Raw genomic sequence first — 113356 nt, 5'->3', positions numbered from 1 at the left:
CTGATTATCCTAGTGGACTCGGATGGACAGTCATCTCGAAAAACAATGCACATATAACCACTTTTATACAACTGCAGTAATCTATACAGTATGTGTGCATGCGTATGAAAAGAGAAGTCCCCGGCACACTGTTTTCGAGATAATTCCAGTTGCCTCTGCATCAGTGGCGGCTCGTGGGTATTGAATTAAGGGGGGGCTGCATACTAAAATAAACCAAGCAACTTACTTTAGTTAATTGATTAGTTCCATGCGCCTTGCCTTGTAGGTTGCAAACTTTTCAATCATCATCTTATTAAAATCTGATATGTCGTTTAACATAGCCTTTACAATGGAAAATATAGCTAATGCGGTCAGTCTGTCTTCTCTCATCGATTTCTAAGATAGGACCTTACTCTCTTCAAACATGAAAAGCAACGTTCTGGTTCGGAAGTTGTCATTGGTATGGTGATAGCCATGCGTAGTAGTTTCACAACTTCTGAAAATGAGGCCTGCAAGTTTTCAGATAGAAGAAACTGCAAGAGCTTGACTGCGCCACTGATATTTCTGAATTCTTGTCTCTGATACAACACAGTGAGTCCCGTTTTTAGTTTGTCTTTATCGAGCATTGGGAAAAGCTTCACATATACATTTATGTCGTTTTCAGGAAATGAGCTTATGTAGCATTCAAATTTCTCTTGACACAGAAGGGAAAATAATATCAGATGATCTATGAACTGGAATCGGGTGTTAGCTTGTGTGATAATGAGGTCACATACTTCCTTGGCTGCCGCAACCCTTGTCTGAATCCCTTCGACCTTACGACGCTTTTTAGGATTTTCATTTTCACAGATCTCGCTGCTCAACAACTGTGCACTGTTTCGTATTGTCTGTATGGCATTAACAAAGCTTGATATGCAGAGTCGGTCTCGGTAGCATAGTCGGTTGCGTGTTCGATCCCGGCCCAGGTCGATGGCATTTAAGTGTGTTTAAATGAGACGGGCATTTACTGGCATTTAAAAGAATCCTGCAGGACAAAATTCCACCACACCGGCGACGCTGATATAACCTCTGCAGTTGCGAGTGTCGTTAAATAAACCATAATTTAATTTTTTATATGCAGATTTGAACCTTAGAAATATCTAACTGGCGATGTTGTAGTTGGTTGTATAATATATCTACCTGATACATCAATAAATGAAAAAAAAAAAAAAAAAAACTGAGCCAGAAATTGAATTCAGGATCTTCAAGAGTACGCACCAGGGCGCTTGTTGTTAGTTGTTTCAGATTCCATTATGGTTTGAAAACATTCTAGCAATGGCTCCTTCTTCTCATGAACAACATTTACTATTCTTATTTAAAACTCCATCTTGTTGCCCCAGCTGATGGAGTTTTCTTTCAAACACTTTAATTTAATATATAGACTGTGTGGAGATCGAGAGAAGAAAACAGGGATACTGGATACATTAGCAAGAAACACGCGAGCTTAGTAGGCTATTTTGTTTAGCAGCTCTTTCCAGTATGAGATTCAACTGATGGGCACTTAATTTCACATTAATTCTCCTGAATTGTTAAGGTACTGAACTGAATAGACTGTACATATTGTACAGAATCAAACATTGTCACACTTGTTATAGTCACAACGTTAAAGAAAATGTATTTAAAACTGCGCGCTACTGACAAACTGCTGCAAATTTTGCAGCGCCTGGAAGCTCTGGATTCATGGCAAGTGGCTAGCAGGGGGAGGGGTAAAACCTGAGAGGATGGGTAAAACTAACGCGCAAAGCTTCCGAGACGAGACTGGCAGCTCCAGGGGAGGAAGTGGCTTCACCGTATAGTCCTTGTCTCTGGTTTCGCTCTGGCAGCATCAGGGGAGGAAGTGACTTTACTAACGATTGCGTGCATGTGAATCCTAGATCATATATACTAACATAGCTCTTTTATATAGGCTTTAGGGTTTGCAGTCGAGGCCGGCTTGATTTAGTTCCATAATCGTCAACAGATGGCACAATGACTAACACCATCACGAGACACGAACTCTAAATCGATTATTTCTTGCTTACGAGATAATCTCGGTATGTACTGTCGACAACTGATGACCATGGATAAATATTATTGGCCTATATGACCTAGGCAAGTTGGGAACGAGGCAGTTCTAATTATAGTTGTCACGTGGGCGAAGCGGAGAGATAAGATAAAGTACTCCTTTGTATTGAATAGAATACAATGCAGAGTCTCGCGCAAAGCCAATCTACCTAGAATTTTTAGACCATGTTATAAAGTTATCGGTGGGCTAAATTATGATTCGTTATCTCCTCTGTTTTTATATATTTGTCGTGAATATTATTTATATTATCAACTGAGTGTATAACATAATTTATCCGTTAATTGATATTTCACTAATGATAAATCCAAAGAACAATGGGAAATAAGGGACTAAACACTGAAAAAGAAATAAAATAAGAGAATTTGACGTTCATAATTATAATGTTGTCGGAGTTTTGTTATACTTTACTTTGAATTATTTTAATTTGCACCACAAAAACTTATGAAAATTAATGTTAACATTACCTATTTAGTTATGATAGTAGTATATTGGAAAATTTGTGCTTATAGCCTGATTACAATATATAAGTAATCCTATCCTAACCTAACCAATGGAAGTCTTGTTTATTTCAGATATGTTCGTATAATTATATATATAATTTATTTCAAGAAATAGTCTGCCCAGGCATCCTGGGTTGCCAAAAACACAGAATAACACACATATAAGAATAGTAATGATTACAGTAAGATAAATGAGCCAAATTTAAATGTGAACTAGGAGCTTAAGTTTAAGAAATAATAAATTTGTACATATATTTGTAACAATCACACACTAACGAATAGAAAGGGGGGGGGGGTATTATGATATTCCGTATAAATGATTTTTCAGAATTGCCACAGACCCTTTAATGGTTGAAGTAATTATTTTTGGAATGATGTCATGGATTCCAAATGTTTTGATAGTGTTTACAGTTGATCGTGGGATGGTGCCCCTCGCTCCGATCATTAAACCATGTACTTCCCAGGTGCCTTCCATCTGATATTTTTCTCGAAAATACGGAATAGTAGGCTCATAAATTTGTTGTTTTTCTTTGTTGACCTCGGATGGTTGGGTCTGGCTCATCTCAAATCTAACAGTTGGGTCCAGTATAAAGCCTTTACTATTAGTCTTGTCTAGAGCCACGATGTCCGCTCTTCTAATTCCGCCGCCTTCAGACGCAACGCAGTGCACCTCTTCATGGACCTCGAAGGATTTGTTTCTAAGGGCTTGTGCTATTAGTTTTCGGATGTTATGATGGCGTGAATTTCTCAGGAGATCTCCATGCTGACAGGATCCTAGGACGTGTGCTAAGGTTTCAATCTCGTTGCAGTATCTGCAACGGAAACCGTCCAAGGATCTCCCATGAAGACTTCTCACTGGTGCTACGTTAGCATTCATCTTAATTGCGTCCCGCCATTCAGAGGAAGATAGACCCTCCTTAGAAAAAATCCATTTATTTCCGTGAGTATATTCTTGATATAAAATAACACCTTTTCCTTTATGTGGAAGCGCACACCATTTGTCGTACTCTTGTTTCCTAAGATTTTGTCGTAGTTTATGGACATTGATGTTACTTATATCCAGATCTTCAGGTGGAATTTTTAACTTCCTGGAACATACTTTCTTTTCTGCTGCTATGTTCCTTGTAGAAACGACAAGAGGATTCGAGGTTCTCAATAATGTGTTGCAAATATTGAGATGCTGTAAATATGCTTCCCATTGAGCTTTGAAAAGGCTGAGACCCTTATATTTACGTTCGGTGTACAACATCGCGTCGGGCGTGTCTCCTGGCAAACATAAAATTTCCTTCACCGAACTTTTAATTAACTTATCCACATCTTCGAGAAACCGGTCAGAAAGCTGGTGAAGGGGAGCATTTTGAAGAGGATAAACAAGTATAGGCCAAATATACATATTTAAAACTTTGAGTTTTTGTTCTGGTTTCAGAAGATAAGTAGATGTTAAAGCTTGGATCTTATTATTTAAATTATTGATTACTTTGGCAATGTCAAACTTAATTTCATCAGAAAAATTAATCCCAAGGTATTTGATTCGTTCATCTCCATCAATACTATTAACAATTGATCCTCCAAGATTCAATGTCGTACTACTTAATTTTCCTTTCTCGATAACGATGGTTTGAGTTTTAGATTCATTTAGACTTAATCCGATCTGCTGTAATGACCGTTTTGTCATGGTAAATATTTCAGATGCAGCAATTGTACTTTCAGCAACAAGTGCAATATCATCCGCAAATCCTAATGTTACTACATTATTTAGATCCGATACAAGGTCATATCCAAATTCTTCAGCCACACTAGGCTCGGATAATTCATCAAAAATGTGGTCTATGCTGAGATTAAAAAGCATTGGGGAAAGAGGAGCGCCTTGCATAACCCCTTGTTTAAACGGTATGGGTTTTGTTTTATGGATTCCAACCTCTATCTGGGTTTCATTTCCACACTGTAAATTTATAATTAAATTCTGTAATTTTTGGGGAAGGGCAGAATTGTGAATGACAGATTCCAAATGCCGATGTCCAACAGTATCATAAGCTTTATGCACATCAAGAAACAAGATGGTGACATCTTCTTTTTCGATTTTGGCCTTACGAAGAACTGAATTTAATATAGAGGCATTAATCTGTGCACCAGCAGTAGATACAAATCCTCGTTGGTTTTCATTAAATTCTAAGTATTGTTGCATTCTTGAACAAAGACACCTCTCCAAAACTCTTCGAATTACTGAACAAATGGTTATAGGTCGATAATTATTTGGGTCCTTTTTTTCTCCACCTTTATATATAAGAACAGTTCTAGCTTTCCGAAAAAAATTAGGTACCCAATTGTGTGATAACATTTTAGTTCCTATTAATGCTAAAATTACTGCAACTTTTTCACATTTAATAGTTCGCATCAATATTTTATCTGGTCCTGCAGAAGTGTCAATCGAAATACCTTGCATAGCTTTAAGAATTTCTTCCTTACTAACAGTATCCAGAAATTTGTTGTTAATATCATCTTTGTCAACTTCAGTAATATGGTTCGGATAATTATCCAAGTGATGGTGGTTTACATTATTAAATTTATTATTAAACGTAGTTTCAATCTCATTTACCGAAATACTTAAAGGACATTTCTTTGGTTCAAATAATCTAGTTTGCAGCCTGTGATATTGTCTCGTTTACAGTATTATATAATATACATATTACGATATTTACTAGGTACTTTAACAATATATAATTAATAATATTATAAAATATACAGGCCTAATCCATTACCAAGAAATATCCCTTCCCTCACATGTTCAATACTGTTTACCTCAAAAGGCCTTCAAACCTTAAACACTATTAGAAACTGGATTAAAATAGTCATGTTGATGTAGGCCTACAACATTACATTTTTTGTCACTACTCCTGATCCCATTCTAACAGTTTCAGGTTTTGTAATTTGTAACAATACTAACAATACTGATGGGTCATTCCATAGTCACACACATAACATTTTCGAAGTAGCTACTATGATCTTCACATGATACTTAATCAAATACTTAGGAGTTCATGAAAGATACATCACTGTTTTTTAACGTAAGCATTCCAAAATATAAACAGAAAATCATAATGAAAAGGAATAATTAATAATGTAAAAAATATTAAATATTATATGGTGTGACACATGAACATTTTCTTGCCACTTAATTTATTACCAAAATGGAAAATGTTCATATTATTGTGCCAAATGTCATAAATGCATTTAGTTGTTTTTGAAACAATTAAGACATTTGTGAAGTACATGTAACTACTAAATCGCATACTTTAATAAAAATAACAGTGCCATTAACAAATAAAATATTACAAATTATATTGTGACACACGAACATTTCTGTCAAGTTGATTACTAATCTTTTCAAATGCATATAGAGATTTACCGTATACACTGTGCCTACAGTTCTTATTATACAAAGCAACACTTGATTACACTAAAGTGTCCACACCTGTGGAGTAACGGTCAGCGCGTCTGACTGCGAAACCAGGTGGCCCGGGTTCGAATCCCGGTCGGGGCAAGTTACCTGGTTGAGGTTTTTTCCGGGGTTTTCCCTCAACCCAATACGAGCAAATGCTGGGTAACTTTCGGTGCTGGACCCCGGACTCATTTCACCGGCATTATCACCTTCATATCAGCGTCGTAAAATAACCCAATAAAAAAAATTACACTAAAGTACACTTTCAGATTTAAAATATCCACGGTTGTTTACAACTATATGTGGTGATATCTCCTGTGTAATGTCACGTAACAAATACATCAATATAGGCTATCCACTTTTTCTGCCATTTGTAGTACTTCTCTTTTTTTAACAACACAGACGCTTTAAATTCTTCGCCACTACAAGCTTTTGTAACTTCCTCTGCTTATCTGACGTCTTTTTTTAAATTGATTATTTAACGATGTTGTATCAACTACTAGGTTATTTAGCCTCGATGGAATTGATGATAGTGAAATGATATTTGGCGAGATGAGGTTGAGGATTCTCCATAGATTACATGACATTCGCCTTACAATTGGGGAAAACCTCGGAAAAAACCTCAACCAGATAACTTGCCCCAATCAGGATTTGAACCCGGGCCCACTCATTTCACGGTCAGATGTGCCTACCATTACTCCACAGCAGTGGACCGAACATGGGTTATGTACATTAATTCTTTTGACTTTCGGTTAGCTTTCTTAAGAATACGCATAAAGAAATGTAGTGTTTTCCAGGCTATCCTTGTAATATTAGTGACTTATTTCAACCAGTTTGTTACTAAAATATATACAGTACGTAAGTGTTTACTTGTGACACTGGTGATCCATTTAATTGGCATATGAGACGAATTTAATTTTGTGTTTTACAGAAGGATACATATTGATTTACTTTTGCTCACATTGATTTTAATTTTATTTGTTGTAGTCCAGTTTTCAATAATGTCAAGCTAGTTTTGCAAGGCGGTGATATAAGATTTATCACTAATTTTTTCTGTATATTATACAGTCATCCACGAATAACCTTGCCTGAGAAGTGACATTTCTATTCAAATCCTACAATAATTTCCAGTAAATATTTTGCACCGAGAAGCTATTATACATTTAATTTTACTTCTGAGACCAGTGAAATATATGCCAATTTTATTAGAAAGGTGCATGTATAATTATCCAATAGCATGATATTATCTGCAACAAAAACTAAAGGGCATGAAAGAAAAGAAGAAAACATTAATGCTGTGGTTCTTAGAGTTCCATTAGAGTTACACGTTCATTGTCCACTGAAAGTTGTATTTCTCTATTGAAGTGTAAAAGAGAAACTCTCATAAATTATGTCAGAAACAAAGAAAGGCACCACCCAAATATGTGGGATAATTAATTTAATAATGTTATTACTGGGACTTGAAAAAAGCAATCATATGTAATGGGTGGGGAAAAAAATACTTTTTAATCGCGCTTCTATAGTTCGACAATGCTGACTATTCAGAGTTTTGCCTGACAGGTGAGCTACCATAAATTCCTTGAAGTCCTAGTTATTACTGAAGCCAAATGTGTGTCTCTTGTCAAGAGTCCATTTTATTTATACTTGTTAAGACATCATTCATAGACTAGTTACCGCTTTCAGTTTTGATACTACATACACTGAAATTAATCTATTATTATTCGTCCTATTTATACATTTATATTGAATGATTCGGTCTACCTTCATAACACATCTCATCAACAATACTCGATAAGAGTTGAATTAGCTTCCATGCTGCGTTGTATTTATTTTGTCATGTTCCTATAGCAGGAATATTAAATAGGAATTCCTTAAAACAGATTTATATTCACTCCTATGCCTTTATATAGAATACCAGTACATATACTGTATTTCTTAAGATTTGGTTACTTTATAAACAGTATGTTAGTGCAGGAACTCTTTTTTTCATATTTAATAATTCTGGCATGTGTCAATAAATATGCTTGAGACCTCTGTCTCTCTGAATTACTCTTTACTAACTGGAAACATATTCCAAATTTATATTTTAAAAAAGTATTAAAATATCCTCACAATTTAGAGCATAACAATTCCCGAAATAATCATCCTACATTAAATTATTAAGATAAAAATGATTCAATCTATCGCTTGTAACAATACCTTTATGGTCCTAATAAATTAAGAAATAATTTACATCCAACAGATTTATTTTAAAATGGCCTGCAGTTATTATTTTGAATTTTATTGTACCTTAATAAATTGAGTTAAGGTACAATAAAATTTCAAGTTTCAAACAAAGTAATTCCATCTTTCCAACAGGGGGACAATAAATACTTAACCCTAGAACACAAAGCCTATTTCAAGTCTGCATGAACACAAAGCCTCGTAAAATTTACGACCTTTCAGTTTAATTAAGAATCAAGGCTAAATTATCACTTAACACTAAGTACATAATCACAAAATCATAATACACTTTCCCTAAAGTACAATTAATTTTTATTACATTTTTCCTTGTCATATTTGCAACAATTTGTCTAGTTTTTCGGCTGCAACAATTGTTGCTGCACATTTGGTCGAGAGTATCCACACAGGAAGCTACTAAGAAGGGGAGGAATATGACTTCAAAAACCAAAGAAGGAGAGCAATGTTGCCAAACGCCCTTCGTAAAAATTACGAGGCTTTGTGTTCTAGGGTTAAAGTAATGCTAAACTCGAAAAACAATTTGTACACACATTAGCGCGATGTTCTTTGCAATACGCACGTTCACACTGATTGCAGTAGGATGTAGTCATTCTTCTTTTCTTTGATGGACAGATGGGACATATGATTCTTTTGTTGTTTGTAGTTGACTCTTGACGAAAATCCTCCCTAATTCAACTAAGCGAAGAGCTTACTAAACCACGGATGATGAAAAGATTGCAAATAATTGATGCCGGTAGAAGCAGTAGTTTGGAGGCTAATTCTCGGACGCAAGTTGGGCCTACTCGTAAGGCCAGAAGGCTTGTATATACACCAGAAGACAGTTCGGTCTCTGGAAGTGAAAGTGAAGTGAATGAACATATTCCTAACTCATTATCCAATCCAAACTTAGTTAGGCCACGAAAGAAAATATTAACTGGAAAAAAATAACCATCGTTGGTGTACAGAACCTGCGGGGACATCTCGTCGCACAGCATGCAGAAATATAATTCATTTCATTCAGGCTCCTTTAGGGCATGCTAAGGAAGCAAATAGTCCTATGCAAACCTTATCTTTGTTTATGACTAATGAAATGCTTCAAATGATAGCCAGTCACACAAATGAGGAAATACTGTAGAAAGAAAAAGGGTGTACTACTTAATTTTCCTTTCTCGATAGTTTCTTAGTGTTTGTCCATTCCACTTTTTTTATTGTCCTTCCCATTTCTATTTCTCTCATTTTTAGTAGGTACTTCACATGTAGTATATATTTTATTTTAATACATATAATGACCATGAAGATATTTGGATATGTCTTACAAAATTCTTGCTGAAGACCATTGTGGTAATATTCTGCCGCATCTGTAGTTTGTACATTTCGAAATTTTCGTGCTTCAGCCCAGAATTCAGGCGGGGGGAGGGGAGGTTGATGTGCCAATGTAGTTTTCCAGAATATAATAATATTCAAAACATTCTCTAATAGGAGGGGCCTCTGATATTAGCTCTGCAAAAAATCTGATATCGGTACTTCTGTTGCTGGTAAATAAGAAAGAACGAAATATAAACATTTTTAACCACTTTCGAATTTCAGGTGCTTTGTGTCTCAGCTGCTGATTTGATATACTGTTTGTTTCCTTTAATTTTCCAGAGCAAAAACTGTCCTAAGCGAAATTTACACTCTGTAATTTTAACACTGGGAACATTTATTTTGGCAGCATTGTGTGATGCTATTTCATAATATAACAAGAGCTTTGAAATGATTAACTGCTAACTACTTACCTGGGTGAAGCAGTTCCTGTGATTTCTGAAGTGAAAACGTTCAATTTATAAGGAATTTTTTTGTGGAGATGCATTTGATTGTATATGCAAGGTGTAAAAGTGCCTAAACTAACTGACCCCAGTGCTGTCATGGAGGCCACACGAGGCCATATATCATATGGAACCTAAAATTTTTTTTAATTAATCGTATGGGGAAATGAAAATTTTGTCTGTAAGGAGCCATACGGTATATGGGTGCCTAAGTTTTGTACGTGGAGATCTATACAGATCTTAGATCATCTCTTCCTGTTTCTACTGTACCTACCGCCTATTTTGTTTGATGTTCATAAACAAAAATTATCCACCTCTTCAGCACTGGAATCCAGAATCATATAAAATAATGGTTGAAAATCAAGAAGTGCTGCAAATATACACTCCAAGATTCATCGAGACAAGTGTGCATCTATGGTGGTGCTACATGGTGTATTCTTTAAATCAAACTTGTACAATTAAATTGTAAAGCAAAACAATTTCTTTACTTCTTCTTTAATATTAAAAAAAATAATTAAATGACAATTGGAGAAATAGAGAGAGGAGAGTAAAATATATTTCAAGGGAGAAAACAAGGGGTGGGGTGTATGGCCAAGAAAAAAATTACCATGACAGCACTGACCAAACCTAACCTGTTACAGACTCATGTATGTAAGGTGAATAAGCTGAGTATGAAGGAAACTACCTCAGCGCTAATTTAACTCTTATAGATGAACTATATAAAGAACTTCAAGCGTCAATATTGTCTCAAAGGTTTCTGTGTAACAAACTTCATTTAGAAATGCCCATCTGCGATTATGTTAACTGTAGAAGAAGGAAGAAATATTGTCGTCATATGAAGTTACTCAAATTTCCAATTAAGGACAAGGAAAGGCTACAAAAGTTATTTTTGATTTCACCCTTATAAATTGAACGATTTTCACTTCAGAAATCACCGTAACTACCTCAGCACTAGTTTCAGTAATTTAAGGACCAGTATAAAGTAAATTTGATTAAAGTGAGAAAGAAATTCGTAAGGGAGGCGGTCAGGAGGGATTGAGGTTGTCTACTAATTCGTTGCAAACAACTATTATAGGCTATTTCATTTGACTAACGATGATTTGTAGAGAGCAAAATACCTACAGTAGGGTAAAGAATCTAAATCAGTACGTTTGAGAACGGATATAAAAGTGTCAGGAAAACAACAGAATTACCGTATATTGCAATTAACTCTGCATTGGCAGAGAAACCGCACAGGGTATCGTAAATCTGCTGAAAATTAGAAAATAGTGTAAAAAAAATGCATTCAGAGCGAATTTTCCAGCCTGATAATATCTCGCCCACGTTATGGACATAATTCAATACCGTAAGACTGATATAAAACGAATACTAGAACAATTTGTTAACCAAAGACGATGTTCAGTAGTTATTTAACAACATACAGAGCAAATAAAAACGCAAACGCATATTCTAGCAATAGTTCAGATGAAAAGAAAATGATTAGTACGACCGCTTATTCGTAAAAAGAACACTGCCAGCTGTGTAGCCTACATGAAGCAATATATCAGGTCTACGTTATGAACACGTTGAATTTAATGTGGACGAGAAACGTACAGTTATTATTTATCTGCTTCCATATCGCATCATATAATACACCTGTAAAATGAAAACATATAGGCCTAGAAAAGAGGAAACATGTTTGGGGGTAGGGAGTTGTAATTCTTCCCCTTTCGGATAAATTTCAGAAGAGGGATACCTGCTTTTCCTTCATATTCAAAAATTGTAATCTTGTTCACACAAAATAAATTAGTGCCTTTTCGTGAGCATCATGATGTGCATTCAACAAACGCAGGCAAATCTGCTCTTTTTAATATTTTGTGATAATTGTTGCTAGGGAGGTATTGTATACTGAAAATTAAAAACAATTAGATTTCGTACATAAAATGATGAGAGATTATATATTGAACGCAAACAACATTATATCAGCCATGTACCAAAATGTCATCTATGTGTGTTGATGAATTTGGGTAAAACAAGCTTCTGTATACTACAATTTAGCGACAAATCAAAGTCTTATTGTAACATAACCTCACATTACAATGAGAAAGAAATTTGGAGGTGGCATGACGTAAAAAAGTCATCCCACAGTCGTATTACTCTATGTACCGTTCAGGTACTCTGCCATCTAGTGTTTGTTATTGCAAGCTCATTTCTCGACACTAGCGACGCATAGCGTCCGTTATTTTCCAGTTGCGTCTAAATTTAATATAAGCTTGAGCAATCTGTTTTATATATGATCTAGGATGTGAATGAAAGCGATTTTTTTTAATGCGAGCCGCTAAATAAGACTGTATAATAAATGCATTTCACAACATAAAACGAGACAAGAGACCCTGCTCTGCATAATCTTTTCCTCGTTACTATGAAGTATAAAGACAATCTACATATATATTTTATTGTATATATAAAAAACTCTTCTATAATCAACGGACTGACTAATCATCTTAAATCTTCTTAAATCCTGTGTGTAGGTTTCTGTTAATCCTTAGTCAAAAGATAAGACAGTTTTACGAAATACGAACATTAAGGGATGTAAAATAGGAGGTAATAATGATCAAAATATACTGATTTATTTTTTTAACCAGCAGCCATTCAGCCCTTAAATTTAAAACAAAGGCTCCTTTATAAAATTGAGTTAGACTGTTCATCTCATCTCTCAGAATTGTTTCTAAAATGTATAAGGAATTAAAAAAAAAATTCAACTTCATGTAATACATTCAGCTAACTTTTGAGGATTTTTTTATCCCTCAGAGAGCAGACAGGAGAGAGAAAGGAGATGACAGTTTAAAAATTTCACTCAAGTATTTTGAACTAGCCGACGCACAGTGGTCCAGAATGCAAATTTAGCGGGACAAACTAATAACTTTTCAGCTACTTAACAGATTTTTATGAAATTTTACACAGTAGTTACAGGTAGGATATATGTTTTGTATACCAACTCTCGTTACGTTGGAATAAGGGGAACTACCCCTTATATGGGGGCGCAATTAGACAAAATTAGTAACTTTTGTCCTATCTCAATGACTTTTATGAAATTTTACACAGTGGTTACAAGTAGCATATATGTTTTGTATACGAGCTCTGATTACGTTAGTGTAAGGGGAACTATCCCTAATAGGGAGCGCAATTAGACAAAATTAGTAACTTTTCTCATACGTGACAAATTTTTATGAAATTTTACACAGTAGCTACGGGTAGGATATATGTTTTGTATACAAGCTCTCATTACGTTGGCGTAAAGGGAACTACCCCTTATATGGGGGCGCAATTAGACAAAATCAGTAACTTTTCTCCTATCTCACAGTCTTTTATGAAATTTTACACAATAGTTACAGGCAGCATATATGTTTTATATACAAACTCTGATTACGTTGGTATAAGGGAAACTACCCCTTATTGGGGGCGCAATTAGACAAATTTAGTAACTTTTCTCCTATCTAACATATTTTTATGAAATTTTACACAGTAGTTACGGGTAGCATATATATTTTGTACACAAGCTCTCATTACGTTGCTCTAAGGGCAACTACGCCTTATAGGGTGGCGAATTTAGACAAAATTAGTAACTTTTCCCTTATCTAACATATATTTATGAAATTATACATAGTAGTTACAGGTAGCATATATGTTTTGTATACAAGCTCTCATTACGTTGCTCTAAGGGCAACTACGCCTTATAGGGTGGCGAATTTAGACAAAATTAGTAACTTTTCCCTTATCTAACATATATTTATGAAATTATACACAGTAGTTACAGGTAGCATATATGTTTTGTATACAAGCTCTCATTACGTTGGTATAAGGGAACTATCCCTTAGTCGACCTGGTTGGCGAGTTGGTATAGCGCTGGCCTTCTATGCCCAAGGTTGCGGGTTCGATCCCGGGCCAGGTCGATGGCATTTAAGTGTGCTTAAATGCGACAGGCTCATGTCAGTAGATTTACTGGCATGTAAAAGAACTCCTGTGGGACAAAATTCCGGCACATCCGGCGACGCTGATATAACCTCTGCAATTGCGAGCGTCGTTAAATAAAACATAACATTTTTTTTTAACACTATCCCTTATAGGGGGCGCGATTAGACAAAATTAGTAACTTTTCTCCTATCTTAACACATTTTTATGAAATTTTACACAGAAGTTACAGGTAGCATGTATGTTTTGTATACAAGATCTCATTACGTTGGTCTAAGTGGAACTACCCCTTATGGGGGGGGGGCGCAATTGGACAAAATTAGTAACTTTTCTCCTATATAACAGATATTTATGAAATTTTATACCGTAGTTACACGTAGTGCATTTGTTTTATGTACTAACTCTGATTACGTTGGTATAAGAGGAACTGCCCCTTATAGAGGGATGCATTTAGACAAAATTAGTACCTTTTCTTCTGTCTAACAGATTTTCATGAAAATTTATACAGTAGTTGCAGGTAGTAAACTTGTTTTGTATACAAGCTCTAATGCTCTGGATTGTTTTTGTTTTGACCTCATACTTCCTGTAATGGAAAAGCTTTCTTGGGCAGCCACGACTTTTTTCAAAGGTAAGTTTTCTTTAAATTTTCATTACTATCACGATGAGAACATAATTTAATAAGTAGTTCGCTAAGACAATGTTCATTTCATTAAAAAGAAAACTCATATTCTTTATCCTCTTGCTCTCCAACGATACATTATCTTGTGGGGAAAATGTATCATTTTAGGAACTGTTACACTTTTTGGGCAATCGGGAAACTTATTTGATACATAATTAACATGCTCTCACCCTGAATTCCCTAAATTTTACTTCGGAAGCAGATTCAGTTCACAGATATTTAAATAACTGTAACCCTAATCGAGAAAAATTGGACTCCTGCACCTGGAAAGAAGAGTGCGTATAATTTATTACTTCCGCAAATCTGTGCACCTTAAGACTGCATTTAAATAGAGTTATATACTCGAGGAAGTGAAAAAAAAAATCATTCTGGGACGGAACAAAGGGTGTTTTTTTTTCTCTACCTTCGCAAAGTCTGCACTCAATGGTTACCGGTACATTTATGTTTTGTCCCGTGTCCATTCATGCTAATTTGACATGCTATAATAACATTAAATGTAACAAAAACAAACAGTGTTACATACCTAAGGAACTACTTGACATGTTGATATCAAATATGAATGAAATCGACTACTTACAACAGAGTTACAACACAAAGAATATGGCAGACTCGCGGCGCTTTCTGAGTAAGAATCCTGGGTGGCAAAATGAGGCATGTTTCCGGCCTCTTATCTCGCTTTGCAGCCATCTCCGCTGATAAAGATTATCAATTCAGTGTTTCTCAGTTATATAGGAAAATTAATTTAAGGGTTTTATTTCATTTTTTTAGATGTCATTTTTCTACTTTTGTCCTCCTAAATATGGATTCTGGACCACTGTGGGACGTAACAATTTGTTAGAAAAGAGGGAAATTGTACTGCCTATCTCCTCTTCCTTAATTTGAGGAACTGTCGATGTTATGAGGTACACCATTTGCTTCTTTACATCGATAGTATTTGCTCGAGAAAGAAGACTTCCGTTGAAAAGGAATTCAAACATGTCCATTCGCGTCACTATCTGACTTACGCCTGTCAACGTAAAACATAAAAAATAGTTAACTTCCGCAGACCCACGCACATTAAGAGTGGTTATATTAGATAGGTATGGGTGTAATGAAGAATATTAAACAATTTTTAGCCCGAAAGAAAGTGGGTTATTTTTTTTCTCATCCTGTTGAATTTAGTTCTAAACTCGCTGAGACGCATTTTCTCTCTTAATCCAAGAATGAATTGTATTATAGTGATAGAATCAAAAGATGTTGATAAAAATAGTACATAATTTACCTGAAGGACAAGGAGCCATGATACCACTCAAATATTTACAATATACTACAGTAAGCACTTGCTATAAGAAAACGAGAAACCAACTGAAAGCGCTGACAATCAACGACTGACGGCTGTGTATATTTTGTTCGTGTAACGTTGTTGTTATTGCTCTTTTATCTTCGCTGATTTTATTAAAATATACTTAGAAGTGCTACAACTATCTGGCTATATTTCTACGTCAGTGTTTTACAATTTGAGCAGGTTGGGTTTTAGGGCAAATGTCCCCGTAAAAGTGAGAAAAAGACCACTGTGCGACGTAGAGACGTAACATTTAAAATGAAGGTTACTCTCAATAATTTTGATTAAACATTTTCCGATTTTTTAAATACCATCTAAGGAATAGTGAAAAAGCAGAAGGGAAGGAAAAATCTCAAGTCGTCCGATCTTGACGAAAGTTGATATCTGGAGATCTTTGGGATCACAGAATACGAGTTTATCCCTCAAATGGTAGAGTCGGACAAAAATGGGCGAGAAATTTAATTTGATATCAGAAGTGTTCTCAAGATGAAAATTACGGATAATAAAATTTGTCCGAATTCAACAGGCTATGGCATATTCAGTATTCTGAATTGTATTAAAAAAAAAAAGAAGAAGATAGCATCGAGTAACGCAGACAAAACACAATTAATATATGCATTTAAAGAGGTACGTAAATGTAACACATTTCCACAGTATGAATTTACCAAAATCCAAAAATATAATTTCTACATATCTTCAATGAATTTTGTGTTGGAATTTAGTATAGTCATCAGGCAATACTTTTAGATTAATAAACATTTTTTTTTAAATCCATTAAGTATGTATTGTGGATGGTAATTCTATTTTTCAATTGTTGCTATCTGTGCAGGGAAAATTTATTTTTCCGATATATATATATTTTTTTTTTCGATTTTGAATATTTTTAAATGCTTTCTTCTCTGTTTTCTTCAAAGTGTGTGTTAAGAAATTCTGCTCTTACCATATAAATATATAAATAAGAATTTTTTTTTTGCGACGAGTAATTGCAAACTTTATTGTTTTACGTAAAAATATTAATTAAAAATAACTTAAAATGGAAAAACAATGCCAAAGACAGGGCTTGTTCTCTAGTATGACATGCACTTGCATGCAAAATGTCATAAATGTATTACCTTGAGAAATGTTGAAGTTATGAGGAAAACTGATTTGGAAAATTTAAGTTATACGGAAATGAGCGACAAACGTATGAAGATGAGAAGGTCTGTCTATATTTAAATGGCCAAGTCAATTTACATAGTCTCACGTTTTAGGTCATAACTCGAAAAGTATTAGAGATATTTAAACAAATTGTTCACCATACTTTTGAGGAAAGTTCATTAAAAAAAAAAAATTTTTTGCTTGGTTTGTCGAATTACCACAGGCTATTAATTGAGAAAAATTCGCTCCGGGGCCGGTTATCGAACTCTTGACCCCCAGTTACACGCACTAGGATCTCTAACCACTGAGCTACGCCGAGATTCAATCCACAGTACCGGATCGAATCTCGTAGATTATCGAATTAAGTGTTTCCTTATTTCAGCATACCTATTCTTTCGGTTATTTATCCAACGTGTCGATTCCTGTCGCTTCCGCAACTTATTCTCGTACTTCATGAATGTTTGTTATTAATAAAGACAATTCGACACAACTCATATCTATTTTTCGCCTGTCGCTTCATGAAGTAATGAACATTTGCAATAATTTCTTGGTTCTGGTTATGCAATGCTTTTTTCTTCGTAATTTAGAAAATGCAGGAGGCGAACGAAAGTCATTTACGGCACTCTCATGAATCGGACTGGACTGTACTGTGGGGTGTTTATTAATTAGTCTAATAATGACGATACAAGAGGCGAGTGTGTACATATAAACAATGGCAGACAGCCTTATCGCAATTCATTCTGGTAGTTCTCACAAAACATTGGTTCGCCTTGTGGAAATGTCATTGAGGTCATCTGCCAAAATCGGTGCCTCCGACTATACAAATGTGCAATATGCGTTTACAGTGGAGGGTGGATGCTCTATCTTGAATCTTTTAATCAGCAATATTCGCAGAAATCTAATAATACTAAAAATAAATAATAACAATGAAGGATGGAAGATGAAACTACAACCATCATGAATCGCGGATCGCCGCGGAGATCATCTCTGATCATTTCACGGCCAACTAGAAGAAACTTTGTTAATGATTTAGTCAGCCGTGACCTGACCGTATAATATAATGGAGGTACCGGTACTGTTCTTTACTTGCAAGGACGCGTTTTGTGTACATTTTAAAATTTTTCCTCCCAATTCTCTTTAGATTTTTCGATTTTTTGGATTTACTCAGGAGAAGACGAGCTGAAAGAATGTGATCTTCTTGACTATCGCTGTTGATTATTATAAACATCGGATAATCGCTCAGATAAGCATCTCAGTAGCCAGGTTATTACTCGTACAGGAAACATGAGTAACAATGCGCATGGAAATTTGCACCATTTCCCCTCTTACTTCAAAATTACAACCTTGTGCACACAAAATAAATTATTGGCACTGAAAACTGCCTTTTCGTAAATATAATGATGCGCATTCGACAAACGCAGAAAAATCTGTTCTTTTTAGTATTTTAAGACATAATTTGGTAGGTGCAATCCATGTTCTAAAATTTTCAAACTCCAGAACATGGATTGCACCCTTTCCCCTCTTACTTCAAAATTCCAACCTTGTGCACACAAAATAAATTATTGGCACTGAAAAGTGCCTTTTTGTAAATATAATGATGCGCATTCGACAAACGCAGACAAATCTGCTCTTTTTAGTATTTTAAGACAGCCTAATTTGGTAGGTGCAATCCATGTTCTAAAATTTTCCCAATTAAAGCTAAGTTGAACAGAAGAAGACCTAATATTTCCGCTTACTGCAGTACAAATATTGCACGTGTTGTCTTACGTTACCTGTTCACATACCTTCCTCCTCAGTCCGCTCTCGTCTTCTCCTGAGTCACCGACAGTAGTGCAGGAAAGCAACGAGTTAGATTCTTCTCTTTCTAACTCGTTGCAGGAAACAATATAACGACCGTCAGACATAGACCTACGAAATGATGTCTGATTACTCCGAGGAATATGTGGGCCAGGGACATGCCTTCACATCTGAGGTGAAATTTGAGCAAGATCCCGTGCCAATATCGTCCGCTGTATTCAAACGTGAACCTGAGGTGAGTGAAGCACAAGGAATGCACTACATGTTCTTCAAGTATATATCTTGTATTTTGATTCTAAGGACATTACCTCTTTACAACAGTACTTGTAGTGCCTTGCACTCCATGATAGAGATAGAATAAGTATCATCAATATTTACTATTCCAAGTTATATCATGTTGCAGAGAATTGTATTGTTGAATTGTTACTTGGTTTCATATTTAATGTTTGAAAACGAAATTTCTTGTTACACTTACTCTTAATGTTGCCAAGGTACACGTTCTCACAGTGTATTTGATAATGTGTTGTTATACTTATGGACTCGTTTTTCTTTTGATTTCTCTGCATTTTGTCTAAAATTCTCAATCTGTGCGGACTTTTACGGTTTCACATGATTAATTTTGTTATAGGTCTACGTGCAGATGTTACCGCAATTGCTTCATAAAGATTTAGGGTATCAAACCGACTCTTACTGCATTTCTCAGTTCTGAATCATACTGATAGAAACTATCGGTGAAGATGTGTTCCGAGTTGTTGAAATGTTAAGTTTATTTATACACGCTTTAAAATCTATGTAATATCGCGTCTGTATGATATTTGGGTATATCAGTAGTCCGTGAACTATTGTGAGTCTATTTCTGTTTTCGTATAATTACATTCATTTGAACGTCATTTTAATTTTATTAGTGCCTAGCCATATCCGTGCACTTTGCTGCACTTATTACGAATAATTAAGTAGTACCCATGTATTTTAAAATAAAGCTTTGTTATTGCTTAGTGAATAATTAGCTAGACAAATTATTGTTGATACTTTAGTTAACGATTTCGCCGTGTATAGGCGACAGGATACTATAATTTCGTAACAGCATCAGGTATCAATAAGGGCAAAATGTTACAAATAAAGGAGTCACACAATTTTATCACAATGGTCAAATAAGTATATCGATAATAGTGCAATATTAATTTATCAGTATTTTTGTTCTTTTTGATATTATTAAATATTCACTAAAGATATCTTTATGGCTGTGTCTTTTCGAAAATTCATGGTAAATTTTATTACCTTCAAATAAGATTAAATTTGACAACATATCGTTGATTCAACATTAGTTTCGGCATTGTAACAGGAATAGGATTTAATCTCACTTTATGCGGCATTTCGCTGTCATCAGTTCACTCGTCCACACCTGTGGGGTAACGGTTAGCTCTTCTGGCCGCGAAATCAGGTGGGCCGTGTTCGATTCCCGGATGGGGCAAGTTACCAAGATGAGGGTGTTTCCTAGGTTTTCCTTCAAACCAAAATGAGTAAATGCTGGGTAACTTTCGGTGCTGGACCCCGGACTTATTACACTGGCATTATCACCTTCATCCCATTTAGACGCTAAATAAACTTAGATATTGATAAAACGTCGTAAAATAACCTACTATAAAAAATCAGTTCACTCAGGTGTTACCGCGATTACATATAGCCAGTGTCCATATAGAGCAGTGGTACTCACTAGCAAATACAAGAGAAACAGTATCTGTCAGAGCCGCAGCAAATTTCACTGTACTGAAACTTGGTCTCATGCAGCCTTATTACATTTATGGATAAACACTTTCATTACTGATTACTGTCATTGATTTTTATATTAATAGTTAACTGTTTTAGGCATATATTATTATTATTATTATTATTATTATTATTATTATTATTATTATTATTATTATTATTATTCCTGCTACTACATAATTTTGAGATAACTTAGTTATGTAGATTACTGTCGTGAAGTTGAAGGTTGAACTTCGTTACACTCCTGTACAATTTTGTCAAAACGAGCTGGTTGTTTTGTGACTGATATCCTCAGCAGGTTTTCCAAGTTCACATTGGTAAGACGAGATCTATGTTTACCATTGATGAACTTTATCTTACTGAAAGTTATTTCACAAATATACGTTGATCCAAAAAGACACAACATTTTATATACACACGATACCAAGTTTTCGAACTATTTTTCTGGAACTGTATTGGAAAACTCTAATACTGAATTTGTTTTTCGTTTCTCTCGAAAAACACCTTCTAGTTCTGAATCCCGCTGGAGATCAATAAGTTATTTTTGAGATTTCGAATCTCAGGGCCAAAAATTGACAATCCAGTTACATCTGCTGTCGTTACTGACCAGGGAATTTCAACTAATCGAAATGGGTTTCGAAACTTTCGAAAGTCTTAAATCTCGCGCTGAAATCATCGCGTAGTTCAGTGAGCAATTCTATGAAGGGTTGCCTTCGTTTAGTGTATATCAAGGTGTGAATCACTGATGTGAATGTTGATGCCCTTCTCGTAATGAAAGATGCCACCACAATCCGGACATTTCCCCTTCACCTTTGTTCATTACAATCTGATTTATCAACTATAGAAATAGTTGATATATTTAGCGATATTCGATGAGAAAATAAAGAAATGATTATCTTAAACTCGTAGACAACAATATTTAGGAAAATAAAAGAGCATACAGCATAGTTTACGAAGATAATCTGTATAGAAATCAATATTATTGTACGAAAATCTAAACTTTGTGCAAAATCACAAAAATTAAATATTCCAGATCGAAATTGATAGGAAAATCAAAGCAAGTTGTAAACTAGGGTGTCTCCATTTAGTGGGTGATTCAGTAACAGATTGCAACAATTAAACAACTAATAGAGGATGCCCTACTGAGCATTTTGGGGTCTGTGAATCCAGATTAAGGCGATCATGTCAGTTTCGCTGTAAATATTAAGGTCGGCATTGCAGATTGCAAGATCATCTCATTGGGCCATATCGCCTACCTGAGCGTCTGAATGGCCACATTCACAATTAACTATTGTGAACGCTCACATTTAAATACATTAATTTTAACATTATTTCCGTTCTCGTTCTCGTTGTCGTGTTCGTTCCCGGTTTATTGTGAACCAGCCTTAATGCTGTGGATATGTGCTAAAATTTCAGGGACAGAGAAGAGGAAACTGCTGCTAATAGGAAAATTGAGGAACCCGAAATGGTTAAAAAATGTGAAACACTTACCCGTGAACTATTCAGTTCAGTGATAAAGTTTGGATGACATCATCAATTTTCGGATCAGAACTTCGAAAGTGGGACCGAGAACTGACAGTGAAAGAAAGAAAGATTCTGCTTTTGGGAGACAACTGACCAGCTCATTCTCATGATGAAAACCTTAGCAACATCAAGCTGGTTTTCCTGCCTCCCAACACCACGTCAGTCCTCCAACCCATGGATCAAGGTGTGATTCGATGCTTGAAGTCATATTACACTGCATTTAATCCACGCCTTGGAATCAAAGCAGAACACGTTAATAAATCTTCTGAATGCTGTTCGTTTTGCCAACAAAGTGTGGAGGAGTATGTCAGCAGTCGCTATGCAAAATTGTTTCCGGTCCCCTGGTTTGGCTAATGGATGTGTGGCATTCGAAGAAGAGGATGATGTGGCCCTCCATGACCTGCTTCAGCATATTACTGCTAATACTGCAGCTGATGATTTCATCGATGTTGACTGTGAAGTTATAACAAATGAGATCCCATTGGATGAAGCTATTGTCAAGGATGTGAAAGGCGGTTTCACTATGGAAGAAAATGAGGCTGAAGAAGACGAGGATGTTAATGAAGAACGTGTTACAACAGTGAAAAAGGCATTTGATAATATCAGGACTGTATTGAGATTCCTAGAATGTACGGAAAATGTACACTCGAGTGTCGAAAAACCACAGGCTGTAGAGAAGGACATAGAAAAAATATTTACAAGGACTGTCGACCCCCAAGCAACAGCAGATCACAGACTATTTTACACGTTAGGAATTGAAGTTGTAAGTTGTTTCTTATTTTATAGTTTAATACATATAATGTACAGTGTAATCCATTCCACAAAAAATGAAATATTTTATTTTCTTGTTAACAGTAATTTCATTCATTTCTGTCATTTAAGGTTAGGGGAGAGATACTTCGGATATAGTGAACGATATATGTAAGCTCGCAGAGGTTCACGATATCCGGAACTGACTGAACTTACCAACATATGTGATGATATTTTATGTTTTTCAATTTCCTAAATAACAAATTAAAAAAATAAACTTGCATAATTATCAGAGAGTATTGCACTGGAATAAATCTCTATCACTAAATTTTGCATTTCTGAAATAATCTTTAAATAAAGATACATAAATTTGTCACCATCATTAGAACAGTTGGTATAGTGCTAGCCTTCTATGCTCGAGGTTGCGAGTTCGACCCCAGACGAGTCATATGGCATTTAAGTGTGTTTAAATATGATAGGCTCATGTCAGTAGATTTACTGGCATGTAAAAGAAGTCCTGCAGGACGAAAATTCCGGCACACAGGCGACGGTGATATAACATCTGCAGTTGTGAGCGTCATTAAATAAACCATAATTTTAAATTTACATAAATTGTGTTAGTTCAGTTTGTGAATGATATGTATTTTGTTTCTCTTCTCTACTTTTTTTGCATTATGTGCCTATTCACCTTTTATTGCCTGGTATGTTCACTAACAAAGAATTAATATATAATTAAAATTACTTTATTTAATATATTAATGCATATGTAAATTTACCTGATTTATCTGTATTTTGTAGCAATCATTCGCTCCTAAAATCCCCAAAATTCCCATCCTACTTGCAAACAAAAGCTTTATATTATATGCGACTGGATTTTAAATTACACCTTCATTGTGCCACATGTTCAGAAAGGGTGAAAAACGCTGTTCTATAAGGAAAACAATTATTCCATGAAAAATCTACCCCAAGATTTCTCTTCTTTTAGCTAAACTCTGGTAGGGCTAATATGGCTTAAACGGAATTCTGTGGCATCTAAAATTGATGTTCTTTTGTTAATGTAAATTGTTTCTATTTTATTTCCCCTGTGTTTTAGGAAGGGCAGAGTGACTTGCACAAATTGAATGAGGAGCGAAGGGTGGAAGTAACGGCAGAGGACGAGATTTCCATCGAAACGTGAGTGTCTTGTCCGAGCCTTCACGTAGGGATTTCATTGTGTTTTAAGTTTTCGTTTACTTGACTGTCCAGAAGCAGTTTCTGTCTGAGTCATCCAGCAATAATCAGTCATCACATTCGCATCCACTTCCCTTGGTATCTGATTGCGATAATGCACTGTTCAAACTTTTCTTTATGTTCGTCACTAAATGTGCCTAGATTTTCAGTAATAATAATGCAGATGTACATGCAAGGCATATGACTCGGTAAAGAGAGAAGTTTTATATGATATTCTTAGTGATTTTGGTATTCCCAAAAAACTTACTTACTTACAAATGGCTTTTAAGGAACCCGAAGGTTCATTGCCTCCCTCACATAAGCCCGCCATCGGTCCCTATCCTGTGCAAGATTAATCCAGTCTCTATCATCATATCCCACCTCCCTCAAATCCATTTTAATATTATCTTCCCATCCACGTCTCGGCCTCCCTAAAGGCCTTTTTCCCTCCGGTCTCCCAACTAACACTCTAAATGCATTTCTGGTTTCGCCCATACGTGCTACATGCCCTGCCCATCTCAAACGTCTGGATTTAATGTTCCTAATTATGTCAGGTGAAGAATACAATGCTTGCAGTTCTGCGTTGTGTAACTTTCTCCATTCTCCTGTAACTTCATCCCGCTTAGCCCCAAATATTTTCCTAAGCACCTTATTCTCAAACAACGTGCAGCAGAGTCCGCATAGGTCAGTTTCTGTCAGATGCATTTCCATTTCACTGTGGGGTAAAGCAGGGAGATGCATTATCATCTTTACTCTTTAACTTTGCTATAGAATATGGCATTAGGAAAGTCCAGGATAACAGAGAGGGTTTGGAATTGTCAGCTGCTTGTCTATGCAGATGACATGAATATGTTAGGAGAAAACCCACAAACGATTAGGCATAATGCAGGAATTTTACTTGAAGCAAGTAAATCGATAGGTTTGAAAGTAGTATATGACATAGTATATGATTATGTCTCGTAACGAGAATATTGTACGAAATGGAAATATAAACGTTGGAAATTTATCCTTTGAAGAGGTGGAAAAATTCAGATACCTGCAAGCTGCAATAAGAAATATAAAGGACACTCGGAAGGAAATTAAACACAGAATAAATTAGGGAAATGCCGGTCATTATTCGGTTGAGAAGCTTTTATCATCCAGTCTGCTGTGAAAAAATCTGAAAGTTAGAATTTATAGAACAGTTATATTACGGGTTGGTCTGTATGGTTGTGAAACTTGGACTGTTACTTTGAGAGAGGAATATATGTTCAGGGTGTTTGAGAATAAGGTGCTTAGGAAAATATTTGGGGCTAAGAGGGATGAAGTTACAGGAGAATGGAGAAAGTTACATGAAACAGACTGCACGCATTGTATTCTTCTCCTGACATATTTAGAAACATTAAATCGCGACGTTTGAGATGTGCAGGGCATATAGCACATACGGGTGAATTCAGAAATGCATATAGTGTGTTAGTTGGGAGGTCGGAAGAGAAAAGACCTTCGAGCAGGCCGACGCGTAGATTGGAGGATAATATTAAAATGTATTTGAGGGAGGTGGGATATGATGATAGAGACTGGATTAATCTTGCTCAAGATAGGGACTGATGGCGGGGTTATGTGAGGGCGGCAATGAACCTCTAGGTTCCTTAAAAGCCAGTAAGTACAGGCATGAAGTGGTCACATTGCAATGCCTATTTTATGTATTTTTTCATTTATTTATTTCTTTGTTTCTTCGTCCGTCCAGTCGTTCATGCATTCTGGCGTGGTTAAGGGCATCAGTCTTTCACTTTCACACTACTACAATTACAACTACAATAATACATACAATGGTTGTCGAGCAATGTTGTTTGACCAGGTTCTGATTTCTTTCTCCTTCCACTGAGTAGACCTAGCCCTTCTGTCCCTCTCATACAGGAAACATGGTGGGGTTGTTATTAACTAATGCAGACTCTTAGCAATAAAGCCATTAACTCTGTTACTCTCCAATATATCTCACAGACAGTGAGTTTAGAGCAGTTCTGTCACGAAACAGCATGGCAACTTATGCTTTTGAAGTTATGGTTATAGGATAGCTGCATGCTTCTCTGTAAAAGACTGCATTAAAGTTTATGACTACTAGCGTTCAGGCTGGGATGTACAAAGTGTTACAGTAAATAAGGAATTGTAGTGGTAGAGAATCTCACAATCATATAAATCAGGCAGTTTATGTTATTAATACCTACCTAAGATGCGTCTTGCACAATAATAATCAGCATTAAAACAGGTGTATCGAATTTAGAAAAATTGTATAAAATACAGACAACTAAGACAGAAACAAGATTTACATAATTATTGAAATATTTGTGATATATAATAATGATTTTATGAATTTTTTATAACTGAACAATACTGCTCTTTAAGTTATATTCTTCTAATTGAAAATGATTTGTACTGTACTGAAATTATATTGTGCCATGAAACACTGGGAGAAAGAACCATAAACTGGTGAGTACACGCACAAACTGAATAACAAAGAAGTAGTTACTTCCTAAACTTATATTTCTTTCCTCATATGTTGCAAATGCAATGCGTACATATAATGTCGAAAAACATTTCCTTATATTACAAGAGTTGATTTTTCTTAATCGGAGGAATCTTTATTCTGCTAAGCTGTAGTTATTCATATTCTGAATGGTTTCATTAGTTTGTCCAACCTCTTTATTTTCCATTATCAAAAATGAGCCCCACCAATATCTGCATATTTATCACACTCGGAATTCTATAAAATTTGGTATGCCACTTTCCTTAGACAATATCACTAATAGTGTAAGGAACAGATCAACCGTAATCAAGTGCTTGGGTTGAGTAACATGGGAAGCTCATAAGAGACGCTGAACCAAACATGTACTGTATTCATCCAACCAACACTCCGAATCGTTCATTCATTACTAGTGCTCTGCTCGAGGGCAGGTCTGTCTTTGCAAACCAGTATTCTCCAATCTTTCCTATTATCCGCCTTTCTCTTAGTCTCCGCATACAAGCCATATGTCCTAATGTTGTCTATCATGAAACTCAGGTCAGTTTCCTGCCCGGCAAAATTGTGCGCATGTGGCAGTATCCACTTTTTCTTCCATTTTCAGCTGATACAGTGGCTAATCCAGGGTTCATTCTATGGAATGTGTGTAACAAATGCCTCCATACAAACACGCTCTGGTTTTCACAATACTACAATCGTAGTCTCTGCGTGATGCAGGGACGTACCAGCTGTTCAGCTACTTCTAGAAGGAATAGGCGTCTATAATGTTTTGTTTCATTTTACATTCAGGGTTCTAGAGAGTGTTCACAGAACTGACGTCATTTACGTTCCACAACAGTTGCATAGACCCATTCACAAGTTGTGTACTGTGTAGCAATCCTGTCCATGGTATCTACCTCTGCCTACAGTCGAGTATTATTATTGAAATGACGTTGTTGTCTCCCTGTGTGTGTGTGATGACAGCAGCACAACAGAGTCTATTTTTGTTTCTTGCATTGTAGAATGTGAGTCAAATCTCCATGACCACAAAAAGAGACGAAAAAACTTCTCTTCCTTTGGCTTTTGTGAACGGTTGTGTATGTCAATTTTTTCCCTGCAAATGAGGTCTAGGTTTTGAGCTAAAAGGTTCACTGTCATATTGCAGCTTGTGAAGAAGATGTCAGGCATTACCCTTTGCTCTGTACCGTAGAGAGCTAACATACTGTACATATTGTGCAGTTCTCATTCCTTGGTTCTTGTCTGTTCTCTGGAGATTCATCTAGTTTGCCTCCTGTGTACACTTGCATGTTATGATATCTATTTGCATCTGCTCACGTACAGACGTTTATGCTGTTAGGTTTATTTCTACTTTTAAGGACACTCCCGTCAACAATACGACTTTTATTCTTAATAATTTACCCTACAACAATGGGTATTCAACTCAACACAGCAACACAATAGTCGTATTGCACTCCACATGACTACAATGAGAATACACTCTGTTGCTGAGAACAACAATGTACTCCTAATTTCAACTAATGTTCACAAAGCACTATGTACAAAACAAAACTGTCAGTTCTCAGTTCAGAGTTCGTTCGCCTTGGCTAGTTCTTCAAGTTCACTCACTCAAGTTCACTGTACGTCGAACCCAAGCTTTCCAAATACAGTTCACAACACATCGAACTCAAGCCTTACAGATGCAGTTCGCTGCATGTCGAACCCAGCCCTCCAGATGCTCTTCCTTGCATGTCGAACCCACATCCTTCTGCTCTGAGTTTTCTTGTCATTAAGTGGAGGGAAAATGTTATATTTAATAAGCCTATATGCTTTTACAATTGAGGACCGTTTTTGCAAAACTTGCTAACTGCAAAATTTGCAAAATTGAGATTTTCATGGATTCGTTAACATAAGGCAGGCCTCTACGTGATGTTCAAAGCGTCTTAGTGAAATTGGGTTATTTCTCTTCATTATAGTGTGTCAAAGTATGATCTTTTTCAAAACTTGCTTTCTGCTATAAGTGAGACATACAGAAAATCTTGCTTACTATAGTGTTTAGTCTCTCCTGTAAAATTTAGTTTTTTCAGTTAGCAAATTTTGCAAAAACGGTCCTCAATTGTAAATTGCATTTTTGCAGAAATTTTAAAGCATTGTTATAGTTCACTGTTCGCAAAACAACAAATATCAAGTTAGAGATAATACCAATACAGATATTCTCTAGGTTACACTACTATGAAATGGAATCAGTAATGTTCCACTGCAAGTTTTCCTATTTTAAAGTGACAAATATAACGAACTACAAACGTCTGATATATCATAAGAATAGGAGATAGTAAACGTTATAGCACATTTGCAATTCCGAATTTCAAAACAATCACATAAAATACCAAGCTCGTGTCGAAAAAAGTAAGGCAATGGCAGTTGATTTTGGACAGAGAGGTTCATTAAAAAAAGGTAAAATATAGCTAAGAGTTGGCTAAGGGTTTGTAATTGTTATAAAATTCATTGTACAGGAGAAGTCCAATTTGTTGAAACATTTTAATACTTGCAACATTACTCATAAAATAATTACAAGCTTGTATCTCTAATCATAATGTACCTCCTCAGAAAATAGGTTTGTTTTATTTTAATATTCAATAAATAGAATGTGTATTTGTTGCGACTACTTTAGAGACTGATAGTATATTTACTTCAGGATTGCAGCTACGAATGACAGAAATGTATCAAAAGATTTGGACAGTCTTGCACTAGAAGAGAATGAGACTGTGTGTGAAATTCTCAAGAATTCAAGGATAGGAAAACCTGTGCGCACTCGTGAAGTTGAGACACAATTGGACACAGAATTCCCTAAAATATGTCTCTCAACTGGGGAAAAACTGAACAGCCATTTATCTAAGGACGTAAGCAAGAAACCTTACAAATGTGATGTTAGTGGTAAAAGTTTCGCGCAGTTAGGTAAACTCCATAGAGGCTTGAAACCTTTCAAATGCGATGTTTGTGGTAAGTGTTTCTCATTATTGTGCAACTTAAAAACTCATAACCGCACGCACACTGGCGAGAAACCTTTCAAATGTGATGTTTGTGGTAAGTGTTATTCGAATTCGTATAACCTAAAAGTTCATGAACTGCTGCACACTGGCGAAAAACTTTTCAAAGAGGTGTTTGTGATGAAGGTTTCTCGACGTCCAGTAATCTAAATAGCCATCTGCGCAAGCACACAGGCGAGAAACCTTTTAAAATGCAATGTTTGTGGTAAGTGTTTCGCGGATTTGGGTATCGTAAGAAACCTTGAACGGCTACACAGTCCAGAAATGTTTCATATGTGACGTTTGTCGTAAGGATTTCACGATGTTGGGTGGTCTGAAAAGACATCTACGCCGGCACACAGGCGAGGAGCCTTTTAAATGTCATTTCTGCTCTGTTTCTCAGATTCAAGTGCCCTAACAGTTCATGAATGCCTGCACAGAGGCCAAAAACCCTTCAAATGTGACGTTTTTGGTAAAATGTTCTCTCATAGGAGTACCTTAAGAGGCCATCAACGCCAGCACAGGGGCGAGGAGACTTTAAAATTTGATGTTAATTTTGAGTGATTCTCTTAGTCGATAGTTATAAAAGTTATGAAATTTTTCACACAGACGAGAAACCTTCTAAATATGACAGTCAAATTTGTTTAGCTAGTAAGTATAGCTTAAGTATTGATGTACGGAGGCTTATTTTTAATGAATCTTTCTAATGCAATTCTGGTAAAGGTTTTTCACGGTCGGGTAGCCTAAACAGCGTTTGACACTTATAGGCGAGAAGCCTTTCAAGTCTGATATCTCTGAAATGTGTTTATTTTGTAAGACTATTTTAACTATGTTCCAAACATACTGACGAAAAGATTTAGTAATGCGATGTCTCTGGAACATATTTTTCCCAGTCCTGTAAACTAAAACCTTTAGGCATCATCCACAATAAACCGGGAATGGTAACTACAACAAGAACGAAAATTCTGTTAAAATACATATATTGAAAATTGAGCATTCGCAAGAAACAGTCACTCTGTTCCTCTCATAAAGCTATTTCCTCGTCGTATATTTTCTAGGTAGAAGGCTGTAAGATGGTATCTTCTTCATCCATCGTGTCTAATAAACTAAGAGTTTATCTGACCAGATAATCAATAAATAGAATTCTGAAGAGATTCTGTGTCATAAATTTTGAAGAAGTTTACCCTGTGTTTGAGGAACTGATTTCAGAACATGATGAGAGTGATAACAGGAGGAAGGAGAATAAAGTGCATACGATTTGCTGAAGATATGGCGTTGTTAGCAGAAGAGGAAACGATACTAATGGATATGGTAATGGAGCTAAATGACAGACCTTAGCAGTAGTATGGGATGAGGATAAATAGAAATAGGAATATGACCATGGTCGTAAGGAAAGTAAACTTGCGAATTCTAAGTTACACAGTAGGACAAGTGGACAGCTTCAAATTCTTTGGGTGTACCTGTACCATAAGCAGTAACATGAGCTGCTGCCAGGAAGTAGAAAGAATACCAATGGCAAAGGAAGATTTTGATAAAAAGGAACTAAGGAAGGGACTAGTGAAGTGCTTTGTATGGCGTGTGACACTGTATGTGACAGAAACAGGGCCATTACGACGAAGTGAAGAGGAGCTAATTAAAGAATTTGTAATGTGGATGTAGACTAGGATGGAAGGTGTGAAGTGGACAAACAGAATAAGAAATGGAATCTGTGTTGGAAAGAGTGGGTGCAGAAATAATGATGCTGAAAATGATCAGAAAGAGGAAAAGGAATTTGTTGGGTTACTAGCTGAGAACAAACTGCCTACTGAAACATGAACTGGAATGAAGTGAATAGGAGAAGAGTTCGGGACAGAAGAAGGTATCAGATTAATAGACATTAAGTAATATGGATCATATTAGGAGACAAAGAGGAAGGCAGTAAATCGAAAAGATTGGAGAAAGCTGAGTTTGCAGTGAAAGACCTGTCCTTGTGCAAAACACTAAATGAATGAATGAATCAATCTTGTATATGTTAATTGGTTTGTACTTGTGGAAAACGCCAATGCGCAATTGTGCGCATTGTTGTTTCCATTGATGGTTTATTGAGGATCATAAAACATTTTTGTAGCCATGCGGTGTACTTGTCAAAAGTTTATTGAAGTAATAAAGTAACCATAATTGTATGTATTTATCGTGTTATATCTTATTTGTAGTGGTTCTTTATGACTGTGGAAAAAGGGATGAAATATTAAACAGGGTGAAATGAGACTTTGTGCTAGAAGATTAAGAATATAACGGGCTATGTGAACTATACTGTACTAGGTATAATGAGGAATAAAATGAATGAATATCAATATGGAAACAGATTATTTGCTTCAACTCTTCCATACAACAATTAATAACATATACTTATTCAACCTTCCCTAAAATAATAAAAGGTTTTTAATTCCTTTAAGTAAACCTTTCACATGTGAACCATTACTTTGTCACAAATCTTATGTTTGAAATAATATCGCATGGGGAAAAGGTTTATTTTCATCCTTTAGATAATCCATTATATCTCGCAAGCCCCCTCTCTTCCTGGCTGAAAGTTTGCTGATACAATTAAAGGCTGTAGAATGAGACAATTTGTTCAAATTTGGTTTCATGCTGAAAAAACCACTCTCGGACCACTGTTCAAGATCACTATAAAGTTGTTCTAGTCATCACTACTCCAGGCCTATCATTCGTAATTCCTTTCCATTCAGTTCTCGAGATCTGAAGTTTAGTTTTTGCAAGAGTGTCTTGAGAAGCACTTTTAAAGTCATAGATTTCAGATGAGTTAGATACTTGCAAAATAAATATGTTCAAGTTTTTAGGAAACAATAATTACTTATATTAGATCTAATCGTCCTGACAGTTTCACTTAATCTTACGATTTTCGTTTTGTGCAAAATTCGGTTACGGCTTATGAAAGAGACCTGGTACAAGGTACTTTTGGTGACATTCATCAATAAATCCCTTATACATGAGGTAAGACCATAAGAACAGTAACATCCTATTTCTTATAGATTCAGATTACACATCTTCAACTTTCTTAATGATTTGACAAATCTGTTAAATGTACAATTTTTCTGTATTAAATGAAACAAATGCGGTATAGGACCTTATTCACTTTCGATTGTTAATTAGAATTTGAACGAAATGTATGTTGTAGCAATATCATGATACAAAAAAGGTGTAATGTTTACAAAAACTATTATATATTCAATGAAAGCATTGCTAGCTAACAAGCCTTAGTCCATTATATCTGGAAACAGTGATGTTCCCAGCTGCGTGTTTGGATACGATTTAGGATCACTTTCAGGTCACGTTTTAGTTCGTCTTTTTGTATTTTAATAACGGTTGTTTCATAGCACACTTTAAGACAAAATAAAAAAGAATTCAGTGTTTTTGTCATTTGGCGTATTCATGTACACGAAAACCGTCCACTGTACTGAAATGTGCCCAGGTGACAAATCATTCTTAATTGCATTCTTTTCAACATTAGACAAAAGTTAAGGGCCTATGTACATTAGTTTCCTAGTAAGACGGCGTCAAACGTTTCGGACAGTATATTTATTTTGTAAGAAAGCTATTAACTTCCTATTGATGTGGTGATAGTTTTGTTTTTATTTTGGAGATCTTTTATTAATTTGTTTATTCCTCGCATATATTTCAACCCCGTAATAATTAGTTTCAAATTGTTCATGCAGGCAAATTATTCCATATTACTCTTCGTTTACTTCCACAGATTCCTGAATTTGACGATTAATAAATGTTGTTAATTTTTATATATTATTTTAACAATTCCCATATTATCAAATAAATTTGCTTTTGAAAGAATTAAATATTACATACTTTCAATCTGAAGCTTTTATCAAATAAAGACGACTATTTCCTTTCCAAATCATTTTCATTTACGGCATCTAATGATATTTTAAGGGTACAAAAGTCTTCATAAAACTTGTCAACATCAATGTTGGTATGAAGATCATTTACAAATATTTCAAAGTCCCTCGAAATGGTGAATTTTTCAAACACAGAACAGGCCTGTTTCTAAAATTGAGACTTCAAAATGATAATTTACAAGTTATAGGCTCGGTGTGTAATATTATGTGACAGGTGAGGTTAAGTGTGTAGGAAAGAAGGAGGCACAATTGTACAGTTTTTTTATTTACATTTTTTATTCAATCCATTATCAATTTTTTAAATATTAAACGGCAAAGATATATAAGACGTTGTTTTATAAAGATCTCAGAATTTTATATATGCAGAAATTACATACAGGGCTTCAATTTAAAAAGTTCACACTCTCAATAAGTAATTATTTAAATTGAGTTCAATTCAAACAAAAAAAAAAAAAACACGTCAATTTAGATATTGAGGGGGAAGTCACAAACCAGGCTTAATTGCATTTCAGTTTTCACCCCCTTTCCCTAGGTGCCGACACTTTGAAATTTCAAATGGCACCCCTACTATTTTATACTTAAATATGAAAGAGCATTCAATTATTTATACACCTGATTCCTATATACGTTTTCCTTTTCCTTCACTGGCAGACCTTGCTCCTTCCGGAAAAACTGCATTGGATAATTCATTTCTTTTTTCTACTTGGTGAATTTATGACGCTTTATCGAGTGTTATGTTTAGCGTCTGAGTAAGATCAAAGTGATAATGCTAGCGAGATGAATCCATGGTCGAGGACCGAAAATTCATGCTTGTTATTTTATGTGTGTGTGTATGTGTGCGTGCGTGCGTGTGTGTGTGTCCGATTAATGACATGTCCTGAAAGAAATATGTCATTAATAAATTCGATATATGAAACTTTAAATAGATTTTCACAGTATTGTTAAATTAATGTTGTGGAGTAGTTCTTAACATTCTTCAAATGTTGTCCCAATGTGCCCTACAAGGCCTTATCAACTACGATCGTTCATTAAAAGCAAGAAGTAAATATTATATATCTACAATTATTTTCGAAGCCTGAATATATTGGGCTCTAATATAACATAATGAAAGTCTTCTCTGAAACGTTCATGATGTCAGAATATGCTTAAGAAGTTGAAAAAAAAACTTTCTAATCTCTTTAACACAAATGCATTCACTGAGTTCCAGACCATTAATTAATTAGAAGGATAACAGCAGTCAGTAAGTACATGAGAAGGCCTGAATTCTACTATCAGTGCTGGCCACTAATTGAGAATTATCAAGAGGAATATAATATATATACTGCTCTTGGAGAATTATGTGTTGAGATGATAAATTCAATCTTTCTAATGTGTCACCATCGCCCCTATTATTATGTGAGAGTTGTTGGCGACACTGAAATTATCTTTATTCTCTCTCTCAAATTACAGGACATTTAGGAACTATGGCGGTGTTCTTCATTCACGCACGACAAATTTGGTATACAAGTAAGAATATGTAATTAGGGTGAGTCGGGTAGTCATACATACAACTCTGAAAGAGATCACATTCGATTTCCACTATTCCACACTAAAAATTCTACGCATTTCCAAGGTAATTGACATTGGCAGTGATACAAGTGTGCAATATTCGTTTACAGTGGAGGGTGGATGCTCTATTTTGAATCGTTTAATCAACAGTATCCGCAGAAAACTAATAATACTTATTTACTTGATGGCTTTTAAGGAACGCGGATGTTCATTGCCGCCCTCACATAAGCCCGCCATTGGTCCCTATCCTGAGCAAGATTAATCCATTCTCTATCATCATAGCCCACCTCCATCAAATCCATTTTAATATTATCTTCCCATCTACGTCTTGACCTCCCTAAAGGTCTTTTTCCCCTCTGGCCTCCCAACTAACACTATACAGTGGCTCTCATAATTGATCGTACATTATCATTTAAGCGTACAATTTTATAAGATTAATCACTCAGAGACGATTTTAGTGAAGTAACGTTAATTATTCCAAGGAGAGTATGTGTTTACACAATAGAATTACGATTTTTTCCTTCCACTTCTGTTTGAAGATACTGTAAGCACTGCATAATAATTTTATTAGCTTAAATACACGATCAACTACATCACAAAATTGAACGTACACCTATTAACATGCCTCGAACTCACCTCTATTACTAACCGGACGAGAGGTTCAGCAGTTGCGTCTTGACCGTCAGTGTACTACACAGAGTGGACTGTTTATTTCCGTGCGCTAGTTGAAATGAGCAAGAGGAAAGAAATTTCCTTGGAGGAGCGCAAATCAATTATTAATTTGGCTTTAAAAGGGAAATCACGTAGAGAAATAGGCTTAATTTTTGGAAGAACACATTCTACAATGCAAGGGATAGTAAACAAATACATATATAACGGAAAAATACGAAATGAGAGAGGCAGAGGTAGAAAAAAAATATTTAACGAACGAGATGAACGCCAGATAGTTTCCACAGTTCGACGTAACCCAAGGCTTAATGCTCCGAAACTGACCTCTGATGTTACTGCAACACTTAGCCAACCTGTAGTTACTGAAACGATTCGTCGTACTTTAAGAAGAGCGAGTTATCACGGCAGAGTAGCGAGGAAAAAGCCATGGAACACGGAAGTAAATCGATGTAAGAGATTGGATTTTGCAAAAAGCTAACTTATGTAAATTATAAACGAGAGTTCTGGAAATCAGTCATCTTTAGTGATGAAAGTAAATGCAACATTTTTGGTTCGGATAGACGAAATTTCGTATGGCGCAGAGTTAATACAGAGTTTAAAAAGGAAAATCTCTGCCCAACTGTAAAACATGGTGATTGTTCTTCTATGGTTTGGGGCTGTATGTTTGTTAATGGAGAAGGGAACCTAGCTTTCATAGAGACCACAACGAAGCAGTACGGCTACCTTAACATTTTGAAGCAAAATCTTCAACAAAGTGCGGAGAAAATGGGCTTGGGGTCGTACTATCAATACCAGCATGATAACGACCAAAACATATGGCCCTCAATTTTAAGTTGTGGCTGCTATATAATACCCCAAAACGCTTGAACACACCACCTCAATCCCCAGATCCCAATCCGATTGAGAATTTGTGGTGGGAATTGGAAAAAGGGCACAAAAACTCCATGTGCTTAAGGCTGCATTAATTTTACTTGAGAATGGTCAAATATTTCTAGTTTCATCAGAAATAAATTAGTACAGTCCATGCCAAACCGACTGAGAGAAGATATTAAATCCAAGGGACTGTCCATAAAGTATTGAGTTTATTGTTCTTGTAAATAATGTTATGTTTTTCCCTGTGTACCATCAATTGTGATGTTTAATTAAGATGTATTTTGTTAAATTTTATTTTATTTCATTAACATTGTAGACAAATTACGTACAAATTATGTTTAGTTGGAGAAATAATAATAGACGTTATAATTATATTTGTTTTGTATGTAAATTATAATGCTAAATACAATATATAATTTGATTTATATAAAAATGTAACTGTACGATCAATTATGAGAGCCACTATATGCATTTCAGGATTCGCCCGTACGTGCTATATGCCTTTACCATTTCAAACGTCTGGATTTAATGTTCCTAATTATGTCAGGTGAAGAATAGAATGCGAGAAAACTAGTAATAGTAAAAATAAATAATAACAATGAAGGATGGAAGATGAAACTACAGCTGTCATGAATCGTTGACCGCGATCGTCTCTGATCACTTCACGGCCATCTGGAAGAAAATTTTCTAACGATTTAGTCAGCCGTGACCAGTGTTGCCAACTGAACGGAAATTCCGTCAAAATTGACGGAATTTCAACGTAGCAGACGGGAAAAGAATGGCTTTGACGGACGACGGATTTTCTGGCGGAAATTACGATTTACATCGTCTTTTCACGTTTTAGCTGCTGTCATTTTTAATTGTTTAATTTTTGGCGGATTTTACTTTTTCTTTGAACAGCCCTGCTCGCGCCGTACCATGTTAAAGAATCCCCTGTTTCAGATATCCTCATAATCAACCCACAGGTTGACGAATTACTATTTTAATCAAGATTAGTAAGCAAGTTGTGTTAAAATTTGCTTTTTATTTGAGTGGGTCTTATTTTTCTTTAAAGTTTGACGGTTTCTGACGGATTTCCAGGTGTCAGACTGACGGGGATGTAATTTATGTGTTGGCCACACTGGCCGTGACCTGACAGTATAATATAATGGAGATGGTGCAGGAAATAATTTAACGACCGTCTGACGTAGAACTACGAAATGATGTCTGATTACTCCGAGGAATATGTGGGCCAGGGACATGCCTTCACATCTGTGGTGAAATTTGAGGAAGATGCCGTGCCAATATCGTCCGCTGTATTCAAACGTGAACATGAGGTGAGTGAAGCACAAGGAATGCACTACATGTTCTTCAAGTATTTATCTTGTATTTTGATTCTAAGGACATTACCTCTTTACAACAGTACTTGTAGTGCCTTGCACTCTATGATATGGATAGAATAAGTATCATCAATATTTACTATTACAAGTTGTATCATGTTGCAGAGAACTCTATTGTTGAATTGTTACTTGGTTTTATGTTTCAAGTTTCTTGTTACGCTTACTCTTAATGTTGCCAAACTACACGTTCTCGCAGTGTCGTTCATAATGTGTTGTTATACATATGGACTCGATTTTCTTTGTTTTCTCTGTATTTTGTGTCAGAAGTTCTCAATCTGTGCGGACTTTTACGGTTTAAAATGATTAATTTTGTTTTAGGTCTACGTGCACATGTTAGCGCAATTGCTTCATAAAGATTTAGGGTATGAACCCGAAATATAACAACTCTCACTGCATTTCTCAGTTTTCAATCGTACAGATAGAAACTATCGGTGAAGATGTACTCCGAGTTGTTAAAATGTTAAGTTTAATTATACACGCTTTAAAATCTATGTAATATCGCGTCTGTATGATATTTGGGTATATCAGTAGTCCGTGAACTGTTGTGATTACATTTCTATTTTCTTATAATTACATTCATTTGATCGTCATTTTAATTTTATTAATGCCTAGCCATACCCGTGCACTCTGCTGCACTTATTACAAATAATTAAGTAGTACCCATGTATTTTAAAATAAGGTTTTGTTATTGCTTAGTGAATAATTAGCTAGACCAAGTATTGTTGATACTTCAGTTAACCAGGTACTGTTGGTTACTCAGGAGAAGACGAGCGGAAAGAATGTGACCTTCTTGACTATCGCTGTTGATTATTATAAACATCGCTCAGATAAGCATCCCAGTAGCCATGTTATTACTCGTATAGGAAACATAAGTAACATTGCGTATGGAAATTAAAGCTAAGGTGAACAGAAGGAGACCTAATGTTTCCGCTTACTTCAGTACAAATATTGCACGTATTGACGTACGTTATCTGTTCACATCCCTTCCTCCTCAGTCCGCTCTCGTCTTCTCCTTAGTCACCGACAGTAGTCCTGTGTAGGCTATTTCTCGTACAGGGTACTTTAATTTCGTAACAGCATCAGGTATCAATAAGGACAAAATATAACAAAAGATAACTCACTCAATTTTCTACTGACATGAAATAAGTATATCGATAATAATGCAATATTAATTTATCAGCATTTTTTAAATTTTTGTTATTATTAAATATTCACTAAATACACCATCATTATGGCTGTGTCTTTTCGAAAATTCATGATAAATTTTATTATCTTCAAATAGGATTAAATTTGGCCACATATCGTTGATTCAACTTTAGTTTCTGCATTGTCACAAGAATATATTTTAATCCCACCTTGTGCGGCATTTCACTCAGTCATCAATTCACTCGTCCACACCTGTGGAGTAACGGTTCGCGCGTCTGGCCGCGAAATCAGGTGGCCCTTGTTCGATTCCCGCAAGGGACAAGTTAGCAGGATGAGGTTTTTTTTTTCTAGGTTTCCTTCAACCCCCCCAATATGAGCAAATGCTGGGTAACTTTCGGTGCTGGATCCCGGACTCCTTTCACCGACATTATCAACTTCATCTCATTTATACGCTAAATAACTTTAGATGTTAATAAAGCGTCGTAAAATAACCTAGGCCTACTATAAAACACTTAGGACTTATCCTGACTACATATAGCCAGTGTCCATCTAGAGCAATGGTACCCACTAGAAATTACAGCCTCTGTCGGACAGCCACGCCAAATTTCACAGTACTTAAACTGGGTAACAAGAAGCCTTATTACATTTATGGACAACACATTCATTACTGATTACTGTCATTGATTTTATATTCGTAGTTATCTGTTTTAGGCATTTGTTATTATTATTATTATCATTATAATAATAATAATAATAATTATTATTATTATTATTATTACATAATTTTAAGATAACTTACACTTATTTAGATTAGTGCTGTGAAGTTGAAGGTCGAACTTTGTTACAATACAATTTTGTCAATACGAGCTGGTTGATTTGTGACAGATATCCTCAGCATGTCTTCCAAGTTCACATTGGTCAGACGAGATCTATGTTTACCATTGATGAACTTTATCTTGCTGAAAATCATTTCACAAATATACGTTCATCCAAAAAGACACAACATTTTATATGCATACGATACCAAGTTTTCGAACTATTTTTTCTGGAACTGTATTGCAAAACTCTAATACTGAATTTGTTTTTCCTTTCTCTTGAAAAACATCTCCTAGTTCTGAATCCTGCTGGAGATCAATAAGTTCATTGATTAAAGTTCTCGTTAACACTTTGTTAAAAACATAAAATTTACTCTGTCACACGTTAAAAGTGTTAAAATTGTTAAAAAGGTATTTACGACAAATAGCGTCGAAACGGGCCGTCTGTCGAAGGTAAATACCTTTTTAACAATTTTAACACTTTTAACGTGTGACAGAGTAAATAAGTTCATTTTTGAGATTTCTAATCTCAGGGCCAAAAATTGACAACCCAGTTTCATCTGCTGTCGTGACTTACCACGGATTTTCGACTACTCGAAATGGGTTTCGAAACTTTCGAAAATCTTGAATCTCGCGCTGAAATCATGGCGTAGTTCAGTGAGCAATTCTATGAAGGATTTCAGTACTTCCTTGCTGTCTTCATTCAGTGTATATCGAGGTGTGAATCACTGATATGAATGTTGATACCCTTCTCGTAATGAAAAAAGCCACCAAAATCTTGACATTTTTCCTCCAGCTTTGTTCACCACAGTTTGATTTATAAACTACAGAAATGGATTGATTCAGCGATGTTCGATGAGGAAAGGAAGAAATAGTTAGGAAAATAACAGAGCATACAGCATAGTTTACGGAGGTAAACTGTATAGAAATCAATATTAATGTACGAAAATCTAAACTCTGTGCAAAATCGGAAAAAATTAAATATTCCAGATCGAAATTTATAGGAAAATCAAAGCAAGTTGTAAATTAGGGTGTCTCCATGTACTGGGTGATTCAGTAACAGATTGCAAGAATTAAACAGCAAATAGAGGATGCCCTACTGAACATTTTGAGATATTATGGAACTTGAGGTCTATAAACCCAGATTAAGGCGATCATGTGAGTTTCGCTTTAAATATCAAAGTAGGGATTTCAGATTGGAAGATCGTCTCATTGGGCCATATCGCCTACCTGAGTGGTCGACCTGGTTGGCGAGTTGGTATAGCGCTGGCCTTCTATGCCCAAGGTTGCCGGTTGGATCCCAGGCCAGGTCGATGGCATTTAAGTGTGTTTAAATGCGACAGGCTCATATCAGTAGATTTACTGGGATGTAAAAGAACTCCTGCGAGACAAAATTCCGGCACATCCGGCGACGCTGATATAACCTTTGCAGTTGCGAGCGTCGTTAAATAAAATATAACATTTAAACCTACCTGAGCGTCTGAAAGGCACTTAAGTACCATTTACTTGCGACTTGTGAAAAGAATTTGCTAAGTAGTTCAATGGAACTAAAGCACGAAGTGGAGGCTATAGTTTTCCAACAGCTTCACTTGATACACAAGGGATTTCTTGCCGTGCAGTAGAGTCAACGAAAAGATATTATGTGGTGACAACAAAACAACCCGGGATCTTGTTGCTTCTTTTACAAAACAATACAAATTTTGGGGTTAATACAACTCAAAATTGAAAACATGCTACAACATATGCACAGTAGTATATTATATGCAGGAATGGCCGAATAATGCAAAAAAGTATATAGGGTTAACTTTTCGTATTCATCATCACAGACGTTTATAATAGGGTCCCAGACGTCCCGTAAAATAAGGAATCGTCCCGTGTTTGGCTATTGCATTACGTTGTCCCTAGAAAAGTCTTCGGGACAGCTTTCCGTCCCGTATTTAGAGTTATAGCCTCAGAAACAATGGAAGAGTTACAATGTCTAATGTACATTACAAATTACAAATATCGCAGTTCATCATTGCATTGTAGAGGGGCTATTATGAAATAATTGAGGAGCGTTTTTGCAAAAGTCGATAGATGCAGAAATTAAGATTTTACAGTAATTACACCTAAGTGACAGGATCTATCGAGTTTTGAAAAAACCTGGAAGGTTTGGCAGTCTCTACATACGTTATGAATCAAGTTTTGGTCAATCTGATATCATAGATCGATTCCGGAGGTAGAAAACATACGATATCCATATGTAACTCACTTTCGAAAATTTCTGCATCTATCGACTTTTGCAAAAATGCACCTCAATTATTGTGAGTTATTAATTTCTCAAGGTAGCAACACCAAAATACTGAAGGAGAAGTCTCAAATTTGAAGAGGGTAGTGGAGTTCGTTATCTGTATCCCTGGAACAAATGCACTTATCGAAAGGTTATTTTCTCGCATGAACGCTCTATGGACTGATGAGAAAAATAGTCTGTAGAAACAGTAAAATCAATGCTTGTTCTAAAATCATTCTATAGTGAGGATTGTGCTACTTTTAATGACGTGATTCTTCAAAATGAACAATTGTTAAGTGAAATTAATTCTTCAGAGAAATGTTGAAGGCCAAGGCAGATTGATTTATAAGAATACTGTCACGTGAGTAGAGTATTCTGTAGCTATTTCTATAATAACTTAGTAAAAGCAAATTGAAGGCAACTTACATAAAGAAGCTTAAACGTAATGCAAATATGGTCCGTCACAATTTTGTTTACTATTTGTTTACTTACTCTTAGTTAGTAAAGTGTTTGTGTAGTAAACTTTACTACACACACACTTTGAAATATTGACATATTTGATGGGTGCGCATACCTGTCCTATATTTTTAGTTAATTATGTCTGGAAATCCTAGTTTATAACGTATAATACTGTTTTTGCATGACAAATTTGCTTTTGCATATGAATCCTATCCTTATTCATCATAATGTTGCGGGTTGTAGTCAAGCTATGGCATAAAACACACAGAGAGCAGCGTGTAACGTTAGAAGTTGTCTTCTAGTACCCTGTAATAAATTGCTCATTTATGACGTCTGTTTGTACTGCAGGAACGGAATTTCTTGGATCAGCATGTGACTGGTATAAAAGACGAATATGTCAACCAGAGCCATGATCTCTTATCTGAGATAAAAGTTGAAGAAGATCCAGTTCCAATTTCGTTTCCGGTGGCGAAACGTGAATCAGAGGTGAGTGAAGCACAAGGAATGCACTTTGTGTTCTTCTTCCAGTGTTTATCTTGTATTTTGATAGGAGCGGACATTGCCTCTTTACAACAGTACAGCCTTTCACTGTGTGACAGAGACAACAAAATCTCCTCACTTTAACGTTGAACAGTTATCTCGTTTTATGTTTAAATATGACAGCGAAATTTCTCGTTACACTCACACTCTTAATGGTTGCCAAGAAACACATTCTCACAATGTGTTTGAAAATACAGTGGCAATGTTTGTTACGCCGCAGGGTTTTCTTGCCCGCGCAGCTAGTGTGTTTCCTGCCTCCTTCCACTAACGAACGCCGCACCATACAGTGACAGTTGCGAGTTAGTTTATCATGTGCACTCTTGCGTGAAGGTTGAATTAGTCATGTTGTGTTGCGTTCGTGCGTGCGAGCGAGAGAGAGAGAGAGGGGGGAGGCTGGAGGGGGAGAGGGGGATATATATATATATCGGCGTTCTTGTAATGCCATGAACGTGTGTATATGTTTACTACGTACAGAAAACCTTGTTCGAGAACACGACAGAACTTCCATAACAAATTTCCAAGTAGACCCATGCCTAATGCCACTACAAGAAAGTTAGCCAAAAAATTCAGACAGAGAGGTCCAGTAAATGGTCGTAAAATACGGAGGAGACATGCTCATACAGAAGAAAATATAGACCAGGTAGAACAGAGACTAGAGCACTCTCCGCAAAAATAAGGTTTATACGAAAAACCCGCATACAATGAAATTGCTTAAAGGCTATATAAGAGCTGAAATCGAGTCTGTCAGTGAATCAGAACTTCTCAACGTAATAACAATCTCATAAGAAGGTGTCAACAGTGTGTACCAGTTGGTGGGGGACTTTTTTGAATATCTGCTTTGAGCTGAGTAAGTACAAATTCCTATACTAAAAGTTTCAGTGCCGGCAGACTGAGTGGTCACTTGGCTGCAGGTAAGCTCCTAGGGGCGGGCGACGGCAAAATGAAAACCACGCGGCTAAACAAAACTGTGTCACAGTATGTCATACTTAAGCACAAGCGATGTTTTTGGTTTTCTCTGTGTCTTTGCCAATAAATCTCAATACCTTTTACAGTTTTCAAATAATTGATTTTGCTTTAGATGTAGGTACAAACATTATCACCTGTGTTCATTCGTTTTTCACCCATTGTTTTTAAGCATTTATGATTTCCAGTTTATCCTTTGCAGAACGTTATGTTGTCCTTAGAGTAAAAATATTTTGACACTTTAAGATAAATTGTATAGCTTATTTTGAGTGAATTACAGAATAGCTTCTAAATTTTTCCTAACTCTCCTGATACATATGGACAGCTACAGCATACATGAAATCTACAGTTTGTTTTATTTACTGTTATTTTGATAGTGAAGTGCATTTAATATTAATACGGGTAGAGAAACGTAAAGTAGAAACCACAATATGTCAATTTTCAAATGACTAGACATAAAGAGTTCCAGTTTTCTTTGGTGATGTGTCGTGCTTAAGAACATTCTTCCTGTTTGTTTTCTCTGTGTTTTTGTCTAAAATTCTCAATGTTTTTTTACATTTTCCAAATAACTGAATTTACTTTAGATGTGGGTACAAACATTATCACCTTTCTTCATTCCTTTTTCACACTTTAAGTATTTATGTATTTGTAGTATATCCTTTGTAGGACATTATGTTGCCCGTAGAGGAAAGATATTTTGTAACTATACGTTAAATTATGGGACTTTCTTAGAATGGATTCTAAATTTTGGAAATTGGTCTGATGCATTCGAACAGGAACATCATGCATGATACTATAGTTCATTTTATTTACTCTTATTCTGTCTGTGAAGTGCATTTACTTTCAATACAGTTTAGAGCAGTGCTTCGCAAACTTTCTGAAAGTGTGACCCACCTTTGGCCAAACTTTCTTTTGCGACCCTGGGGCCTATTTCATAAAAGTAATAATTTAATGCCATTACTAAAAAGGTAATAGCATTGAGTAATATTATTACTGTTATGTTTCATAAAAGTAATAGTTAATAATATTATTTATTACTGTAAACGCTCATAATATTACTAAAATAAATAATAATATTACTAAAGTGTTTCATAAAGCAGCAAAGATAATTAAATTTAGGCTATTAATAATATGAACGTTAGTTCCATGACTGTATATTAAGTAATAGTTAAATAATTTGTAAAAAGTAAATGCCAATGTAAATTTTGAAACATTTGAATATGTCCTTCAAAGAATTGATAACTTGTTAGAACATCGCAAAGAAAGGAATAAAGTGTGAACTTCTCAGCAACAGCCACAAATTGCTCTGTATTGGTTGGGTAGTGGTGCACAATACCATTGTGTATCAGACATGCATGGAATTAAATTAAAACAGACTAAAATACAATTGTAGGCAAAGAAAATATTACGTACTTACCACATTTCTGGTTCTCATATTTGGCCATGTTGCGTTACGCACGTAAATATAATCTTTATCACTCGTTACCAACCCAATTGATACAGCAAAATCCCGCAATTCCAAGCTTCTTTCTTAGAGGTTCTTGTTACTGTTGGTGAAAATCCTCAATAGTTGACCTTTCAATTCGTGAACTTTTCGCAAAAAACTCTGTTTCTTCAAGTTATTTTCACGTATTTTCCCCATTTTAAAAAGCATCAGAGACAAAATAAAAAGGGCGCAAATAGCCATAGATGCTGACGCGCCCTTTTAAATCCCACTAACTAACTAACTAACTGACAAAATGAATGACTAACCAAGTCCCTCTTCATACTTACAAATTGTCATAGACGCCAATGTAAATGGACCATGCTGAAATTGAAAGCTTTCTTATCAAATAGTAAAAGAGGAACAATTGGAGAGGATCAAACCTAAGTTAAATTCAATTACAGTATAGAACTGTTAGAAAGTAATTACTGTATAGTTTACATCATTTTATGTTATTTGAATGATTGAATTTAACGTTTTTTCCCTCCTTTCTCGTCATTTTTTAAATTATAATAATTGTTCAGAAATGTATGCCTATGGGACATTTACATCACAAAATACAGTAATATTAACATTTTCTGTACCTATTGAAATGTTTTTTCGATGTATACTTGTGACAACCTGAATCTATATACTCTTCATTAATTAACATTGTGAATATCTTGGTGAGCCAAGATCTTGTGCAGACATATATCAACAAGTAGATCTATTACAAAATATATGGACTACTTCAAACCACCCCTATTGATAAACTAAAATTAACTTACGAGATTTATAGGTACCGTATCTACAATTCCACATCACAATCTCTAATTAGAACATATTTGCATTTTGTATAGTCAGGTAACTTCTTGAAAATACTACTTACAACATAATCAGCAATAAAAACCCATTAATACAATTTCAGTATTTTTATAAATTTCGTCATAACATTAATCTTCTACAACATCCACTACTTCAAACTCAAATACGTTATTTTCTAGAAACGACTTCACCGCATAAGTACGTATGTTGTTATTGCATTACTTATTTATTTTTGGTAGAAGAGTATTTTTATGTGCATTTATTTACTCTTGCACCAATAATTTTTAAGCTTTTTTATGTAAGTACTTGCGCAGTATTCCGAAGTATAACGGAACTTGAAATGTCTTACATAAGACGCTTTATAGGGTCCACTAACCCTATCGTTAACACTGTCCGTAAGGCTGCTACAATATTCTCATCAAAAGTTTTCACTGCTTAAGATTTCATATAGCATTTCTTTAGATAAAGAGCGTGCACGGTTTACATACACACACACACACACACGCACGCACGCTTCTGTCACTGATACACTGTTTTTGGAATTGCAAACTTTACAACAGCGGAGACGTGAACAATTAGGAATGATAAATATCTGTTCACAATATTTTAGATTTATGAGATTGTTTCTTTTACTCGTAAATCAACTGAATCACTTAAGAGAAACTAACTTCGAGTTGCAATCATTTACAATCTTATCTGAAATAAATTGTCTCCCAAACCTTTACTCATATTACGATTTACTCTGTTGTTGCTATTAAACATAGTACTTCAAAACTTATTTCATTCAACAACTGTTAACAGAGAGGATAATATAAATAGGTGTAGAGTGCAGACCAACTAGGTTATGTTTGTCAGCCTTAACCTCAAATCATCTGGCTGTTAACGATATAAACACACTATAACCACTGTTTACCATGCATGACCATTCGTAACCGAAGTCTGATAGAATGCGCTCATTAAGAAATTAATAATATTACTGTACGTATTTTATGACTCATGCAAAACGTTTATGCAACAGAATTTAGTCGGTTAATAAAATTATTTTCATGACTGTAATACTATTACTTAATATTATTACTGTGTTTATCAGACAGGCTCCTGGCCGTACTGGTAGTAAATCACATTCGAAAAATATAAATCCTTGTAAGATCGAAATTAATTATAATTTTACTCAAAATCAGTGGACACCACCCAAAATTTAACCAAGTTGAATGATATGTGGAGCAACAATTACATGAAATGTTAGGTAAGCATAATTTCTAGTATCGCCATTACCACCATGGCGCTGTGGCAATTGTTTAATACAGAGTGGTAAATTCCATTAAAGGAAGGACACTGCAAACTCGTATTTTCAGCAAATTTTGTGAAGGTATGGATTCGTTATATGAAAATACTCTTTATCATACTGAAGATGGCTTACTTGGAGTAACGTGTTCAAACGAGTTTTACAGTTAAAGGTTGAAAAACGGTGTTGTGTAAGGAAAACAATTACTCCATGAAATATCTGCCCTATGAATAGTCATCCGTTAACTAAACTTCTACTGGCCTAATACGACTTATATGCACTTCTGTGGCATATAGAATCGTTGCACTCTTGTTAATGTAAATTGTGCTTTCTGTTTTATTTGCTCTGTGTTAGGAAGAGCAGAGTGACTTGGACACAGTGAATGAGGAGTCAAGGGTGGAAGGAACAGCAGAGGACAACGACATTTTCACAGAATGGTGAGTGTGGTGTGCGAGTTTATGTAGAGAGTTCATTGGGTTTGAAACTTCCTTTTCGTTAACTGGCTAGAAGCACCTTCAGAAGGATTGTATCTCTGAACTAGCACCAACAGATAGCGTGCGTGTACGTATAGGGATGCGCTTTGCATGTGCATTTGTTTTTCCATTGTATAAACATCGAGGATTCACGTATTGTATTGGTATTTTAAATGCTCTTCAAAATAGCTTGATATATGGCAAATTATTGTTGTATTCCACTATGTAGGCCTAATAACGAGGGAAAGCTTTTGGTCTTCAATCAGTTTCCGAAAGATGCTTACAGCTAGCTCAAACCTGGTGAGGTGTCTCTGCATTGTTGTGTAGTGCAAGGTCTCTTGATGTTGCTGTTTTCGACGGACCATGGTGTAGTGTTTTGACAGTGATTGATATTAATAAATAGGACATTCCTGTCTCATGTTCTTTTGTTTAAATTCTCCACTACTACTTAAAAAAATTAATCAAAATATGTAAACCATATTACTTAGAGCAGTATGGATATATATCAATGAAACGTATATAAGTATTCCATTTACTTTATGCTCGTATTTCATGTGTTATTGTGGACTGAAAAACTACCGATGTTCCAAACTTCCAATCCATTGGTAGCAGTCAGTAATTTAATTCTTAAGTAATAGTGAAATTCTTTGTGCAATATAACGATGTACATTCACAGTTCATGCGTGTTGTACAGTTTTCATAATATACAGTTTTTTATTTGCTTCACGACATAGTTCTGTAGCAGGTTGTGTGGTATCAGTGAATTATATTTTCTTTGTTTGGGGCTCTTTTAATATTTACAATGAGTGAAAAAAGAAAATTAAGTGGGGCCAGGTTCTTAAAATACGAAAACAGCGAGTTGAAAGAAAAAACAGAGAAATTAGCAAAAGTACCAAACATTAGTAGATATTTTAATTGTGGGACTCAAAAACAGCAACATACTTTGAAGAACCGTCGTCTATAACATCCGAAACTAATGTTTTGCCAAAGGAATATATTAAAGGAATTATCGAAGAGCAGTATAATATAAAGTCGAAATGTCAAAACGAAGAGACAACGATATAAAAAGACACATTCATAGACGATGAGTGCCACGAGAATGGCTAGTGTACTTCGAATGCAGGGATGCGGTTATTTGAGCGCCTTGTAGGCTAGTCTGTGAAAACAAGCCTCACTTTTCAAATTCCGGGTTCATTGAATAAAAAACTGGAAATGTGCGTGTTAGTGAGCACCAAAACTCATCTGAACATAGAACTGCCATAATTCCACTTATATCTAGAACGACTCCACACCTGTGGAATAACGCGTCTAGACCCGAAACCAGGTGGCCCGGGTTCGATTCCCGGTCGCAGCAAGTTATCTGGTTGAGATTTTTTCTGGGAGTTTCTCTTAACCCAATATTAGCAAATGCTGGATATTTTTCGGTGTTGGACCTCGGATACGTTTCACCGGCATCATCATTTTCATCTCATCCAGACGCTAAATGTCCTATGATGTTGATAAAGCGTCGTAATATAACTTACAAAAACCATCTAGAGCGAAAACTGTAGAAAGGGTGTAGTGAAAAGTGCTTAAATATTTTAAGTCGCGTAAAAATATTGGCGGAATATTCTTCAAAGAAATGCTGCCATTGTGCAATGTCGGGCAGTTGAAGCACTTTCACTGCGTGCATCTGATGATGATTTTGGTTCAGCAAATATTGATAACTTCATACATTCTTTGGAAATAATTGCGGATTTTGATGGTTTTTAGCTTCAGATGTTGTACTGCATGGCAAGAATGGAAAAATTAACCTAATTTGAAGGTGAGAAAATAAACTATATAATAACGTTTTATATGGCATAAGAATAAAACCACAGGAGAACTTATACACGTTGAAAACCAATTGTGAAGCAATGGCACAAACTAGCACATTCATGTCTAAAAACGATAAAGCAATGGTAAATGATTTTTCTTTGTAGGATACTCTTCGATTAATGTCCACACCTGTGGAGTAAGTGTTAGCGCGTCTAGCCACGAAACCAGTTGCCCGGGTTCGATTCCCGGTCGGGGCAAGTTACCTGGTTGAGGTTTCTTCCGGGGTTTTCCCTCAATTCAATATGAGCAAATGCTGGGTAACTTTCGGTGTTGGACCCCGGACTCACTTCACCGCCATTATCACCTTTCAACTTATTCAGACGCTAAATAGCCTAAGATGTTGATAAAGCGTCATAAAATAACCTACTAAAATAAAAAAAATCTTCGATTAATAGTAATACTCATAAAAGAAAAAAATATATATATACACACACACATACACAATTGTTGCAATTGAGAATGTAAATAGTTATTATTCTCGCATGTTTATCAAAAACATATTTTCTTGTATTTTAATATGAAATATGATCTGCCCACTGATTAATTTTGAAGGGCTAATACTTTTATTCTTCTCTAATTCTATAAATTATTTGTCATGTAACATCAAAACATAATTTCACTTGCTTTTAAGGACATGGAAACATTAATTTCTAACGTTTAATTATATCTAGAATATAACAGTGGTTTTAAAACAATAATTGTGTCCAAACTGACCCTAACCGGCAGGCGACTTTAGATAGAGAGACTTCTCAGCAGAAAGACGAACCAACTAAGAGTCGGCAAACATGGTGTCGTCCATATAAAATTGTTCTATAGGTTAAGACAAGAATGTTGAGACAATTTTGATATTTCCAACGTAACTCATAATTTATTTATAGCATTGTATCTCTAATGGTAACGTTTCTTCTTGTGAAATAGGTTTGTTTAGGTGTGAAGTATAATGTATATTTGTTGCGATTATTCTATTGACTGATAGTATATTTTTATCAGGATTGCAGCTACCAAACAGAGAACATCAGAATTCCACAGTATTGCACATGAAGAGAACGAGACCGTGCGTGAGATTCCCAAGAATTCAGATTCCTCAGGAAAACATGCCCGAACTCATGAAGATAAGAAGCAATTGCAATTTGAAATGTCAAAAGAATGTGTCTCCAATCCGGCAAAATTAACGACGCATTTACGTGAGCGTGTAGTCAAGAATGCTTACGATTGCAATTTTTGTGGTAGAAGATGTTCGAATTCTAGTCAATTAAAAAGACATGTACTTGTGCACACAGGAGAAAAACCCTTCAGGTGTGATGTTTGTGGTAAGTGTTTCTCGGTGTCAAGTAGTTTTAAAAGGCATGAACTCGTGCACATTGCTGAGAAACCTTTCAAGTGCGATATTTGTGGTAAATGCTTCAAGGAGTCAAGTAGTCTTAAAAGGCATGAACTCTTGCACATTGGTGAGAAACCTTTCAAATGCGATGTTTGTGGTAAGTGTTTCTCAGTTTCGCGTTATCTTAGAAGCCATGAACTCGTGCACATTGGAGACAAACCTTTCAAATGCAATGATTGTGGTAAGTGTTTCTCATTATCACGTTATCTTAGAAGCCATGAACTCGTGCATATTGGAGACAAACCTTTCAAATGCAATGATTGTGGTAAGTGTTTCTCTGTGTTGAGTTTTCTTAAAAGGCATGAACTCGTGCACACAGGCGAGAAACCTTTCAAATGTAAAGTTTGCGGTAAGTGTTTTACGCAGACGAGTAATGTAAGAAGCCATGAACGCCTTCACACAGGCGAGAAATCTTTCAAATGTGATGTTTGTGGTAAGTGTTTCTGGAAGTCGAGTCATCTTAGAAGGCATGAACTCGTGCACTTTGGTGAGAAACCTTTGAAATCCGTTGTTTCTTGCAGTTAACGCTAAAAGGCGATGCACGTGTGCACAGAGGCTAGAAAACCGTTAAACCTGGTGTGTTTTATTTTTCAATCCCGTTGCTTGAAAAACAAACTTCTGCACACAGACGAGGAACATTTCAAATGTAATTATTCTGGTCTTTCTTGGCGATGAGTAACGCAAAGAGCCGTCAACGCCTGCACACAATTGCGATATCTTTCAAATGAGATGATTATGGGGAAATGTTTTTTCCATGTGAGTTATATAAGAAAGCGAGAAGCCTTCTAAATGTAATTGCTGTCTAACGTAAGTACTCTTGTATAGGGTAGGATGGATGCAAACAGGATTAATTCCAGTTTAATTTTTTATTTGTGAGAAATTGTCGAATACACGAATTTTTTTAGCTATATTGTTTTATCATTCGTCTCTTTTCTAAATGAACGATCATTTTTGTGAATTGTCGCCAAAGCAATGCAGAGCGATGAACATCAATGCAGATCATTGCAGTCAGTGCTGAACTGTGACCGGATTATAGTATTAATAGTATAAATTACTTGAAGTAAAGCTTTCATGAATGCAGCAATTTTCTGCCACATTTGAAATAGTAACTCGAGTAATTCATCATATAAATAGCAATCCCTGTTCTTTCCAGCTCAAAGGCTGTTGATGCCACTAAAGGCTGCAGGAGGAAATATTCTTCCTCAAAACTGCACTCTTTGTCCAATATTCAAAATCGTCGATGGTTGTGAAAATCATTTCTACGGATTTATCCTTCGTTATTCTGATTCACTGGGCTTTCGAGATCAGAAGTTCATTTGTTGCAAGAATGTCTTGCGAATCAGTTTTAAAGTCATAGAACTCAAATGAATCAGATACTTCCAACGTTTAGATGGTCAATTTGTTATTAATCAGTCATTACCTTAATCGTGAAGCCAGATATTTTTGGTCAATTTTGTCAGTAAATTGCATAGTTTTAACGTAGAACTATAAAAACAATAACATCCTATTTCTATTACATCTTGATTACTTACCTTTAATGTCACTTAGGATTTGGTCAATTTCTTAAGTGAACAATTTCCTGTATTAAATGAAACCATTATGGTATTGTATCTAATTTACTAGGAAGTGTTATTTGAAATTGAACGAATTTAATAATTTTTTCATTGAATCACGCATCTTTTTCCCGGCAGAGTTCATATAGTATTTTCCTTTCTTTGCCTTTTTTTTATTGGTTTTGTGTACTGTCATTTATTTTGCAGCATCTCGATACCAGTACGAATTAAGTTGTAATGTTTACAAATATCCTGAAATTGAATAGGATCCTGTAAATAGTACATTCACTGCTGTTAAACATGAAAGCATTGCTTCCTAATAGCACTTTATTATATCTGAAAACAGTGATGTTCCTACCCATGTCTTTTGATACAGTTTGGAAATATTTCCAAGTCCCGTGTTACTTGGCCTGTTGCGTATTTAAATAACGGTTGTTTCGTTTATTTCCACTGACTCATAAAATTATTAATTATTAATAAATGTTTATATAATTTTTATATCTTTGTTGTTAACTATTTTAGTATTATCAATTACTTGAAGTTTTGAAAGAGCGAAGTATTACACACTTTATTTCATGTGTAATCCTGCATCATTTTTTGTTGTGTAAAATAGATGGCCGGACTTTATTGTTGACGTCGCGAATATTTTTGTAACCTATATGGTGGTTATGTTTGACTAATGTGATGCAGTCGCCATTTTATTTACAAATTTTATGAAAATCACAGTCTTTTTCCTGTCATCATGGTTTTTTATATTTTGTTGTGATATGTAATGTATGGAAGTTTTCTTGATGCAGTAATACTTTTGGACTTGGTGGGCATAACCCTCTAAAATAATGTAAATTTGTATAGGTACACCAGGTGGCCCGGGTTCGAATCCCGGTCGGGGCAAGTTACCTGGCTGAGGTTTTTTCCGGAGTTTTCCCTCAACCCAATACGAGCAAATGCTGGGTAATTTTCGGTGCTGGACCCCGGACTCATTTCACCGGCATTATCACCTTCATTTCATTCAGACTCTAAATAACCTAGATCTTGATACAGCGTCGTAAAATAACCCAATAAAATAAAAAAAAATGTATAGGTGCATTATTTCATTTCACTCTCATAAAATTTCTTACAAAAATGGCGACTGTATCCAATATGTTCGCCTTAGCTTACAAAAACATCAATGACATCACTGTCCTTACATCGATTCTTTCAAATTAACTAACATTCATTGCTATGTGTGCATCTCATTATTTCCATAACTCTTTGATGTCAGTCAACAAGATGCCGTAACACGTCAACATATCACCCAGTCCTTTTATAATGTATTTAAGATATGGAAAAGAGCAGAGGGCAACATATTGCAATTAACTCCTCACTTATACATAATAAACTCTTTGCTCTCACATACATCTTTAAACTCAGTGGTGTAATGACCAATTCGAACATATTCCAGTCTCATAATCAGAGCTAAGGAGAGTGTGGAACAACTTCTGAGTTCTTAAGACAAGCGGATCATTACAATTAAAAGACTGCAAGGACTAGATGGTACTTAAAGAGTCGGAACAGATCAGGAATCTGCCCTGTAATTGCCTAATTAAAAATAATAAAACTGTAAACAGCATGGAGTTCAGCAGTAAAAACACTAGTATATTGGCTTAGTTTGTATTTAAATATCTCTCCATTTGTAACGACGGAACAACCAACACAATCATTTATCTGGGATCCGTCAGTAAAAACTAATGAATAATTTGGATATCCGGATAAAAGTTCACTAAAACGAAGTCTATATACAAAAGCTGGTGTAAAATTCTTAAAACAGCGGCTCAGACTTACATCAAACATGGGATGTCGCATAATCCACGGTGGAGTGGTGGTATACTCCACTGTGCGAACTGATGGTAGATGAATATCCAGCTCAGAGAGCAGTTCACGAAAGCGCACACCTGCTGGACGAAGTCTCCGAGGATTTTCACTGTATCGGCCGTAAAGAGACGAATGATGGAAAGAGTCGTAAGAATTGTGCTCAGGCTGCGAGCGGACCTTAACAGCATATGAGCACAACAACACATTACGTCGCCGATACAGTGATGGTTCTCCTGCTTCACAATAAAGACTCGCTATCCGACTGGTTCGAAAGGCCCCTGTAGAAAGTCTTATCCATGATGGTGGATAGTATCTAAAAGACGTAATTTAGATTTATTTGCTGAGCCATAAATAAAACAGCCATAATCCAGCTTTGATCGTATAAGAACTCGGTAAAGACGTAAAAGCACTGTACGGTCTGCACCCCAGCGAACCTCTGACAAAAGGTGAAAGATGTTTAAGGATTTCTAGTAGCACCTCAAATCACGTATATGCGTCTCCCACGTTAATTTATAATCAAAGATAAGACCCAAAAATTTCGCAGTGTCTGTATATTGCAATTCCACTCCATTAACACGCAGTTCAGGATGTGGATGTAGTCCACGTTGGTTGTAAAACTGGACACACTGCATCTTCTGAGTGAAGAATTTAAAGCCATTGCGAACAGCCCATTCTGATAGTACGTTGATGACCAGCTGCAAATGTCGACCGATGGATGGAAGATATCGGGAGCTGTAAAATAGACTGAAGTCATCAACGTACAACAGAGAAGGTACTCGGCCACCCACACAGTGGGCAATTCCATTGATCGCAATGCAGAAGAGAAGAACGCTTAATACAGACCCCTGCGGAACGCCATTTTCTTGGAGATGTTCGTTAGAAAGTGTGGTGCCTACTCAACTCGGAAATACCGCTCTGCCATGAACTTCGCAATAAATGTTGGTAGACTGCCACGAAGTCCCCAATCATGCAGAGTTTGTAGAATGCCATATCGCCATGTGGTATCGTAAGCCTTTTCTAGATCAAAGAAGACCGCCACAAGATGTTCCTTCTTGAGGAAAGCATCTCTAATGGCGGTCTCCAGCCGAACAAGATGGTCTGTGGCTGATCTGTGCTTACGGAACCCACATTGGATTGTAGTGCTCGCTTACTCGCTCAATGTTTACTTAATTGTACCTATTTTTACCTGTCCAGGTATTTGTTACGCCCGAAGCGTTATAGATGTTAGATATACGTTACTATGTACCAAGGTTACCTTTCACCAAATAGTTAATGAAGACATTGTAATTTTTAAGAAGTTATTGCTTTTAATTTAGTAATTAAGATGAGTATTTTTCACTATTATAAAATTTGTACTTTAACCTATTTAGTAATCCACTTTTGTCATGATACCACAGCATCCAGGATGTTGAAATGTAGCTTCCTACCAAGTTATTCTGTTGCTTCATTTAAAGGGAACTGACCATACTATTTCCTTTCTTAATCACCTTGACATGACCAATGAGAAGCCATGGTTTTACGCGTGTTTTTCCTTAAAACTAGTATAAAAGGGCACGCATTTTCGTTTGTAAATCACTTTCTCATCAGACAGCCAGCGTAGCAGAGAGCAGATACAACACTTTTGAAGTCAGGAGTGGGCGGTAGATATAAACGCCAGTTGTTCTCCTATTCTTCAGTTCTCTTATTTTTCAGTTATTTTCTTATATTTTGTGTTTTTCATTTCCACTCAACAATGGAATTTTTATTCTTCCGACAATAATTTCCTTTCTACAATTCACCTTAAACGCTCTCGTCAACAATAGGATTTTCACTCAACACAGTATTCGTTATAGCACTCCACTGACGGCAATGACAATTTACTTGGACTATTACGAACAACAATGAACTGTTAATCTTAACTAATATTTACAAAGCACTATTTACAAATCAGAACTATCAGTTCTCGGTTCACAGTTCTTCTAGCTCAGTCACGAGTTCACAGTATCTCGAACCACAGACCTTCAGAGACAATTCACTGTACTCGAACTCAGGTCCCTCCTACTGCGGTTACTGCACTCGAACTCAGGTCCCTCCAACTGCGGTCCACTGCACTCGAACTCAGGCCTTCGGATGCTGGCACAGTTGCGGACGCACACTCAAGTCGAACTCCGGTACACAAGACTGGCTAGCTTGCTCTTGCTTACTCACTGTCTGGCTGACTAATCAACTGAAAACTGCAAACTCCTCGAGTTCGCTGCGTGCGTAATTTATACTCACACCATAGTTTCTGGAAAGTACGACTTCTCGAATTATCGGGCTATCTCCACTTCGACGGACTTCTGGAAGAGTCGGGAGGGTCCGTCCCCCTTTACTACGCGAGTAGCAGCTGTGCGCGCACTCTCCCCTCGTCGTGTTGACGTAATACACCCCCTCTCTTCTCTCCGCCGCGCGCCGTCCCTCAGTGCTCCGCGACTCACGCGCGACCCGCTCTCTTGCGGGACGCTGGTCGTGAGTTCGAATCTCACGTCGCTGTCACATTGCTCCCTCCTTAGGACTGCTCCTCTCGGGCAGTCCCTTGGTAGGCTGCTAGTCGGTCCAACGTTTGGGTTCCTCCAGCTGCTCCCTCCTTATGGTGGTGCCACCCCATCCTTGGCTAGGCTGGGCAGCAATACTCTTACTGCGTCGGCGCCGACTTGCTTTTCCACTTGGCCCTCCAGGGAGAGCTCGCTGGCCACGGGTTGGTCCTCGGCGTCCATCAGGAACACTTCATCCCGACCAAGACGGAGTATACGGCGCCGGACGTCCACCGTCGCATCGAGTAACCGCATGGCGTCGAGTCCCAGGACGACGTCCTCGGTGATGTTGGCGACGAACACCCACATCTCCAGTTTCCTCTTCCCCAAGGTCAGGTCCAGGAAGACCTCTCTCTGGATGGGCAAGCTCTCGCCTGAAGCAGTCCGTAGCTCGTATTGGCGCAGCGGCGTCCTCCCAGGTAGGCCACGCACGACGTCTGGTCTGGCGATAGTGAGCATCGCCCCGGTGTCCACCAGTACTCTGCATGGACGGCCTCTTATCCGTCCTTCAGCAATCAGCCCATCGTCGCACCTTCTGTCGACCGGTTTCAGGACGAGCCGAGGGGACGGTGATGATGGCGCCGACGTGCTCTTCCTAGCATCGGCCCCCTCTCTCTCCTGACTGTAGCCAGGTCGGTCGCAACTCCTCCGCAAGTGCCCAGATTCACCTCAGGACCAGCAGGTGGGCACCCGTCGTCCCCGTTGCTCAGGCGACTGTTGACTCCTCTCGGTGTCAGCCACCTCTCTCTCCGGCCGGTGGCCAGAGCGGTCGCAGTCCCTCCTTAGGTGTCCCGGTCTCCCGCAGGACCAGCAGGTGGGCGCCCGTCGTCTCCGCCGCTCCGTTGACTGTTGGCGCTCCTCGACTTCGGCCACCTCTCTCTCCTGCTTGTGACCAGATCGGTCGCAGTCCCTTTTCAAGTGTCCCGGTCTGCCACAGGACCAGCAGGTAGACGCTCCTCTCCTCTGCCGCTTGGGTGGCTTCGGTTGGCGCCCCCCAGCATCCGTCCCCGTGACGCTCCTGATCCAGTGCGGTGTTGAGACTCCCGCCGCCGACTTGGCTGCCTCCATCCTGAGGGCCGCCGCCAGAGCTGCGTTGATGGTACGATGCTCTGCCAGGAGTAGCTGTTGTCTGATCTCGGGGTCTCGAACTCCGCTGCCGAAGGTGTAGGCCGCCTCTCCAGCGATGAAATCATTAGGTAGGCCCCTGAGGGCCTTATGGGCCAGTTGTTTCACCGCCATCGCAAATTCTTGTAGGGACTAGCCTGACTGTTGGACCCTCGTTTTCAGTTGGGTCCTGAATGCCGCCGCAAATTGATGGTTACCATAACGTCCCTCCAAGGCCGCCATTATCTCAGCGGCTGTCCCATCTTCTGGAACGCTGTGAAGTATCTCCGACGACTGTCCCTGAAGCGCGGCCAGCAGCTGAGTACTTTTCTCTGCTGGCGTCCACCCATTGTGCTCTGCGATGGCCTCGAACTGGCGACGGAATATCGCCCAAGACGTCGTACCGTCCAACTTCGGCGTCTTGACGTTGTAATGTCTGGCTGAAGGCGATGGTTCCGCAGGGCCACTGTATGGAGCCCTCAACTCTGTGGCCCCTTCTTGCATGGCACGTCGAACCTCCTCGGTAACTATCTGCTTATGTTCTCTAGCCTGGCGATCCACCAACGCGAGGATGTGCTTGTTTTCTACAGCATGTTGGTCCATTAACGCGAGTATGTGCTTTGTTTTCCTCAGCGTGTTTGTCCATCACGTCACTCGTCTGCTCTTGACGACGCTCGAGATCACGGATTTTGCCGTCAAAATGGTCTACATCCTGTCTCAACTCGGCTACTGTCTCGTTTATAGTTGTAAAATTCTGGTTTAGTTTATCCAAATCGGCCATAAGTTCGTCTTTCACAATGGCGACAATTCCATCTACGTGGGCCAAAACGCTTTAAATTTGCGTAGTGACGTCATCTTTCACTCCGCTTATGTCGCCTTTCACTCCGCTTATGTCACTTTTCAGCTCTGTTTTCATTCACTTATGTCACTTTTCATCTCCGTTTTCACTTCACTTATGTCGGCCTTAACCTCACTGATGTGCTTGTTCATGTCATTCATGTCGTCTTTCATTTCTGCTTTTACTGCACTTAAGTCGTTTTTCAGTTCCGCGATAGCTTGCAGGATCAGCTGTAGGTTCTCCATTGTCGATAATATCCCGATTCTGACACCAGTGTGAATTTTATTTCCACTCAACAATAGAATTTTTATTCTTCCAACAATAATTTCCTTTCTACAATTCACCTTAAACGCTCTCGTCAACAATAGGATTTTCACTCAACACAGTATTCGTTATAGCACTCCACTGACGGCAATGACAATTTACTTGGACTATTACGAACAACAATGAACTGTTAATCTTAACTAATATTTACAAAGCACTATTTACAAATCAGAATATCAGTTCTCGGTTCACAGTTCTTCTAGCTCAGTCACGACTTCACAGTATCTCGAACCACAGACCTTCAGAGACAGTTCACTGTACTCGAACTCAGGTCCCTCCAACTGCGGTCCACTGCACTCGAACTCAGGTCCCTCCAACTGCGATCCACTGCACTCGAACTCAGGCCTTCGGATGCTGGCACAGTTGCGGACGCACACTCAAGTCGAACTCCGGTACACAAGACTGGCTAGCTTGCTCTGGCTTACTCACTGACTGGCTGACTAATCAACTGAAAACTGCAAACTCCTCGAGTTCGCTTGCGTGCGTAATTTATACTCACACCACAGTTTCTGGAAAGTACGACTTCTCGAATTATCGGGCTATCTGCACTTCAACGGACTTCTGGAAGAGTCGGGAGGGTCCGTCCCCCTTTACTACGGGAGTCAGCTGCGCGCGCACTCTCCCCTCGTCGTGTTGACGTAATACACCTCTCTTCTCTCCACCGCGCGCCGTCCCTCAGTGCTCCGCGACTCACGCGCGACCCGCTCTCTTGCGGGACGCTGGTCGTGAGTTCGAATCTCACGTCGCTGTCACAATTTCAATAGAGTTCTTATTTTGGCAGTTGTATTTTAAATTCAGAATTTAGTTTCTTTTATTTTGAAGTCAACTTACTACCATGCAGAGCACATTGATTATAATTAGTAAGTGTAAGATTATCTGTTAGTTTTATTAAAGCTCTGTTATTGCGTTGGAAGATGGGGCTTAAGAAAAAGTATTTAGTATTTTCATTTAATACTTGTATTTTATTTTGTTATGTTTTATATACTTATGATTACCCTAAATATATTATTAATTATTCTTATAGTAACTGATATTGTTGTTCTTGGTTTTCAAGATTAATCACCTACCTTATGTGTAACCTTTTGAAACCTCTTTTGATATTGAAAAGAACCAAAGTCCTGAGGGATCCGAAGTGGTGATATTAGGACTGATAGGTAAATCACCTGAACAACCTGTACGGTCTTACCTATTAATCCCTAATTATCCGATCCCCCTGGCACGACAGAATTAGATAATCGGTTTTCCGATTCGAGTACCCACATCAGGCGTTTGCTTATCTTTTCCATAACCTTACATACGCAGCTAGTAAGACAAATTGGCCCATAACTGCCAGGTAAAGAAGGATCCTTTCCTGGTTTCTGGACTGGGATTACAATGGCGGAACACCAAGCAGATGGAAATACACCCTCAGTCCAGATCTTGTTGTACATTGCCAGAAGAAAGGATCTTCCAGCTGGCGGAAGATGGCGAAGCATACGGTTATGGATGTTATCAGGGCCAGGGGAGGTGTCAGGGAATGCGTCCAGTGCCGCCTCCAGCTCCTCGGATATGAATGATGCATTGTAGTGTTCAGTGTTATTAGATGTAAAATTCAGAGTTAGTTTCTCCGCGGTATCCTTAATTTTTTTAAATTCCGGGTCATAATTGTTTGAGCTGCTTATCTGTGAAAATGAGTGAGCGAATATCTCTGCAATTTCTATGTGACTGGTGGTCGTTACGCCGTTGTTCAGAAGACCCGGAATTACAAAACTACGTTTCCCCATTATCCGACGGACTTTGTCCCACACGATGTTAGCTGGGACGTTCTTTTTCAATGAATTGACATAATTTGTCCAGGACGTCTTCTTAGCATCGCACACAGTGCGACGAGCTATGGCTCGAATGCGTTTAAACTAGACAAAGTTTTCTTGGGTCGGATGGCGCTCAAATTGGCGTAAAGCACGTTTGCGGTCTCGGATTGCATCTCTACAGGCGTCCGTCCACCAAGGGACAGGGAAGCGTTTTGGTCTGCAGGACGACCGGGGGATAGATAATTCCGCAGACTTAATAACCACATTTGAAAAGTGCTCTACGACGGAGTCCACACTTTCATATCCAATATCATCGAATGATATGGACTCCGAAAATCCGACCCAGTCCGCCTTTTTAATAACCCAGTTTGAAGAGCGAGATTCCGCAGGACGTAAAGCGGACATACGCATTCGAATGGGATAGTGATCACTACCATGTAGGTCATGAATAACTGACCACTCGAAATGCGTGGACAAAACTGGGCTACAAATGGAGATGTCTATCATGGAGAAAGTACCGTAAGCCGAGGATAGATGTGTTGCTTCCCCGGAATTTAGGGTAATCAGATTAAGACGGGTACATACCTCTGCTATTTTATTTCCTCTGTCATCAACAGAATTAGAGACCCAAGAGTGGTGAGATGCATTAAAATCTCCGACTAATAAATATGGAGCAGGTACTTCCGCCAGAATGTGTTCCACATCATTAACTGTGTAAAGTATATCAGGGTGCATATAGACACAAACTATAGAGAACTGGACGCTAGATAGAGATATTCTAGCTGCTATACATTGATGAGGAGTGTTAATATTGAAGATGGAGGAAAGATACTTTGACAGAGTAGGATGGCATAACCTCCATTGGCCCGAATACCGGCAAGATGATCGTACCGGTAAATATTGTATCCTGAATTATTCAGGGAATGTTCGGGTCGGAGGTGTCTCCTGAATATATAAAATAGCAGGGTTCTCATGGTAGAACAATTGTTGTAGCTCTGTATATCTGCTGCGTACACCGTTCACATTCCACTGTACAATATCTGACATCGCGATGAGCTAAATCATGATGGTGACTTCACAGGCGATCTTCTCTTTTTATCTTTTCTATGGATTGATGCCTTTGTCTGCGACTGCTTAATCTTGGACTGTGGCGACTCACTTGTAGATCGTCGCACTCCTGATCGTGATCTTGATCGAGGACGTGATCGAGAGCGTGATCTCGATCCGCCACCCGAACTAGGAGCGCGACGTTCCGGTGTTCTACCAGGCCTAGAATCTTTCTCTTCTGTCACGGCAGCGATCTTTCTAGGCACGTAAGGCCTGATATGCAGCCCACACGAGTCGTCTGACTCAGCAGTGTGTCGCAGAGTCAACGTATGTCTGGGTCGCGGTCTCAATTCGCTTCCCAGGCATACTTGCGAGAGGTGGCGCCTGCGTGGATGCATCAATTCCCTCTGTTGCCTTCTGCAATACTGAGGAATAAGATTTTTCTGTCGCCTTTCTTTGTTGGTCTAAAATACGCTTACGCGCCTCGAAAAAAAGTAATGTTTTCTCGGACTCGGAGCTCTTGGATATTCTTCTCTACCAAAAATATTTCGGGCAATTTTTGGAATTAGAAACGTGGTCCCCAGAACAATTCACACAGTGCTCGTCGCCGGCACATGGGGATTCCCCATGGTCAGAACCGCTGCACTTTGCACAGATGTTGTTGTTAGTTCAACTTTTTTGCGTATGTCCGAACCGTTGGCACCTAAAGCACCGCATTGGGTTCGGCACATTCGCACGCACAGGGACACGCTGGTACCCGACAAAGATGTATTCTGGCAAGAGAGACGTCTCAAAGGTCAGAAAGACTGTGCTCAGGGGTTCAGTCCGTCCGTCCCGCTTACGCAGTAAATGGTAAGCCTTGGGGACAGACTGTTCCGCCAACTCTAATTGGATCTCTTCATCGGACATACCATCTAGAGAATCCGTATGCCCAAGTCCTCGCTGAACACCACGCTCAACTTTGATGGGGTAGGATCCTAGCAACTTCGCTCTTAACAGTGTCTCACTCTGTTTTGCAGATGCAGTCTGAACAAGGAGACTGCCGTTGCGAAGTCGAGTTGCATTTCTGACGTTGCCAACGAGTCCGTCAAGCGCGCGTCTCACGTAAATTGGACTAATGTTTTTCATAGTTTTTTCGGTCCCATCCAACGTGATACCGATAAACGTTGGAGGCGGTACGTTAATTGTTACCTTCTCAGGGTTCAATTCCATTGCAGTTTTCGTCTTATTACCTTCAGTTGTACTGTCTTTTACTATTTTCATCTTCTTTTGTTGTTGTTTTTCTGGAGAAGAGGAGCGCGAAGACATTTTGAACTGCCCCCCCCCCCACGGAACCGTCGGCGTCAGCCTGCCACCGAGGGGGGGGGGCCGGAAGAAAAAGACACCTAAAATTCTTCACGGTATGTGCTGCCGTGGGGACCCCCCCACAGCCCGATCCCAAGCAACCCACTTCACGCAAGTTACCCTTCAAACTGGTCATTACACACCTAATGGTATGTCTCACACCAGAGGCGTGTCGCAGCTTTATGCCCTTACCACGGGAATAACCGCCCGTGGCTCCCCACTCTATACTGAACACAACCGCCTGACCACTCGGCTATCTCCAACCCACCACGCAAAGCCGGAGCAATCCGAGATCGCACGCAGCTTCAGGGGACTTGTGGTTGATTACACTGCGACACCCATAAGTCAGCGGTAACACGTCGGGGCGATATATTCGCCCCGGCGAGCAGAGTCGGTCTCCAGGACGTTTAAATCGCCCCAGGCCCCATTGGGGCTCTACGTGAGTGTACTTGACATCTGATCCGGGCTCGGCACCTAAACTTGCATATAGGGGCAGTATGAAGGGTCCACTATTGCTTCGTTGCTGGGCGCCCTGTCGGGCCGCACAAGTTGGAAGTCGCGCTCGAAACTGTGGGACAGGACCACGGAGATAGGAAAGATCCCCGCTGGTGAGACGGGAGTTGTAAGCCTAAGATACTTAACCTAATAATGTATATAAAAACTAGAAGAGGAAGAAGAATGTAACCTAGCAAGGCATCCTTAACAAATCAATCCCGTCATTATGGCGGACGTGGCAAAACTAACACCGGGGATGGAGAGGTGAAAATTGGTGTGATGATGTGGTGGGCGTTCCGCATGCAATGGTGACCGGCGAGGAGAAATACAGCGATGAAAAAGATGAGAGAATGAAAAGGGCTGGGTGGTGATAAGGCGATTAATGTCCGAAAAGAAAAGCACGAGAGCCACCATTGCATCCCCGGTCACCAACTTGGCGGAACCCACCTCGACCGGTGAAAAGCAGCAAACGCTACCTTTCTTACATAGTTTATCTAGTTGTAATGGATGTGATAAGATGGAACCCAGTTTGACTGAATAGCTGTAGATTATAATCATGTGTTGACGCTGACACAATGGAGGTAAGACTTCCACCAGATGTAAGTATGGAGAGACCATTTGGTCGAGTTCAATATCAGCATGTCTTCCCTTTCATCTTTTATTTCCAGTGGGCAGTGGTTAGGTTATACTCTTTTCATACTAATACACTTTTAATGAATCTCTCGTATTTTGAAACCCACAGTTCGTCTGTAAAAAGCAACAAGACTCGTCTTGTTATCACTATCAGAGCTCAGCCTAGTAACTTTACTCATAATACAAGTCATTGAATTCCGTTGTCCTGTGTGTATAATCCACAAACAGTAGGAATGTTCATATGTATCGTGTTATAGGTAAGGATACATACAGTCCTACAGACTCGTGTAGTTATTGTTTCTTCCCTCTTAACCCAGATAAGCCTGAAACATTTTTTACTATGAATTTCATCATATGCTTATAAAATGTACTTAAAATATTCGTTTATATAGTTTTTTTTACCAACCGCTGTGTAATCATGGCATTGGTTTTTTAAATAAGTGGCGTCCTACATATAGGTCGGTAGGATTTAGGGAGAACATATGGGCAATATGCATTAGTTGTCCGAAATGTAGGAGCGAGTGCAGATAAAACAAGTTGTGATCTCAATGTAAATCAAAACTACAATAATATAGTGCAACAATGTAATTTTAGACTGAATACTTTAACTCATTCTTGTGATAATATATTATAAGCTGTAAACACAAATTGTTTTCTCTTATATATTCCTGAAGTGAGCAAAGTAATAATGTGAACATTCGGTGTTCATTACTGTGAATTGCAACAAAATAAATCCACATATATAATTCAGCGGTAAATTGTGCAATATTGTACAGTAGCGTGCAAATTAATCCGAACAACGTAATTACTTATGCAAAAACACTCAAACGGGATAAAAGAAAAAGGACCTAAGACATACCTCAGTACTTGAAAATGAAAATCAACTAATCACAGTGATGACATAAATAAACTGTCACATACATGCGAAGTTCTGAATATTTACTACACATTAGTGTGATATACAAGATAACACTTGACATGTAAGCCAATGCCACACTTCCTTCCTACAGGAAGTCTTCTGATGACACACTCTACACCTGGTTTGACAGTTCTGTTAGATCACCAAATGTTCGATCCTGTCGTATCTCGAATCTGCATGTTCCATTCGCGATGCCTTGCTTGGGCGTCTTTTTGTTGAGTGCTTATTTGTCGTCTGAATGCCAGATGATCCAGCTTTCCGTCATTATTTTTGTGGAGAAGCCATGCATTTTGCTCAGCCATGCCAATACACTGCATGATTATGGGGAAGTACCATTTTTTTTTATCACGAATGACAGTTCTATACAATGATACATTCTGATTTGCACGATCAACTCCACCCATGTGTTTGTTGTAGATAGATATATTTCTGGGCTGAGAAATTTGAATTTTCTTTTTCTCAAGTCTTGAATATCTAGAGACACTTTGCAGTGGGTTCACAGGCACGGCATTTTATGCTACAATAATGACACTGTTATCGTTCCTCTTGCAAACGACAACTTTTGCTTCAGCTGTTTGGAAGTCATAAGATCCTCTCTATCTTTTCTTCATCTCAAGAGTAGTCACCAAGTGGCAGTTTGAATTCCTGTTGTCTCGAATTGTAGCAGTAGCTCTGATATTTCACTTTCCTAGCTCCACAAATAGAGGAATACTGGTGAAAAAGTTGTCGAAGAAAAAGTGATAGGCTGCATCAGGGTGACGGGTTTATTCTTGATAAATTATTTGCAGCCATGGTGCTCTTGAAAATCTGCTCTTTTATTCACTATGTAACATACATATTGCTAGATTACAGAATTTTAAATATTAAAAAGACAAAATTACTTTAACAGAAATGTACGCGGATCATCCTACCGTCCTACATATAGGTCGCTTCAGTTTAGCCTCTTATAAACGCGAAGTAATCATAGTAAATTGCAATCTTACTTAATAACACGTTGTATTCATGTCTTATAAGTGTACAAATAAAATTACAAAGTTCTAGTTCCACTTAAAAGTAAATAAAATAAATTACACTTACAGAGTGTTTGTCATGGTAAGACACAGACAACTTTCAATCACAAGTATACTAGGATATGAACACTTGCAACATCGGCTGTCTCATCAACAACTAAATAGATGTCTGTAACATTAGCAACAGGACTGCCAACTTGTAAGAAGTCAAAGAGATAGATTTAAATTGAGAAAATATATGCCGTCCTACATATAGGTCAGTAGGTATATCTGGGTTAAAGTATTTAATTCTCGCATTATCCAGAATCAAACGACGATTAAATACTTCTATGAGAAATAATTTCATCATGGTCACCATGCAATGTAGAAGAAAATGATTGTTTTGAATTGTGTATAAAAGGAATGTGCATATTGTAACTGCAGTAGGCATTCTTATTTCACTAAATTAAATTTGTAATTAAAAGCATTACCAGTATACATTAAATGTTGAAAGGGCCGAAGTCCAGAGAGACAAAAAACTATTTACTGCTTAACCATTTAAGTTTAATAATTATCTGAATAATCCAAATTAAGATATTATACTTAACACACATTCGTGATAAGTGTATTTGGAAATATAATCAATCATGCCCTTAGTAGGGGCACTTAAATTAGCCGGACATACGCGTTTTTAACAAGTTATGTATCTTAACAGGGTTTTTTTTTTTTTGTTTAAATATATTAAAAACGTGTTTGTGTGAAAGACAAGATTTCTTAATACGTATACGTATATACAAAATATTTCATCATTACTTAGAGCAATTTGAAATTTATTTTTTTTTTAATGTGATAATATAATATAATATTATCACAGTCTAGTATATACAGTCGCGAAGCTCAATCCGTAGTAAATATGCAAACATTAGATAGTTGCTCACCAGTAGGATCGCTAATATCGCCTCATTACAGGCAATGCAAAATAGTACCGTCACAGTCTATTGTTTGTAGCACCCTCAAAACTCAAGCTTCGTGACTGTATATAGTAGACTGTGTTATTATATTGATTTTTTTTTTCACATCAGTGTTGGGTCTACTGTTCAATCTTGTCATAAAAATATACTTTAACATTAACTTCAATATATGATTTTATCTTATTTGCGTCATGAATTTTTTTTTCTTTCTCAGTCAAAGTTTTCCTTCTGAATATTCGATAACACTAGACAGTTCAATAGATGAATGCTAAATATGAAGGAAAACAAAGATGTTAGTGGTAAACCCAATGATGAACTATAAGAAAAATAATTTCTGGACGCTACTTCTCATAAATAATGTGGTACAAATTACCGTGCTGTAAATTCGATCCTGCTTTTGTGGAACTCGTTTGATAACAGAATATGTCACAAGGCTGAAACTGTCGCCTCTGATAGATTTTTCATCAGATTCTGTCACTTCGTGACTTGAATAGCTAGTTGTGTAGCTGCTGCTCGTCTGGAAATACTATTTAAGTGTGTAATGTCCGGATTTGTAAGCCCCTTGATTTTTTTAATATTAGTATCAACTACAGCGTCTACTTCAGTATCAGAATTCATTGTAATGAAATATTAAATATAACAGCATCTACACGTCTTATAAAGCCACATGTACTGCAACAATGACCGCAAGCCTCATTATTAACTTCAACAGCAATAAGTCAATTGATGAAGTTTAGCCAACAATTAAGTTTCCAACTGGATTATGTTGTTTGTTAAAAGTGCACATGCCCTACACTTTTGTTCTTTTAACAAAAATCGCGATACCGTATTGAATGCCGTCCAGTTGCCACTTACAGTGGACATTTGTCAATCCTTATAACATAAATCAATGTCTCTATGCCCAAAAAACATTCTAAGCTATGAAAGTGATTTTCGAAAAAAAAATGCGATTTTGGCCCTTTTAACAAATATCTCTTCTTTACACAGAATAATAAATCCGTATGTTGTAACATACTGCGTACGATGTATCATGTTAGACAATGTAGCCACGTGTTGGTGTTCAAAAACAAACTCGTATGTTGAAAAACATCGTTTTACAGGAGAGTAAATAAACATTTGAATATCTTCAAAACTAACAATATCTCACATAAAATGATATTTAAATCTCGTCTTGTGAAGTTTACATTCGGGCATAAGATGTGTTTGCAGATCATTCAAGAAAATATCTGTGATACCAATCAAGTGAAGTTTTATTTCATTCACATTCATTTTTGACATTAGAGGTTGGTGTTCAATACCATCCATATGCTAAAACGTGAAACGAGTATCTTAATAAGACTGCCTGTTTATACATCAGGTTTTATAATTCGATCCATAACAGATATATATTCGAGAAGAAAATTAGTGCAAAATAAATATCCTTTCCCTAGTTTTAACCAGATGCTGCCCAAATATGTACTTAGGAAAATTCACACTATAGGAGATTGTTCATTTTTGTGTCTAAGACTGTACATGTAATGAATGCACCTCTGCACGTACTGTTGGACAATGTGCCACTGTCACATATTCTGTGACACTAAAAGAGGTAGGCCATCAAAGGAGGAACAGAGAAGTAGAACTTAAACTGATAAGTATTCAATACGGCTGCGAAACTAGAATCCGGTGTGGCTTAGTGGATAAAGCATCAGCACGTAGAGCTGAAAACCCGGGTTCAAATCCCGGCGCCGGAGAGAATTTTTCTCCGTTCCATTATTCTTTCATCGTATGATGACGCAGAATATCTGCATGGAAATATGATATGTACTTCGGTACATTAAAATAATATATAAGATATTCGTAAATCACGAAAATCTCAGCACATGTTTGGACCTCTGTCCTACGCTCATAGACATCTATGACGTAGTGCAGAGGGCGGCCACTAGAGGGAACCCAAGAGTTGGAGCTTAATCTGAGACGATTCTGTCCGACGCCAGGGTGGTATCCGGTGTGGCTTAGTGGATAAAGCATCAGCACGTAGAGCTGAAAACCCGGGTTCAAATTCCGGCGCCAGAGAGAATTTTTCTCCGTTCCATTACTCTTTCATCGTATGATGACGCAGAATATCTGCATGGAAATATCATATGTACTTCGGTACATTAAAATAATATATATGATATGCGTACATCACTTCGTGATTTAAGACGGCGCTTATTCCGTCGGATCCCGGCCAAATAGTCACTCAAACGAGTGCACCTCAGCACATGTGTGGACTTCGGACCTACGTTCATAGACATCTATGACGTGGTGCAGAGGGCGGCCACTATAGGGAACCCAAGAGTTGGAGCTTAATCTGAGACGATTCTGTCCGACGCCGGGGTGGTATCCGGTGTGGCTTAGTGGATAAAGCAGCAGCACGTAGAGCTGAAAACCCGGGTTCAAATCCCGGCGCCGGAGGGAATTTTTTCCGTTCCATAACTCTTTCGTCGTATGATGACGCAGAATATCTGCATGGAAATATCATATGTACTTCGGTACATTAAAATACTATATATATATATGATATGCGTAAATCACTTCGTGATTTAAGACGGCGCTTATTCCGTCGGATCCCGGCCAAATAGTCACTCATAACGAGTGCATCTCAGCACATGTGTGGACTTCGGTCCTACGTTCATAGACATCTATGACGTAGTGCAGAGGGCGGCCATTAGAGGGAACCCAAGAGTTGGAGCTTAATCTGAGACGATTCTGTCCGACGCCGGGGTGGTATCCGGTGTGGCTTCGTGGATAAAGCATCAGCACGTAGAGCTGAAATCCCGGGTTCAAATCCCGACGCCGGAGAGAATTATTCTCCGTTCCATTACTCTTTCATCGCATGATGACGCAGAATATCTGCATGGAAATATATTTACTTCGGTACGTTAAAATAATATATATGATATGCGTAAATCACTTCGTGATTTAAGTCGGCGCTTATTCCGTCGGATCCCGGCCAAATAGTCACTCATAACGAGTGCACTTCAGCACATGTGTGGACTTCGGACCTACGTTCATAGACATCTATGACGTAGTGCAGAGGGCGGCCACTAGAGGGAACCCAAGAGTTGGAGCTTAATCTGAGACGATTCTGTCCGACGCCGGGGTGGTATCCGGTGTGCCTTAGTGGATAAAGCATCAGCACGTAGAGCTGAAAACCCGGGTTCAAATCCCGGCGCCAGAGAGAATTTTTCTCCGTTGCATTACTCTTTCATCGTATTTTTTTACACGCTTAAGTCCAGCACACACAGTTAGAATCGAATTCACCATATTGGTTTTAAGTCTATTTCTAAGGGAAGTTGTTACATTGTTGAGCATATTAAATGCTCTCTCCACGTCAGTATTCGACCACGGTAAAACCAAAATCATCATGGCAAAGTCTGAGAGTTCTTGAAATGGATTTTGAGAACTTGCATACTTATATGACGCGATCTCATGCCAAAATTCAATTGTGTTAGTAACATTTTGCCATTGAACAGTGGTTAATTTAGACCATAGAAAATCAATTTTTTGTTATTACATTTCCAATTTGCCCTAATTCTTTGGCTAATGGGATTATACTCTCTTTAACTACTCTCAAACACTGTTCTGGTGCAATTAAAGACACCTTTTGCAAAATCTGTACATTCCTCGGCAGTCGCCGTTGGAGTTCGTCTATTTCGAAACACTTTTTCATTATCAGGGCTGATTTTATTGTCCTTTTTCAAATCAGTTAATAAAATTTCTACTTCATGGCCAAGATAATTATTAGGGGACTTGTATTTTCTAACTTCCACGGTTAGCAGATCTCCCCTATAACCAGGCACAACAATTCGTCTAGTAATACCTACAATGAGTAGAATTAAATCTTTAAGAAGCTTCGAAGGATCTGCTGTACTTGACTGGAATGACTTATTGACTTTCTGACATTCTTCTAGATATGGTTAAGAAATACAAGATAGAGTTTATTGATGACGTCACAGTACATACCATTATAAGAGTTCAGCTGCGTAGCACTTATTTTGAAGTCTAGATGTCTCAAAATGTGTCTGTAATTCAAGCCACTGATTTAGTATGCGGTTGACAGCAACTTCAACGATAGCCACCTTGTATTTGACTGCTGTACAATTTTAAGGGGATCGGCTCCATCATTTATTGCTTGGAATAAAAACCTGTATGTGATCTGTCGAGAAGACGACTTTGAAAACCAAGAATAAGTTTCAGATATTAAAAATTCAACATTTCTTGGCAACATTTCTGCAGCAGAAGGCACAGCTAACTGAACTGAGTGACAAACACATGGAATCAATACAAGATTACTGACTTCCTGCTTCAATTTCTGATAGACCCCATTGTTAATGCCTACCATTACTGACGCATTGTCAGTCCCCACGCCTCTCATTTGTTTAATGTGTAACCCGTAGTCTGAAAGTAATGACTTTATTGCACTCACAATACTATCTGCATTTCGTCGGTGAAGAAACAATACCGCGTAAGTAACAAAATGCAAATTTTACAGGGCAAACAAAAAACGTAATTTAAAAAAACCAATCACTTCCGCAATGTGAAATTCGGCATGGCATTAGTAAATAATGCTAGAAATGTGTACGGTATCCGAAAATGAAATTATATTCCAATTTTAAGTTATTTACGTTAGTTACGTGGTATTAGATGGCTAGCTGTGAAGATTTATGTCAGTTACGTGGTATTGCACTAAATTAGTTTTCACTTAATTTTCAAAGATAGAACATTTTTAAAGTGAAGAAGTGTTATAATTAAAAGAAGTAAGCAATGTTTTGGTACTCTTAATTTTATTTTTGATGTTACTTAAGTTTTTTACAGAAAAATATTGTAATTGTTAAACAATATTTGGAAAGGTTTCCTGTAAAACAATCACCTTGAAAAATATCAATATTATGTAATTATAATTATGTTTATTATTTTGTGAGACGTGTTAATGAATTATAGTGTTGCTTTTAAGATTGTCATTTATGACATAAGGAAATATACCTTGCTTATAAAGAAAATTACACATAACCAATGTTATCATAGAATGCATGACAGTACTTTGGCAAAACACTTTTTAGTTGCTGCAAGTGATTTCACTTTGACTTTTTTTATTCTCAGTGGTTGAGAATATAATTTCTTGTAGTCACTTAAGATGTACTTTGTTTTCTGGGACGCCTTGGCATTACTTGCCAGTCTAAAGTGAAACGAACATTGGAAAAAAAAAAAAAAAAAAATGTACCATCAGGACGATATTGTATTGCCCTCGGATTAGTTACAGTGGGTTCATTAGTTCCTCTTCCTGGGCGAATTGAATAATAAATCCAAAATATTTTGTCAGCATAATTTCTGAAGAAAGAATAATCTAAATGCTTAACATAGTAAGGTGTGGGTTTCTTTCTTGCTTCTCTTGTTATTGAAATATTTTAACTTGCATTCAATTGCGTTGTGAACTGAGTCACACTCCATCTGAGTGCGACCCTTCTCTAGATATTTTTGGGTAATCAACACAGAAATTGCTGGACCAAAGAGGGCACTAAACAAGACTGCATTTCTATTTTGGTATGTACATCCATCAGAGTACAAAATTACTGGCAGAGGATTTTCTTTTATGCAGTCAGTCAATGCATCTATGACGCAACTGGCGAAAACCAATGCCACCAGTTCTCCCTGCGTTTCGTCGAACCAGTAACATACGACATCATGATTTTTCAATTGTAAATTGTAAAGTTATGCACACATAACTTAGTCTTATAATGCACAGAACTTGCCTGTATGTATGGAACTATTTTGACTGCCTGGAGATCCATGGTGAATACATTGCCCAGTTCCATTTCAGCATCCTCTTTATCCTTTTCTTTTTCTTTTCGAGGTTCCTTCTTCTTTCCATCATGTTGCAGCCATACAGTTTCACTTTTTTTCCCCGGTTTTGTAACTACAACAGATGTCACATTGATCTTTCTTCGGGCTATAAATGCTGATGTTACTTTCCTGGAAAAGCAGGTTGAAATATCTCTGCTCAGAGGGTCAGTATTTTCATGTGCACATATCTGTTTATATAAATCATGTACTGAATTTTGGAATGAACTGTAGGCTCTAAATAAAGTTTGCTTGATGACTGTCAACAATAATGGGAAGGTAGTTCAGGGAGACTATCAAAAAATGTCCAGAGAAATTGTGTACCTTTTTCCTTTTTGTCCTTTTTGGCATGAGTATGGAAAACAGTAGAAGAAGAGGACATCCCATGTTTTGAATTTTCTAACCAATACCTGATACTCCAATCTTTTATTGCAAGAGTATTCAAGAACAGTTTCTTGCACACTTGAAACTTTTCATTGCCCACATGGAAATGATACAACAAAGTACCTTTTCTTCTTGACTCACTAGTACTCTTTCCAGAACGTTTTGTCGGGATTACATCCACAAGACCGTTCACGTATTGTTTTCTCTGATCCCAGGTCATTTTATTCCAAGACATATAAAAAAATTTCTTGTCTTTCAGCATTCCCAATTACATTGCATTGTCTGAATTTTTATTTTTGACACATTTTGGAATTACATGATGCCTCTAGTTTCCTTGTGTCCCTGTATGTGTCATGCGTTACTTTTCCAGCTTTCAGCCTTTTATACCCAACGTAGGCTCTTCCTTTCTTGCAGTTTTCACAGAATATTGTGTACACTTTTTACAACGAAACTCAGTAACTAATAGGTACAGAAGTATTGATGTGTCAGATAAGTGCATACAGCTCGAATTGTCGGGAAAAACGATGCTTTACGGTACACAGATTGACGTGCGTGTTTCCGTAGCATTGGTGAGAAATATGTTGTTGTCTAGTGCCTTGTATTTGGCAATGAAGCCATTAGCAAATTGTTGAGAAATATTAAATTCAGTCAACTCATCCATATTAAATGAGCATATATTACATTTCAATTTGTTACTGAAAGAAATGTAAAACTCCTTTAATTAAATTTGGTTATATTAAACTATTTTCCGCCGTACGCATTACTGTAAGAAGATATCTAATTGGAGGTACACAGCTCGCACACTTTGTCCATAAAATAGCCTACAGCATTATTTTATTCTTCCGTGTTGAAATGTTTCTTATTCAGTTACGCGGTATTTCCAACAAATGTACCCTGAATGCAGTTAGGCGGTATTGCATGTAGTGTAGTTACGCGGAATTTCAGTAATATTTTCAAGATTTCAGATATGCAGTATTGTTTCAACTCCTTTTTCTCACATTTACATGGTGAAATTACACTTTCCCGCGCTATCAAATGGTGCTCGCAGTGTCAGGGATGCCAACGCACGAAAAAACAAAAAATCGTCAAAAAGTCAGTTACGCGGTATTGTTTCTTCACCGACGATTTCCCTGTTCTAGTTCAACAATTCCAAGAAAAGTGGATACAAATTGTATGTTGTTGTTTCGAATAATATACAATGCACATAGCCAGTAGTTTTATGACAGATATATCTGCCGATTCGTCAATAAGAAGACTAAAATGGCCACTATCAATATCGCTCTGCAGTTCTGATTTAAAATGTTGGAAAAGAATATTCCTAATCAAACCACTACACTTTGTGCGGTGAAGTCGTAAAAGAGAAGCATGGTCAGCACCTTTGAAAAATCTCTTGGTAAGCTCGGAAAGATGATCAACAGACCTTATTGAGCAATGGTTAATTACAAAAAGTGAAAGAGCAGCCTCAGCAGCTGCACATTCGTACGTATGTTTGACTGGTATAAATTGCAATTTTGACTGGCGCGAAGTTGAAAATGGATCTGATGCTTTTAAATGTTTCTTAGTTCTTCCATGATCGAGTAAATCTGACAATCGCACATTCAGACTGCACTGACAATACTTGCACCGCGCAATACTAGGGTCTCCAGGCACCTCCAACAGCCAATCCTTCACTCTTTCATCACTTAACCACTCGTTTCTAAATTTTCTAGTATAGCGCTTATCTTTCTTTTCTGACATGTTAAATCTGTCAATAAAACATTCACAAAGCAGTACAGACACTAATAATCGTTTCACCTTAAAAAAATACAATGTAGGTAATGCGATATAGAAACAAACGTACACTTAACGGGGCACACTACATTCCACTACACAGAACGCACACAGAATAATTACTTACACTTTGTGATGCAGTCAGCTCCATCTCAAGATTCTGGACACGTGAGTCACCGATTCGTTTTATTAGAATATGTTTGTTTAATTTTCACATATTTATTCCGCATTTAATTTTCTCCCGAGTGTCATTTATATATGTCACTGTTGCTCCAAGATATTTCAATTTTTGTCCACACCTGTGGAGTAACGGTTAGCGCGTCTAGCCGCGAAACCAGGTGGCCCGGGTTCGATTCCCGGTCGGGGCAAATTACCTGGTTGAGGTTTTTCCGGGGTTTTCCCTCAACCCAATATGAGCAAATGCTGGGAACTTTCGGTGTTGGACCTTGGACTCACTTCACCGGCATTATCATCTTCATTTCATGCAGACGCTAAATAGCCAAAGATGTTGATGAAGCGTCATAAAATAACCTACCAAAATAAAATTAAATATTTGAATTTGTCCACCTCTTCGAAGGATACACCTCCAATTTTTATATTTCCATTTTGTACAATATTATGGTCACGAAATATCAGGGGCGTATTTTGCGGGCTACCGGGGCTACCGGCAGTAGCCCAAGGAAATTACAAAAGAAAAAGTTTATAATATAACATACTGTAATAATGTTGTATTACTAGTTTTACCATAGTAATTAGAATTAAAGTAATTGTTAGATATATTTTGTGTAATAATAGGGTCAGCAGTAGCCCAAACCCTTTAACCAGTATACGCCTCTGCGAAATATAATCATCTTTCGCTGTCACTCGGAAATTCGTGGAATGATATTGCTCCTTCACTCTTTTTTTCTATTCGAAGTACACAATAGTACACAATAATACGTCATTTTGAATCATATCACAATAAACTCTCATACCAGTAGAAAGAAGCGCAATATTACTAATTATAATCGTAAAAGAAACCATAGACACATTCCTCAGTGAACCTTGGGAGTCAGTGCCATCTGGCGGGAATTTCATATTTTCTCGATTACAGCTTTAACACAGGAATCAAAATGAATTCTCAAGGCCGGTAAAGGAGAAGCGAATCGAGCATCAAGTCGGCCGTGATTTAACTTACAGAATTATTCATTTTATTTCCAGATGCAGCTCAAAACCTGCAATGAAATAATGTGCATTAGTGGCAAAAAAACAACACTATTTGATGGTCATTTCGCAAAAACATCCGAAATAATTTTTTTATTTAGTCAGCGAGTGCCTACCCTAAGCTTAAAGCTGCTGTGCTTCCCTATGGGTCCTCCTCCGGACCAAAAAAAATCAATGTTTGCACTGTATCCAAAATGCACAAATTGTCAACTGTAAATGTGGTGTAAATGACGTAACAGTTGAACATAATGTGTCTACGTTATCCTTCCATTGGCTTGAAAGCTAATTTCATACATGAACAAAAATGATATTGAAAATTTCTAGCCCTTTATTATACCCTTTCCAATAACCACAGTTACAATCAATTTCTGCCCTTCGTAGATAATGTAGCCTATCTCCCAAGCTCTAATATTGTATTCTCTCTTTCCTACATAAATTATATTTGCGTTTTGTTTTATATTTTATAACTATTTTTGGCTGTATATTGTAGTATAATGTAAATTTTAAAAGCGTCCATTGGCTCGTATGACTAAAATGATAATTCACGACGATGTATCTCCAACGCGGTTATACGTCCTTGTCAAGTGGGTTTGATCTCATTTGGGTATTCAAAAATTAAAATAAATATATATTTGTTGTGACTATTGTAAATACTGTTAGAATATTTTGTTTATAGGATTGGAACGCCCACTAAGAGGAAATCATCAGAATCTGTCGATATTGCACATGAAGGGAACACGACTGTATGTCAGATTCCAAATAATTCAGGATCCTCGGAAAAACCTGTGGGGACTCATGAAGATGAGCAGAAACTTGAATTCAAAGCATCTGAACAATGTTTCTCGAAATCGTCAAAACTGAAAATACATTCAATCAAGCACGCAGGCAAGAAATCCTTCAAATGTGGTGTTTGTGGAAAGTGTTTGTCGCGGTCGTATAGTCTAACAAACCATGAACGCCTGCACACAGGGGAGAAGCCTTTCAAATGCTTTGTTTGTGGTGAGAGTTTCTCTCGTTCCTCCACCTTAAAAAGCCATGAAAGCCGTCACACAGGCGAGAGTCCTTTCAAATGCGATGTGTCTGATAAGTGTTTCTCGTATTCAAATAATCTAAAATCTCATGAACGCCTTCACACAGGCCAGAAACCCTTCAAATGCGATTTGTGTGGACAGTGTTTCTCGCAGCAGTCTATACTAATAACGCATGAACGCCGTCACACAGGTCAAAAGCCCTTCAAATGCGATTTGTGTGGCAAGTGTTTCTCGCAGTTGTCTAACTTAAGAGCACATGAACGCCGTCATACTGGCGAGAAACCTTTCAAATGCGATGTGTGTGGTAAGTGTTTCTCGTATTCGAGTAGTCTAAAATGCCATGAAAACCTGCACACAAGCGAGAAATCCTTCAGATGCGATTTGTGTGGTAAGTGTTTCTCGCAGCTGCCTTACCTAAGGAATCATGAACGCCTTCACACAGGTGAGAAAGCTTTCAAATGTGATGTGTGTGGTAAGTGTTTCTCACAATCGAGAGATCTCAAACCCCATGAACGCCGTCACAACCTTTCAAATGCGAGGTGAGTGGTATGTGTTTCTCGCAGCTGCGTTATCTAAGGAATCATGAACGCCTTCACACAGGCCAGAAACCCTTCAAATGCGATTTTTGTGGCAAGTGTTTCTCGCAGCTGCCTTACCTAAGGAATCATCAACGCCTTCACACAGGCGAGAAACCTTTCAAATGCGATGTGTGCGGTAAGTGTTTCTCACAATCCACTAGTCTCAAATGCCACGAACGTCGTCACACAGGCGAGAAACCCTTCAAATGCGATGTGTGTAGTAAGTGTTTCTCGTATTCGAGTACTCTAAAATGCCATGAACGCCTGCACACACTCGAGAAAGCTTCAAATGCGATTTCTGTCGTAAGTGTTTCTCGCAGCTGTCTAATCTAAGGACACATGAACCAGCGCACAAGCAGATGTCGCACGTAAGAAAACATGAACGACTGCACAAAAGAGAAACATTTTAAATGCAATGTTTGTGACAACTGTTTCTCGTATTCATGTAGCCTAAAAGGACATGAACGCTTGCACTCGGACGATAACGATTACAAATGCAATTGAGGATTCTACTGTCACGTATGGGACGGTTGCTCACAATTTTATTTTGGAATAATTACTCTAACGGCTAGTAAAATGGTTAAAAAAAAATTTGCCTTGTTATGAGACTTAACAGGACATTTCATTAGATTCAGAGTGCATTTAGACTCTTAGTGCAAGCCCTATTACTGGGGTTACTTAAGATTTTATTGTCACGTATGGAACACTCGAAGTCCACCATCAAATTGCTTTTGTAAGATTACTATAAAAATTCAGATGATCTATCAATGTTAGAAATTTGAGAAATTTTCTGTTTTCATTGTGAAGTTAGTTTATCGACTAGACTAGACCATTCAGATTAATTTCTTGCTCTTCAACAGAGCAGAATTTACCTTTAATTGTGTTGTCACGTTTGGGACATAAGTTGTGCATTAAACTATGAAAAATGAAATCAAGAACATTTTTTCTTGGCATTCTCAAACTATTTGGTTAGAAAGAAACAAATTTAACATATAACAAACAACAGTGTGACAACATTAACATGATATATTACAGATTCTCAAATTTGAAACTTCCTTCTTATTCACCTGTTTGGGTGATCATTTTTACAATGTCCCCCAGATCATTCATAGATGATGCAGTCTGGATCCATTGGACATTTGTACTCCCAACGCAAAACTCGTGCGTAACTGACATTTTAATTCTATTATCTGAATTAACCTTTTTGACCTGATCTGGGTATACTTGCTCTTCATATGTAACAGTTACCCATTCTCCTACTTCTTACTTGAGTTTCTTCTGGCAGGGCGTGTAACTTATATTTATATCATTACACGAAAGGTAGAAATTCCTGGAACCACGGCCACTGTGTTCAATGAATTGCCTTTTCTATTTCAGTTCTGATATCGTCTTCATTAATGTGGAAAATACAAGTTTACGGTACTGACTGTGTTTGAAATCAGCAAAATATTTTGCACACTCCACAAACTTGGAATTTCTTTTATTCATAATCTTTTGTCTCACTGAGCGTTTCACAGTACCTGTCACGTCACCTACTTGTATCACATCTTTCCTGTGAGACGTATTGAATTATTTCCAACTCAATTGTTTCTTGTGTTGTCAGAAAGGAAGCGCATCAACATAACAATGTACTTATTCTTAAATTCAGATGTTGGTTCTTCACTCCAAATTGCTTCTTCAGCAGGCTGTAGTGAATCCCCTTCCAACATAAATATTGTGTTACAAAGTTGAACGTGACAAATATAATGTCTTTATCCTTACGTGCATTATCGGAATAGACTTGAAATGTCTTGCATTTATCTATGTAGATTGTAGCAGCTGTAAACAAAAGGATGCGTCTCCTGGAGCATAAAGCAGCTTGTATTTCATCCTGGTATCCACAATTAAATGATATTGAGAAGTCCACCCGTAATATACGAACATTATAATGTAATTTGTTATTTTCAGCTGTCATGGCTTGAATTCAATTTAGATTGACATGTCACATCATTTCTGGAAAATCGATAATTATAATATCTCGAATGTCATCTACAAAGCCTTCCTTCAAAAACAAAGTCAGTCTACCATCTGAATCTTTTTCCCAGACCTTCCATGTGACTTTTGTTTCATTTCATCATATATATATATATATATATATATATATATATATATATATATATATATATTCCTTTTAAATATTCCTTGCAAGAGTTCTACCATAATGAAGAATTTGATGAAACATTATTTAGCGTAAATTTCCAGAATTCTTCAGAATAATTTATTTTAGTGCTCTCAGTTTCAAAATGAAGTGTTCATGTATCTGACATCTGCATTGATCACATGGCATATCCTTCAATAAGAGGACATTTTTGGGTTTCAAATTGCAAAACTTTGATAAGCTTGAACTGAAGCGTGGATTTTCCTTTGGAAGGATAGCAAAAGGCTCTTTCAAAAACATTGTAATGTAATGTTTCTGTATTGTCATCTTTTTGCCATTTTCCCATATAACAGTTGAATCTTTGCTGTGCCCGTGTATACAATGCAAGGACGAAAAAAAGAAATTTGTAACCGAGCTATAGTCTTTCTGCGAATATCACTAGTGGATTTTTATAAGCGTTTCATCCATTCTATAGTATAAATACATATAATGCAATATTATGTTATATAGTACCGATACATATAGTAAAAATTGTTCAGTAGTTCACTCCCAGTCACCTGATTCAAATTACTAACAAATCCATGTCAGGTATGGGACATGAAAACAATTGCAAATATGTAAATAAAAAAAGGCATTAGAATTCTCAAAATTGCAAATGAAGATTAACCATACATAATAATACTATTTAAAAATATAATAACTTTACTCTTGTTATACTTGCTTTCAAAGAATATGAAAATATAACCTTTTAATGTCACGTATGGGTCACCAACTATAAAATATTTCTGTAGTTTGAATCTTCCTTTGTTATAGATGGATTTAGGTTTTAATACCTGTGAACATACTACAAATACTCGCAACTTTCTCTCAGTACTCAAAAACCTTTCAAATCTTCTTTAAAATGCTGCTAGCCACTCCCTAACTTGTTATTTTTCTTTGCTTTGGCAGCTGTTCCAAAGTCTTCATGTTTAAACTGGAATATTGCACACATAACATGAAATAAACCTAATTTTCAACCAGACATGCGTAATATAAGGCTTTTTCTTTTAAACTTTAAGGAGAAAACTTCTCCTTTGTTAACTTGCCCAAAATCGTCTCTGGGTTGACATTTCTGTGAAATGCCCCAGTTTGTGATCTTTTCCGCAATGGAGTATCCTAAAAAGACATGTAAACTGCTTTAGAGGTAAACAATCTTTAAAATGTGTTGTTTGTGATGTTTCTTGAGCTCCAGTTATCTAAATGTCTATAAACGACAGCATACAGGAGAATTGCCTTTGTAATGCGATGTTTGTCTGCCATTCTCGCAATGCAGTAATTCATATTCGCCAGCACACTGGTGAGGAGCCTGGTGATGATTGTGGTTAGTGTCTCTTGCGAGAAGCATTTTTTACAGTTTAATATGCCGTTAAAGCTAGGGAATAGCCTTTCAAATGTGATATTTGTCAAAATTGTTTTGCTGATAAGTGTGTCTTAAATAATCATGTATTCAAACATGCTGCTAACAAACGTGTTCTTAAATATACTGACGAGAAACCTTTGTAATGCGATATCTGTATTGTATATTTCTTGCAGTTGTTTAACCTAAAATTTCATGAACGCCAGCAAGCCCGATAAACGTTTCGAAGTCGTCTTTGTCAAACGTTTTTCTCTCTTCAGTTACGTGTAATAAGTCATGTACTGAAATCTTACTGTCAAAATGCCCATCTACTGCCATATTTGTGGTAATTGTGTTTCAGATAGAAAAAAAGAATTGTAAATTTATGAACCCAACCATACAATTCAAATCGCATTCCGGCATAAGGCTATGGTTTCGCTCATCATCGAGCGAGCGACTTCACTATGATAGCTCAGTGTACAACTTCAGTTGATTAGTTTCCTTGCAGCAGACATCGTCCCCTTCGCCATTGGAAATATTATAGCCTCAGAAAATTTGATTCCTGGAACTAAATTTGAAGTCAATACTTGTGCTTAATCATTTGGCACTGGGTACAAGTTTATGACTTAATTTTATCGTATATAAGGAAGGGCTAAATGGTATAACTCAGATACTTTGTTCTATTTGTATTAATTATAACTTACGTTATAAATAATAGTGGTTACTATATTCAAGCTAATCGCCAAGTTCTTCAACTGAAATCTAGTTCCAGAACATATTTCATTACGATTTTTAAAAATCTTATGTAATCGATTACATTATTGCCATTTTAAAGGTTGAAATATGTTGGAAAATATCCATCGACACCCTATATATACGTTTCTGTTCCAACGACACCAAATTTAGCTTCTTTATATAAAGGCTGTCTTTAAGAAACGGCAATAATTTAATTATTGTTTCTCTCATGCATTGGAATGTACATAGAATTAGCATGTATTCTGCTAAACAGGAAAATGAATACCGCAGATAAAGTCACCATGTTTTACTTTTTCATTAGGAACAGCAATAAATTTTCCAGTAATATATTGAATTCGAAAATGACATCACTCTTAGGAAAATTGTGACTGTTTTCCCTGTATTCTTCATAAATATTACACACTTTATTGCATGTGTAATCTTTTATACTTTAGTATTGTGTAAAATGGATGGTCGTACTTTACTGTTGACGTCGCCAATGTTTTTGTAAGCTCTACATTACTCATGTTTAATTAATGTAATGTAGAATGTAGTCGCCTTTTCCTTGAGAAATTTTATGAAACGACACTATATTTTTTTCTGTAATGTATAGCTTTTTTTTTATGTTATATTGTGGTATGTGATGTGGGGAAGTTTTGTAGGTAGAGTGTATATTTGGATGCTTAAACTTAAGGTGCATCTACACAGTTCAACTTTTCTTTGATCTTCAAGCGTTCAAAGTATTGCATGCCAGGCAGCCAGCATCCTACAATAGACATGGAGATTAACTGATTTGCTTTTGACTCCGAAAATTGAACTGTCTGCACTGATGTTAAGCAATGTTTGACAAATGACTTGATAGCTGTTATCTTTTAATAAATGTACTGTAAGATGTGGCTGGATATTGAGTAGAATTCTCATGGAAATACTGGTCCTGCAGTAGCTGATTGGGATGATTAGAAATTTATGTTAAAAATTGTTGATGTAGTTTATATCCAGTAGATTATTTCCTCGATGGATTCAATGTTGAGTAGTTCATGCAGAAATTTATTTGATGTGGTGTAGTCTGGATGTTCTATGGTTGAAATTAAGGTCTGCACTCATTGTTGTCAGTAAAGAAAATCAATGCACTTTCTACTAATATGATGACTTTCGATTGTATGTTCTCACATTGCCTTATTGTTTGTGGCGTTTTCATTCGGTTTAGAAATCCTCTGATGTTAAAATTTTTATATAAATTGAGGATGGATTTTACATCATCTAATGGAGATAGATCATCTGAAATATTACATTGTAGTTTTGAAGATGATTAAGTTTGAGGCATATATTGTCGAGGTAGTGGAGGAAATTAATTTTTGTTGTTTTCTGGTGGATCAGGTTTTACATCTACTTTGCTTCGTCTCTTAATAGAATGATAAAAATGATTTATGAAACAGGGCATTCTCTGAAATTTGAAGTATGATTTCCTTGACAATTCGCACATTTTACAGTATAGTTTGGACCCCTTGATAGACTATATAAGATGATTTTCACCGCATTTCAAGCAGCTGGGTTCATGCTCACAATGTCAGAACACATGACCGAATGATTGACATTTGTGGCATTGTTCAAGACATACTTGAGGATTATAAGCTTCGACTTTGACAATTGCGTTTTACATAGTATTGAGTTGGAAACTTTCTTCTGATTTTGGGTTATTTTCAAGAGTCACTTGGAAAATAGGAAGTTTATAAGATTCTGTAGATTTTTTTTTTTCGATTCATTGTTGTACATTAATTACAGAGAAACCAAATGTTTTTATTTCATATTTAATTTCTTCCTCAGTTTAAGAATGAACGAAACACATTCAATTGTGCATGTTTTCTTTCACTAAAAATAAGAGTAGGTTACATGAGGCAATTGAAAGCTATCCATTGTCAGTTAGTGGGTGTTTTGTGCATATTTCGTTCAACAGTAGCATGTAGCGACCAGCTGATTGTTCTAGGAGGCCGTGAAAAAACTAAAAACTTTTTTATTAGGTGATGGTGGACCTTTGCAGCTGAATATGGCGGCAAGTACGATTACCTTCATTGAAGGTTATAGCAAATGCGAGTGCTTATGGAGTGTTGAACCACAATTTTGCTAATCAAGTACGCATTAGTATTGGATTGATATTTAATATTTATTAATTAATATAAATACATAGTTGAAATGACGTTCAACACGGTGCACCAGGTAGACACAGAATTTGCTTACATCTTAATTTAACGTTAGTTTTCAACTTGATTCTTTCAATATTTTTTCCCGATTGTATCTGTAAACGCATGGAAAATTGAACCGTGAAGATGCACCTTTAGTGATTTGTTGATACACTCTTTCTATGGGAAAGAGATTTGCTGGCTACAACAGATGTATATGCCATTCCACAGCTCTACATGGGAGCAACAAATTTTTCAAAAGTCGGTGGAATTACTAATGGGTCCTTGATAAAAAAAAAAAATTCATGCTTTTTTTTTTAATGAGGTTGTATTTGTTGACAGGAATGTCGTCGCTGTCTTTAATAAAAAAATTTTTAATTGTAATTTTATCACTGTTCATAATTGATTTTCTAACGGTGGTTACTAATTTCGAACAAAATCAATAGTGGCGCGCATCATAAAATCATCCAATCAAATCGTCTCATATCTACTCGTTTTACTTTCATAAAGATATGGTATCAATAAGGAATAATTTGCTATTGATCTTACATGTTTAACATACCTTATCCGCCATTGTCATATTTACGAAACGCTGTTGACAATTCACAAATTGTAATTGTCAAAGCAGGTAAGAATTGTCAGAAAATAAATGCTACAATATTCTGACATATCTGTATTACGTGAGAGGTTAGGTTAATTTAGATTAGGTGTCTAGTAGCTATTATGTAAGAGGTGTTGGCTACACTAAAAATCCCTTTAGTCCCTCCCTCAAATTCCTTAACATTCATGAAATATCACAGTGTTTTTGTCACGCATGACAAATTTGATATATGAGTAAGCTATGTATTTGGGGTGGAATTGGTATGCTTACAGCTCTCCTAGTGACCACATCCAATTTCCACTAATCCATACTATAAATCCTAAGCATTTTCAGGTTATTTAGGGTATTTTGGAACTGTCCCGGTCACTTCAGGTCTTAATTATGTGAAAGCTTAGGTTAGGTTATTTGTGTAGTATTATGTTAGAGGTTAGGTCAGGTCAGGTTAAGTTAAGTTAGATTAGGTGTGTAGTATTATGTGAGCAGTGTTGGCTACACTGAGAATACCTTTATTCCCTCCCTCAAATTACGCGAATTCAGGAAATGTGGCAGTGTTTTTCATTCACGCATGACTAATTTGGTGTTTCAACAGGGGCGTATTTTGCGGACTACCGGGGCTACCGGCGGTAGCCCAATGAAATTACACGTGATCGGTTTCTTCGCAGGCGCAAAGCAACAATACGCTAGCTCTAAATGTGATTGTGTTCTTGCAGTGCATTATTTTAAATCTGTGATTTGTTCGAGTGTCTAAGAGTTATATTAATTGTGAATTATTAAGTTTTTAATTTCCCAATTAAGTGATATTGTGAAAAATATGGCAGAACAAGTTTCTGGAGAGGTTTGTGTTGAAAATGACTGTGTAATAGAAGGTTTATTAAAAGTGCCTTTTAACAGTCGTACATAACAACGAGAAAGTTGAAATTGTGAAAATGGAAAGACCAACTCCTGAGTTAAATTTGTCCATGGACGTAAAAGAAAAACAGCGTGAGTACACACGCCATTTCACTTCAACATCATATGGTAAGTGGAATTGGTTGTGTGGTACTTCTAAACTATCTAAACTATTTTGCTGGCCATGTTTGTTATTTAGCCGCGAAACTAATGTGTGGTCAAAAGAGGGGTTTTCTAATATGAACTCCCTTCGAACGGCAGTCCTAGAATACGACAAATCAAAAGCTCATAATTGTAGTAGCAGGAACTTTGCAAACTTTGGAAAGACAAGAATTGATTTACAGCTAGATGAGCAAAAAGCTCTACACATCAACCAACACAATGCTCTTGTGAAAAAAAAATCGGGAGATTTTATTGCGTCTTATTAACGCAGTCTGCTTTCTAGGAAAACAAGAATTGGCTTTTCGGAGTCATAACGAGAGTGTGGAATCAAACAATATAGGAAATTATATTGAATATTTAAGTTCCTTAAGTGAATTTGACCATTTACTGGCCAATCATCTTGAGAGTTCAACAGTATTTCGTGGTACTTCTCCCGCAATTCAGAGTGACTTAATATTTGCTATAAGTGGGGTTATGATAAAGAACATAAAACCTTTTGTGGCCATTGTTGATGAAACAAGTTACTGCTCTAATCAGAGTCAATTGTCCACTGTTTTAAGATACGTCGACAGTACTGCCAATGTTCAAGAACAGTTTATAGGATTCACAAATGTCAGTTCGGACAAAACTGCTGCTGCTTTGTTTCAGCATGTGGAAGGTGTTACAGCAGAATACAATGTCGGCAATAAGTTAATTGCACAGACATACGATGGTGCTTCAGTTATGGCGGGAAATATTAATGGCTTGAAAACAAAAGTTCAAGAAAAGTATCCTCAAGCACTATTTGTCCATTGTTACAGCCATGTTCTCAATTTAGTTTTGCAACAAACTACTTCATCCATTCCAGAATGCCGCATTTTTTTCAAAACACTGTCGGGTTTAGCTGCATTTTTCTCATCATCTCCTAAAAGATCAGAAAACTCAAGGAATTTATGAACAAGAAACTCCCAAAAGTAGCACCAACTAGATTGAATTTTACATCTCGGTTTGTAAATACAGTAAAGGAATACAGAGAAAAACGGACTGCTTTCTTTAAAAATATAATTTGTAATGACTCTGAAGAAAACTGGGATGATGCTGTAATTGTGCAGGCTCAAGGATATTTGAATTTTTTCACACAGTTTCAGAATATATTTCTTCTTGAAGTCTATCCTAGAGTGTTTACACATACAGATGTGCTCTACAACATTCTTCAGACAAAAAGTCTAGACATAGCATACTACTTGCAAGAGGTATCAAAGTTAAAAAATACTCTATCCGAGTTCAGATGTAGTGGGTTTCCGTCCATATGGAGTAATATGGAAAATGAAAATTCTTCAGCCAATACAATGGAACCACGATTAAAGCGAAGAAAAGGAGATGATGAATTGAAATACAGGCAGCTGTACTACAGCATACTAGATCGTATGCACATGGAAATTACTGACAAATTTTCTGATTATGGAAAGCTTCAGTTCACACATCTTCTAGATTCTCAAAAATTTTCTGCTTATAGAGAAAACTTCCCGAATGAGGCACTAAACAAATTATTTCAGTCCTATAACAGTCACTTTGATCAAATACGTTTGAAAAATGAATTAAGTGTAATATATTCAGCAGAAGTCTTTGATTTTTCGAACAAACCTATCCATGAAATATTATCTGCCATATATGAAAACCAGCTGAACCAAGTTATTCCTGAAGTCCTTAAATTGGCAACATTAATTGTGACAATACCAGCTACGTCAGCATCGGTAGAAAGAAGATTTTCTGCGTTGAAGAGAATAAAATCTTACTGTAGATCAACTCATACACAAGAACGTTTATCCGGCTTGGCACTGATATCCATTGAAAAGTCATTTCTACAGAAACTTTGCAAGTGGCCCAACTGTAATTTCAAGGACGAAGTCATCAACGTATTTTCGTCCCAATCAAGACGTCTGGAATTCACATAAATATGTAAGGGATTTTAAAATATATTTTGTGTAATAATAGGGTCAGTGGTAGCCCAAACCCTTTAACCAGTATACGCCACTGTGTTACAAGTAAGATGTATTTGGGGCGGTCGTGCAGGCATACAGCTCTGGTAGTCATCGCATCTAAAATCCACTACTCCATGCTATAAATTTTAAGTATTTTCAAGGTATTTCACATTGGCAGTGATAAAAGTGTGCAATATTCGTTTACAGTGGCGGATGGATGCTCTATCTTGAATCTATTAATCAGTAATATTGACAGAAAACTAATAATATTAAAAATATAAAATATGAATCATGAAACTACAGCCGTTTTGAATCTCGACCGTCTGCTTGCTCACGGCCATCTGGAAAAACTTCGTTATTTCGTTGAGGATTTAGTCAGCCCTGACCTGTGTGACATATTGAAGAAGGTACTGCATGAAATAGTTTAACGAATATCAGCTGTCGTAGATAGTCCTACGCAATGATGTCTTATTCCTCCGAGGATTATCTGGACCAGGGACATGCTGTCACATCTGAGGTTAAATTCGAGAAAGTTCAGGTGCCAATTTCGTCCGCTTTAGTGAAACGCGAACCTGAGGTAAGTGGAACACATGAACTGCGCTACTTATTCTTCTTCCATTATGTGTCTTGTATTTTTATTGTCACGGACACTGTCTCTTTACAGTATTACTTGCAATGGTTTTTTATTTTTGATACAGATATAAAAATCTTTTGGCTCTGTATCTTCTACGTATGTAATGTTGCAGAGACGTCTAATGTTCATCTTACATGGTTTTATGTTTCAAATTGGAAACGAAATTGCTTGTTACATTTATGCTTAAAGGTTGCCAAACCACACATTTCCGCAGTGTTACTTAAGGACATGACTTCCGTTTGTTTTCTGCGTGTTTTGTCTAAAATTCTCAATCCGGGCACTCCCTTACGGTTTCAAATGATTAATTTTGTATTAGGTGTACGTACAAATATAACTCTAATTACTTTATAAAGTTTTAGGCTATCTTTTAATAGGGTTGTCATACGTCCGTATTTTCTACGGTCAGTTTGGGCCGTATTCATAGACATTTTTTAGCGCGGACTTTCGGTGGATGATCAGCGTTTTTCGTATTCATAAACCAGTGTTAGCGATAGGATATGATTTGAATTCTGTACAAGTAGCCAGTGGATAGCCGGGGCTAGCTTAGTACGCTCGTAGCGCGTGTTGCGAAATGTCTATGAATAGACCCTTTGTATTTTAAGAGAGAGTAGATTAATAATGATTGGTTGCTACATCCTTCAAGGGATGGCCCTTTTACATAGCCACCAATGGTAGCCTAATATCCACAGTTTCCTACACTTAGGTTTTAATCATATAGGCTATCAAAGACGAAAGTACTACATTCAGAGATTACAAAGCTCACTTCAAGGAATCGACCTGGTTGGCGAGTTGGTATAGCGCTGCCCTTCTATGCCCAAGGTTGCGGGTTCGATCCCGGGCCAGGTCGATAGCATTTAAGTGTGCTTAAGTGCGACAGGCTCATGTCAGTAGATTTACTGGCATGTAAAAGAACTCCTGCGGGACAAAATTCCGGCACATCCGGCGACACTGATATAAACTCTGCAGTTGCGAGCGTCGTTAAATAAAACATAACATAACTCATTTCAAGGAGAAAACATAAATGTATCTCAGGCAACCAAACTGGCGATATTGGTCGCTGAAGGAGAAGATTTTGAAGAAAATGTTATGAACATTTACGACAGTGCAAATCGTTTTGAAAGACTGCACCAAAATGGAGATATTTCGTCTCTTATTGTTGATACCCCTTCGTTTTGAAAGAAGGCACCACAGTGGGGGCATTTCATCTTCATTATTGTTCATACACCTTCGTTTTAAAAGACGGCACCAAAATGGGGACATTTCGTCTCCATTATTGTTCATATCCCTTCGTTTTAAAAGAAGGCACCAGAATGAGGAAATTTCGTGTCCAGCTTTGTTCACCACATTCTAGTTTATCAGCTACTGAAATTTATTGATTCAGAGACATTCTAATGAGGAAGTGAAGAAATTTATTAAGTTATGCTAAACTTGGGAACATGATCAGTTATTAAAACAAAGTAACTTGCAGCTTAGTTCACCGAGGTGAACTGTAAAGACATCAATGTAAGAAAATTTAAAGTTAGTAGAAAATCAGAAATATTAAAATATCCCAGGGTCGGAATTAATATGAAAATAAAATAAAACAGGTCGTAAAATAAAGTGTCACCATATACCAGTTGATTCTATAAGTGAATGAGAAAATTACACAGGAAATAGAGGAATCTCTACTGAAGATTTTGAGATATTATGGAACTTGAAATCTGTAAATTCAGATTAAGGCGATCATGGCAGTTTTTCTGTAAATATCTGGGTCAGCATTGTAGACTTCAAGATCATCTCATTGGGCCACATCTTCTGCACGTCCATCTGAAAGGCCACGACATGTAACCTTTACTACTAGGGATGTTTGGAATTGCATCTTGCTGTACAGTAGTTCAATGGAATAAAAGCACAGAATGGTTGTTTTGGATTATACACAGCTTCACTTCATACACAAGAAATTTCTAGCCATCCAGTACAGTCGATCATAAAATAATATATGGGTCCTAACAACTAAACTTTTCAGAATCTTATTATTCTTCTTAACAAGTTACTGAGATTTTGAGATTGCCGCAACAAAATCCCGAAACTACGCTACAGTATTTGCACAATAATGTTTTACCTGTAGGAAAGCCTGAAATATCCAAAAATATGCGCGATCAATTTTGCGTATTCATAATCACAGACGTACCTATATAATATGTATGACTTTCAAAAGGCGACTAAAATTATGCTACTGCATACGAATTCTGGACATATTCTTCATAATGTATGGCACATACAGCGAGTTCTAGTCGAGCTGTGGTATGCAGATATATAGAAAGCAGCTTATAACGTTAGAAGTCATCTTATAACCTCCTGTAATAAATTATTGATTTAGGAAATCCCTTTGTACTGCAGGAACAGAATTTTTTGGATCTGGATGTGACTGGTATAAAGGAAGAATATGTGGACCAGAGTGATGACGTCACGTCTGAGAGAAAATGTGAGGAAGATCCGCTGTTAATTTCGTTCCCTGTGGTGAAACGTGAACCAGAGGTGAGTGCAGCATGAAGAATGAACTGCGATTTCTTCTTCCATTGTTTATTTTTTTAGTTGGTTATTTAGCGTCTAAGATTGGTGATAGCGAGATGGTATTTGGCGAGATGAGGCCGAGGATTCGCCAAATACTACCTGGCATTCACCATACGGATGGGGAAAACTTCGGAAAAAAACCAACCAGGTAATCAGTCCAAGAGGTGATCGGACCCGCGCCTGAGCGCAACTTCAGATCAGCAGGCACGTGCCTTAACCGACTGAGCCACGCTGGTGTTTGTCTTGTGTTTTGATTGTCACGGACACTACATCTTTGCAGTAGTGTTTGCAATGCCTTTTACTCTATGATAGAGACAAATAAAATTCCTTCACTATTCACTATTACAAGTTCTGTCATGTTGCAGAGAACTTCAATGTTGAACTGTTATTTCGTTTTATGTTTTAAATTTGAAAACGAAACTCTTTGTTAAACTTTTTTTAAAGATTGTCAAGCTACACATTCCCGAAGTGTATTTGGAAATGTATCGTATTTTAGAACTCAACTGCTTTTTGTTTTCTCTGTTCTGTCTAAAATTCTGAATACTGTTTATGGGTGAATATTCTGAAATGGGCAAATGTGAACAACAAAACTGGAAAGAATATAGGCCTATTACATTAAATTGTGTACTTTTTTTCTCACATTTGCTCCTATTATTAAAGATTCTGGTATCAGTTGAGATTAAAAAAAAAATGTTATGTGAGATTTTCTAATTAAAAAAAAAACAAGGGATCTCTTACAGCCAATTGTTTAAGGCATCTTCTAAACTTCTGTACTTCAGATTTCACTTGTCTTCGAAGATTTCTTTTTTCACGATCAGTCATATCTGCTGTATTCTTTCTTTTTTTATATTCTTTGCCATAGTCCCTTTTTTTCTGCAACTCCTCTTCAGTCATATTTGCCTACGTATCTTTTCCCTTTCATATTTCCTACTTTTATCGTCAGACTTTTTTTCTTTCCTATAAACAATCACATGAAATAATATTCGAAGTAACTTTATCCACCAGTATTTAATAATTATATGTTAAATGAAACCTCGGTCCCACAATTAAGGGACCAACGTTACAGGGACCGTTGTTACAAATTAGTATAATTTCCGCAATAGTTCTGACAAAATCGTTAAAAATATCATGGAGTTTAGATTTTTTAGTCGACAAACATTGTAATGTTTTGCATATACTACGAAAGTTTAATATATACAAAAATATATTTAATGCCACCTGGGACGGGTGTTACCAATAGAAAACATAACATTCAGTCATCAGTAATGATTTTTGTATTTTTCAATCATTTAAGTTACGACAATGCACGAAAAGTTTTTTTTTTAACTGGCGCCATGTTGACCTCACATCACTACCAACCGTTAAAATTTACCACATGAAGCAAAATTGTCTTTTCTGTAGCTCTTTTATTTCGAGAGACCGTCGTTACGAAATTTTTGGGGACAAACTTTACGTTAAAGTTGTGTTCTTTCAGAATTAAACAAACAATTCTTGTCTTTCATAAGTATTTTAACTATTTATTTTTATAATCTTGGCCGAGGAAATAAAATCAAATCGAAACATTCCGAGAAAAACCTAGTAAAACGAGTAAAATGTAGTTGGGGACATAGGGACCGTAGTTACATTTTGATGTTTGCTTATTTTTTAATTATAAATTTTAAAATTAATCCTTTTATGCTTTGTTTCCAACTAAAAAATGTGAGAGTTAGTTAATTAAACGCAAAAGTAATCAGTTAACATTTTCAAGAAACTCCTTAAATCAGCCGGGACATACATTTACCCATTTCAGAATATTCACCCTTATAGTTTCGCAATAATTGATTTTGCATTAGGTGTAGGTACAAACATAATCTGTCTTAATTTATTTTTCATCCATTGTTTTTCAGTATTTATTTATTTGCAGTACATCCTTCATAAATTATTATTTTGCCCGTAGAGAACACATATTTAGTATCTTTATGGTACATAATGAGGCTGATTTTGAGTGAATTTCGTAATAGGTTCTAAATTTTGCAAAATACTCTTATGCATATGGACAGGTACAGCATGCATGAAACTGTTGTGTATTGTATCTGCTGTTATTCTGTCAGTGAAGTGCATTTAATTTTAATACAGTTAGAAAGACATAACTAGACTTCGAGACTGCAGACTCAATAGAGCAGTTCAGTGGGAAATCCGCATAACGGCGTACTGAGTACAGTGGTAAAGTGTATAGTGGGTGGGGCTACTGCAGAAAGAATGCCAAGAAAAACGCAAAGGAAAACGCTCTGGATTTGAAGATTCTGATGAATTATTTGCTTTTCATACAAACCTATTTTCAAACTGTGTCTGAAATTATTACACGGTTAGAAAAGTCAGAGCAAGAGATACCAGAAGCCCTCAAATTAGTTGAGGAAATGACACAGAGAATTAGACAACAATTTAATTTTATTGTTCTATTTTGAATTTTACAGTAATACTACACATGAAAATGATATACAGGGTGTTTCATAATTTCTATTACTAACTTCTAGGGGTTGTACAGGGGACTAAGTAGATAAAGTTTTGATTGGGAACTCATGTCCGGAAATTTATCATTTCGATGCAAAATAAGTTTGAAGACCGATTCGATTTAAAATCTCCCACTTCAGGTACGCAAACAAAATGGGCTGAGGGCGACTTCTGCAGTCCCCTGATTTTGTGTGTCTTCTATTTACAAGCAGTTCTACGGAGTCCACTTTCACATCAGTTGTGATTCAGTCATTGAACAGTACAGGACGAGACAGACGATATCAGAGGACTGTGATGTCGCCCTCAGCCCATTTTGTTTGCGTACCTTGAAGCAGGGAGATTTTAAATCCAATTGATCTTCAAATTTATTTTATACATCGAAACGATACATTTCTGGACATCCTAATCAAAACTTTATCTACTTAGTCCCCTCTACAACCCCTAGAAGTTTGTAATAGGAATTCTGAAACACTCAGTATTGCTGATCTGTGACAGTTTTGCAAAGTAACCATTTGTTGTAAGTAACGATTAATATTTTATTATATTTTGCTAATTAATATAGCCTATGTTCAAAATATTGAGAGACAACACATCCAAGAGCTTTTATATATTTTTTTCTCGGAAAATAAATGTCGTGTAGGGATGAAATCTACTGAAAATCTTAGACTTATCCTACTTAACCACGTATATTTTTTTACGGGTTAAAAGTATTAAGTAAGAGTAGCTGTTTGGTTTTCTGTTGTTTCTGAAAATTTTACTTTTATGGACGTGTGGGGTTTGCCAATATTCTCTTTCAGTTACAGACTTACATTGCATTGTAATTATTTTGTATCAATAATTTTTACATTTCTATCATAAACTTCAAATACAAATGCAAAAATTCTGTTACTTCAATTAGTCAATATTATCTAATTTGTTTCTCTCCTCAATCTTTATGCAACATGCGCCATTTCACCATTTATGAAGTTGTTGGCTAAGAATAATGCATATAAAATTTTAATTTTTTATTTAATATGTTAATACATATCCATTAATCTCATTTATTTCTATTTTATAGTACTCCTTCCCTCGTAAAATTTCCCTTGCTCTATGGGAACTATACCTTTAGATAATGAGTGTGTCGTGGTAGTTTAAATTACACCTTTATTTTGCCACATGTTGAAAAAAGCTTGAAAAACGCTGTTCTATAAGGAAAAGAATTACTCCATGAAATATCTGCCCCAAGAATAGTCATCTGTTAACTAAACTTCTACTGGCCTAATACGACTTATTGTCCACACCTGTGGAGTAACGGTCAGGGCGTCTGGCGGCGAAACCAGGTGGCCCGGGTTCGAATCCCGGTCGGGGCAAGTTACCTGGTTGAGGTTTTTTCCGGGGTTTTCCCTCAACCTAATACGAGCAAATGCTGGGTAACTTTCGGTGCTGGACCCCGGACTCATTTCACTGGCATTATCACCTTCATCTCTTTCAGACGCTAAATAACCTAGGTGTTGATACAGCGTCGTAAAGTAACACAATAAAAAAAAAATAAATAAATAAATAAAAAAATACGACTTATATGCACTTCTGTGGCATATAGAATCGTTGCATTTTCTCAAATGTAAATTGTGCTATCTTTCTGTTTTATTTGCTCTGTGTTAGGAAGAGCAGAGTGACTTGGACACAGTGAATGAGGAGCCAAGGGTGGAAGGAACAGCAGAGGACAACGAGATTTTCACCGAATGGTGAGTGTGGTGTGCGAGTTTATGTAGAGAGTTCATTGCGTTTGAAACTTCCTTTGCGTTAACTGCCTAGAAACACCTTCAGAAGGGCTGTATCTCTGAACTAGACCAACAGATAGCGTGCGTGCTCGTGTAGGGATGGTCTTTACATGTGCATTTGTTTTCCAGTGTATAAAAATTGAGGATTTACATAGTGTACAGTGATGTCCATCAGAGCGCAAGCGTGCCTCATCGCCCGTATGCGCTGTTCAGAGCACATACGGCACGCAGATGCAAGTCACTGGTGAACTCAAGGGTTGTACATAGAGGAAGAAGTCGTTCAGTAAGTTTTAGGCTGACGGAACTCTTGACTTCTTATGAATGAAAGAGGAGCTAATGTTCTTTGTCTGATATATGGAAAGCATTTAGCTACAAAGAGAAGCAATGTGAAACGTCTGAAATTATTAATTGATGTACCTAATGATGTATTGAAACTTTATTTTATTGACATTAAATAGTAATAAATATATGTTTAATGTAGGTCTACTGTACAGATTCTTCCTCACTACATTGCATTTTAAGTTTACAGAATAAAGTACAAAAAGAGTATGATGCTAATAGCGTAGACTCGTTACGAATTCTGTCTAAAAAATTGTCAAGATACGTTGTCCATAGACTTTCAGTTTGGCAATGTTCCTAAGCGTTGTGATGTCCTTTGGTTAAACTAGGAAAATTTCTGTGAACAGGGCCAAGTTGGAAGTCACTTTGCCGGGTAATATATCCAGGGTACGAATATTTGCGGCGCAAATTATTTATATATTTGGCAGTAAGCACGTATGTGAGCACTTATGAACATCACAAACCCAAGTAAGATCAAGATGATACAGGAAACATAATTTCGCCGGACATAAAGAGGTTGGTGTCGGCAAAAACAAGCAATCAGAAATTTAAATTTGTTTTCCACATGTGCTGTTCATATAATAAGTACATTATTAAGTATGTAACAGTTACATAGAATTAATTAGGTAGGCCACATTATCTAAAACCGCTAAGAGAAATAAAATACTATGTTTATTATTTGTTTCAGGCCTATTGTTTCATTTTTCCTTATGCACAATGTCCTGTAATTTATTTCACTTTTGTATTGGTAAGTTTAAAACAGGAAAACAGTGTTTTTATACTAGTTGGATTATTATTAATTATATTCTAGCTATTATCTGAAACTATATAAGTATTAAGTTATGGAGAAGCTACGTTTATTATTTATTGTAGCCTACTATTTTATAATTCATTGCATATTTTATTAGAGAGGTACAGTCTACAAAACATGTTCTGATTTCTTGTTGTCTTGTATGAATGTAACACATTATCTATTAAATAATAGAAACAGTTTAATTCATCTTGCAGTGATAGGGCAATAGAGCTTACTTTGCTCACCCCTTTTTATTCACTGCTGCTGTCGCAGTGCAACCAGTGAGCACTTGATCGCACGCAGAACCTTTTACGTGCTCTTGACATTGACATCGCTGGTGTATTCATATTTTAAATGCTCTTAAAAAAGCTTTATATGCTAAATTATTGTTGTATTTCACTACGTAGGCCTATTAACCAGGGAAAGCTTTTTGTCTTAAATCAGTTTCCGAGAGATGCATGCAGCTAGCTCAAACTTGGTGTTGTGTAGTGCAAGATTTCTAGATGTCGTTGGCGAACAGCTGTTATTGACGGACATTCCTGTAACATGTTCTTTAGTTTATTAGTCTCCCCTACTTAAAAAAGTTAATCAAAATATTTGAACCATATTAATTACAGCAGTATGTAAATGTATCAATGAAACTTGTATAGGCATTCGAATTACTTTAAGCTCGTATTTCGTGTGTTATTGTGGACTAGAAAACTGCCGACGTTCCAAATATCGAATCCATTGGTAGCAGTCAGTAATTTAATTCTTAAGTAATGGTGAATTTCTTTGTGCAATGTAACGATGTGCATTCACAGTTCATGCGTGTTGTACAGTTTTTATTTGCTTCACGGCATAATCGTGCAGCAGGTTGTGTTGGTCTCAATGAATTATATTTTCTTTCTTTGGGGGCGTTTTAATACTTATAATGAATGAAAAAAGAAAATTAAGTGGGGCCAGGTTCTTAAAAAAGGAAAGCAGCGATTTTAAAGAAAAAAAGAGAAATTAGCAAAAGTACTAAATATTAGTACATATTTGCATTCTGGCTCTCAAAAACAGCAACATACTTTGAACAATCGACGTCCATAACACCCGAAACTGTTTCACCAATACAATGAAGTAAAGGAATTACCTATGAGGAGGATAATACAAAATCGAAATGTAAAAACGAAGAAATAACGATATAAAAAGACACATTCACAGATGATGAGTGCCGCGAGAATGGCTAGTGTATTCCGAAAGCAGGGGTGCGGTTATTTGAGCGCCTTGTAGGCTAGTCGGTGAAAACAAGCCTCACTTTTCAAAGTCCGGGTTCATTGAATGGAAGACAAAATGTGCGTGTTAATCAGCACGAAAACTCATCTCAATATAGAACTGCCCTAATTCGACTTATTTCTAGAGCGAGTCCACACCTATGGAGTAACTGTTAGCGCGACTGGCCGCGAAACCAGGTGGCCCGGGTTCGAGTCCCGGTCGGAGCAAGTTACCTTGTAGAGATTTTTTCCGGTATTTTCCCTTAACCTAATATGAGCAAATGCTGGATAATTTTCGGTGCTGGACCTCGGATACTATTCACTGTCACCATCACTTTCAGACGCTAAATAACCTAAGATGTTGATAAAACGTCGTAATATAACTTACAAAAAATCTAGAGCGAAAACTGTAGAAAGGGTGGAGAGAAAACTGCTTAAATATTTCCAGTCACGTAAAAATATTGGCGAATTATTCTTCAAAGAATTGTCGCCATAGTGCAGTGTCGTGCACTTCAAGTACTTTCACTGTGTGCATCTGATGAAAAATTTGATTCAGCAAATATTGGTAATTTCATACATTCTTTGGAAATAATTGCGGAGTTCGATGGTTTTTAGCTACACTGCACGAAAACAATGGAAAAATTAACCTAATTTGAAAGTGAGAAAATAAACTATGTATTAATGTTTTATACAGCATAAGAATAAACCACATGAGAAGTTATACACGATTGAAATCCGAATTGGGAAACAATCGCACAAACTGGCACATTCATGCCCAAAAACGATAACACAAACGTAAATTATTTTTCTTTGAAGGATACTCTTCGATTAATGGTAATGCTCATAACATACATACAATTGTTTCAATTGAGAATGTAACTGTAACATGAAAACATAATTTGACTGGCTTTTAAGGACATGGCAACATTAATTGCATACGTTTAATTATATATAGAATAATATAGTGTTTTAAAACAATAATTGTGTCCAAAGTAACCCTAACAAGCAGGCGACTTTAGACAGAGATTTCTCAATAGAAAGGCCAACCAACTCAATTTTGGCAAACACTGTATTTTCCCATAAAATTTATTGCATACGTTAAGACTAGAATGTTAAGACAATTTTGATATTTCCATATTGTAGCATTGTATCTGTAATGGTAACGTTCCTTCAGGTGAAATAGGTTCGTTTAGGTTTGAAGTTCATTACTTTAATGTATATTTGTTGCCACTATTCTATTGAATGATAGTATATTTTCGACAGGATTCCAGCTGCCAAAAAGAGGTCTGTGTCATCAGAATTCCACAGTATTGCAGATGAAGACAACGAGACTATATGTGAGATTCCCAAGAAATCAGATTCCTCAGGAAAACATGCCCGAACTCATGAAGATAAAAAGGCATTGCAATTCGAAATGTGTAAAGAATCTCCCTCCAATGCTGCAAAATTGACGACGCATTTACGTGGGCGTGCAGTAAAGAATGCTTATAAATGCGATATTTGTGGTAGAAGTTTTTCGAACTCGAGTAGATTGAAAAGACATGTACTATTGCATACAGGCGAGAAAAATTTCAAATGTGATGTTTGTGGTAAGTGTTTCTCGGACTCCAGTTGTCTTAGAAAACATGAACGAGTGCACATTGGTGAAAAACCTTTCAAATGTGAAGTTTGCGGTAAGTGTTTTTCGCAGTCGAGTCATCTAAGATGCCATGAACGCCTTCACACAGGCGAGAAACCTTTCAAATGTGATGTTTGTGGTAGGTGTTTCTCGGTGTCTAGTAGCTTTAGAAGGCATAAACTCGTGCACATTGGTGAGAAACCTTTCAGATGCGATGTTTGTGGCAAGTGTTTATCGCAGTCGAATCATCTAAAAAGCCATGAACGCCTTCACACAGGCGAGAAAACTTTCAAATGTGATGTTTGTGGCAAGTGTTTCTCGGTGTCGAGTCATCTCAGAAGGCATAAACTCGTGCACATTGGTGAAAAACCTTTCAAATGCGATATTTGTGGTAAGTGTTTCTCTGTGTCGAGTCATCTTAGAAGGCATGGATTCGTGCACACAGGCAGTAAATCTTTCAAATGTGATGTTTGTGGTAAGTGTTTCGCGCAGTCGAGTAATCTTAGAAGGCATGAACTCGTGCACAGAGGTGACAAATCTTTGAAATCCGGCGTTTCTTGGAGTCTACACTAAAAAACCATGCACGCGTCCACAGTGGCGAGAAAACTGTCAAACGTGATGTCTTTCTTTCAATCGAGTGGCCTGAGAAACAAACTACTGCACTCAGACGAGGACCCTTTCAAATGTAATTATTTTGGTCTTCTCGGCGATGAGTAATGTAAAGTGCCATCAACACTTCCACACATTCGCGATATCATTCAAATGCGATGATTGTGGGAAGTGTTTTTCGATGTGAGTTATACAAGAAAGCATGAACAAGTCCACGCATGTGAGAGGCCTTCTGAATATATTTGCTGTCAAAATGATTTTGCTGTCTAACTTAATTACTCGTGTACAGGATAGGAAGGATGCAAACACGGTTAATTCCAGTCATCATTTATTTGTAATTGCCAAATACAACGATTTTTGTAGCTATATTATATTGTTTTATCATTCGTTTCTTTTGTAAATGAATGAACACCATTTTTGTGAATTGGAGCCAAAGCAATGCAGAGGGATGGCCATCAATGCAGATCACTGCAGCCAATTCCGAACTGTGAGTGGATTACACTTATTAATAGTAGCCTATAAATCATTAGAAGTATAGCTTCATGAATGCAGCATTATTCTGCCATATTTGAAATAATAACTCGGTTAATTCATCATATATCGCAAGTCCTGTTCTTTCCAGCATCAAAGTCTGTTGATGCAACTAAAGGCTGCAGGAGGAGGAAATATAGTTCATGTTTACTTTCTTCCTGAAAGCAGCACTCTTCGTCCACTTTTCAAAATCAATTAATGTTGTGCAAGTCCTCATTTTTACATAGCCTATTTATCCTTCGTTATTCTTATTCACTGAGCTTTCAAGATCTGAAGTTCAGTTGTTGCAAGATTGTCTTCAGAAGCAGTTTTAAAGTCATAGAACTCAAATGACTCAGATACTTCCAACGTTAAAGATGATCATTTTTTTATTAATCAGTCATTACTTTAATTGTGAAACCAGAAATTTTTGGTGATTCTCATCAATAAATCCCATAGCTGTGAGATAGAACGATGAGAACAGTAGCATCCTATTTATTATACATCTTGATTATTTACCTTTAACGTCACTAACAATTTGGTAAATTTCTTATGTAAACAATTTCCTGTATTAAATTAAACCATTATGGTATTCTATCTTATTTACTAGCAAGTGTTACTTGAAATTTAAACGAAGTTAATAATTTTTTATTATTTCATTGAATTACGCATCTTTTTCCCCGCAGAGTTCATATAAGCTTTTCCTTTCTTTGCTTTTTTTCTTTTACTGGTTATGTGCACTATCATTGATGTTGCAACTTAATCACGATACCGGTATAAAATAAGTTGTAATGTTTACAAAAATTCTGAAATTGAATATGAAACTGTAAATAGTACAGACATTCAGTGGTGTTAAAGCTGAAAGCATTGCGTATTTAAATAACGGTTGTTTCGTTTACTTCCACTGACTCATATAAGTGTTAATTATTAATAAATGTTCATATAATTTTTATATCTTTATTGTTAACTGTTTTCGTATTATCAATTACTTAAAGTTTTGAAAGAACAAAATATTACGCACTTTATTTTTTGTGTAATCCTGCATAATTTTTTGTTGTGTAAAATAGATGGCCGGACTTTATTGTTGACGTCGCGAACGTTTTTGTAATCTATACAGTGGTTATGTTTGATTAATGTAATGTAATGTCACCATTCTCTTAAGATATTTTATCAAAATCACAGGCTTTTTCCTGTCGTGCATATTATATATATATATATATATATATATATATATATATATATATATATATATAATATTGTAATATGATGTATGAAGGTTTCCTTGATAAAGTAATACTTTAGGACTTAATGGGTCTTGCTCCCTAAAGTTATGTAAATTTGTATAAGTACATAATATCAATTGACTCCGATAAAATTTCTTACAAAAAATGGCGACTGTATTAAATTAATCCAATATCTTCGCTGTATAGATTACGAAAACGTCAATGACGTCACGGTCCTTCTATTGATTCTTTCAAATTACGTAATATTGATTGCCATGTATGCACCCTATGCATTTATTCTCACTTTTTCCATAAGAATTCTTTGATGTTAATGAATAAGATGTCGTACCAAATCTTCATACCTGCTGGTGCTTTTATAATGTCTTTTAGATATACTAGGAACAGAGGGCTACAAATTACAATTAACTCCTAATTTATACATAATAAACCCTTTGCTACCACATACATATGTTAAAGTAAGTGGCGTAAAGATCATTTCAAATGCCTCACAATGTGACAAGATGGAACCCAGTTTGATCCATTAGCCGCAGAATCATGTAGTGACGCTGACACAATGGAGACAAGACTTTTACCAAATATAAGTATGGCGAGACCATTGGTTTGAGTTCAACATCAGCATATCTTCCATTTTATCTTTATTTCTAGTGGGCAGTGATCAAGTTATACTCTTTTCTATACTCTTTTCATATCAGTACACTTTTAATGAATCTCTCGTATTTTGAAACCCACATTTCGTCTGTAGAAAGTAACAAGACTCGTCTTCAGTGAAGAGCAATTACTATAACATTGTTATCACTATCAGAGCTCAGTCTAGTAACTTTACTAATATTACAATTCGTTGAATTCCGGTGTCCTGTGTGTATAATCCATAAACAGTGTGAATATTCATATATAGCGTGTTATAGGTAAGAATACATACAGTCCTACAGACTCGTCTGGTTATTGGCTCTTCCCTCTTAAAGTATTTAATTCTTGCTTTACCTAGAATCAAATGATGGTTAAGTACTTCTGTGAGAAGCGATTTCTTCATGCTCACAGATGGAATGTAGAGGAAAATGATTGTTTTCTATATCTGTGTAAAATGAATCTACATATTGTAACTGCAATAGGTATTCTTATTTCATTAAATTAAAATTGTAACAACAAAAATAATTACCAGTATACATCAAATGTTAAAAGGGCCGAAGTCCAGAAAGACAAATTTTACAGGAGAAACAAAAAAAATATTTTCCGCTTAATATTCTAAGTTTATTAATTTTCTGAATAATCCAAATTAAGAAATTCTACTTAACTCACATTCGTGAGAAGTGTTTTTGGAAATATAATCAGTTATGCCCTTAGTAGGGGCACTTAAATTAGCTGCACATATGCCTTTTTAACAAATAATATTTTTAATAGGGATTTCTTTGTTTTAATATAATAAAAACGAGTTTTGTGTAAAAAGAAGGTGTATTAATATGTATTACTATATACAAAATATTTCATCATGTATTAGAGCAATTTGAAATTTATTTTTTTACAATGTGATAATATAATATATTCCTGTGTTTGATTTTTTCACATCCGTGTTGTGTCCACTATTCAAACTACTTATAGAAAATACTATAACATTATCTTCAATGTATGATTTTACTTTATTTGCGTCATTAACTTTCTTCTTTCTCAGTGAAAGTTTTCCTTCTGGATATGCGATAACACTATACATCCACACCTGTGAAGCAACGGTCACCGCGTCTGGCCGCGAAATTAGGTGGCCCGGGTTCGATTCCCAGTTGGGGCATGTTACCTTGTTGAGGTTTTTTTCCGGGATTTTCCCTCAACCCAAATATGAGCAAATGCTGGGTAACTTTAGGTGCTGGAGCCCGGAATCATTTTTTTTTATTTTAGTAGGTTATTTTACGACGCTTTATCAACAGCTCAGGTTATTTAGCGTCTGAATGAGATGAAGGTGATAATGCTGGTGAAATGAATCTGGGGTCCAACACCGAAAGTTACCCAGCATTTGCTCATATTGGGTTGAGGGAAAACCCCGGAAAAAACCTCAACCAGGTAACTTGCCCCGACCGAGAATCGAACCCGGGCCACCTGGTTTCGCGGCTAGACGCTCTAACCGTTACTCAACAGGTGTGGACCGGGAATCATTTTACCGGCATTACCACCTTCATTTCATTCAGACGCAAAGAACCTGTTGATAAAGCGTCGTAAAATAACCTAAAATAAAAAAAAATAAATTGTACACTAGACAGTTGAATAGATGTATGTGAATTTTGTTTTTCGTAGGTTATTTTACGACGCTTTATCAACATCTTTGGTTATTTAGCATCTGAAAGAGATGAAGGTGATAATGCCGGAGAAATGAGTCCGGGGTCCAGCACCGAAAGTTACCCAGCATTTGCTCAAATTGGATTGAGGGAAAACCCCGGAAAAAACCTCAACCAGGTAATTTGTCCCGACCGGGAATCGATCCCGGGCCACCTGGTTTCGCGGCCAGACGCGCTGACCGTTACTCCACAGGTGTGGACTGTATGTGAATTATGACGAAAAACAAAGATGCGAGTGGTAAACCCAATGATGAACTCTAAGACATTAATAACTCCTGGACACTCCTTGTCATAAATAAAGTGGTACGAATCACCAATAGCAAAGGAATACCTTCTTATGACGCTCGGCATTACCTTTCTGGAAGGATATTTCTTGTAATATATCTGGCACCAGCTTTTAAAGCTATAAATTAACTACAGCGTCTACTTCATTATCATAATTCATTCTAATGAAATATTAAACAGTCCACACCTGTGGAGTAACGGTCAGCGCGTCTGGCCGCGAAACCAGGTGGCCCGGGTTCGAATCCCGGTCGGGGCAAGTTACCTGGTTGAGGTTTTTTCCGGGGTTTTCCCTCAACCCAATACGAGCAAATGCTGGGTAACTTTCGGTGCTGGACCCCGGACTCATTTCACCGGCATTATCACCATTTCATTCAGACGGTAAATAACCAAGATGTTGATACAGCGTCGTAAAATAACCCAATAAAATAAAATAAATAAATATTAAACATAATAGCATGTACACGTCTCATAAAGTTATGTGCTGACTGGAACACATGTTCTGCAACAATGACCGCAACCCTCATTATTAGCTTTAACTAAAATAACTTAATTGATGAAGTTCAGTCAACATCTAAGTTTCCAACTCAATTATGTTGTTTGTTAAAAGGTCACATGTCCTACACTTCAATGTCCTCAATAAAATTCGCGATATTGAATTCCGTCCATTTGCCACTTACAGTGGACATATTTTGTCGGTCCTTCTAACATAAATCAATGTCTCTATGCTCAAAGAACATTATAAGCTTAGAAAGTGATTTTCGAAAAAAAAAAAAAAAAAAGTGTGATTTTTGGCCCTTTTAACAAATAGCTATTCAAATAAAAAAGGAATTTACACAGTATAATAAATCCATATGTTGTATCATACTGCATATGATGTATCATGTTAGACAATATAAAAATGCCTACTTACTGGCGTTGAAAGACAAACTCGTATGTCAAAAAAGTCGTTTTTACAGGAGAGTCAAAAAACATGTGAATATCTTGAAAAGTAATAATATCCCACATAAAAGGTTATTAAAATCTCGTGTTGTGAAGTTTATACTTTGATAGATCACAGTAATAGTGTGAAATAGACTAAGCTTTCTATTGTATAAGTATGGGCACTGTTGAAATCAGGCATTATTCACCGGATGGGCTTTGTGCTATGCTTATAAGGATAATGGGATGGAACCAACAGCAAAAGAAGCAATAATAAAGATCATAACACCAGAGGCGGTGTATTTAAATGGGAATATGTACAGATGCGGTCAATTAAAGAAATGGCTCCGTTCCTTTCTTTTTGTTTTAAATATTACTGGATTAATGTTAAGATAGGCATTAACTTAAAAGTGTTAATACTGTTATGTTTAACCACTGCCTACTGGATCACATCCTTTGGCTGCGTAACTGCCTGCTCATTCCTCTTCCTTAGCATTGAGTTTTGCGTGGACATTATTGTCCAGTTTCGACACTAGAGCGCAGCAAGTAACTGCCGTTGAATTGGCTATATTAAATGTGTAGAATTAATTTACTGTCTTATTTTTGACATCTTAGAAGTAATTACACTGTTTGTAAGTTATTGTTTATTAATGATATGATTTTCTTCTTTAAAATACATTGGAAGAAAGGAACATTCGGTTTGAAATACATTTAATTTTGTGAGATATAGAACTTGATTTCCTGAAATAACAATATTAATTATAATATATTTGCAATGGTGTCTTGTTGTGTCCCTTTCTGCAAAGTGCACAGAGGAAAATTGAAATTCAGAAGATTATCATTTCATGAATTTCCATCTAATAGTGAGCTGCGGGAAAAGTGGTTAAAGATTAAATATTATATCAAGACAAGGTGATAAAAGAGGAAGTTAGTGGATTCCTTCTAATCGTTCATGTGTGTGTGTGTAGTTTACACTTCAAACAAGAAGATTTTAAAGAAGATACAAAATATAGGAAACTGAAAAATTTGTCGATACCAAGTATATTTCTTGGATATCCTTCATACAAGAAACCTTCTAACAAGAGAAAGAGAAAAGTCAGAAACTCAAGTTCATCAATCTCCGAGAAGAACAACGTCTCAAGATTGGCTGCACAATGTCAGGAGGACATTGAAGCCGAATATCCTGAGAAAGGCATAGAAGCCGAAATTATAAAAGACAAGGCAGATGTAAACGTATATTCCAGACATATTGCTGTTCAAGTAAATACTGTAAGATTAAGTGAACTGGAATATCATAAAAAATTAAATTAAAATCTTCGAGCAAAAGTGTACAGACTCGAAAACAAAATTGCGGAAATAGAGAAGGAACTTCAAGAGGCGAAGGAAGAAATTAATAGCTATACTGAGAGAAAGTCAGTAAAAGGTAAAAAGTAAAGGTATCCCTGTAATATGCCATGAAGGCACTTAAGGGACATGGAGGTATAGCCCCATGGTTTCCATGACCTCGGCACTTAGAATGAGGTGGTGTGGTCGGCACCACGCTCTGATCGCATTTTACCCCCGGGAAAGACCTGTTACTCAATTTTATAGGAGGCTGAGTGAACCTCGGGGCCTTTCTGAAAGTTTGCAGCAAGAAAAAATCCTGTCACCACCTGGGATCGAACCCCGGACCAGCTGCTCTACCAAATGAGCTACCTGAGAGAAAGTCAGTAGATAACATAAAGAAATCAGCACATGATGGCTACAAAATGGCTGCATATATATACCGGAACAAATTAGAAATAAAACAAAAATCGTCCAAAATGGTCCGAGCCAATTATTCGGTACTGCTTATGTTGGCGAATATCGTCTCCTAAAGGCTACGACTTTGGAAGAAATTTGAAATTAATACAAGCACCGTCGCGCAGCATATTAGATAGGTATATGGGCTCAACGGAATATGGCGTTGGTGTTTCCCCTTTAATTAAACAGACACTTAAGTTAGAAGCCACAAAATTGAATGAAATTGAGAAAGTAGTTTCTCATATGCGATGAAATGGCAATAAGGAAGCTTGCTTTATAATAAAGAAGAGGATAAAATTTTTGGTTTAGTCGAAGCTGAAGGAGTTTATAAAAAAGAAATGGGAATAAATCCCGTCTTAGCCAACAAACTTCTGTCTTTAGTTATTCATGGATTATCTACCAAGTACACAATACCGGCAGCATATTTTATGGTATGAAATTTGCAAGGAAATGATCTGCTCTTATTAGTTCAGCAAGTGTTGAAAGCTGTAAAGACTGTGGATTTCATGTGCTTTGGCTTGTAACTGATAACCATAGAACTAATACTGCTATGTTTAAGGGTTTAGGCGGCGGAGATCTACAGCCTTGCGTAGTACACTCATGTAACTTGCAATATAATTCATATTTAAGTTTTGATTACTGTCACATCATCAAAAACATCCGTTCACAGTTTCTAGACCAGGATATAGCAGACAGAGAAGGAATGATCAGTTCAAAATTCATCAAGGAAATATACAGGATACAAAAGGACTTAGCTGTGAAACCCATTCGATTTCTAATGAGGAAGCATGTCGAACCCAGTTCCTTTGAGAAAATGAACGTTCTTTATGCTGTACAGACATTTTCACTGGAAGTTACAAGCACTTTGGACTATATGAAGGACAATCATTTACGTCTGACATCTCGGGTAAATTTTTCAGAAGCAGGACCAACAATACGTTTCATGAAAAATGTGTACAAATTTTTTACTGTACACGACATAAGCGATAAATGATCTGTTTACAGTATTTTACTCGGCATTTCTTTTCGGGGACGGGGGAGAATGTTTTAATGAGCGCAAAATTTATCACACTTCAAATGGGCCTTTTATATATGGGGAAGTTACTTTCTGGCAATACTGAACTTAATAAAACAGTAGACCAAGTGTCCGTATAACAATTTCATGGATTGGAAGATACCACATACTGTCGTTAATTCAAACCGTGATTTCCGATAATCTCGTAGCTCGGTTAAAGGAAGCATATATTTTTTCGTAAATATGTTTAAACTTGTTGAAATATTTTATATAAGTTTCAAATATTATTTTTATTACGTTAATTGATTTTAATAATAATTTTAGTAAATGCCTAAAGCAAGTATAGGCCTACTTGTTTCGATGTAGTATCGCTTAGAAAAAAAAAAGTTTTAATTTCAGTATTAATAGTATTACATATTATTAAGCATTGCGGAAGGATTCGGACACTCTGGGCCATCGTTTCCATAAGCCCTTGTCTCTTCTGATACCTAAGACTTCGTAATAATAGTTATTTTAGGGTACTTTGCATATACTGATAAGCAAATCTAGTCTTTCAGGTGAAGCTCCCTGTAAAGCAGATTTGAATATAATTATTCATATACTGATAATGTTAATAGTGGTGGGCACTACCTGCCACCTAGCGGCAAAATAAATTTTTCAAGACTCGCACATAAGCGTTGATTGAGCAGGCAGTGTAAACAGCCATAGGATGTGATCAGCAGGCAGTGGTTTAACATATTGAATATGAATTGGTAACAATCAGTGCCTTGTTACTATCCTTCTGTGTAAAATTGTCAAAGCCGGCGTCAATTGTAATGTGTAAATTATTTTACTTAACTTCTGAAAGTCTGAAAAATCTAGTTGAGAGGTCCATCTTCGGTCCACTCACTGGATAGGCCTACGAATCTAGTGACGTCTTATTTCGGTCACATTAATTTCTTACATACGATGTACCTTTACCAGCGAAAGCCACGGCTTACTTAGGCCGTGTCTCAAAGCTACATTTTCTGCTGAAGTGAACTAGATTGTTGACTAAATAGCCGGATGTGACGTCTGAAGTCATGATCCAAAGCTACATAGTCCATAGCAATCAAGTCCGTAGTAGCTAGTCAATGAAAATGCTTGCTTGATTGTTGACTTGTTCACTAAACAAACATGGATACCTCATCAGCAAATGGGGTTATGAAATCTAAAAATGCTTTGAAAGTAAAATAATGTAAACATAATTTAGAATAACACGTTAACTTTGAACACTGATATTGTTAGTACCTTCTGTAGAATGTTTTAATCATTACTGTAATATATTAAGCCCGTATCTTTCCCACATAACTCGTAATGAAACTGCATTAGGACACTACCTTCTTAATTTAGTGCTGCACCGTAATGTCATAGTTTTTAGAAAAATAATCTATGAAGAAGGCCATGTTTCAAGCATACATGTCCAAAGCTCCCTAGTGTGTAGTTCATAAGTCATCTAGTTGCTAGTCACTAGTGTGTAGTATGGACTTGAGCTTTGAGACACGGCTGAAGTGAACTAGATTGTTGACTAAATAACCGGATGTGACGTCAGAAGTTATGATCCAAAGCTACTTAGTGCATAGCAATCAAGTCTTTAGTAGCTAGTGAACGAAAATGCTGGCTTGATTGTTAACTTGTTCACTAAACAAACATGGATACCTCATCAGCAAACGGGGTTATGAAATTTGATGATGCTTTGGATTTTTTGGAAGTGAAATAATGTAAATATAATGTAGAATAACACGTTAACTTTGAACACTGACATTGTTAGTACCTTCTGTACAATGTTTTAAACATTACTGTAATATATTAAGTCATTTTTTTCCACATAATTCGTAATGGAACTGCATTAGGACACTGCCTTCTTAATTCAGTGCTGCACCATGATGTCATGGTTTTTAGGAAAATAATCTATGGAGAAGGTCATGTTTCAAGCATACATTCCCAAAGCTCCCTAGTGTGTAGTTTACAAGTCACCTAGTTGCTAGTCACTAGTGTGTAGTATGGACTTGAGCTTTGAGACACGGCCTTAGTTCCTGCGCATGGCCGACTGGCGGTCACGTATTTGTGTCAAAGAAGATTTTGTTAGATGAAGGAGGCTTCCTACTACTATTATATCAGAAAACATACCTGAAGAATCTCCAGTTCTGATCACTTTTCCCATAGTAAGGTGTGAAGCTGAGGTGGGCTGCTGTTTTCTACACGAGACAGTGTGATAATTCAAGTGTTTATTTATATATCTACAGTATTTGTTTAGTATGCTGTGTCTTTTATCAATCTTTACCTTGTGGGATTTATTTTTATATAATATTTTAGAATAATAATATTAATAATAATAATAATAATAATAATAATAATAAATTTTGTTAACCTAGGTATCTTCCCACGCTACAAAATTCCTCGTCATTTCAATTTAACAAATCCCTGAACTAACCCACTAACCTTGTCACATACCTCGGATTAATGTCATTTAGCTATCGCCTCATTTAACCCGTAAAGAAACTTAATCAGACCTCAGTCCCTTGTGTGGTGTGGTGCGATATCGAAGATTGGCATTTGTTTGCTGCACAACTAGATGTCAACAGTAATGTGTTTATTTTATTTTGAAATGCGTTAACTATCAGTACGGTACTTTGTTCATATAGCGGGAAAGGTTAGGTAATGGGGATATGTTGTTAAATTTTTTTTCTCATGTTGGGTAAACTAGCAAAAAGGTATTTTCTTCCTACTAGGTTGTTTTTATATTACATGCTTTAATATCACGTTACGCAAATACCCAGTCCTATTTACGAATCTGTTACAGGTTGGATTATATTACATAGGCTTTTGGTATGCCTTGCATCTACGAATCTGTATTGGATTAGGTTAGGTTAGTCTGGGGCTTTTGTTATGCCTTTTGTATACGGATCGGTGACAGGTAAGGTTAGGTTAGTTTGTTATGCCTTGCATAATATATACTCAAAATTGACTAAATATATGCTCCTTTTTTTTTTTCTTTCTTTTTGCTGTCCCGCTAATAGTTGCCTTAGCTTAGAAGGCTTCAAGATGAAGACGACAGCGACAGAGTTCAGGATTTTAAAGCGGTCTTCGGGTGTTTTTTCTTAGTGAAATCAGTACTAGTGCCTGGGATCTTACTGTAATGGGGAATGTAGAAACAAAGTTACCTACATTACAAAATGTGTGTATTTTTTTTTAATTAAAATTTCTTCTCTAACTGTTTTTGAGTGCTTATTCCATTGATACACGTTATATGTTTTTTCACATTACAGTGCATCATGTATTTCTACCTTTTCCTTTTTTTTTTTTATTTGAAACCGCAACATATTTATTTCCATCACGACGCACCACTCATTGCCAACGTAATATATTACATTTTGTAGCAGTTTTCTTCCTCTAAAATTTGTCGCTATAAAATGATTCGTTTTTCAACTCCAGTTCCACTAAAACTACTTTACAAATTCAACGATTTTCAGTTCAAAAATCACCAAAAGTACTTGTGCGCTAATTTCTTTGTTTTTTTTTTTTTCTGAAGTCGTTCTCATACCATGCTGAGGAAAGAGAAACATACGCTTGTCAACCATCATGGAAGCCAGAAAATATGCTAAACAATTTATAATGAATAAATAAATAAAATATGTAGGCCTATATACTTAATAAATTAGATTATGTTAGGTTAAGTTACTTCAGGTTTTCAGTATTCCATGCTTATGCGAATATGTGAGAGGTTCGTTTAGGCTTTGTTTATGATTGGCATATAGGAATGAGTGACAGGATCGGTTAGTTTAGGCTTTTGATGTATCTTGCATATACGAATCTGTGATAGCTGAGGTTAGTTCAGGCTTTTTATGTGCTTTGCATAACCTCAAAATTATTTAATAATTACCCCATTTTTGATGTCTGCCTTCCTTTGATTACACTGATGTAAAGATAGACTATAATCAAGATCTTCAAGGTAAGACTGTCATTATTATTAGGTTAGGTTAGCTTACAAGCAAACATTCTGATGGGGGCAGATAAAAAAAGTTATTTTTTTGTCTTTCACCATGTTAATAATGTGAAAAGAAGTGTTTATACAAAGTTCGGTCACTCGACCACAATTACGAGTGCCTTAAAAAAATTTCACCAGGGGCCGTAAACAGAAACAAAACACAGTTTAAAAAAAATGATTGAAACACAGAACAATTGTCGAGCTATTTTTCAACATATTTCCCACCGGAATTGAGACATCATATCATGTGATTGACAGATAGATGCAGACGGCTGTCAAACGCTGATTCCGATCCCAGGCAGCTGACTTCTACACCAGAAGGACACAGAAATTGATCCCATGTTATGACAAATGTCTCATTTACAGTGGGGAATAAGTTGACAAGTAGCTCAAAAATTGCTGTATCTGTTTCAATTAATCTTTCCACTAAATTGTGC

The 113356-nt window shown here is 36.7% G+C and overlaps 3 protein-coding genes across 12 annotated transcripts in view; all 3 read left to right on the top strand.

Annotated features, from left to right (window-relative positions):
- Positions 1 to 18167: 18167 nt before the first annotated feature.
- LOC138691519 (zinc finger protein 235-like) lies at positions 18168 to 81924 on the top strand. 9 transcript variants are annotated; one of them, XM_069813530.1, is made up of 8 exons: positions 18168 to 18201; positions 19014 to 19167; positions 22116 to 22986; positions 24067 to 24146; positions 37760 to 37995; positions 43096 to 43233; positions 48177 to 48259; positions 51143 to 57140. In XM_069813530.1, exons 5-8 carry the CDS (start codon positions 37879 to 37881, stop codon positions 52056 to 52058), a joined length of 1254 nt encoding a protein of 417 aa, XP_069669631.1. In that variant the 5' UTR covers positions 18168 to 18201; positions 19014 to 19167; positions 22116 to 22986; positions 24067 to 24146; positions 37760 to 37878; the 3' UTR covers positions 52059 to 57140. The 9 variants fall into 9 exon arrangements, with proteins under 9 accessions (XP_069669631.1, XP_069669635.1, XP_069669637.1 ...); XM_069813536.1 differs by lacking the exon at positions 18168 to 18201 and adding an exon at positions 77836 to 81924 and having other exon boundaries at positions 18213 to 19167; positions 51143 to 51462; XM_069813529.1 differs by lacking the exon at positions 18168 to 18201 and adding an exon at positions 18213 to 18398.
- LOC138691518 (zinc finger protein 723-like) lies at positions 78377 to 102559 on the top strand. Of its 2 annotated transcripts, none has more exons than XM_069813527.1 (4): positions 78377 to 78494; positions 91818 to 91955; positions 96123 to 96205; positions 99875 to 102559. In XM_069813527.1, exons 1-4 carry the CDS (start codon positions 78447 to 78449, stop codon positions 100800 to 100802), a joined length of 1197 nt encoding a protein of 398 aa, XP_069669628.1. In that variant the 5' UTR covers positions 78377 to 78446; the 3' UTR covers positions 100803 to 102559. The 2 variants fall into 2 exon arrangements, with proteins under 2 accessions (XP_069669628.1, XP_069669627.1); XM_069813526.1 differs by lacking the exon at positions 78377 to 78494 and adding an exon at positions 88623 to 89381.
- An 8282-nt stretch (positions 102560 to 110841) lies between these two features.
- Positions 110842 to 113356, top strand: part of LOC138691501 (zinc finger protein 235-like) — a 16649-nt gene continuing 14134 nt past the window's right edge. The window contains exon 1 of the mRNA XM_069813477.1: positions 110842 to 111114. The gene's annotated coding sequence lies outside the window, so the exon portion shown is untranslated. The remainder of the gene's footprint in view (positions 111115 to 113356) is intronic.

This window comes from Periplaneta americana, chromosome 16 (assembly GCF_040183065.1).
Source record: "Periplaneta americana isolate PAMFEO1 chromosome 16, P.americana_PAMFEO1_priV1, whole genome shotgun sequence".
In the NCBI taxonomy this organism is placed as follows: Eukaryota; Metazoa; Arthropoda; class Insecta; order Blattodea; family Blattidae; genus Periplaneta; species Periplaneta americana.
This window is presented reverse-complemented; position numbering and strand designations above follow the sequence as displayed.

Excerpts from the sequence above, each read along its gene's own strand:
- LOC138691519 (XM_069813534.1), top strand. The coding sequence starts at position 19,051 with ATGATGTCTGATTACTCCGAGGAATATGTGGGCCAGGGACATGCCTTC. Across the intron at positions 19,168-43,095 it reads TATTCAAACGTGAACCTGAG|GAACGGAATTTCTTGGATCA; the intron begins GTGAGTGAAGCA and ends TTTGTACTGCAG. Across the intron at positions 43,234-48,176 it reads TGGCGAAACGTGAATCAGAG|GAAGAGCAGAGTGACTTGGA; the intron begins GTGAGTGAAGCA and ends GCTCTGTGTTAG.
- LOC138691518 (XM_069813526.1), top strand. The coding sequence starts at position 89,265 with ATGATGTCTTATTCCTCCGAGGATTATCTGGACCAGGGACATGCTGTC. Across the intron at positions 89,382-91,817 it reads TAGTGAAACGCGAACCTGAG|GAACAGAATTTTTTGGATCT; the intron begins GTAAGTGGAACA and ends TTTGTACTGCAG. Across the intron at positions 96,206-99,874 it reads AACGAGATTTTCACCGAATG|GATTCCAGCTGCCAAAAAGA; the intron begins GTGAGTGTGGTG and ends TATTTTCGACAG.